The sequence below is a fragment of the Papaver somniferum genome, unplaced genomic scaffold (genome assembly GCF_003573695.1).
Source record: "Papaver somniferum cultivar HN1 unplaced genomic scaffold, ASM357369v1 unplaced-scaffold_123, whole genome shotgun sequence".
NCBI classification, from domain to species: Eukaryota; Viridiplantae; Streptophyta; class Magnoliopsida; order Ranunculales; family Papaveraceae; genus Papaver; species Papaver somniferum.
This window is the reverse complement of record NW_020621381.1, coordinates 6,001,568-6,145,746: the sequence shown is the minus strand read 5'-3', so window position 1 is coordinate 6,145,746 and position 144,179 is coordinate 6,001,568.

Sequence of the window (144,179 nt, the reverse complement as noted above, 5' to 3'; positions counted from 1 at the left end):
ATTAACAAAATTTCTGGTGTCTGTGTTTGTAGATGGGGAAACCGATTTGCTGGTTTTATGGAAAGACGATCGTGCGGAGGAGACTCCTTGAACCGAGTGAAATTTTTAACCTCACACAGATGCACTGCAATAAGGGAGTGCTTTAAGTTCGAGATATCAATCTGTAGGAATCTGGCCTAAACTAAGACAATGGCCACAAGAGAAGCTGAGAAATGTAGGAGGGAAGCTGAGAAATGTGTGAGATCAATAGTGATCAAGAATTGTTGGTGTGTTGTGTATTTTGCGTGAAAATAGTTTCTGAATGATTGAGTTTACTCAGTTGAGAGTAATTTCTAAGACGATGAGTTCGTGTAAACAAAAGACTGTCTATCGAGAATTGTCTGTTGTATGAACGTCGTCTGTTGTTGACGAAAATTTTCTTGTTCTTCAATCATGATTCAGAGACTTATTTAGATTGCTATAATTGTAAACACCTTGATCCCATGAAGTGTGACAGTTGCTGGATTCAAAGAGTGGGGAAGTGGAAATCGTGTTAAAACCAGTTTCCCATCGTGCGGAGACTTGGTTGATTTTCCATCCACTACTTTGGTAACTTCTCCAACTGATTGCACGACTTGCTCATATTCTCATCGTATGTATGAACAAACGTGTCGTAGACCGCCAGACCAAAACCCTAGTTAATATCCCCCATGAGACACGATTGATGTCTCGTGATTGTAGAGTCTGCAAGGCAGACTGTGTTTAGTTAGTCAGTTGTTGACTTTATGAGACGACGAGTCTTTGTATTGCTGAGTCGAACGTGATTTGCAAATGTTCTAGGACTCATGAATTAAACATGTCTGCTGAGACAGAGATATAATTGTTGAATGAATGTTGATAGTTAAAGTGAGAAAATGTTGCTCATTTGATGAATTGTTGATAGTTGAACCAATATTCTTTGGTATGAGCAAATACTGTTTATCTGAGCATATATTGCTCGTTCGATGAATTATTGATAGCAGGACCAAATGAAATATTAAATTAAAATACTGGCAACTAGATCGAGTATAATTAATCAAAATGTTGATCATGGGATCAACATAAAACTATTAGTGTTCGAATCTGCTCGGAATCATGATCTTTGGATTCGAAACCCTAATTTCCATCAATTGCGATCATTGATGATTTATTGAAAATCAACCATAGAGTGAAGGAGGGACCGAATACATGGGATGATGAATCGACCATGTAGCACCCGGATGCTCGAGTGAGAAAATACCAAAGTCTCTTGGACTAGTGAAAGGACGATTAAATGCTGGTTTACTCGTTTATTGAAATAACGTTCGTCTGAGCCTTAGGTGATAAAACCTAATTATGACGGAATGAGGGACCGACCAAGGGGTTATGAAACCGTCCCTGGTTGGTCATGGGACCAACTGATGATCGTTTGATGAAATTCCAAGCTTTTTGGAAGAGTTTGAACCTAATATGAACAAATTAGGTCAAATTATGAAAATATGTGGGACCGGCCTCTTGCAGGACAAAGGACTAACCTTGGTCGGTCAAGGTAGTATGTCCATGTAGCCAAAGTGTCCGTGTCTCAGTCCTGAGCATTTTGGTATTTTCTGATGTGCATTTGAGCAACATTTGGCAAAATATGAAGAAAATAAGGGTTTTGCTGAAACTGAGGAATTTCCATGAGATGATGGAAATAATTAGTAAAATAAGGAATTACAAGGTGTGGGACCGGACACGGCTAGGGCATGACCGGCCGTCTAGATATCACGGTCCCATGACACCCTTCCTAATTTTATGTAATTTCCTTGATGTGAAGGAAATATCATGAAACTAAGGAGTTTCATAAGATGAAGGAATTTCCATGAGATGATGGAAATAATTAATATAATAAGGAGTTACATGGTGTGGGACCGGCCACAGCTAGGGCATGACCGTCCGGCTAGCTACCACGGTCCCATGACACATTTCCTAATTTTATGTAATTTCCTTGATGTGAAGGGAATATCATGAAATTAAGGAGTTTGTTGAAACTAAGGAGTTTCCATGAGATCAAGAAAACAATAATATATAATAAGGGCATGTGAGACCGTCCATGGCTAGGGCATGGCCGGCCAGCCCGGTCCCGTGGACCTTTCTCAATATTATATTATTTTCATAATTTGAAGGAAACACCATGAAACTGAGGAGTTTCCTTAAGACGAAGGAGTATTGTTCAAATGAAGAGATTTTCATGAGATGAAGGAAAAAAAATATGATAAATTATGGAATCAGGCGTGGAACTAGCCACGGCATGACTGGCCGGCCGGTGGGCCCAGTCCCCTAGCGCCTTAGGAAATATTTTATTATTATTATTTTTATTCCTATTTGCATAGGTTCATCGTTCTTTCGTGTTTTTGAATGCTCGTTTGTGCATCAAATTGCTCGTTAGTGCATCATTGTTGAATACACTTGCACTATTTTGGTCGGGGGTTACTCGATAGTGGCTTAGATGCCCGTACGTTGAATATTTATTACTAACCCATGGAATTCTGTTGGGAAGAACCATGAATTGAAGTAATGAAATATTATGAAGAACGTAAAATATTTTCTAGGATTCGGTTGATGAATCTAACGACAAGAAATAATTAATTGATGGTTCTATACTAGCAGGCAAGCTGTCTAGGAGCATTAATTATTTAAGAATTGAGTGATATGAGCTAGTTGAAGCGTCATATTTATTTATTACGTATAGTCAGGGAAAACGTTGTTGCATCCTGAAGACGTTATCGCTCTATACTAGCAGGAAATTTGTCTAGGAGCCGTCCAATCATTAAGATTCTATACACATGTCTTTTATATAGTCAGGGAAAACATTGTTACGTCCTGGAGACGTTATCGCTCTATACTAGCAGGCAAACTGTCTAGGAGCCGTCCAATCGTTCGATTATATATAAAAGTGATTACTGAGATTGCTCAGTATTCATGAAATGTGACGTTGCCTCAGTTGAGAGACTGCATATTCATGTATGCTCTGAGAGACAGTATGCTCAGTCAGAGGTTCTTGCGACATGAGTTTTCATGCTTCGATGAGAGACATGAGCCTCAATACTCATCTGATTGCTGGATCGGGAGCATGTAAGATTATGGTTTTACGATTTTAGACTTTGTCGAAAATCCACCATCAACATTAAGTCACCTTCTCAGTGAGGGACAGTCATGTTCCTCAGTCAGCACTGGATAGTGATTTTCCAGTTACAGACGAAATAAGTAATTGAACTTAGTTGTAAGATAGGATGTTACCGGATTTTCGATTGTACGAGCGAGCCATGGCTTTAACGAAGATCCCAGTGGTATGATAGAGTATCGTCTAACAAGCGTAAATTGGTGTAGCACCGCTGATTTGGTGATGAAACCTTGGTCTTTTTAGGATTCAGGGGTCCGGGCCCAAAAATAAAATCCTTATTTTAAGAACGAATGTTCGTTCGTTCGTTCGTCAGTTTAAGAAACAAACAATAATCCCCAGCATAGGAGAGAGATTTTTTTTAGTAGATCTGCATCTAATGATTAAATTTTTGTCTATGAGCTATCATGAAAACCAAAATTTTATCTTTTAAATATGTGAGATTTCACAAAATGGAATTAACTCTCGTTCCAAAGGTGGATGCTTGTACGAGAGAAAAGTTTTTTTTTATTAGACGTGCGTCTGTTAGTAATAAATTTTTTTTATGAGCTTTCATGAATTTTTTTTATCTTCGAGCTTTTTAGAAATCTTTGAAAATATGCTCTCGTTTCAAAGACAGATGCTCGTGCGATGGAGCAAAATACATATATATTGTTCAAATTTACGTGAGTTTCACGTTAAAATATGTATATATTTTTGTAAAATCAATGTTTTGATTTTGAACAATTGTTGAAAGTAGACAATTATACATGGTTAAATAATGTCTATATGTGAGTTTTCACGACGTTTGTCCAATTTTTGAAAAACCAGTGGATGTTAAAATTCACGTGGGTAGTTCACGGTTTTATGAAAATCAAGTCATGATTTTCAATAATGAATTATGCTCGTCTTTGCAGGTTTGAAGGAACGAGCAAGTTTTGAAATTCTGACGTTATAATCACTACATCTAGTGAAATTGTAAATAGGTAAGAGTTGGATGGTTACCATTTTTGTAGACGCTGATGTGAACATCTTTATTCCATGATCCATTGTTTTATTGAATCCAGCACTTTGTATGAATGATGTGCTGAAGTAAAAATGTTATGCATCTGTCACAGCCACTTTGCAAGAATGACTGACTCCCATGATGACATTTCCAAAGATGATGTTTCCAGAGATGACATCTTACGGATGCAACTTCAAGAAATGGTACTTCCGGGACCTCTGAGTGATGGTGAGAGATCTTTCATATTGAGTTGTACTCCTGGTTATTTCATTAACTTTATCACAGGATGATCGTGTGTGACATCCCGGATCAATGTAGACTTCACGGAAATGGAAGAAAGTCTTCGGGGCGGAGAACCCAAAAGTAACGACTACAGGGTGTTAGAAAATGACGTGCAGTCCCCAGCCGTTTCTTTGGTGAGTTGTTAGCGCTCATTGTGTCGTGACTTTTCTCTCCCGTGCAATTAGGATCACGAGACCAAGGTTTGTTATTTCTTTTCAGAATTTCGCTGCATAAAGCCTTGACGGTCTTCAATTCTCTGTTGGTGAACAAATGGTTTCTGAATCGAGCGTCGAAGAAAAAGTCGATATAAGTGCTTCTTCGTATAATCGTTCATAGAACTCCTTGAATGAAATATCACTAATTGTTGTTGATGTATCCAGGAGGAGATTTCCATGGAACGAGGGAGTACTGAAGAATGTGAAGATGAAAACCCTGGATTTCGAAACCGAATGAAAGCAATGATATTTCCAACGATGATGTTGGCAATTCCGGTCCTTTGAGCACTTTAGGGACCACTCCAGTAAGTACCCATCGTATATTTTCTTCATAGAAGTATGAAATTGTTTATTTGTGAATGAATGAACGAGGACCCATATGAATGAATGAAAATTTTGCCGAAATACGTCACCAGAAAATTCTGAACTCAGTCTTTTAGCAAAAACACCATAAAATCTTCATTTGATGTTGGATTTTCGCTATCACCCATGTATCCTCATGCCCGGGAAATTTCCAAACTTCAGCAAAGAAGATTTTTGAATTTTGAGCATGTTTAGGGACCGAAATCGACGAAACAGTAAACTTCCAGGAGACCTTCAGAAATTTTTCAGCTGACATGTAGTCCAATGTTTTGGCCACATCTCTTCGCTCGTTCATCCAACTGCTATGAAATTTTGATACGTTGTATAGGAAATCCATACGAAGAGAATGGAATATGAATTAATCTTAGATTTATAATTGCTCCCAGTTCGTCATCTTATACATGGAAGTGTAAAATATCTTCAGACGAGCTTGTTGAAAACGCCCCTGTTGTGACTTTAGACTATTTGCTTGTGTATTGAACGGTTGGTGAAGGATTTTAATGTCATTGATTCATTTGAGATCAGGACCCCTTGATTGATACATGAGCATGGTGCTTGCAGTGCCATCTTTTTTTCTGTCAGCCGTAGAAACATCACTTCTGAAACCCTGGTCACGGGACCATAACTGAAGTTGCTCTCAAGCGGGGATGATGTAATGACCATGGTTGCATGTCCCGGTCGTAGCATTCCTTTTATAATGAATGATCAAAACATGAGAGTCTGGTGCCACGAGTCTTGGACTGTGAAACTGATGCCATGACCAGTGGACCATCAGTCCCCAGTAATCTCTCCTTTTCGTTTTCCCTTCTTCTTCTTCTGGTAAGACCTAGATAGAGGACCCAGGTAGAAAAATTGATGTAAAGACCTAGGTGGACGAAGTTTGAGGTACCTTGATGAAGGACTTAGTGGAAAGTCCTGGTGGACACCGATCGACTGGGGAAGTTATGAATCCCGTCTAAGAATTTCTGATTGCATATTGTATGCTCTAGAAGCTGTAGAAACCTCATACGACGTTGGAATTCGATGCTTGACCCAAACTTTTGAAGCTAAGAGACTGAGTTATCAAATGAGAAAACAATCACTCAATTTGAAGTTTAGAGATCAGCCAACGAAGCGTGCACATTTGTAACTTGTAATCCCGTACAAATTTTTCAGATTTTGTAGACATGAAGGTAAAAGCCATATCTTTCAGATTGTATGTCCGATTTATGCGTCCTTTTAGTATGTTGTAGAAGAGACATATACGAACATATTTAATTGAGAAAGCATTGTCCCATTCCTCACCCATTGGTACGTTTTTGTAAACCCATGTCCTGAAATGTGTGGTATCTCCTTTGTAGAGGCGATGAGAACACCTTGTAGAAGACTTTGGCTCGTGCCCGTATTTCGTGAAAGATTTGGGAAGATGTTCATGTTAACATGCTTTTATGTTTAAACATCTTTATATGAATCATTAGGGCTTTAAGAAATATGATCCATCGAGCAACGCTTCAGAGAATAGACAGTTGATGAAGCCGGATGTTGCATTTGAGACTGTTGTTAATGCTGAGATCACGATTGAATTCTCTCTAGAAATTCTTGTTTATGCTGAGACCATGAATGGAGTTCCTCTAGTGATCATTGTTGATGTTGATACCATGGTTGAAGTTGCTTAAGAGACCGAAAAGTTAAAACCATGATTATCGACGTAGTCTTTGATCCTCCATCCGACGAGCCTTTAAATTCACGAACTAATTGGTGAGTTAAGCATTCCTAGGATGAAAATGTACTGAGAATTCAACCCAAATTCTCTCGAAATTTTACTGTGAAGTGCCTTGTCAGGGAATCGATGTTGTGACGGCAGATAGCAGCGATAGTCTTCATTCTAGGTGTGATCGGCGAGGAGAAGAAGTTCCTTAGTCATGCAAGGTTTGCGATGTATAAAGGTTCCGTTGATGAAGTTACATGGAATCACATCAGGTTGCCATGACTTGTTATGTGGAACACATTTATTGAAATTGATCTGAATTGATCTTTCAACAAGATCAAGTCCCCAAGTGCATCCCAGAGGCGTTCATCCGCTTAACAAAAAAAATATATGCTGAAGGAGTTTGTGCTATCCATGGATGAATGACGTTGCATCTGTTTCAGATGTATTTTCATAGGGATAATAAGGACTTATCGATTGTAGTTCTGCTATGATGATCATCTTGGTGTTGAATCAATGTGTCCTTAATAATACTCGTGCTGAAGTTAGAGGTGTCAGATGTACTCTTTGATTGGGAGTACAATTTGAAGGCTTCTAAGAATAAGGCACCGAGAGATGAGCGGTTTTTGATTTTCAGTTGGCCTTGGAACAGTAGGTGATTGACAGTTGCAAGGATTTTCTTTTAGTTTGATAAATATTTTCATTTATATAAACTGATGTTGATTGTTGAAAGAGATTCAATTACTGAATGCAAGTATTGCATATGTCTTTGAGGGATTGATAAAACCACGAATAAATTAATAAAATCATGCTTCAAACTTCAGATGCTTGAGGTTCAAAGCATCAGATCCCTTAAGAGAACGTCTTAGACATGATCTTCTTGGCCCTGAATATCTTCTGTTCGGCTTTTCCTTCACTAGTCCTCCAACGTGTGAGATTTCATGCTCGTACATGCGTCAGCATTTTTGGATAATTCAGTGGTGGACATTCCTGAATGCGGAACAGGAGTACATCCAAGACATTCCTTGTCATGATTGCATATCGTCTCTAAAATGAACATTCCAGTGAGATGCTCGATTCTAAAAGGTGCGACCACTTGGTAAAATATTGTTGTGGTGAAGATATCCATTCATGACGTCTTGGAATGGCTGAGTTGTTAGAATAATTGAGTCCCCATGCTAGGAGAGCATGTAGGAGAATATATGATATGGACATAGGAGGAATGAGACTTGCCTGACTGCAGAATATTTTGAGAAATGTCGATGCAACTTCTTCAGGTTCTTGTTTCAACCTCATCAGAATTTCCTCCCGGTGCCATGACGATGGAGGGCTCACTAAATCCCCTGGATCGAACCTTCTTCGTTGGATAGATGTGAAACCAAAGGCGTTTTGTCAGTAGCCATCTTTTCAGCATGGATCCATGTTCGTCCGAGGATCATGTCATATCCTGGATCTTCCTTGACTATGAAAAACTTGGCTTCTGTCTAGGTTGAGCCAATTTTCATCTTGAAAGTAATGTTTCCATAAGCATCTCTGAGCGTTCCTTCATGATTATTGATTGAGATGGGAACATGAGTAGCTTCTTTTCGAGTGATGCGTATGGCTCTAAGAGTCTTCAGTGGAATTATGTTGATGGCGGATCAACGTTCTTTCAAATTTGTTTCCTTTGAGATCGACTATGGTAAGCAGTCTACGGTCGTGCATCTCCTTGTTTGTGGTTGAAGGCCTAGGGAGTATTTCTGGAAATGGAGATTCGCCTTCCTGGCACGATGTGATTCAGTATTGTGAGCATGTCTTTCCTTTGTGCCTTCGATGGATAGAACATTTCACATATATGTTCGACCATGAACCGCTTCTTTGACAGGTTGTTCAGAGAGAGAAAGTACTGACTGAGAGAAGATACATGTGCGCCCCTTCATTCCCCAGGTTAAGTTCTCCTGATTCGACCTTTTCCTTGAAGATGCGCTTCAAAATATTGCAGTCGCTTGTTGGATGATTGACGAACCTATGAAAGCGACAATAACGAGGATTCTCCATTTCTTCTTCAGTCGGCTTATTTTTGACGTATGGAAATTTGATTGCACCATATTGGATCCAGAATTCTATCAACTCGACCACTTTTTCAATGGGAAGAGGGAAGTCCGGGACGGTCTGGTCATTATGTTGACGCTGAGTCGACATTTGTGCATTTCGGGTTTGATTATGCTTCCTTTGAACTGGAAATGCATGCGGGTGCTGTTGTGCCTCGGTTTTCCTCCTTCAGCAATAACTTCCATGGAAGGATGGAGGTTGAGTTTCAGATTGGAAGAATATACGTTTTTCCTTATACCCTTGCAAACTTCTTTATTCTGGAATGGCTCGGATTGGCTGAGTAGAGCAGCAGCCGATCTGTCAGTTGCTTCGACAACGATCCGAGAATGTAAATCCTCCAAAAGGGATTTATACAATGGCATTATCCCTTCATCGTAAGAGTCTTGATTGAAGCGTGCCAAAACTGACAGATCTTCTTTATGAATTCGTGAGAATTGTTCCGAGGTTTCACGAACTTCCAAGCTAGATTGGTGGAGTCTTTTGCGCTTAAAATGAGTGTGGATTTTTTCTTCGTCGTCGCTGGTGGAGGTATGTATCTTAGAAGAGTAATCAACACCAGTGGTAACATAGGAAGTATTTCCAGCAATATTCTTTTTAGAGAGATCATATGTTGGTTCCCTTGATAACTGATCTGTAAGAACTTTCAAAAGGGCGAACACCCCGTTTTGTATCTTGACAATTTCCGCTTGATTTGTTAATACATCATTTAGGATTTTCATCATATCAGCAATGGTGGTTGAGATTTGAGTGTTCATAGCCTTTGTGGGAGCTTGACCAGGTCTACCAAGTTTAGTAATAATTGGAAGAAATTCGCCAGTACTGGGAGATAATAAATTGAGATTGGATGTTTCTGAGACCTCCCCATAATCGACCATCTTTGATGAAATTGTGAGTTGCAACCGATAGAATGATCTCCCACTGTGGTCTCCAATCTGTAGATGGGGCAAAATGATTTGCTGGTTTTTACGGAAAGACGACCGTTCAGAGGAGACTCCTTGAATCGAGCGAAATGTTTAACCTCACACAGACGCACTGCAATAAGGGAGTGCTTTAAGTTAGAGAGATCAATCTGTAGGACTCCGGCCAAAACCAAGACAATGGACGTTCCAGAGTCATTTCGGTCACAAGAGAGGATGGGTCGATCTGTAAGAGGGAAGCTGAGAAATGTGTGAGATCAATAGTGATCAAGGATTTTTGGTGTCTCGTGTATTTTGCGTGAAAATAGTTTCTGAATGATTGAGTTTTATCAGTCGAGAGTAATTGCTAAGACGATGAGTTCGTGTTGATGAAAGACTGTCTATCGAGAATTGTCTGTTGTATGAACGTCGTCTGCTGTTGACGAAAGATTATCTTGTTCTTCAATCATGATTCAGAGACTTATTTATATTGATAGAATTATAAACACCTTGATCCCATGAAGTGTGACAGTTGCTGGAGTCAAAGAGTGGGGAAGTGGAAATCGTGTTAAAACCAGTTGCTCATCGTTCGGAGACTTGGTTTATTTTCCATCCACTACTTTGGTAACTCCTCCAACTGATTGCACGACTTTCTCACATTCTCATCATGTGTATGAACACACGTGTAGTAGACCGCCAAGCCAAAACCCTAGTTAATATCCCCCCATGTGACACGATTGATGTCTCGTGATTGTGGAGTCTGCAAGGCAGACGTGTATTTAGTTAGTCAGTTGTTGATTTTATGAGACGATGAGTCTTTGTCTTGCTGAGTCGAACGTTATTTGCAAATGTTCTAGGACTCATGAATTAAACATGTCTGCTGAGACAGAGATATAATTGCTGAATGAATGTTGATAGTTAAAGTGAGCAAATGTTGCTCATTTGTTGAATTGTTGATAGTTGAACCAATATTCCTTGGTATGAGCAAATATTGCTCATCTGATCATATATTGCTCGTTCGATGAATTATTGATAGCAGGAACAAATGAAATATTAAATTAAAATAATGGAAACTAGACCAAGTATAATTAATCAAAATGTTGAACATGGGATCGACATAAAACTATTAGTGTTTTAATCTGCTCGGAATCATGAGCTTTGGATTCGAAACCCTAATTTCCATCAATTGCGATCATTGATGATTTATTAAAAATCAACTATAGAGTGAATGAGGGACATGCTACATGGGATGATGAATCGACCATGTAGCGCCTGGATGCTCAAGTGAGCAAATACCAAAGTCTCTTGAATTGGTGAAAGGACGATAAAATGCTGGTTTACTCGTTTATTGAAATAGCGTTCGTCTGAGCCTTAGGTGATAAAACCTAATTATGACGGAATGAGGGACCGACCAAGGGGTTATGAAACCAGCCCTGGTTGGTCATGGGACCAACTGATGATCGTTTGATGAAATACCAAGCTATTTGGAAGAGTTTGAACCTAATATGAACAAATTAGGTCAAATTATGAAAATATGTGGGACCGGACTCTTGTAGGACAAAGGACTAACCTTGGTCGGTCAAGGTAGTATGTCCATGTAGCCAAAGTGTCCGTGTCTCAGTCTTGAGCATTTTGGTATTTTCTGATGTGCATTTAAGCAACATTTGAGAAAATATGAAGAAATCAGGGTGTTGCTGAAACTGAGGAATTTCCATGAGATGATGGAAATAATTAGTAAAATAAAGAATTACAAGGTGTGGGACCGGCCACGGCTAGGGCATGACCAGCCTTCTAGATACCACGGCCCCATGACACCCTTCCTAACTTTATGTAATTTCCTTGATGTGAAGGAAATATCATGAAACTAAGAAGTTTCATAAGATGAAGGAATTTCCATGAGATGATGGAAATAATTAATATAATAAGGAGTTACATGGTATGGGACCGGCCACGGTTAGGGCTTGACCGGCCGGCTAGCTACCACGGTCCCATGACACCTTTCATAATTTTATGTAATTTCCTTGATGTGAAGGAAATATCATGTAACTAAGGAGTTTCATAAGATGAAGAAATTTCCATGAGATGATGAAAATAATTAATAAAATAAGAAGTTACAAGGTGTGGGACCGGCCACGGCTAGGGCATGACCGGCCGGCTAGCTACCACGGTCCCATGACACATTTCCTTATTTTATGTAATTTCCTCGATGTGAAGGAAATATCATGAAACTAAGGAGTTTCATAAGATGAAGGAATTTCCATGAGATGATGAAAATAATTAATAAAATAAGGAGTTACAAGGTGTGGGACCGGCCACATCTAGGGCATGACCGGCCGGCTAGCTATCACGGTCCCATGACACCTTTCATAATTTTATATAATTTCCTTGATATGAAGGAAATATCATGAAACTAAGGAGTTTCATAAGATTAAGGAATTTTTATGAGATGATGGAAATAACAAATAATAATAATAATATAAAATAAGGGACGTGTGGGACCGGCCACGGTTAGGGCATGGCCGACCAGCTAGTGACCCGGTCTCGTGGACCTTTCCCAATTTTTTATTATTTTCATGATTTGAAGGAAAATCATGAAATTAAGGAGTTTGTTGAAACTAAGGAGTTTCCATGAGATCAAGGAAACAATAATATAAAATAAGGGCGTGCGGGATCGGCCATGGCTAGGGCATGGCCGGCCAGCCCGGTCCCGTGGACCTTTCTCAATTTTATATTGTTTTCATAATTTGAAGGAAACACCATGAAACTGAGGAGTTTCCTTAAGACGAAGGAGTATTGTTCAAATGAAGATATTTTCATGAGATCAAGGAAAAATAATATGATAAAATATGGAATCAGGCGTGGGACTGGCCACGGCATGACTGGCCGGCCGGTGGGCCCAGTCCCCTAGCGCCTTAGCAAATATTTTATTATTATTATTTTTCTTCCTATTTGCATAGGTTCATCGTTTCTTCGTGTTTTTGAATGCTCGTTTGTGCATTGAAGTGCTCGTTAGTGCATCATTCTTGAATACACTTGCACTATTTTGGTCAGGGCTTACTTTATAATGGCTCAGATGTTCGTACGTTTAATATTTATTACTAACTCATGAAATTCTGCTGGGAAGAACCATGAATTGAAGTAATGAAATATTATGAAGAACGTAAAATATTTTCTAGGATTCAGTTGATGAATCTAACGACTAGAAATAATTAATTGATGGCTCAATACTAGCAGGCAAGCTGTCTAGAAGAATTAATTATTTAAGAATTGAGTGATATGAGCTAGTTGAAACGTCACATTTGTTTATTACGTATAGTCAGGGAAAACGTTGTTGCATCTTGAAGACGTTATCGCTCTATACTAGCAGGCAAGATGTCTAGGAGCCGTCCAATCATTAAGATTCTATACACATGTCTTTTATATAGTCAGGGAAAACATTGGTACGCCCTGAAGACGTTATCGCTCTATAATAGCAGGCAAGCTGTCTAGGAGTCGTCCAATCGTTCGATTCTACATAAAAGTGATTACTGAAATTGCTCAATATTCATGAAATGTGCCGTTGCCTCAGTTGAGAGACTGCATATTCATGTATGCTCTGAGAGACAGTATGCTCAGTCATAGGTTCTCGCGACATGAGTTTTCAGAGACATGAGCCTCAATACTCATCTGATTGCTGGATCAGGAGCATGTAAGATTATGGTTTTACGATTTTAGCCTTTGTTCAAAATCCACCATCAACAGTGTTATTTCTATTCCGCATTATATTTTGTTTTATAATTGAAATATCACAGGTTGTCCGTGAAGATCAATCAATTAGAATATCCAACCTTTGGTTGTTGATTTAAATTGATTGACACTTGGATATTGGTCTTTGGTACCATCCAAGTTTATCTCTCTAGTATTTGATAAAGAATCGCAGATTTCCATTTGCTTAACTAAAGATCAAATCGATAGATTGTGATATTAACTCCTTGATACACTTGTTTATCTAGATTGAGTCTGACTGTCTAGTTGATTCTCTAGAAAATACATTGGAGTTAGTCCATACAGGTTGCTAATCGAAGTATTGGGTGAGGTTGTTAGACCCCCTCTTTTTCAATATTCTAGACTTAGATGGTGGCTTTTGGGATTTATGAGGTGTACGCATTCCATGATAATATCTTACGGTACCTGGATTCATGCTATCATTTGAGACTGGAGTTATTCTTAGCATCTTCTTCTCCATTGAGTGAGACGAGGTTAGGATATCATACGTTTAGGTTGTTTAACTCTATTCTTATAGATCCATTCGGTGGTGGATCTTTCACGGTTATTTCCATGATGGACGGAATATCTGGAGAAAAGAGTTGAAGCAATCTTCTGTTTCGTGTTGTGTGTAAAAGTTATATGCTTTCTTCTATTATTCTGTTTTAATTTCATTATCTTTTAGAACTGTGAAGTATGTTAGTGATTACTTCTAGGTTATATGTTTCCATTGGGTACCCCTTTGGGCTGATGTGCTCACTTGTTCCCATTTCAGTTTCAGTAATCAGAAGCAAATGGTGCGCGTGAAGATATCAGTTATCGTAGCCTAAAGCATTTTACGATGTTACAGATGTTATGAATCTTTTATATATCTTTATTCTTTATTAATATGTAAAGCAACACATTAATATATTCATCACAAGAGAGTTCTTCATTTATACAATATCAGAGTGTATGGGTTTGTTTTTGGAATTAGCTTATGTAACTGAGTTTTCTTAAGATCAGTAATATATGTTTGATGCTTCAATTAGGTTGTAATCCTATAAGCTAAGTATGTGACTAGGTTGGGGCGTCACAAGTTGGTATCAGAGCTCACTATTAGATCTTACATGGGCAATAGTAGACCATACTTAGTACCAGATAGATAACCAGATTAGTTTAGAACCCGGTAGGGTTGCGAGATAAATCTTAATCACTAAAACTATCAATAACTAAAAGATTTATTTGGTTGATTGATTTTTTTGTTTGTGTTTACAGTTTAGGAAGCAAAAATTGTATGTTAAACCAATTGTATTATAGTTAGAAGTTGATAGAGTTTAGAGACTAATTAGCTGGAAATTAAGAAGACATATTCAATCAAATATTAGGAAAAAATAGTGAAATTAGCTTATTTGATTGATAGATCCCGAATATCATGTAGAAACTTATTGAGTACATTGACTTATACGTAAAGCCATCAATTTGTTAAAATAGAAAATTAGTGTGAAAAACTTAGATTTATTATCTGTTAGTGTATAAATCAATATAACCGAGGTTGATCATTTTGGTTGATAGTTTACGGATTCAAATAGAAACTTTATTATAGAATGTCTTCTAGTGTACTTAGAACCAGTTATGTTGAAATAAAATATAGTCTTTTGAACCTAGAACCACAAATTTTAGTTCTAGAAAGCCATATACATTTGTGCTTCATATCATGTTGTTTCGAACTCATTTGGAATGAGTTAATTTTCGCGCGTTTGTAAGTATGAGCAGTACTTGCACGTAGTCGAGATATAGTGTTTCTCTATAAGGTGAGGATTTTTGAAGACCAGAAGGACGGTATGATTTTCGAGAACGAAAATGCTATAAGGTGGGGAGAATGTAAGGACCCTCAAGCTCGTCAACGCTATTTTTCTGGTCTAGAGTTGATCAAGAGACAGTTTAGCCGCTAACGAAACGATTAGTTAATATAGTTTTTACTTAAGAGTAATTAATCTAATAATAGTTTAGATACGAAATTAGTATAGCTAGATAATCTCGAAAAGTTGTTTGTAATGGACTACTCGAACGTGTCATTCGGATACCAGACGAAGGAGATATCTTAAGATTAGTTTGAAGGGAAAAATAGTGATTTTGAAACTTATCCTTGTGGCTGCCCTTATCCAGAGCATGGGGGCCTCAGTGAATCTGGTCGGCCTTATCCCCGGTCGATTTGAGAAGATAAACTCATTCTCTTTTCTTCTTCTTTTTCATTCTTCTTTCTTCTTCTCTTTCATTTTTCTATGTTCTTTATTCTTTCCTTCTTTCGGTCGATTTCGTCGACGAAGCTAGCTTAAGTTTATGTGAGTGATTCATCAAAGTTTAGAAGTTAGTTGTATCGATGGAGAAGGTGATGGTGCTGCAGTTCTTTGATTATAGGAAGAAGCAGAAAAGGGTAAGCTAAGTTAGGTTTTCAAATTGGTTGATGTTTCTTTATGAAATTGCTTTTTATTGATAGATTAGAGTTGGGTTTTTGTAAATTTTGAGTTAGAGATTTGTATGAGGTTTAATTTTAGTTCATAGAGAATTAGGGTTTATATTGTTCTTCCCCAAATTGGAATTATGGTTCATGGAGTGCTTGAATAGTTTACAGAAAGTGGAAGAGATGAGTTCGCAACGATTAAACTTGAAACAGATGAAGGAATTGGTTGAGATGTTGGTTTAAGTTAAGAAGAAAATGTAGATGAATTGAGAAATCACAGATGTAGAAGATGAATTATGGTGATGGAATTAAGGTGGATGTATGAATGTATCTGAACTCTGACTAATGGTTAAGATGAACTACGTGCAGGGAAGATGTATATGTTATGGCAGTGTTGGTGTTGATGTCTTGAATTGAGTTTTAGATGAACCTGATTCTAGGGTTGTTAGTAACTGATATGAATGGAGTTGAATTTATATTGGTATTGATTGATTGAGTTGCAGATTAGTGATTGTTATAATTGGAGATGGTGGTGCAAGTGGTGCTGCTTAAACGAAATGAGATAGTGATGATGCTGTTGTGGTTAGGAAATGTGTAAGTTGGAACAAGAGATGGGTTGAGAATAAGCTAGTGTAGAAGAAATGAGATGAAGAGTAATTACTGGTGCAAATGATGGAAGATGGGTGAGTTATGAGAGGAATAAACTGTAGCAGTGGATTGGAATGGGAATTAAGAAGGAGATGTTGCCTAGAATGAGAACTGGAAATAATGATACTACAATCTGGTGGTGATATGGCAGGTGGGGATGAAGATTGTGTTGGATGAATGGAACTTCAATGGAATATTGTCGGGTGTTGGGATTGTAATTTATAGAACTGGTGGTATTGAGCTGAACTGTTTTGAAATAGCTCATGAATTGGCTGCAGTTGGTGGGTTTGAATGAGAAGGTAGAAATTCATTGAGAATATATGGTCTTGTAGTATGTTGAAGTTGTAATAGAGTATTGGTGTGCTGTGTTGTTGGGTTGAAGATGTAGTGTTAGTCTAAGTTAAGGGGGATCAGATTGCAGTAAAAGCCATAAATCTTTGACGACTCAGAAAAAAAATGAGAGGAAAGAGAAACTCTGGCGAAAACACTAGGGTTTAGTTTTTTCACGTACGTTTCATAGTTCATCACGAATTCAATATGGTAGAAAATAATCCTAGTTCATCACAGATTCAGCAACACCAATCCTTTGCGGACAAGGTTAGGGGAAAACAAACCCTAAAACCAACAGGAATTGATATTACTAGTTTACCTAATCCTACTCTGATTGATGGAGAACCATCCCTTGTAATACCCGTGGATTACTATGAAGAGGGTTGTAAACCCTTTCAACACAGTTTCATTGCACGGCTAAACTTCACAGGGCTGAAGTTTTTTGAGGTAAAAACTCTTTTAATATCTCAATGGCAGATTAATCCTAATTCTGTTAGGTTTATGACTATGGGAAAAGGTTTCTTTGTTATTATGCTACAAGATGAGGAAACTAAGGAGAGAATCAGACGTACAAAGTGGTTTGTTCAACAACATGAACTCAAGTTAATGGATTGGTACCCAGGTTTTGATCCTGATCGTCAAAAAACTTCCCATGCAAACGTATGGGTTCACTTTCCTGGTCTACATGCAGAACTTTGGACTGAGAAGAACTTGTTATCTATGGGAAAAGTTTTAGGGACTCCTATTGTGGTTGATCAAAGAACCCTAAATCTGGAGTATGGAAACTTTGCTTCAGTTTTGGTAGATGTGGATTTTGCAAAACACATTCCAAGTAGAATTAAGATTACAGCTGGGGGGAGGACGTTTTGGCAATACTTGGATATCCCAAAATCACCAAAATTCTGTATGAAGTGCTGCATAATTGGTCACAATGATGTTGAATGTAGAAGACAACCAAAGAATGATGAGAAAACTTCTAAGGCTGATGCGACAGGTGAGTGGCAGAATGTGCGTAATAGGAGAAACCGTAAGGGTGATGGAGCTGTAGTTGACGCTGTGCTGTGTGGTGGTACAAACGTTGCTGTAGGTGTAGGCTGTTGTGTAAACAACGTTGCTGTAGGTGTTGGCGCTGCTGTAGGTGGTGTAAACGATGGTGCTATTGTGGTTCATGATGTTGTTAACGGTGCTGGTGGTAATGTGGATAGTGCTCTTGCTGTAGGGCACGGTGGAGCTGTGGTGAATGGGGTGGTTGAAGCTGGTTTAGTGGAGAGTGCTGGTGGTTTGGAGCGAACTATCAGCTAGAGAAGGATTTCGCGAATACTGAAGCCAATCTTCATGCAGCGTCTGAAGCTTTTGAGAAGCTAAGAAGGCGTTAGCATTGCAAAAGAGTTCGGTTATTGGGTTGTCAATGGTTGAAATTGCAACCTCATCTAAGTCTACTAAGAGTGGTGAATTGGCAAGAACTAATCACTCTAGTGACGGGAATGATGCGAGTTCTTCTTTTACGCCTGTTGAGGCTGGTACTAAGTCTTTGCAAGACATGGTGGTGGATAATATTGAGGATATCTCAAGCTACAGAGCTGTTGCTGAAACTTCTATTGTGGTTTCTCCTAATAAGTTCAATGTTTTGAATGATGATTGGGTGTGGATAATGATGAAGTTGAACACTTTTCTGGAGGGGGTTCGGATGAGGCAGAAAACACTTCTGGAGGTAGTTCGGATGAAGAGTTGACGCCTGAAAAGCTTCATCAGGTGTTAAGGGTGTTAAATGGGGGAAATCCAGTGGATATGCCAAAGAAAAGTAGACAACCAAGCCGGGTTTTGATTACACGTTCTAGTTCTTCTCAACAACGTTTTAATGATTCCAAATCAGATTCGGATTCTGAAGTGAATACTTTGGGAAACCGAGTTAGGAAGGGTGTCTCTCCTGTTTTACAAAGTAGGATTCCTAGCAAGATTCCACAAGCTAATCAAAAAAAAAGAGTGTTTCCTGATGAGAGTTCTATATTGGAATATTAATGGGGTGGCGAAGGTGGAAGCGGGTAGTAAGTTGCGTAAATTGGTGCATGAATACAAACCGGTAGTACTTTGTATTGCTGAGCCTAAGATTCGTTGCACTGAGAAGGTAATGAGAAGGTTAAATTTGGCTGGCTATAATAAAAAGGTAATTCATAATTCTACTTCTAGTTCTTTGGGTAATTTGTGGATTCTTTGGGATGATTGTATTGAGGAGCCGGTGGTGATTAATATGTCTAACAAGCCATTACGGTTAAAACTGAGGGGGTTCTTATCTCTTTTGTTCATGCTAGTTATATTCAAGTTTTTCGTAGGAGGCTTTGGAGTCAACTTGAAGCGGTTGATGTAACTACTCCTTGGTTGGTTATGGGTGATTTCAATTGTGTTCTTCGTCAAGATGAAAAGAAAGGGGGTAGGGCAACTCGTCTCTCTTGTATTAATGAGTTTTCTGATTGGATGGAGGATAATAACTTGTTTGAAGCTGATTCTTTGGGGTCTAAGTTTACTTGGACCAATGGTCAGATTGGTGTTGGTAGAATTATTAGTAAGTTGGATCGTGCTATTATTAATGAACCTTGGCTGTCTAAGTTTTCGAATTGGCGGTGTAAAGCTCTTCCGAGGGAAGTTTCTGACCATTCGACTCTTATTGGTTTTCCTTTTTGTGATCCTAGGCCTAGACGTGCTCCTTTTCGTATACAGAAGATGTGGTTTTCTCATCCGGATTTTTTGAAGATGGTGGAGTTATCTTGGATGGCGCCGGGTTTATGGTAATCATGGTTTTATTTTTCCTTTCAAATTGAAGCGGTTGAAGGAGGCAATTAAGTTATGGAATCAAATGGTTTTTGGTAATGTCAATGCGAGGCTAAAGCAAGCAACGCTTAAGTTTGAGGTAGCTAGTAGAAATTCAGATGAAGATCCTTTGATGTTTCAAAACTTAATAATATGAAGGATGCTCTTGTTGAGGTTCAAGATATTCAAAGGCAGCAGCATATAATGTTAAAGCAAAAATCTAGAAATCAGTGGTTGTTGGAGGGTTCTAGTAACACTTCTTTCTTTCACAACTCTATTAAAATTCGTAGAAGTGCTAATACAATCTCGGAGCTTGTTGCTGAAGATGGGAGTACTATTACTGATCCGGTTCATCTTAGTGATCATGTGGTTTCTTACTATCAGGCTAAATTCAATGGTGAGGATGGTCAGGTAAGTGACTCTCTTTTTGATTATGATCATGTTTCTATTCTGTGGAAGAGTCGCATATGTTGGATGCTATTCCTACTTGTGATGAGATTAAACAGGCGGTTTTTGATTTGGGAGCTGATAGTGCGCCAGGTCCAGATGGTTTCTCGGGGTGTTTTTATAGACATTGTTGGGAGATTATTCAAAGGATCTGATTTTAGCGGTTACTTATTGCTGGTCCTCTAAAACCATTCCTAATGGGGTTAATTCTAGTCTTATTCTTTTGCTTGCAAAGGTTAGGGGAGCTGCTAGGTTGAAGAACTTTAGGCCGATTGGTTTAAGTAATTTCTTTTTTAAGATTTTTACTAAAATCTTGGCTACTAGGCTTGGTACGGTGTTGGGAAATTGGTGTCTGAAGAGCAAGTAGCTTTCATGAAGGGTAGGAATATACATGAGAATATTAGTTTAGCTTCTGAGATGGTGAATGAATTGCACATCAAAAGGAAGGATGGTAATTTGGGTTTGAAGCTTGATATCTCTCAGGCTTTTGATACGGTGAGCTGGTCTTTTGTTCTTGAGGTTTTTAGAAGGTATGGTTTTTCTGAAGATTGGTGCTCTTGGATTTGGAAAATTCTGGATTCGGCGCGTATTTCTATTCTTCTTAATGGTAGTCCGGAGGGTTATTTCAAGATTAATAGGGGATTACGGCAGGGGGATCCTCTATCTCCTCTGATTTTGTTTTGATTGAGGATGTGCTTAGCCGCAACATCTCTAAACTCTTTCAGAATAAGGATATGGCTTATATGGTAAAACGTAAGGGTATTGCTCCTACTCATTTATTTTTTGCTGATGATATTATGTTTTTGCAAGGGAAATATGAAGAGTGTGAAGAATCTGGTGAAACTTTTGGAGAATTACCAACAAGCTTCTGGTCAGAGGGTTTGTAGGGAGAAGAGCAAGATCTACTTTGGTGGTGGGACTTTGAGTAGGCGCCAGACCATTGCTCTTTCTTAGGTATGGCAATTTCTAACTTTCCTGATAGATATTTGGGAGTTAAGGTGATGCCGGGGATGGTTAAGTATAGTCACATCAGCAACGTTGTTGATAAGTTGAGGGATCAACTTTCGGTTCTGAAAGGTAAGATGTTATCTTTTCAGGATAGGGTTGTGCTTGTTAAGAATGTTCTTTCGAGTTATTCTATTCATAACATGGCTGTGTACAAATGGCCGGTAAAATTCACACTTCAGTGTGAGCGTGTGATTCGTAATTTTCTGTGGTCGGGTGATTCTAATCTTTCTAGAGCTTTTGTAGTTGGTTTTGATAAGATTTGTAGTCCTTTAAAGGAAGGTGGTCTTGGGATCACTAGCCTAAGGACTATGAATAAAGCTTTGCTGATGAAATTGTGGTGGGCTATAAAATTTCTCGTAAGAGGTGGGCGAGGTTTTGGAAGCCAAATTCACTTGTAGGGATGGTCGTATTAAGATGGCAGGGGTGAAATCTTCTATTCTTCCAGGTCTTCGTTGGGTTCATAAGGAGATGGTGAACAACACGAAATGTTTTATTGGTGACGGTAGGGATACTTCTTTATTCTTTGATATATGGTATGGAAATACAACCTTAGCTAGTGTTTTAAATCGCATGGATTTAGACAGATCAGCTCGTGTGAGTGATATTATTGTGCAAGGTGATTGGCAGATTCATGGAGTTCATTCACAACTCCTTTTAGGTGCTGGTGTGTTGCAACAGGATTTACCAAAAATTCATATGGGAGTGGATAGGCGTTTTTGGATGCCTGATTTACAAGGTAAATTTTCTGTCAAGTCAGCTAGGGAATTGATTAGGAAGAAATATCCTATTTTGAAGGCGGGGTTGTTATGGAAGAGGGTGGTGCATCCTTCTTTGGCGGCTCAAAACTGGAAGTTTATTCGTGGTGCGTGTGCTACTCTTGATAAGGTACGTAGTAGATTTAAAATTCAACTTGCATCTAAATGTAGTGTGTGTCAGATTGAGGAGGAGTCTCTCCATCATATTCTTTGGAGCTGTAATTTTGCGCGTCAAGCTTGGAAGTGGATTGAAGGTATTTTCAAAATTAAACCTAATTATGATATCATACTTCTTACCATAAGGCAAAAAATCATAGTGGTATTGTTAAGGATTTGTGGTTGGTAGTGAATTTGGTTGTGCGATCAGAATTATGGTTCACTAGGAATAAAAAGTGTATGAAAAGAAGAAACCTTGTTGGTCTTTATTTCAAAAACGTGTTTTTAGTCTGATGCAAGATTATTCAGTTCGTATGAAGAGTTATATGCATAATTCTATGGATGACTTGAGAATTCTAGATTTCTTTAGGGTTCGGCATAGAAAGGTGAAGTTTATTGATTCCAAGGAGTGTTTTTGGTTTCCTCCTAATGATAATGAATTGCTTTTGTGCACGGATGGCGCATCAAGAGGTAATCCTGGGGTGGCGGGAGCTGGTGCTGTTGCAAGGAATGCAAATTGTGAAGTGGTAGGTGCAATGTGTATTGGTTTGGGAGTTACTTCTAATTATTTGGCTGAATTGTATGGTATTATTGTGGGTATGGAGTGGGCAGTTCAGTGGGGTTATACGTGCATTGTTATTAGATCAGATTCTACAAGTGTGTTGAGGGCTTTAGAAGAGATAACGTTCCTTGGTTTGCTAGGCAAAGATGGATGGAAGTTAAAGGTTTATATGGTTCAATTCGTTTTGAGCATTCTTTTAGAGAGGCAAATTTTGCAGCTGATACAATGGCAAAGCGTGGTTGTTTATTAGAGGACGGGGTTGGTTTTCACTTTGAAGGTCGACCAGTTTTTTTAAGTTCTATGAGTTTCCAAATGTAATTTATTATCGTTTTAAATAGGTTTTAGGAGTTTTTTAGGGGTTTCTCTGATCCCTTTTCTCCTTCACCTATCTTGTAAATATCTTTTTATCAATATATTTGACTTAGCAAAAAAAAAAAAAAAAGGGATCAGATTGCAGTTAGGGTTAGTGTGCATTTCAATTAGAAGTTGTTGCTGCTAGAGTTTTACTGTTGGAATTGATATTAGTAGTAATAATTGTATGAACTTTTGTATCTTGAATTTAGACATGTTAGCCATCCTAGTAAGTTGTCTGACCTAGCTGACTTAGCCATCTAACTGAGTTAACTCATCAACCAGACCTGACATGACTTAATACAGTGGACCTTGACCGATTTGACTCAGGTGACCCTAATCTGTTGACTTTAACCTTTGACTAGACTTGGACGTTGACTGTTAGTTGACATGTCACTGTCAGTTTCACCGTTAGTTGACTCAGATGGACTTGACCTTAGTTTATCGGGCCGGTTTGTTGGGCTTGGACTTATAATCTGTTTTCCCATTGAACATGAATTGGACCTTATGGTCCAAATTAGTATTAGGTTCATTCTACAAGGTTTGTAGATATTCATAAGACATATCTAATGGACTATATAAAAACCTAATTGAATTAGTAAATCTTTGATATGCTAAATGTAGAGATTGAATGAGGAGTAGAACCATAAATGGCTTAGCACCATTAGATAATTCACTTAGCGTATAACTAGAGAATTGTATGAGATTATGTTATGAGCCTTGTGTGAGACTTTTGGATAGTTTCTTAGATGTACTTGTGTGATTAACATTTGATCTTTATTAACAACGATCGATTCAAAGGATGAGGCAGTTGATTGAGGATCTCGAGGTAGGCGTGGCTTGTCATCAAATCAGGTGGGAACTCTGTAACCTTCTTGTAATCATTAAGTTTACTTTGTCTGCGAGCATGATGAGCCTTTATTTCTGTAAGAATATTGTTTGTAATTCAATGGGTATGTTGTGTGATATGCATTGTGTGATTTCCCCCCGAAGAGTGCCTGTGTTTCCCCATAGCTCTTGGATAAGTTTAGTAGCGCAATGCTACGTTGTTTGAATATTACTTAGTAGTCCGGCTTTATCCCAGTTAAATATTATTACATTTTATTGTCTTAAGATAGTAGTCCGACTTTACCCCGGTTGAATATTTATTAGTAGTCTGTCTTTACCCCGGTTAGATATTATATATATACTATATTTTATCTGGGGAAGTCACTCTGTGCATATCATACTTGTTTGTTCAGTCTTAGTAGTATGAATGGGTTACTATGACCTTGACTAAGGAAGAAATTCTAGGTTCATGATTGGATATGGTTATTAATCGGAGACTTCGGCCTACAATGGCCTTTTGTGAACCTGCTGTGTGGGGTCAGGTCATAGTAATCAAAATCTTATTATATTCTAGACTTAGATGGTGGCTTTTGAGATTTATGAGGTGTACGCATTCCATGATAATATCTTACGGTACCTGGATTCATGCTATCATTTGAGACTGGAGTTATTCCTAGCATATTCTTATCCATTGAGTGAGACGAGGTTAAGATAACATATGTTTAGGTTTTTTAACTCTATTCTCCTAGGTCCATCCGGTGGTGGATCTTTCATGTATATTGCCACGACGGATGCAATATCTGGGGAAAACAGTTGAAGCAATCTTCTGCTTCATGTTGTGTGTAAAAGTTATCTGTTTTCTTCTATTATTCTGTTTTAATTTCATTATCTTTTAGAACTGTGAAGTATGTTAGTGATTACTTCTAGGTTATATGTTTCTAGTGGGCACCCCTTTGGGATGATGTGCTCACTCGTTCCCACTTCAATTTCAGTAATCAGAAGAAAATGGTGCGCGTGACGATATTTGTTATCGTATCTTAAAGCTTTTTGCGATGTTAGAGATGTTATGAATCTTTATTCTTTATTTAATATGTAAAAAACACATTAATATATTCATATCACAAGAGAGTTCTTTATTTATACAATATCAGAGTGTATGGGTTTGTTTTTGGAATTAGCTTATGTAACTGAGTTTTCTTAAGATCAGTAACATAGGTTTTATGCTTCAATTAGGTTGTAATACTATTAGCTAAGCAGGTGATTAGGTTGGGGCGTCACATAAGTATACCACTATCAACGTCAATCTTCATCTTTGCAGTTTTCGTAAACGGTCTCCCAAGTAATAACGTAGTAGATGAACAATTGTGTCCATTTTGCATTTCCGCAACATATAAATAAACCGGAAAGATTAAATCATTCACTTGAACTAACACGTCCTCCACGAGTCCCTTTAGATAATTGGACTCGTTTGCTAATTGAATAGTAATCTTTGTCTCCTTTAAAGGTCCAAGATTCAAAAAATCATAAATATCGGCTGATATAACACTAAGGGATGATCCCAAATCAAGCGAAGCACGCTCAAATCATTGGCTACCAATGGTAATTGGCAATGTGAAACCACCAAGATATTTACACTTTGTAGGCATCTTCTTCAGTAACATAGATGAATCACTTTATCCCACCTGAGTAATCTCATTAGTAATCAACCTATCCTTCCTTGTACACAGATCCTTCAAAACCATGACATAACTGTGTATCATTCTGATGGCCTCAATAAATGGAATATTGATTTTTATCTTGCTGAACATGATTTTCTTGTCTTGAGCTTCTTTCTTGTATTTGGCAAAAAAACTAGGGAAATGAAGTGGTATGGTAAACATAGAAACCGTGTCCTTAGGTTCGTTGTTTGAGGTTGGCTTTTCCCTTTGAATGGTTTCCGTCTCTACTACCTTTTCGGTGTCGTTGCTAACCTCTTCTTCTTGTTGCGGTTATTCAATCTGTCTCACGACTCCTTAGAGTTACCGCATTAACATACTCTCTTGGGTTCACAAAAGGTTATGATGGTAAATTTGTCGACGCTTGTGATTTTAGTAAATTTAAATCAGTTTCCATTTGTCCCATCTGTTTTTGTAGGTCTTAACAACATCATTATTGTTTTGTTGATATTTTAGGTTTTGTTAAAATATTTCCTTTTGTTCTTGGGAAGTTTCATCTTGCTTTTGTATCATAGCCTTCATCATCTCTTTTAGACTAGAACTCTGATTCTTCTATTGAATTTAGGTTGTGCTTGAAATTGTGGTTGTTGAAAACCACCTTGTCGCCCACATAGATTAGGAGATGCAACTATCATGTTTGCATAGATAAAATTTGGATGACCCTTTCAACCTGGATTGTAAGTATTAGAATAGGGATCTTAGCTTGTCCTCTGATTTGAGAATAAAGCATTAACCTCGGTCTCCTATTCATATGGTGGAGATACAACAAAATCTATACGATGAATTTCCTTTTCGAAGGTACTCAACCGGTGCTCTATATTTGGAGACTCTCCTATCTCGCTAACTCTTCTGACATTTGGGTCAGGTCTCGTATAAATTTTTTGTGCATTTGAAGCCATATTCTCAATCAAACTAGTTGCTTGCGAGATTATGTTTTCAGTAAATTAACCACCAGCAGCTGAATCAATCAAATTTCTTTGTTCCGGAAGTAATCCTTCGTAGAAGTATTGAATAATGAGTGTTGGTGATATGTTGTGATGGGGGAAGCTTTCCTCCAGTATTTTGTACCTCTCCCAGTATTCATAAGAGACTGATAGGATATAAGAATACCTTATATGTAAATAACCGCAATCTCAGGGTGTCTAACTAGTAGACAGAGGAAAGTACGGGTCGAACCCACATGGAGCGGTGAAAATACTGTAATCAATATCTCTAATAAAAATTAACCAGAAACAATGATTTTGTGATTTTTAGAATCGAAAATGAAATAATAATAAAATTAAAGATAAACTAATAAAATGAATCCAAAGAAAAAGTCGGTAACCAGGGTTTCATGGTATCCACTACTATCTTTATTTAATTATTACCGAAATGAAACATAATCATGAATATATGTTTATTGTTCATTCTATCGACATCACCTATTGTATGTATTAGAGTCGCAAATATCACTGGGACACCCTAAGCATGGCACATCAAAAGACTAAACCCAAGCAAGCACCATCAAATTGTGTTAGCGAGAAAGTTATATGAAACTAAATTCAGGTTCACAAATATTATTTGGATTTTCTAAGTATAACCCATCAAAGAAATTAACCAAACATGGAACATCAAATAGTAAGACAAACATATTTGTAAAACTATCAATTACGCCCTTAGGTTTTTGAAACCGGTAAAGTAACAGCTCATTTTTCATTAAATCAATAAACAATAATCAAAGATTAATCTATTCAAATCATAATGGTCTATTGCTAAATCATTCAATTTAAAGTAGCCTAATACCCCATGTAGTTTCAACCATCAAAACCCTAGTTACAAAAAATTTAACAACACATAATTATGGGTTTCCTAAAACCCATCAAAAATAATAGCAAAAGAAGAACGATCAAACCAAAATCGTCTCCTTCTCTTATGCTCCAAAACACCTATGCGGCTTCCTTCGTTTTTCAAGTTTCTGTTCTTTTCTCTCTGGTCGTCGGCCTCCAGTGCAGTCTTCTGTTCTTCTATTCCTCTCTATATGTAGCTTCTGCGGACGTTCAACCAAGACCTAGCAAATAATTGCCAAGGCCCAGTACATATGGGTTCAAATCCGAGCCACGTCCAAGCTCTCTACAAAACCCGAGCTCCACTGCTAACACCCACTTGTGTCCGTCCATAGCACCCACTTATCTCTGTCCGTTCATACGAACTCAACCATCTGAGCTCCAGTTTCCAAATCTAAGAACATCAACCCTCAGTCCATCCATCTCTAAATCAGAACCACTCGAGCCAAATCCCTCGTACGAATTCAGTTAGACCAACTCGTCAAGCCAATACTTCCGTTAACTTGGCTTTCATCGTCTTCCATTCGAATACCGGCAGTTCATAGTTAACCAACTGCTGTAAATACATCTCCAGGCCTCCATTCTCGGACCATCTGACTTCAGATCCTTCTCATGCTTCAACACCAGCATCATAGTTTCTGTCCAGCCGGTTAAGAGTTTGCAGTAACGAAGTCTCCGTTCTTTCACCATCATTTTGAACCACTTTTACAAAGAGTTGTTGTAGGCTCCTACCACAATCCATACTCCACTACTGATTGCAATCAGCTCAGTACATACAACAGTGCGTCCATTTTCCATGTCGGTCGAGCAGTAGCATCACCATCTCCTTGTCAAATTCAGGCCACAACAAATTCTCCATTCCAGGATCGTGTTCAACGGCCAAACTCATTCTCAAGTCCGAACAAGCACCACCTTCAACTCCCTGAACTTTTCTTTGCTGCCAACAGCAGGACCAAGCTTTGCCTTCTTCTCAATGGCCATTTAAACACATACAACACCACCAAAAACATTGCCATTGTGGTCGAACCAGAACTGGGCAGAAACACATCTTCTTTCATATCTCAAATCTTTATACAGCCACCATCATTCAAACCAACAACCCCTGACGCCACTGTTCCATTTTTCCATCTGCCGGCTGATTCAATCCACCTCCAATTACTCCAGTGACTGCCATGCCTTCTTTCACGTCACAAGAACTGTATACAGCCACTACCATCAGAACAAAACCATTTCCCTATACTTCAGTTCACAGCCATCACTAGTTCCTTCTCATTCCATCCCAGCCATCACACCTTGAAATGCTTTGACATACCACCTAAGATATGTGATGAAGAGTGAGGCCACGTCTAACGTCTTTTGACTTCAAATGGGCCTGGCTCATTTTGAACAAGCCAAGACAATCTTCCCTTTGCTTCATGGCCGTGAAATGAGTTCCATGCTGCTGATATACCAGGCCAGCTACATTTTGTCATCTTCATCGCAAACGCTATTAAGCTTCTCACTTAGCCGTATATTTCTCATATGATCACTTTTGCTTGTACTTTCTACAAAAGCACTAAAATAGTTTTATTAGCAAAAATATTGAGTCCTAACTCATACAAATATGGATATAAAATGTAGCACTTGCGTGCTTATCAACACCCCCACACTTACATTTTGCTAGTCCTCGATCAAAACAGAAAATTAACCCGCTCCTTAGCTGGTCATAACATAATAAGAAAAAGAATAGACCCGCTCAACAGCTGGTCATCATTTTTTTTTCTAAGACCCCCTCTACAGCTGGTCATAATATGATGCGAAAATGTATAAAAATAGACCCGCTCAATAGCTGGTCATAAGAAGATGATAAGAAAACAAAAGAATAAACTCGCTTGACAGCTGGTCATAATCTTTTTTTTTAGACCTGCTCAACAACTGGTCATAATATACCTACAATAGACCCGCTCAACAGCTGGTCATAAATTGCAAGAAAATTCCTGAAAAAGAAAAGTAAAAAGTTAACCACTCCCCCACACTTAAACATTACATTGTCCTCAATGTAATTGAGTCATCCAACGTAAAAATTAAGATGGGAAATTCATAATATGTAAGACAAAAGTAAAACTAAAACAGAAATACCTACTGGAATGTACATAAAGGATCTCCATAAACTAATAACCTGAAAATTTGGGGATCAACCCAAAATACAGTATTTACAAATGACAGCTTCGCACTTATGTTATGATATCTTGAAGAAATTGAAACCATCAAAAACAAAAAGTTATCCCGAAACCTGGTTTTTACTTCACATGGAAGTGCATAAAGAACATAATATGGGGATACTATTTGGACTGGGGAAGTATCAATTGGCTCATGTATGGTATTAGGAACAGGCAAGTCCTCTGGGTATTTAGATGCAAAGTGATCCAACAAAATTTTAGAAGCATACAATTCTAACCCTAAATTAGGTAACTTTTGGAAGTCTAGGGGTCTATAAACAACCTCTAAGTCGGATGAATGATCTTGCGATATAAATTCATCTATGGAATTAGGCAAATCATCTACACAATCATCCACACGATCATCTGTATATTATGTCTGGAACAGAGAGTCACTACAAGACTCATCATCATCATATAATTTTTGGCATTCCAGATCGCAATTTTTGTTCCAAACTAAGAGGTGTGTATTTGTAATACTTCTCATATATAGTTAGAGGTGATTCTTCACTTACCATTTGTGGAGCAAAAACTCCATACCGTTGCCTATGCATATATTCACCAAGCGAGGTTGCCCGATATTTCGAATTTCTATGCTTATATTCTGCCAGTGTCATCTTAGGTGACGTCTCCCGAGAAAGAGTCATCATCCTCGAAAAGGTACCTGAAACAAAATTCTAAAAAAGAAAACAAGTCAAATGGAACTAAAAATAAAATAAAAAGACTATACAAAAATAAAATAAAAATAATAATTAATAAATACGGAGACCATGCTATTCATTGTGCCAGTGAGGTGGGTTCCAAATTTAGACATGACATGGCTAGATATGTATTTGTTGATATGTGCTATAGGGCCGGAGTAGCAGCACGGAAGGAAGTTTCTATGGGATTGCTCTCCAATAGCGCAAACTCTTTAAAGCCAGCGGACATTCTTGTCTACAATTGGATTCAAGGTAAAGATGTTTTCTTTGATGTCACAGGAGTATCGCCATTCACCACGGCCAGAACTCGTTCCTTTACTCCAGGTCATGCTATTTCTGCGGCTGTGACTCGAAAGATGCACAAATATCTCGATCACTGTACAACACTGGGCTATGGCTTCCAAATTTTGGCCTTCACTACCCTAGGTGAACTCTGTGAAGATACTATTTCATTTTTAAAGCGATTGAGCAACTGCCTTGTTAGATTTGATGCCAATCATAAGATTGGTAGTTCCCTTTTCCATAGATTAGGACTTATTTTTCAAAAGGGAGTTGGTGCCCAGCTTGTTGCTATGCTCCCAACACATCCTGTGTAATGAACTTATTCTTCTTTGCTAATAAATTGCCCTGAGTGGCTATTATTAGTAAATGCCTCAATGGCTCCTTTTCATAATAATATTAATAATAATTTTGGTGATAATAAATAAATAAATTAATTAAAATATTTATCTCCTTATGATTAATATTGTGAAAACACACATAAACAAATTACACATAACTTGTCGGAAACCTAGAAACTAATTACAAATCAAAAATACTAAATAAAAACCAAACTATTTACAAATAAATAATAAATAAATAAAAACCAAACTATTTATAAATCAAAAATACTAACTACAATATTCTACATCCGCTCCCGTCAGCGGCGCCAAAAATTGATAGGATATAGGAATACCCTATATGTAAATAACCGCAATCACACGGTGTCTAACTAGTAGACAGAGGCAAATACGGGTCGAAACCACAAGGAGCGGTGAAAATACTGTAATCAATATCTCTAATAAAAATTAACCAGAAACAATGATTTTATGATTTTTAGAATTGAAAATGAAATAATAAAATTAAAGATAAACTAATAAATGAATCCAAAGAAAAATTCGATAACCAGGGTTTCATGGTATCCACTACTATCTTTATTTAATTAATAATGAAATGAAACATAATTATGAATATATGTTTATTGTTCGTTCTATCGACATCACCTATTAGAGTCGCAAATATCACTGAGACACCCTAAGCATGACACATAACCAGACTAAACCCAAGCAAGCACCATCAAATTGTGTGAGCGAGAAAGTTATACGAAACTAAATTCAGGTTCACAAATATTATTTGGATTTTCTAAGTATAACCCATCAAAGAAATTAACCAAACATGAATCATCAAATAATAAGACAAACATATTTTTAGAACTATCAATTACGCCCTTGGTTTTTGAAACCGGTGAAGCAACACCTCATTTTTCATTAAATCAATAAACAATAGTCACAAATTAATTTATTCAAATCATAGTGGTCTATTGCTAAATCATTCAATTTAAAGTAGTCTAATACCCCATGTAGTTTGAACCATCAAAACCCTAGTTACAAGAAATTTAACAACACATAATTATGGGTTTCCTAAAACCCATCTAAAATAATAGCAAAAGAAGAACGATCAAACCAAAGGCGTCTCCTTCTCTTATGCTCCAAAACACCTATGCGGCTTCCTTATTTTTTCAAGTTTCTGTTCTTTTCTTTCTCTGGCCGTCGGCCTCCAGTGCAGTCTTATGTTCTTCCGTTCCTCTCTATATGTAGCTGCTGCGGACGTTCAACCAAGACCTAGCAAATAATTTCCAAGGCCCAGTACATACGGGTTCAAATCCGAGCAACGTCCAAGCTATCTACAAAACCCGAGCTCCGCAGCTAACACCCACTTGTGTCCGTCCATAGCACCCACTTATCTCTGTCCGTTCATACGAACTCAACCATCTGAGCTCCAGTTTCCAAATCCAACCACAACAACCCTCAGTCCATCCATCTCTAAATCAGAACCACTCGAGCCAAATCCCTCGTACGAATTCAGTTAGACCAACTCGTCAAGCCAATACTTCCGTTAACTTGGCTCCCATCGTCTTCCATTCGAGTACCGGCAGTTCATAAATTAACCAGCTGCTGCAAATACAGCTCCAGGCCTCCATTCTCGGACCATCTGACTTCAGCTCCTTCCCATGCTTCAACACCAGCATCATAGTTTCTGTCCAGCCGGTTAAGAGTTTGGAGTAACGAGGTCTCCGTTATTTCATCATCTGTTTGAACCACTTTTACAAAGAGTTTTTGTAGGCTCCTACCACAGTCCATACTCCACTACCGATTGCAATCAGCTTAGCACATACAAGAGTGCGTCCATTTTCCATGTCGGTCGAGCAGTAGCACCACCATCTGCTTGTCAAATTCAGGCCACATCAAATTCTCCATTCCAGGCTCGTGTTCAACTGCCAAACTAGTTCTCAATTCCGACCAAGCACCACCTTCAACTCCCTGAACTTTTATTTGCTGCCAACAGCAGGACCAAGCTTTGCCTTCTTCTCAATGGCCATTTAAACACGAACAACACCACCAAAAACATTTCCATTGTTGTCGAACCAGAACTGATCAGAAACACATGTTCTTTCATATCTCAAATCTTTATACAGCCACCATCATTCAAACCAACAACCCCTGACGCCACTGTTCCATTTTTCCATCTGCCGGCTGACACAATCCACCTCCAATAACTCCAGTGACTGCCATGTCTTCTTTCACGTCACAAGAACTTTATACAGCCACCACCATTAGAACAAAACCATTTCCCTGTACTTCAGTTCACAGCCATAACCAGTTCCTTCTCATTCCATCCCAGCCATCACACCTTGAAATGCTTTGATAAACCACTTAAGATATGTGGTGAAGAGTGAGGCCACGTCTAACGTCTTTTGACTCCAAATGGGCCTGGATCATTTTGAACAAGCCAAGGCAATTCTTCTCTTTGCTTCATGGCCGTGAAATGAGTTGCATGCTGCTGATATATGGAGATACCATGCCAGCTACATTTTGTCATCTTCATCGCAAACGCTATTAAGCTTCTCACTTAGCCGTTTATTTCTCCTATTATCATTTTTTCTTGTACTTTCTACAAAAGCACTAAAGTAGTGTTATTAGCAAAAATATTGAGTCCTAGCTCATATAAATATGGGTATAAAATGTAGCACTTGCGTGCTTATCAACACCCCCACACTTATATTTTACTAGTCCTAGAGCAAAACAGAAAATTAACCCGCTCCACAGCTGGCCATAACATGATAAGAAAAAGAATAGACCCGCTCAACAGTTGGTCATCATTTTTTTTCCTAAGACCCGCTCTACAGCTGGTCATAAGAAGATGATAAGAAAACAAAAGAATAAAATCGCTCGACAGCTGGTCATAATCTTTTTTTTTTACTTTTTCTTTTTTTAGACCCGCTCAACAGCTGGTCATAATATACCTACAAACCTACAATAGACCCGCTCAACAGCTGGTCATAAATTCCAAGAAAATTCCTGAAAAAGAAAAGTAAAAAGTTAACCACTCCCCCACACTTAAATATTACATTGTCCTCAATATAATTGAGTCATCCAACGTAAAAATTAAGATGGGAAATTCATAATATGCAAAACAAAAACAAAACTAAAACAGAAATACCTATTGGAATGTACATAAAGGATCTCCATAAACTAATAACCTGAAAATTTGGGGATCAACCCAAAATACATTATTTACAAATGACAGCTTCGCACTTATGTTGTGATATCTTGAAGAAATTGAAACCATCAAAACCAAAAAGTTATCCCGAAACCTGGTTTTTACTTCACATGGAAGTGCATAAAGAACATAATATGGGGATACTATTTGGACTGGGGAAGTATCAACTGCCTCATGTAAGGTATTAGGAACAGGCAAGTCCTCTGGGTATTTAGATGCAAAGTGATCCAACAAAATTTTAGAAGCATACAATTCTAACCCTAAATTAGGTAACTTTTGGAAGTCTAACGGTCTATAAACAACCTCTAAGTCAGATGAATGATCTTGCGAGATAAATTCACATATGGAATTAGGCAAATCATCTACACAATCATCCACACGATCATCTGTATGTTCTGTTTGGAACAAAGAGTCACTACAAGACTCATCATCATCATTATATAATTTTTGGCATTCCAGAATTCTCAATTTTTGTTCCAAACTAAGAGGTGTGTGTTTGTAATACTTCTCATACATAGTTAGAGGTGACTCTTCACTTACCATTTGTGGAGCAAAAACTCCATACGCGTTGCCTATGCATATATTCACCAAGCGAGGTTGCCCGATAATTCGAATTTCTACGCTTATATTCTGCCAGTGTCATTTTAGGTGTCGTCTCCTGAGAAAGAGTCATCATCCTCGAAAAGGTACCTGAAACAAAATTCTAAAAAAGAAAAAATGTCAAATGGAACAAAAAATAAAATAAAAAGACTATACAAAAATAAAATAATAATAATAATAAATAAATAAAAACCAAACTATTTGCAAATCAAAAATACTAACTACAATATTCCAAAGCCGTTCCCCGGCAGCGGCGCCAAAAAATTGATAGGATATAGGAATACCTTATATGTAAATAACCGCAATCGCACAGTGTCTAACTAATAGACAGAGGCAAGTACGGGTCGAATCCATTGAGAGCGGTGAAAATACTGTAATCAATATCTCTAATAAAAATTAACCAGAAACAATGATTTTATGATTTTTAGAATTGAAAATGAAATAATAAAATTAAAGATAAACTAATAAATGAATCCAAAGAAAAAGTCGGTAACCAGGGTTTCATGGTATCCACTACTATCTTTATTTAATTATTAATGAAATGAAACATAATTATGAATATATGTTTATTGTTCGTTCTATCAACATCACCTATTAGAGTCACAAATATCACTGGTACATCCTAAGCATGGCACATCAAAAGACTAAACCCAAGCAAGCACCATCAAATTGTGTTAGCGAGAAAGTTATACGAAACTAAATTCAGGTTCACAAATATTATTTGGCTTTTCTAAGTATAACCCATCAAAGAAATTAACCAAGCATGGAACATCAGATAATAAGACAAACATATTTGTAAAACTATCAATTACGCCCTTAGGTTTTTAAAACCGGTGAAGAAACAACTCATTTTTCATTAAATCAATAAACAATAATCAAAGATTAATCTATTCACATCATAATGGTCTATTGCTAAATTATTCAATTTAAAGTAGCCTAATACCCCATGTAGTTTCAACTATCAAAACCCTAGTTACAAGAAATTTAACAACACATAATTATGGCTTTCCTAAAACCCATCTAAAATAATAGCAAAAGAAGAACGATCAAACCAAAGTCTTTTTCTTCTCTTATGCTCCAAAACACCTATTCGGCTTCCTTCTTTATTCAAGTTTTTGTTCTTTACTTTCTCCGGCCGTCGGCCTCCAGTGCAGTCTTCTGTTCTTCCGTTTTTTCTTTTTTTTGATAAGTCAAAAATTTGTATTAATAGATAACAAAATATACAAAAAAATAATTTACAAGAAAAGAGGTCACAACAACCCAAAAACTATATGTATCTGTTGCGGACGTTCAACCAAGACCTAACAAATAATTGCCAAGGCCCAGTACATACGGGTTCAAATCCGGGCCACGTCCAAGCTCTCTACAAAAGAGGAATCGAGGAATTTGTTGTTTGGTCCACTAAACCCAATCCGGGTTAATCTGTAGACCAGTGGGAGAATATTTTTAACTCTTGATCCAAAAACATGGAAATGACTAGCATACCCATCATCCAAAAACGTGTGAACCAAAAATACGATATCTTTTTCGTCTCTGTATTGTGAGTTCTCCTGTATTGTTTTTCTTCTCCCTTAACTTTCTTTCTCTCCAACCTAAAACATCATCTGCTATTAATATTTTCCCTATCGATTCATATCTGATTAAGGTACAAAGTAAGATTTTAGGGTTTCCGACGTGATTGATCGATCTCACCGTTTTTATGCTTTTATATTTCATTGTTTTTCAAATCTAGGTCGTTAGCCATTAATGTTTTTCCTATCGATTCATATATGATTAAGGTACGCAATAATATTTAAGGGTTTTCCAGGTGATTGATTGATATCACTGTTTTTATGCTTTTATGTTTCAACTTTTGTCAAATCTAGGGTTTCAGTGATGCAATATTGGGGATTTTTGATAACTTAGTTAAAATTTGAATACTTGCTGCATGATTGTGTTTCGACAATAGTTTAACTAATTTTTTCAAATTAGTTAAACTTCCACTGGATTATTGTGTTTTGGCTCATAACTGTTTAATACTTGTTATAGTTAATGAAGATTATTTGATGATGCAGTTGAAGTCTCTACCAGATTCAACTGGGAGTTGCTTCTTATCGGAAGAATTACAAGTAAATTTTTCAAAACAAATCCTTCTCTGATTCTTCAGTTTTAAGTCATTCATTTTACATTTCTATTTTTCTGTTCTGAGGACATGTCAATATGTACTGCATACAAATCCCTAATTTATGTTTGATTATGATTCTGCCATACATATCTATATGTATATGTAGGGAAAAAGTGATCTGTTAAGCAGTACATGTCAATATGTATTGTATACAAACCGCTAATTTATGCTCGAATATGATCATATGTACATATCATTACGTGTTGTACGAACCCATACTTTATGCTTGAATAGATCCTGCAATACCTATCGCTATGTACATAAGAAAAAAGTGATTCACTAACGCAATACAAATCAACATATATTGTATATAAAACCCTAGTTTGTTTGAATATGACCCTGCAGTACATATGCGTATGTAAGTAGGGAAAAAGTGGTTTGTTATGCACTACATGTCAATATGTAAACCCCTGGTTTGTACTTGAATGTGATTCTATAGCTGTGTTTTAGGTAAAAGGTGATTCGTTGATCCAGTACATATCATTATATACTGAAGCCCTAGTTTATGCTTGAATATGTAAATATGAATAATCCTTAGTTTATGTTTGGGTATGATCCTGCAGTATATTTCTGTATGTGTTTAGGGGAAAAGTGATATGGTTATGAAGTAAATGTCAATGTGTATTGTATACAAATTGATCCTACCATACGAATCAAATTGAGTTTAAAGCCAAGTCAAACAAGGGATGGAGCCTGCTAACAGTAACTTGCTTTTAAGTTTGGGAAACTACAATTCTCCTTATTCATTAAATCTAATATTTACAAACTTTTTTCTTAAGTACAATGTTGCGACATTTCTATGATAAGCTTTTTGACACGGGTGATCCAGTATTTTCTAGTAAACCATTATTTTTTTGATATACCTTTATGTTCTTTTGAAGTGCAAGATGGGTTCTCTTCTCCGTCTTCCTCATTTTCTGTCTTTGATATTTCAGGAAGTTCGAGGGCAGTTCGGAGGATTAATCTATACGGGGTGAGTTGCTTTATGCGAGGATGTAAGACAAAGCTTTATCCCTTGTTTAGCAGCAAAATGTGGTGCAATACTTCCTTGGCACTCTGTTTTCTGGAAAGGCAAGTTCAGGCTCTTAACTTAGATGCCCATGTACTTAATGCACAAAGATGGAGCCATGATGTTCGTGGATGTTGTTGTAGGTAAACTATGGATACATGATGTTCATGGATGTTGTTGTAGGTTTATTTTGCGTATTCTTCTCAACGCAAAATGCCGAAAAAACTGCAACTTGTACTCAGAACTTTTTTATTACAAAAGGTTATGTAAAAAATACCAATTTTCTCCGGTACTTCTGCTACATACTAATCATATGCATTAACCTAATATAAAAATACTATGAAAAAATATAAATCCTTATCTACTGGTAGTAGATATCTTCTTGTAGTGTAAAGCCTGGCACGCAAAAGAAAATTCTGCCAAAAATATAACTTAGCCGTCTTTAGTACGTATTGATATGTGACGGTGATAACCCAGTACATATCGATATGTATTGGGTATCAGACGCTTCAAATTGATGTGTGATGAGATAATCCTCCCGTCTTTCAGGCTTGATGCCTGCAAATTTTCCAACTTTTGTAGTTGATCTTTATAGCCACAGACTCTGTGAGTCTTCCACTGTTACAAATAGATCGTGTATTTCTCAGAACATAACAGGAGTTCCACGGGCATCTGACGACGAAACGGCTTCCACAACCATTTCACATGTTATGGCCACAGGTCGCGAAATTCTTTGTTCTTACAAACACCACCATTCCTGCCACCCCCAATTGGATATATTCAAAACATTCAGATGCAGAGACAAAACAATATCTAACTAAATTAACCAGGTAACCTAAAGAATACTGCCTGCTTATTTGTTACTTTCCATTGGGTGATTATTTAATGGTGTCTGCAATCAATTTAAACCCCAGAAAAATTTAAAATCAAAACAGAAAACCGCAATATGTATACACATGTGCTAAATATACTGTAATGTACTGAATAAAACTTAGTAGATATCAATATGTAATGAGGGAGAAGTAGTAGATATCAATATGTAGTGACTGAAAACCTAGTCGATACCTATATATACTGAGTGAAAACCTAGTAGATATCAATATGTACTGAATGAAAATCTAGTAGATGTCTATATGTACTCAATGAAACCTAGTATATTTTTATTGTCATGTGTAGAATTAATCACAGTTTCTGCAAAGAATGATAAGAATATCATTCCTTATTCCTCCGAGCTTTGAGGGATGGAAATTTAAAGTGTTATCTTACCGGATACTGGTCAGACCAAGTAACTTAATACCCTTGCGACAAACTTGTAATACTCTTTGGTTACCCAAGTACCCAATGACATTGAACCTATGACAGTAAGTAAGACCATACAGAACTGGAATCTTCGCGAGGAATGCTCTACAGTAAGAATCACGGAAACATATCCAATCTCTGAAAATATAAAAAAAAAACATGAAACATTAGCAGCTATAGTATTAAGTAAGTACACTATTTCTGGTAGATATTGATATGTACTGAGCAAAGCTAGTTGATATTACTCGGTACATATTTATGGGACATACAAATTAACTAAGTTGAGGGCACAGTAATGTTGCTGAAAGATTACCCGAAATACCAAAGGTTGGTTTCCTGCTGAGTTGAGGGCACTAAATAGATCTTCTTCCTATCATATGTCAACTTCCCCAAGTTGTACCTCTTGTTGGCCCTCGGGTTTTCTTTGAAGTAGTACATATTGTTATGTAGAAAGTAAGAACCCATTACATATTGTTATATAAAGAGAAAGAACCCAGTACATACTGATATGTACAAAGTCAAAACACAATACATACTGATATGTACTGGGTGAAAGCCTATTATATATATAATTGATATGTACCGCGTGAAAACTTTGTAGATATCACATTTGAAAACTACATACAGTTGAAGTACACCATAAATCAAAGACATTTTATAATTGAAGTACACCATAAATCAAAGACATTTTAGAGTTGGACTTCAGGAATTTAAGTAGTAGCTAGCATTAGGGGGTAGGAAATTACATGCAATGGATTTTTTTTTCTCAGCCACAACAGTCACAGGTAGTATGCCCACCTCTCGTTATTGAATAGTTTCACCGACACAAACAACCACTTTCAATTTTCTAGAGTGTGTATATGTAACTTTCTCTCCGACGAACGGCACAACCATATTTCAAAAACAACAAAAGAACAACCTGCAAAAACAACAAAAGAACCAAATTATAATTGCTTTTCATCACAAAAACAAACACATATGTGGCAACCACTACAGATGCAGAACATACATATTAATTTCAGTACATCATACTGTTGAATAATATACACCATCATATCAAACCTACGTAAAAAAAAAGGCCTAATTTCATTTTCACATTTTGAACCTTTGATGTGTAAATTAAAGCATCCAAGCAAAATCAAAATTTAAGTATAAACCATCGTTTGATGAGATATTAGGAATCAAACTACTTACGGGCAAAGAAAGTATCATATTCTTAGCATCTTGAATCCAAAATCTCCATACGTGCGGCCAATTCAAACGGTGCTAAAACACAAAATCATTTGATTTCCGTCTTTTCACTAACCCATTCAATTCATCCTCCCAAAAATCCCCAAATCTGAAAATAAAATATAATCGAACACCAGATATTGATCAAAGTTTACATTAAAACGATGAGAAAGTTAAACTGATCACAAATCTCCACTCTAATTTCGAATAAAATAAATGAGTCGAAAATTATAAACCCTAAAATGAAATTTCCAGAACTGTTTTTCATTGAAACAAGGATACACCTAGATGTTTCATACCAATATTAGAGAGATAAGAGGAAGGATTAGCTTTTTCAATGATGATGGTGATGCCGATGAGATTTCCATGTTTCTCCTGAGGCAATTTCTTCTGATCTCATACCCAGAGACCCTCTTCAATATTGAGAGAGGATAAACATAATCTGATCTGCTATTATCCCAAGGAGGGGTAGTTCTGCCTTTTAGAAAATGCGGTTTATATTATTCGCACGTGTAATGGATCAGGGATTAATATTTTTAGTCCAAAATCATGAATTTGGACTAGCGGTTAAATCAGTTTTATGGGTGGACTAGTCATTAAACGGATACTCAAGTTTAGGATTAACCAGTAATTCCTAGAAAGAGATCTCTACAAAACCCTAGATCCACTGCTAACACCCACTTGTATCCGTACATATCACCCACTTATCTCTGTCCGTTCATACGAACCATCTGAGCTCTAGTTTCCAAATCCAGCCACAGCAACCCTCAGTCTATCCATCTCTAAATCAGAACCACTCGAGCCAAATCCCTCGTACGAATTCAGTTAGACCAACTCGTCAAGCCAATACTTCCGTTTACTTGGCTTCCATCGTCTTCCATTCGAGGACCGGCAGTTCATAGTTTAACCAACTGCTGCAAATACAGCTCCAGGCCTCCATTCTCGGACCATCTGACTTCAGCTCCTTCCCATGCTTCAACACCAGCATCATAGTTTCTGTCCATCCGGTTAAGAGTTTGCAGTTCCGAAGTCTCCGTTCTTTCATCATCAGTTTGAACCACTTTTACAAAGAGTTGTTGTAGGCTCCTACTACAATCCATACTCCACTACCGATTGCAATCAGCTCAGCACATACAACAGTGCGTCCATTTTCCATGTCGGTCGAGCAATAACATCACCATCTCCTTGTTAAATTCAGGCCATATCAAATTCTCCATTCCAGGCTCGTGTTCAACTGTCAAACTTGTTCTCAAGTCCGACCAAGCACCACCTTCAACTCCCTGAACTTTGCTTTGCTGCCAACAGCAGGACCAAGCTTTGCCTTCTTCTCCATGGCCATTTAAACACGTACAGCACCACCAAAAACATTTCCATTGTTGTCGAACCTGAACTGAGCAGAAACACATCTTCTTTGATATCTCAAATCTTCATACATCCACCATCATTCAAACCAACAACCCCTGACGCCACTGTTCCATTTTTCCATTTGCCGGCTGATTCAATCCACCTCCAATAACTCCGGTAACTGCCATGTCTTCTTTCACGTCACAAGAACTGTATACAACCACCACCATCAGAACAAAACCATTTCCCTGTACTTCAGTTCACAGACATCACCAGTTCCTTCTCATTCCATCCCAGCCATCACACCTTGAAATGCTTTGATATACCACCTAAGATATGTGGTGAAGAGTGAGGCCACGTCTGACGTCTTTTGACTCCAAATGGGCCTGGATAATTTTGAACAAGACAAGACAATTCTTCTCTTTGCTTCATGGCCCTGAAATGAGTTCCATGCTGCTGATATACGGAGATATCAGGACAGCTACATTTTGTCATCTTCATCGCAAACGCTATTAAGCTTCTCACTTATCCGTTTATTTCTACTATGATCACTTTTGCTTGTACTTTCTACAAAAGCACTAAAATACTGTTATTAGTAAAAATATTGAGTCCTAACTCATATAAATATGGGTATAAAATGTAGCACTTGCGTGCTTATCAGAGACTCCCCAGTAATCCGCAGAATATTACTAGTCTTCTTACGAATAGAGGCTTCCTTGGAAGAATGAAAATATTTTTCTAGAAATAACTTTTTCATCTCAGTCCATGTTGTAATACTCATTTGAGGAAGGTAATATAACCATTCTTATGCTAAATCTGTTACTGAAAATGGGAAGGCTTGCGGCATAACCCCACTGTCTTTGGTACCTTGCCTAAGACTTGTTATCTTGTGTTGAAATACTTGAAGATGACGGTTTGGATCTTCGCTTGGAAGTCCCTTGAACTTTGACTAAATGATAAATGAGATTCGACTTCAGCTCCACTGTGTCAGATAAAGTAACACATAATGGTTGCGAATCTAAGCATGGAGATGTCAACTCTCGCAGTTTCTTCTCCTGAGGTGGAGTTGGTGGAGGAGATGCACCGTTTACCATTTCTAGTGTAGACGGTTCTTATTGTGGTTGTTGATGTGCTTGTAATACTGTTCCTTTAAGAGTTTGAATATTGCACCTCGTGTAATCCCACTGTTTCGGTGCCAGAGATTAAGTACTTGAAGCCAAAAATCTAAAAGAAAAAAATTAAAAAAGATTCAAAAAACAAAAATAATACTAAAAGAAATAACTAACGATACCGACAGCTCCCCGGCAGCGGCGCCAAAATTTGATGTGTGTCATAGATGCAAAAATTAATTCACTTATCTTCTACCTTACTAGTTAATAATATAACAGCAAATAAGATTCGTTCCCACGAGGCGTAGGGAGTTTTAATTGTCAAAAGTGTCACAAAGAGGGGTTTTTGTAAAATATTTTTAAGCAAAATAAATGCCAAAAAACAATTTAAGATGAATTTGAAAACAATGATGAGGAACACTGGCAAGAACTCCATGCTTATGTAATAACAAATGATTTTCAAATGATGAGTCCTAATAACAAATTACATAATCACTACTTATGTTCATACGTAATCTTTGCTTGTCAAATCACGATAACGGGATGATATCCTTCGGGATTTTTAGTTATCCTAATCTCATATTTGATTTTTGTGTTGTAGTTTATCAAATTTAGGACTTGTGTTTAGAGAAGAAGCTATAACAAAAAAGGGAATTAAAGGGTTTTCCTTCTTATCGAATTAGGGTTTCGAGGAGGTTTTTTTTTTATTGAATATGGGAATTGAGTTTGTGTATTTCGTCGTCTGCATATGGAGATTAAGGATCTGGGTATCGATTTCTCCAATTAATCATCATCATCTTTTCTCTGATAGGAATGACGGCGGCGGTAATAATAATTGAATGCTTCTATTTGCGTTTTGTTTAGAGAATAATCTGCAACAGAAGATGGAAATAAAGGGTTTCCTTCTCATCGAATTAGGGATTTGAAGAATTGGTTACTTTGATTGAAGTTGGATTAGGGTTTTTTGAGTTTCTGTAGTTCATCATTTGCAGAAGGAGATTATGGAGTTGGGTATCGATTCCTCCAATTAATCATCTTTATCTTTTCTCTGTGAAGATAAACCGTAGAAGTAATAGTAATTGAGTGTTTCTCCAAGATTGCCAAAGGAGTTTGAGTATTGAGGAAAAAGGATTTGAAGATTGAAGACAGGGTAGGGAATTTGTGATTGACGAACTAGTTTATGGATTTTGTGTTAGTTTCTTTAATTCTCCTTCTCTGTGAAGCACAAGTTGAAATTGATTTAGTGTTTTACTATAATTCTTTTTGTTGGCTTAATATTTTCCTTGAGAAAAGTTTCTCCTAGTTTTGCATAAGGGGTTTGAATGTTGAGGAAGAGGGTTTCCTAGATTGAAGACAAGGTAGGGATTTTATGTGCAGTCTCTTTATTTCTTCATCATCCGTTTTCATATCTCTGAATTCTCAGATAATTAATGTTGCTAGAAAGTGTGCCTGCTAGTTTAAATCCATCAATTAATTATCTTTAATCGTTAACTGAATATTCAGCAATATTCTATGATTCTTTGTAATATTTCGTCACTTGAATTTGTGGTTCTTCCCAGAAGAATTCTACGGGTTAGTGATAAATATTCAACGTGCGGGCATTGTGCAACTATCGAGTAAGCCCCGACTAAAACGGTGCAAGTGTACTCAGCAATAATGCACAAACGAGCACCTGAATGCACAAACGATCATTTCAAAACACAAAGGAATGATGAACCTATGCAAAATGGGATGAAAAATAATAATAATAAAATATTGGCAAAGGCGCTAGGGGATTGGGCTCACCGACCGGCCAGTCACGTCGTGGCCTGTCCCATGCATAATTTCATATTTTATCATGTTTTATTATTTTTCCCTGATCTCATGAAAGTCTTTTCATTTGAGCAAATATCCTTCGTTTCAAGGAAACTCCCTAATATCATGGTGTTTCCTCATGTCAAAGAAATAATAAAAATAAGGAAAGGTGTCGTGGGGCCGAACTTGCTAGACGTCCGGCCATGCCCTAGCCGTGGCCGGTCCCACACCTCATGGTTCCTTATTATTTTATTATTTCCCTCATCCCATGAAAATTCCTTGATTTCATGATATTTCCATAAACTCCTGAAAATTATGTAAAATTAGGGAGAAAACGCACGGGACCGGGCTCATTGGCCGGCCGGCCATGCCCTATCCGTGGCCGGTCCCACACGCTCTTGTCTCATTATTTTAATATTATTTGTTTCCCTCATCCCATGGAAACTCCTTCACTTCAAGGAAACTCCCTAGTTTCAGCAAACTCCTTGAATTCATGAAATTTTCCTCAAGTCATGAAAAATAATATAAAATTAGGGAAACTCGTGGGACCGGACCCTAGCTGGTCCCAATCGCCCCTTATTTTATTATTATTATTTTTTATGTTTCCCTCATCTAATGGAAACTCCTTGATTTTATGATATTTCCCTAAAATCATGAAAAATATTATAAAATTAGGAAAAGTGCCTTGGGACCGGGCTCTTTGGCCGGCCGGCCATGCCTTGGCCATAGCCGGTCCCATACTTCATGATTATTTCATTATTTTATTATTTATTCCTTCATCTCATGAAATTTTCCCGGTTTCAGCAAAAATCCCTGATTTCTTCATATTTTGTCAAAATGTTGCTCAAACGCACACCAGAAAATATCGAAATTCTCAGGACCGAGACACGGACATTATGGTGACATGGGCATGTCTCCTTGACCGACCAAGGCCGACCCTGAGGCTTGCAAAGAGCCGGTCCCACGTGTTTTAACAATTTTGAACTAATTTGCTCAATTGCTCATATTGGGTCCAAACTCTTCTCAAACAACTGGGAGTTTGCTCAAACAACCATCAGTTGGTCCCACGACCACCAAGAGACGGTCCCATGGCCCCTTGGTCGGTCCTTCATCTCTCCATAATCAGGTTTTACTACCTAACTCCCACACGAGCATTATTTTAATAAATGATTAAACCAGCATTTAATCATCCTTTCACCAACTGGTCTTCAAGAGATTTTGGTATTTTGCTCACTTAAGAGTATGGGAATGACATGGTCGATTCCTCATCCCGTGTAGCCGGTCCCTCCTTCACTCCATGGTTGATTTTCAATAAATCATCAATTGATCAAAAATTAGGGTTTCGAATCCAGAGCTCTGCAAAACACATGATTCTGAGCAGATTAGTTCAAAATTGAGAAAATTAGTTCAAAATTGGGATCCCATGATCAACACTTTAATAATTATGCTCGGTTTAGATGTCAGCATCTTAAATTAACATTTTGCTCAGACGAGCAATATTCTCAGACTAAGGAATATTGGTTCAACTATCAATATTCAACGATTCAGCAACACTTGCTCATCTTAGGTTATCAACATTTATTCGATACCTTTGTCTCAACAGACATGTTCAATTCATGAGTCTCAGAACATTTCCAAAACATGTTCGACTCAGCAATACAAGGACTCATCGTCCCATGAAGTCAACAACTGACTCCACAATCACGAGATATCAATCGTGTCACATGGGGGATATTAACTAGGGTTTTGGTCTGGCGGTCTACGGCACGTGTGTTCATACACACGACGAGAATGTGAGAAAGTCGTGCAATCAGTTGGAGGAGTTAGCAAAGTAGTGGGTGGAAAATTAACCAAGTCTTTGCACGATGAGCAACTGGTTTTAACACGATTTCCACTTCTCCACTCTTGGACTCCAGCAATTGTCACACTTCATGGGATCAAGGTGTTTATAATTCTAGCAATATAAATAAGTCTCTGGATCATGATTGAAAAACAAGAGAATCTCTCGTCAAGCAGACAATACGAGATTAACAACTCAACGTCTGAGCAATTACTCTCAACAAAGCAAATTCAATCAATCAGAACTTATTTTATTTCTTCACGCAGAATACCCAATACACCTACAATCTTTGATCACCATTGATCTCACACATTTCTCAGCTTCCCTCCTACAGATCGACCCATCCTCTCTCGTGACCGAATTGACTCTGGAATATCCATTATCTTGGTTTAGGCCGGAGTCCTACAGATTGATCTCTCGAACTTAAAGAACTCCCTTCTTGCAGTGCATTTGTGTGAGGTTGAGCATTTTCTCGGTTAAAGGAGTCTCCTACGCACGGTCGTCTCCTCAATCCCGTAAAAACCAGCAAATCGTTTTTCCCCATCTATACTACCATGGTCCCATGACACCTTTCTTAATTTTATGTAATTTCCTTGATATGAAGGAAATATCATGAAACTAAGGAGTTTCATAAGACGAAGGAATTTCCATTAGATGATGGAAATAATTAATAAAATAAGGAGTTACAAGGTGGGAGACCGGCCACGGCTAGGGCATGACCGGCCAGCTAGCTACCACGGTCCCATGACACCTTTCCTAATTTTATGTAATTTCCTTGATGTGAAGGAAATATCATGAAACTAAGGAGTTTCATAAGATTAAAGAATTTCCATGAGATAATGGAAATAATAAATAATAATAATAATAATATAAAATAAGGGGCGTGTAGGACCATCCACAGCTAGGGCATGGCGGGCCAGCTAGTGGCCCGGTCTCGTGGACCTTTCCTAATTTTATATTATTTTCATGATTTGAAGGAATGCCATTAAGGAGTTTGTTGAAAGTAAGGAGTTTCCATGAGATCAAGGAAACAATAATATAAAATAAGAGCGTGTGGGACCGGGCATGGCTAGGGCATGGCCGACCAGCCCGGTCCCGTTGACCTTTCTTAATTTTATATTATTTTCATAATTTGAAGGAAACACCATGAAACTGAGGAGTTTCCTTAAGACGAATGAGTTTTGTTCAAATGAAGAGATTTTCATGAGATCAAGGAAAAATAATATGATAAAATATGGAATCAGGCGTGGGACTGGCCACGGCATGACTGGACGGCCGGAGGGCCAGTCCCCTAGCGCCTTAGCTAATATTTTATTATTATTATTATTTTTCTTCCTATTTGCATAGGTTCATCGTTCCTTCGTATTTTTGAATGCTCGTTTGTGTATTGAAGTGCTCGTTAGTGCATCATTGTTGAATACATTTGTACTATTTTGGTCGGGGCTTACTCGATAGTGGCTCAGATCCCGTACGTTGAATATTTATTACTAACCCATGGAATTCTGCTGGGAAGTACCATGAATTGAAGTAATGAAATATTATGAAGAACGTAAAATATTTTATAGGATTCGGTTGATGAATCTAACGACTAGAAATAATTAATTGATGGCTCTATACTAGCAGGAAAGCTGTCTAGGAGCATTAATTATTTAAGAATTGAGTGATATGAGCTAGTTGAAGCGTCATATTTATTTATTATGTATAGTCAGGGAAAACGTTGTTGCATCCTTAAGACGTTATTTCTCTATACTAGCAGGCAAGTTGTGTAGGAGTCGTCCAATCATTAAGATTCTATACACATGTCTTTTATATAGTCAGGGAAAACATTGTTACGTCCTGAAGACGTTATCACTATATACTAGCAAGCAAGCTGTTTAGGAGCCGTCCAATCATTCGATTCTATATAAAAGTGATCACTGAAATTGCTCAGTATTCATGAAATGTTCCGTTGCCTCAGTTGAGAGACTGCATATTCATGTATGCTCTGAGAGATAATATGCTCAGTCAGAGGTTCTCGCGGCATGAGTTTTCATGCTTCGATGAGAGACATGAGCCTCAATACTCATATGATTGCTGGATCAAGAACATGTAAGACTATGGTTTTAATATTTTATCCTTTGTCGAAAATCCACTATCAACAACAACCCAAGTCAATCTCAAGATACTTCGCTAGTTCGAGGTAACAAGGGGAGAATTTCTCATGCGATGCTAGATCAAGGACATTCTGTTTGTTCAAATTTCCATAATGAGAGAAAATCTCATACTTATACCACCTGATCGGTATTAGAATTCTTTCCTCACCACGTGTGCCGAATTTTGAGTGAGGAAGAAGAAAAATCAAGGCACTTATGTGTAGATTATGGGAATAAAATATAGTATTTGAAAAAATATTTGATATATTCGTATTTTTAGGATTATTATATTTTCGGAAGTTTGAAAATTATAAAAGGATCCTTATCCTTCTTTGGTCATTCCTTGTCTGAACCATGAGTCTGGATCCAACATCTTATCTTGGCAAGATGTTAGATCAGAAAGTTCAACTTAATATTAAGTCTGGATCTTCTCTTGATATTAAGAGTAAAATCAAAAAGGGAGATTGTTTTAGCAAGAAGGAAAGAGAGAATGCGCTGAGGAAAGATCAGTGTATTGAAGCATTGACACACTTTTGTGTTCAATCAAAGACATAATTACATGCTCTTGTAGAATCCTTCACGAAAATTTCTCACCTACAAGAAATTCTGGTCAAGCAACAAGGTTTTCTACCTGAAGAAATTCACAAGCTGAAGACTGAAAGTAATAATCCGCCTTCATTTAGAAATGACATGAAGGACTGAGTTGCAAAAGATAATAAACATCAATTTTTGATTTCTTTCAATGATTGTATTAGGTCTATTGTGAATAAACCTATATTATTATGAATAAAATTATTTGATTTATAAATTTTCTTGTGATAGTTTTTGATTTATATAGGCTGTGCTTGAATGCTTTATCTTACTGCTATGTACGTTTATGTGTGTTTGATTTCGGTTTTACTACCTTGATATTCGATCTCATAATGTTGCGAACCCTTAAGATTTGGGTGACTTTTTGGTTTAGCATGATTAAGTTCTATCCCATGTTGGTAGGCTTTATCAAAGGATCATGATAGAAACAATATGTGAAAAAGTCACAATATGTTGAATAGTTTGGTTTAGCATAAAAGCATACGTGTTTCAGGGTAAGTTAAACTTTTGCTTGCAATAGTTAAAAACCGGTTTATAAACCTTTCTCTGGTAAAGGTTGGTTGTTGTTATTCTTTTTTTTTTTCACAAGGATGAAAACATAATGACATTTCGATATCAATTCTCCATGGAAGAAGATGCAAACATATTGGACAAAAGGATGCGAAATTTTAGGTAACGATTTTGTTAGTTAATCGTTTTCCTGTTTAAGAAAAGCCTGATTTTATTTCATATATTTATTGCTTTTGCTTAACAAACTTTCGGTACAATTGATGTTTTATTCCATTATTGTGTATGGATATGTGTGTGATTTCAATTGGTTCCGGTTATGTGATATCAATTATGTGATTTCAATTGGTTCCGGTTATGGATATGTGTGTGATTTCAATTGTGTGTGATTTCAATTGGATATGTGTGTGATTTCAATTGCTTTTGTTATCTTGCTTTATTGTTTGGTATCAATCGTTTAGGCTTACAAAATTTTGGTGCAATTGCGGTTCTTTAATGTCTATGTTGTTTCAATTGCTTCCGGTTGAGGTGAATAATTATGCAAGTTGATTTATTTGGTTTGTATGAATTGTTTATGGCTTAACGAAAGAAAATATTTACGGGATGAATTGTTTAGACCAATTTGATTCCGGATAAGAGAAACTAAGTTAATTCTGATCTTAGTTAGACTTATCAAAGATGAAGTTTCGGTTATTCGAGTCTAATCGAATGCCCTAACAAGAAATGCTAGTTAAATAACCTAGTACTTGTCTTGTTTAAAATTTAAAGGTCTAAGTTATATGGATAACTAGAACCTGATGAGAAAAATAGAGTTATCTTTATTTTGGTCTTATCGAACAAGTGATTGTATTTGCACAATCGGTTTAGCAAAGGAACTATGGTGCTTAGTCGATTTTTTGTTTGCTAAACTATTAGGGAAAATTGCTTCGGGAAATTGTTTACTTGGTAACATATCAAAATAAAATTACTTTGTAGTTTCGGTTTTGATATTGGTTATCAAAAATGGTGTGTGGAACCCTCGTGCTTAACTCTATAGGTTGCAAGTCTATTAATATTTGTAAGATCCTTTCGGTTTGTCCTTTATTTTTTTCGTTTCTTTGTCATTTTGTGACAAAAAGGAGGGAGAAATATATGTGATAGGTATCTTAAACACCTTAATATTTGTCTATTGTTTATGCTTTCTTTGCTAAGTTTTCTTGTAAATTATGTATCTTATGTTTGTTTTTGAGTATTTAGGTCCTTTGGAGTCATTTGGAACAAAAGAAAAGGAAACGTCGCTTAAAAGGCAAAAAGGTGCAAATGCTGTTGGAGGCGGATTATTTCTCATTATTTGATTTTATTTCTTTATATTTGTCTGAAAAATATGTCGGCTTTGCTGATGCAAATTCTGTCTGAAAAGCATGACCACTTTAGTGATGAATAGACATTCAAGAGAAGAAGTGAATATGAAAAATAAGAGACGGTTGCTGGAGGAACTCGAAAGAAGGAAAAAGCGTTTTATTGGAGCATAAGGGCGCAGGCGAGTGACATGAGTGTCGATCAAAGTCAACATAAGGGCTACTATTTGGTTGGCCTATATTTTTGGGTACCCCCTATCTACTTCATTTGAGTGGGATTCCTACACAAAACCTAAAAATATCAGAATATAATCATTTCCTCATAAATTTGCCGGCCTTTACTCCACCTGAAATCAAGAGAGAAAGTGGAGGCGCCTGAGAGTTGTAGATGCCGGGAAATTCAGGGATAAATTGAGAAGAAGAAGCTGTTCTGAATTGAGATCGAGTAGGGAAATGGGAATTTTAAGATTCTTGATGTGATTCTGCGTTTGAATCGTGAAGAACAAACTGAAACTGATTGTTTTTGTTGATGATGGTTGAACTGGTCAGTAAGTATAGATTCATGAAGAACTAGGGTTTATAATGAGCAAAGGAGATGGGGGTTTCTATCGAAATTACGTTTAAGAGCAAGAAATGAAGGAATCAAGAAGAATCTGTGATGAGTTGGAAATTAGGGTTTGATGGAAATAGTTCTGTTACTGATGATTTTCAAGGGTTTGTATGAGATCTGAAATGGGTTTTGGTTGTTGGATTTGGTGGAGAATTTGGTCTGTTTTATGCTTGAAATTCAGGTGGAAAGAAGCTGCGAAGACATGGCTTTTGTTGAATGTTTGTGTGAATCTGTGGCTCGAATTAGTGTGGTGGTTGTAGATCAATATTGCAGGTTGGTTTGGGTTCTAAATGATGAACATCTGATGAAGTTTTTCAAGACTACTTTGAACCAGTGAAGTTAATGGTGTTGCTGTTGCTGTTGAGATTGAGATACTGCAATGAACCAGTGATGCTGTCTAGATGAATGTTAGAGCAGGCTTGAGCTGTTGCAATGGAAGATGGTCCGAGACAGAAGTAGAATGCAGGAAAGGGTGCAATTGCTACTAAGGGTGATTTGAAGTCCTGTGGAAGGTGAAGGAACTGTATTGCTTCTGGATTGGGATGGTTGTGCTGGTGATAACAAGGCAATGGTTGTGTTGTTGCAGTTGGCATTGAAATAACAACATTGCAGCTGAAGTGAAGCTCAAATGGTGACTTGGTGTTGTTGTTGTTACATAGAAGCTTGAAGAAGTGGTGGACAAGACTAAGATGGATTAACTGTGTCAGGTGGTGATTGTTATGGATAGAAATGGCGTTACAGCAGTGATGGTAGATTTGAATTGGCAGGTATTGAAGCTACAAAGTGGAGCTACAAAGTGATGCTGGTGAGATGAAGAATTACAGGTAATGTTGAAGGTATGCAAAGTAGTGCAGTTCAGGGTGATGGCTTGAGAGGAACACAAGAGGACGATGTGTGTTGAGTTAACCATGGTATTGTTGGGGTTCTCAGGAATGAGCTAAAGATAGAGATGTTGCTGGTGAAATACAAAGAGGAAGTTTCTAGGGAATGTGCTACAGAAAGAGCAAGTAAAGATGGGTCTGGTTGTTGTTGCAGCTGCTAAAGATAGCATTTATGTGCACTTTATGACAAATTTGTAGATGTATGTAGGCTGCAGACAGGGAAGAAATGTTTTGAACTTAGATGAAGTCATGTGCTCCATATAAGAGATGGGTTATGAACTGAGTTGATCTTGCTGAGAGAATGGGACTGCAAGTAAGAAACCGTGGTGACTGCAATGAGGTTGAGGTAAATGTGAGTTGTAGGAATGTAGATGCATGTATAGGAATCGATGTTGCAGTAGCTGAAGTAGAGTTTGTAATTGGATTCGAAGGAAATGGATGCACGACACTGCGCAGGAAATGGATTTTGAAGCTGCAGAAATTGTGCGGAAATGTAGTGAGAATGGTGAGCCGGCGGTACCAGTTCTGATTATCGGATTTCTGAACTTGAAGCATGAATCATAATATTTTAGTGAATCATAAAGGTAGAGCGTGTTGGATGCAAGATTTGGCCGTGGGATATATGAGTTTGGAGTCGCGCTTTTGGGTATGTTTTCGCAAGAACAAGGAATTGGTTTAAATAGTTCTTCTTGTGAATGTTTGAACTGCAGAAAAGTAAAGTTAAGCTGCTGGGAGTATGCACTTGCTGGTGACAGTTTATGATGACAAAGGCGGCCAAAGTCAGTTTCACGATGACCGGATTCCGGTGATGATGTCAGCAATCCGGCAACACAGTTTTGGACCCAGAATTTTCAGAGACTTATTTTTTTTAAACATGGGCTTGGTGGAGTTTTTGGTGATGGACTTTGAAGACTAGACCTACTTTTGGAAACAAAGAGAAGCTACAAAAGGAAAAAGTCTTCTAAAAACTTTGGGGGATCACGTATTATTTTCTACTTGGAGCTTTGGAGAGAACTTCTTCTAGGGTTTGCTTTCGTTTGTTTTCATCTTCTTTATTTTATTGATTATGATTATGATGAACTCCATTATTATGAGTAACTAAATACTACTATTGGTTATGGGATAAAAGTTGATTTCTCAAATATGTTATTTGAATCTATGGATTAGTTTTGTCTCAATATTTTATTATTTATGATTCATTGTTTATATTGTTAGAGGATTTGATTGTTTGATTGGTTGAGTCCGGAATCAATCCGATTTGCATTCATCTTTAAAGCTATATTAGGGTTTTCAATGCGAAAAAGTTGTTTGTCCCTGATTTTAAGTAGAATAATTGTGGGTAGTGCTTGTAGCGATATATCCTACTAGTCACATATGAATCATAACCTTGGTTAAATCGAATTAGTGCTTTTACACGTTTCCTATTCCATAAATCTTAAAGCTTTTAGGGAGTTAAACTTAATTGTGCTTTTACACTTTGGGTTACTTTCTAGGAAGAATTCACATATGCATCTTCTAATGTAGTTGTGATGAAATTAGGGAATTAGCGGGATATTCTTGTGATCAAGGTATCCTAGGGCTTTTAATAGATGAGAGATTAAAATATCAATTCTAGTCATTGATGAAAATACATGTTTGTGAATGATACTATCCCGTGACCAATATCTTCTCCTTATTGATTATTCCAACTATTTGCTTTACTTTATTTTATTTGCTAAAATAAAAATCCCCATTAGTTATCTTAGAAACTAAAAATTACGTAACAACAAAAGCCTCTCTGTGGATACACACTCTTTCATTCCACGTACTTCATTTAAATTTAGTTGCGTGAGAAAGTGAAATATTTTTGACGCATACGACAACGATCAAATTTTGGCGCCGCTGCCGGGGAGGCATACGACTTGTTATTAAGTTTTTAGTTTCTTATCATTACTTCCGCTTCCATATTTTCTTTTTGTTTCTTGTCTTGTTTCTCACTTGTTTGCGAGAATTGTTTTCAGGTACCTAATCCCTGGCTTCTAAAGATTGAAACTATCCAAGGTGCGGAATAGCCACTCGAAAAGGCACAATACTCCAACCAAGTCAAGGTATAGCGGAAGAACAACAGTTAGAAGTGGAAGAAGAGTTACAACAAGAAGTTCTAGAACAAGAGGAATCGGTTGAACAAGAACCACCTTATGAAGAAGAAGAAGATGCAATGGGTGATGCAAATCGTACACTCAAAGACGCATCTCACAAGTTGGATACACAACAAGGGTGTATTCAAACAAACTCTACTTTTGAGATCAAGCCGGGGTTGCTTAGAGAATTATCAAAGTTCCATAGCATGGTGAATGAAGACCCAAACAAGCATCTTATGGAATTCCACACCATTGTCACGGCCATGCTTCTAGCGGATATTGAAGCGGATGGTGCAATGTTGAAAGTTTTTCGATTCTCGTTGATGGATAGTGCTAAGGAGTGGTTGTGTTATTTACCTCCCAGAAGTATCACAACATGGAATGGGTTGAAGAAACTCTTTTTAGAGAGGTATTTTCCTGCATCAAAGGCTACTCAAATTCGCAAGGAGATTTGCGGGATGAAGCAAAATGTGGGAGAATTTTTATATGAATGTTGGGAACGATACAAGAGATTGGTGGAAAGCTTCCCTCACCATCAATTCAGCGACGCGATGATTATCCAATACTTCTATGAAGGACTCCAATCAAGCGATAGGAATCTTCTTGACGCTGCGGGTGGTGGTGCACTAGTGAGAAAAACGGTGGCACAAGCTAGAGAATTGATTGAAAACATGGCAGCAAACTCTCAACAATTCTTGAGTCGTGGTTCGGATGTGCTTCTTAGGAGAGTAAATGAAGTGAGCGAGGTGGAGGAACTTCGTCAACAAATAGGTAACATGACAGCTATGATGCAACAAGTTGCAGCCGCGGTGATACCAAGTCCTTCTCAAGGGTATGAAGACTCCAATGAACAAGCTAATGTGATCTTCCCAAATCAGCAAAGACGGTATGATCCCTACTCCAACACTTACAATCCGGGATGGAGAGATCACCCCAATTTTAGCTATGCGAACAAGCAAGGAGCGGTTCAACAACCTAATTTCAACCATCCGAGTGGATTTCAACCTCAACAACAACAATTTCAGCCGCGTCAACAATTTCACCAACCACAACAACAACCTCAAAATTAGGGGTCAAGTATGGAAGAGTTGCTGAAATATTTTATGCAAAGGACGGAGAGCACGGTTAAGGAGTTGCAAACTCAAGTTGGTTTTATGGCTATTGAGTTGAATCAATTAAAGGCACAAAATAGTAGGGAACTCCCTTCTCAACCTATTAACCCAAAAGGGGATGTGAATGCTATTACGTTGAGAAGTGGTACACAACTTGTGAAACCCGAAGTTACTGATTCGGGCAAGGTGGAAACACCAAAGGAACCTATTTTGGAGGAGAATAATGAGGATTCTCCCCAAACTTCTGGGGTACCTATTCCTATCTCTAAAACTCCGGTTTCTACTTATGTTCCTCCTTTACCTTTCCCTCGCAGATTCGCAAAGTCCAAGATGGAGGAACTAAAAAATGATATTTTAGACGTTCTAAGAAAGATTCATGTGAACATACGGCTCGTATATGCTATAAAGCAAATGCCAAAGTATGCAAAGGTGTTGAAGGACTTGTGTACCAACAAGAAAAGGCTCAAAGACAATGAAGTGCTAAGTGTGGGGGAGAATGCTTCGGCAATCTTACAACACAAACTCCCACTGAAATGCAAGGATCCAGGTAGCTTTGACATTCCCGTCACAATTGGTAACACTATATTTAACAAAGCTATGTTGGATTTAGGTGCATCCGTTAATGTTATGCCTGCGTCCATGTATAATTCACTTGAGTTAGGTCCTCTTAAAAAGTCTGGAATTGTGTTGCAATTAGTCGATCGCTCTAATGTTTACCCAATGGGTATTGTTGAGGATGTTCTTGTGCAGGTTAATCAACTTGTATTTCCAGCTGACTTTTGCGTGTTAGAGATGAATGAAGGTTCACCAGACTCATCTCTTCCATTGCTACCTGGGAATCCCTTCATGAAAACGGCGAAAACCATTATTGATGTGGACAAGGGAACGTTGAATATGGAGTTTGATGGAGAAATAATACGTTTCAATATTTTCGAGACGATGAGATATCCTAGTGATGTCCATTCTTGTTTCTCCATTGATGTTATGGATACATTGGAACAACAATTGTTCGAATTGAATGGTGATGATGCCTTGGAAACCGTTTTAACTACATCCATGGATAATGGTATAGAGTGTGGTAATGAAGTCAAGGAAGCCCTTGGTGATCTTAATTCACTACAAGGATGCCCGGAAACTCATAATATCTCTTTTATTTCTTTACCATGCAGCGATGAAAAACTTTCACCATCTATTGTTAAATCTCCAAAATTAGAATTGAAACCTCTCCCAAGTCACTTAAAGTACTTGTACTTGGGTGACAAGGAAGAGTTACCTGTGATTGTTTCTAACGAGCTTAGTGAATTACAGGAGCAAAAACTTCTAAGGGTGCTAAGGAAGTACAAGACGGCCATTGGATGGACAATCGCTGATATCAAGGGTATAAGCCCTGTCGTTTGTATGCATAAGATTCGTTTGGAGGACGATGCAAGGCCTACAAGGGAAGCGCAATGTCGTCTCAATCCTCCCATGATGGAAGTTGTGAAAAAGGAGATACTCAAGCTTTTGGAAGTGGGCGTTATATACCCCATATCCGATAGCAAGTGGGTAAGCCCGGTGCAAGTGGTACCAAAGAAATCAGGTGTGACGGTGGTGGAGAATGATAAGAATGATCGTCCCAACTCGTGTGCAAACCAGTTGGAGGGTTTTTATTGATTATAGAAAATTGAATGCCACCACTAGGAAAGATCATTTTCCATTAACTTTTATTGATCAAATGCTTGAACGTTTAGCTGGACACTCTTACTATTGCTTCCTTGATGGCTATTCAGGTTATAATCAGATTGTGATAGCACCGGAGGATCAAGAGAAAACTATTTTCACTTGTCCGTTCGGTGCTTTTGTTTATAGAAGGATGCCTTTTGGCTTGTGCAATGCTCCATCTACCTTTCAAAGGTGTATGATAAGTATCTTTTCATAATATGTTGAAAACATAATCAAGTGTTCATGGACGACTTTAGTGTCTTTGGTGATTCATTTGACCTGTGCTTGAACAATTTGTCACTAATCCTTGAACGATGTGTTGAACCAAATCTTGTGCTGAATTGGGAGAAGTGCCATTTTATGGTAACTCATGGTATAGTTTTAGGCCATATAATATCTTCTAAAGGCTTGGAAGTTGATAAATCTAAGATTGACCTTATTCGTGCTCTAACCCCTCCCACTACGGTGAGGGAGATACGCTCTTTTCTTGGACATGCAGGTTTTTATCGTAGGTTTATCAAGGACTTTTCCAAGATAGCGTCACCACTTTGTAATTTATTGCAAAAAGATGTGGTTTTTAACTTTGATGAAAAGTGTGTGGAGGCATTAAATATTTAAATCGCTTGAAAGAGCTTTTGATTTCATCCCCTATCATTAAACCACCGGATTGGAGCAAGCCTTTTGAGATGATGTGTGATGCAAGTGACTATGCGGTTGGTGCAGTGCTTGGGCAGCGTGTGGGGAAGATACCTCATGTTATTTATTATGCTTCTAGAACGTTAAATGAGGCCCAACAAAACTATACAACCACTGAAAAAGAGTTGTTAGCCATTGTTTTTGCTTTGGAAAAGTTTCGCTCTTATCTAATTGGTGCAAAAGTTGTTGTGTTTTCTGATCATGCAGCACTTAGGTACTTACTAATGAAGAAAGAAGCGGAACCGAGGCTCATACGATGGATTTTACTCTTGCAAGAGTTTTATCTTGAAATCAAAGACAAGAAAATAATTGAGAACACAGTTGCGGATCACTTGAGCCATCTTGTTGTGGACAAGGAAGTTATCCCATTGCGTGAAAGCTTTCCGGATGATCAACTATTCTCAATTTCCTTTGGAGAACCATGGTATGCTGATATTGTCAATTACTTGGTGTCTAAACAAATTCCAAAGAACTTGTCTCGTGCTGAGAAGGACAAACTTAAGAAATTGGGAAACCAATACATATGGGATGATCCATACTTGTGGAAACATTGCATCGACCAAGTAATAAGAAGGTGTGTTCCCGAATGTGAGTTTAATTATATATTGTCTTTTTGTCACTCTTATGCTTGCAGAGGACGTTTTGGGAGTAAGAGAACCGCTCACAAGGTACTTGAAAGCGGTTTCTATTGGCCAACCTTGTTTAAGGATGCATATATATTTTGTACAACTTGTGATAGGTTCCAAAGAACAGGAAACCTAGGTGCTCGAAATCAAATGCCACAAACTTTTATTCAATTTATTGAAGTTTTCGATGTATGGGGTATTGATTTTATGGGTCCTTTTGTCAACTCCCATGGGAATTTTTATATATTACTTGCTGTAGATTATGTATCTAAATGGGTGGAAGCTAAGGCCACCCCAACTAATGATTCTAAAGTGGTTTCAAATTTTGTGCAAACTAATATTTTTGCAAGGTTTGGAATTCCAAGAGCCATAATTAGCGATGGGGGTTCTCACTTCAAAAACAGGTTCTTACAAAACTTGTTGAAGAAGTACAATGTGTCGCACAAGATTGCAACACCTTATCATCCTCAAACAAATGGACAAGCCGAGGTTTCCAACCGAGAGGTGAAATCCATACTTGAGAAGACGGTGAATCCAACAAGGAAGGATTGAAGCATGTGACTTAATGATGCTTTGTGGGCTTATAGAACCGCATACAAGACACCTATTGGGATGTCCCCCTTTAGGCTTGTGTATGGTAAAACTTGTCACTTACCCGTGGAGATTGATCATAAGGCGTTTTGGGATATTAATCAATGCAATATGGAGATGGATGGTGTTGGAAAGCAAAGGAAGTTACAACTCCAAGAGCTAGAGGAGCTTCGCAATGATGCATTTGAAAGCTCACGCATTTACAAGGAGAAAACGAAGGCATTTCATGATACTATGATTTCTAGAAAACAATTTTGTGTTGGGCAGAAAGTGCTTTTGTTTAGTTCTCGCTTGCAATTATTTCCGGGTAAATTAAGGTCATGTTGGATTGGACCTTTCATTGTTACTAATTTGTTTTCTCATGGTGCAGTCGAAATTCATAGCATAGCTACATGCAAGGAATTTAAAGTTAATGGGCACCGGTTGAAACCATACTATGAGAACTTCTCTTCCGAAGTGGTGGAAGGAGTTAACTTTGTGGATGCAATCCCTCTGGAGGAGTCATAGAAAGCAAGGAGATAGTCGGGCTGATGACTTTAAACCAAGCGCTAAGTGGGAGGCAACCCACCGGTTTTGTATCTTTACCTTTATCTTTTTAAGTATTTTATCTTTGTTTTTGCATATTATTTGCGTAATTTCCCACCTTGAACTTCACTTTGGATGAGTTAATTTACATTGAGGAAAATGTAAATTTTAAGTGTGGGGGAGCATTTATATGTTTTTAGAGTTTGATGCTTTTTAGTAAAAAATAAATAAATAAATATATATATAGAAAACTGAAAAATGAAAACAAAAAAATCAAAAATGATACTCCAAAACATAGAAATACGTGCCTTTAGGATGACACTACCAATCTATGTGGATGAAACCGTTTTGGTTGCGGAAGTTGAGGAACCCATTAACTACAAGGGACAAAATTATTCAAGTGTTAGAAATAATATGAAAGTTGTTAACATAGCTCGGAATATCACCATATCACTTTCTGTTTTTACTTTTGCAACCTTTATGTTATATCTATGTGATTTGGTGGGTCACTAACATCGAATTGTTATTGTTGTTGGGATGAAATAGTGTGATTGAGTTACTACAAAAAGAGAAAAAAAAAAGAAAAAAAAAAGAGACCGACCAATTGACCAAATAGAATAAATTTGACACTTGGATAAAGCAATATGTGTGTGTTCTCCTTGTCTCCGTCGCCTAAGAAAGCGTGGAGTGCAGGATCCAAGGGAACTATCATGTAATCTGCTGACAAGAAACATGCGCTTGGATCCACAAGATCCAATCATGATGTCTCAAAAAAAAAATTGTTATGGTGCAATAAAATCGACTCCTGGTTCCCTTGTATATGCCAGTGTGTTGATATTAGAATTCAGTCCAGTAGCTCAATCCAATAGGATTCATAGGTTCATCATTGGCAGCGACCTTCAGACAGATATGGGAAACATCGATCACTTTAGTAAACATCGCAACCATATTTATCTATTCATTAGTGATTGTGGTTTGTTAGTTTCCGAGATTGTGGCTTATTCGACTTTCTTAACATAGCTTAATATATATATAAATTTGGATTCATAACAAGGTACCTCCTCTTGCAACCATTTTGGATTCATTCATGGATTTGTTACAGGTAGATGGAGTTGGAAAAATAGATTTTGTAGGCAAACCTCTTGTAAACCTTCACGAGACTATAACTCGTCCACTAAGGACACCTAGGGGTTCAAAGGCTTGTTATTTATGCTAAAAGTGACCGTAGGCTCGACGAGATGGAGTTGTATGTATGTTTTAGAATTATTTTTTTTGATTTGCTCGAGGACTAGCAAAGTCTAAGTGTGGGGGAATTTGATAGGTGTCTTAAACACCTTAATACTTATCCATTGTTTATACTTTCTTTGCTAAGTTTTCTTGTAAATTATGTATTTTATGTTTGTTTTTGAGTATTTAGGTACTTTGGAGTCATTTGGAACAAAAGAAGAGGAAACGTCGCTTAAAAGGAAAAAATGTGCAAATGCTGTTGGAGGCGGATTATTTCTCATTATTTGCTTTTATTTCTTCATCTCTGTCTGAAAAGTATGTCGGCTTTAGTGATACAAATTCTGTCTGAAAAGCATGACAACTTTAATGATTAAGAGACATTGAAGAGAAGAAGTGAATATGAGGAATAAGAGACGGTTGCTGGAGGAACTCGAGAGAAGGACAAAGCGTTCTATTGGAGCATAAGGGCGCAGGCGAGTGTCGATCAAAGTCAACATAAGGGATGCTATTTGGTTGGCCTATATTTTGGGTACCCCCTATCTACTTCACTTGAGTGGGATTCCTACACAAAACCTAAAAATATCAGACAATAATCATTTCCTCATAAATTTGTCAGCCTTTACTCCACCTGAAATCAAGAGAGAAAGTGGAGGCGCTTGAGAGTTGTAGATGCCGGGAAATTCAGGAAGAAATTGAGAAGAAGAAGTTGTTCTGAATTGAGATCGAGTTGGGAAATGGGAATTGTAAGATTCTTGATGTGATTCTGCGTTTGAATCGTGAAGAACAAGCATAAACTGATTGTTTTTATTGATGATGGTTGAACTGGTCAGTAAGTATAGATTCATGAAGAACTAGGGTTTATAATGAGCAATGGAGATGGGGGTTTCTATCGAAATTACGTTTAAGAGCAAGAAATGAAGGAATCAAGCAGAATCTGTGATGAGTTGGAAGTTAGGGTTTGATGGAAATAGTTCTGTTGCTGATGATTTTCAAGGGTTTGTATGAGATCTGAAATGGGTTTTGTTGGTTGGATTTGGTAGAGAATTGGGTCTGTTTTATGCTTGAAATTCAGGTGGAAAGAAGCTGTGAAGACATGGCTTTTTTTGAATGTTTGTGTGAATCCGTGGCTCGAATTAGTGTGGTGGTTGTAGATCAATATTGCATGTTAGTTTGAGTTCAAAATGATGAACATCTGGTAGAGCTTTCAAGACTAATTTGAACCAGGGAAGTTAATGGTGCTGCTGTTGATATTGAGATACTGCAATGAACCAGCGATGCTATCTAAATGAATGTTAGAGCAGGCTTGAGTTGTTGCAGTGGAAGATGGTCCGAGACCAAAGTAGAATGCAGGAAAGGGTACAGTTGCTGCTAAGGGTGATTTGAAGTCATGTGGCAGGTGAAGGAACTGTATTTCTTCTGGATTGGGATGGTTGTGATGGTGACAGCAAGGCAATGGCTGTGTTGTTGAAGTTGGCATTGAAATAACAACATTGCAGCTGAAGTGAAGCTCAAATGGTGACTTGGTGTTGTTGTTGTTACATAGAAGCTTGAGGAAGTGGTGGACAAGACTAAAATGGAGTAATTGTGTCAGGTGGTGATTGTTATGGATAGAAATGGCGTTGCAGCAGTGATAGTAGGTTTGAATTGGCAGGTATTGAAAATGCAAAGTGCATCTACAGAGTGATGCTGGTAAGATGAAGCATTACAGGTAGTGTTGATGGTATGCAAAGTAGTGCAGTTCAGGGTGATGTATTGAGATGAACACAAGAGGATGATGTGTGTTGAGTTAGCCATGGTATTTTTGGGGTTCTCAGGAATGAGCTAAAGATAGAGCTGTTGCTGGTGAAATACAAAGAGGAAGTTGCCAGGGAATGTGCTACAGAAAGAGCAAGTAAGGATGGGTCTGGTTGTTTTTGCAGCTATGAAAGATTGCATTGATGTGCACTTTATGACAAATTTGTAGATGTATGTAGGCTGCATACAAGGAAGAAATGTTTTGAACTTAGATAAAGTCATGTGCTCCATATAAGAGTTGGGTTATGAACTGAGTTGATCTTGCAGAGAGAATGGGACTGCAAGTAAGAAACCGTGGTGACTGCAATGAGGTTGAAGTAAATGTGAGTTGCAGGAATGTAGATGCATGTATAGGAATCGATGTTGTAGTAGCTGAAATAGAGTTTGTAATTGGATTTCAAGGAAATGGATGCACGACACTGCGCAGGAAATGGATTTTGAAGCTGCAGAAATTGTGCGGAAATGTAGTGAGAATGGTGAGCCGCGGTACCAGTTCTGGTTATCGGGTTTCTGAACTTGAAGCATGAATCATAATATTTCAATGAATCATAAAGGTAGAGCGTGTTGGATGCAAGATTTTTCCGTGGGATATATGAGTTTGGAGTCGCGCTTTTGGGTATGTTTTCGCAAGAACAAGGAATTAGTTTAAATAGTTCTTCTTGTGAATGTTTGAACTGCAGAAAAGTAAAGTTGAGATGCTAGGAGTATGCACTTGCTGGTGACAGTTTCTGATGACAAAGGCGGCCAGTCAGTTTCCCGGTGACCGGATTCCGGTGATGATGTCAGCAATCCGGCAACCCAGTTTTGGACCCAGAATTTTCAGAGACTTATTTTTTTTACACATGGGCTTGGTAGACTTTTTGGTGATGGACTTTGAAGACTAGACCTACTTTTGGAAACAAAGAGAAGGTACAAAAGGAAAAAGTCTTCTAAAAACTTTGGGGGATCACGTATTATTTTCTACTTGGAGCTTTGGAGAGAACTTCTTCTAGGGTTTGTTTTCGTTTGTTTTCATCTTCTTTATTTTATTGATTATGATTATGATGAACTCCATTATTATGAGTAACTAAATACTACTATTGGTTATGGGATAAAAGTTGATTTCTCAAATATGTTATTTGAATCTATGGATTAGTTTTGTCTCAATATTTTATTATTTATGATTCGTGGTCTATATTGTTATAGGATTTGATTGTTTGATTGGTTGAGTCCGGAATAAATCCGATTTGCATTCATCTCTAAAGCTATATTAGGGTTTTCAATACGAAAAAGTTGTTTGTCCCTGATTTTAAGTAGCATAATTGTGGGTAGTGCTTGTAGCGATGTATCCTACTAGTCACATATGAATCATAACCTTGGTTAAATCGAATTAGTGCTTTTACACGCTTGATTGCTTTGATTAATCTTATTCCATAAATCTTAAAGCTTTTAGGGAGTTAAACTTAATTGTGCTTTTATACTTTGGGTTACTTTCTAGGAAGAATTCACATATGCATCTTTTAATGTGGTTGTGATGAAATTAGGGAATTAGCGGGATATTCTTGCGATCAAGGTATCCTAGGGATTTTAATAGATGAGAGGTTAAAATATCAATTCTAGTCATTGATGAAAATACATGTTTGTGAATGATACTATCCCGTGACCAATATCTTCTCCTTATTGATTATTCCAACTATTTTCTTTACTTTATTTTATTTTATTTACTAAAACAAAAATCCTCCTTGGTTATCTTAGAAACTGAAAATTACATAACAACAAAAGCCTCTATGTGGATACAAACTCTTTCTTACCACGTACTTCATTTAAATTTAGTTGAGTGAGAAAGTGAATTATTTTTGACGCATACGACAGCGATCAATATGGAGTAAACAAGTGATACTGGTATTGATTTATATTGATTGGTATCACTAAGGGAAACGACATTGATGCTTAAACGTTTATCTAACGAAAGAGTAAAAGCATAGACTAAGTGGGAGTAGCATATCATATGATGCTTGTAGTTATATGGATTACAAGGGAATAACAAAGACGTGTGGATTGATAAAATCTACCTATATTGCATTTTGGGGGAGTATTAGCTTTGTTATTATAATGTCAACAACGGTATTTATGGATTGAATGTATACAGGTTATTGTGTTGTTGAATTCGGGAATCAAGCTTATGTGTAATAAATTTTTGTAATTTGTTTATCCATATGATGTAAGAGTTTTGTCACTAAAATTGACAAAGGGGGAGATTGTTAGAGCATAGCTCGGTTGAACCCACCAAGCGTTGGTATGTCAAGTTTGGTTGTCATATTTTAGTGAGCCAAAACTCACTTTAAGAGTCGCTTGATTATGTAGTAGAGTCAACCTCGTATAGGTTAGCTTGAAAGTTTAGGATATGGGACATTACAAGTATTGTGAAGACTTGAAGAAGTGAAGAAGTAAGGAGCTACAACGACAACATTATCCTTCCACTTGAGGTTAGTGATATTTGACTTGAACTGTTTCATTCCCTAACGTATCTTCTAAGTCGTGCATATTAAAAACAAAAATGCGAAGCATGAATGATTGTACTCTACTTAGACATAGTATTAAGGAATACAATACGAGGTTTATTGCTTAACCATTAAACTTTGTAGATAAGACATCGTCATATTCGTTTGAATTTTATTGTGATTATTTATGGGTATAAGGTGAATATTTCATACTAGGAAACTATGTTTTACATTTGTTTTAAGGAAGTAAATTCATGAACTTGTTTTGTGAATCGAAAGAGAAATCGCCAGGCATTATTGGTATTGTTATTCATTGCATATCTTTTGAACTACCAATATGTGTGATTAGTATAACCGCTCATGACTTGTTTATGTTCTTGGTAAAACTATTCACAAAGGCCTGACTTTTGTATTGGTATGACTTTTATTAGTGAAACCGATCTTAAGTAATCACCTGAGATGGTATGATCGATTTAGTGTTATTGATATGACCGACTATGGGTAAAGTGGAACCGATCCTAGTAAGAGGTGCAGCCTATCACAAAGGGTAATCGATCCTTGTATGAGGTGCATCAAGCTTTTAGTAAAAAGGGTAACTGATCCTATGGACATGTGCAACACGTTTTTAGGAAAAGGGGAACCGATCCTATGGACATGTGCAACAAGTACAAGTTAGATACCATATATATGTGGGGAACCGATCCTAGTACCTAGTCAACCGAATTTTGGTAACTAACGTGACTATGCAAAGTACTCACATGGAGGTAGAACCAAAACTTGTTTCGGTAGAACCGTGGAACCCATGTTTGGTGATTGAGTGTTCTTGATCAATCACGTAGTTCTTGAAAGTCAGATAAACCAATTCTAAACTTGTTTGGAAGTGTGGCAAATTGGTTTCAAGATTGTAAGTAGGACTTACAAAGTAAAGATGTCGACATACTTTGAACATGTGCAGTAACGCTTATCTTTAATTGTTCAAATATATTCCTTAATAGCTAAAGGAAGAAAATCCCGGATCAAATAAAATAAATTGAGAATCTTTTATTTAACGTTTTTAATTTTATTTTTGGAAAATGAAAATTAGTAATGTGCATTTGCTAGTTAGAGATTTTCTAAGAGATTTTCGGTCATTATTTGGACAAAGCATTTGCAGGAATTATGGAAACCGAATTTGGAATATATTGCATATTTTGAGAATATTTTCGGTTTTGGAAATTCTTTGGTGTACAAACTTCCTTGGTCTATAAATATCAAAGTTTTCATTTCGAGCAAACTAATCCTTAGAGACAACAAAACTATCTCAGTAGTGCTGCTACTGGTGAAGCTGCCTATTGGAAGAGGAGAGTAACCTAATTAGGCGAAATCTCTTACGACAGCTCAGTTTAAAGACTTCTTTGGGAATGAGAAGATCTATTAGTACCGATGGTGGGAAACTAGATAATTGCGGTTTATCTTTTTTTTTTTCGATTGATTTGATTGACTAACGGTGGTTGAACTTTGATTTCACCTAGTTTGTTTATGCTTGAGAATCTTCTCTTCTGATATAAGATTCACTCAAACTAGATCGAAGTTTCGACGGGGATCTTTAGATTGTTTGTAGATCTAAAGACGTCTCATGATAATCCATTGTTAACAGACTCCATTCTGTGCGTGATTGATCACAAGAGATTCAAGTTGATTGTGTGCAGGTGTTTATTGAAGATCTAAGGAGATTTGAATACAAAGAAGACTTTGAAGATTTCTGATTTGGGTTCATAATCTTTGGTGTGCACAATACTTTTTTCGATAAAAGAGGATCCAACTATAATCGGTTTATCCTTGTGGTAGATTATATTGATTAGTTGTGTAGATCGGCATCAATACAATTCTTTGTGATTAAAAGTATTGATTGCAAAATCCTAACAATTACCTTGGTAGTTGATAATAAGATAGATCTAAGAACCTGACAAAGGAGTTTCCTTTTGTCGAACTCACATCACTTGGTTAAAAAGAGTTGATACCAAACAGATTTGTTGTTCCTTTACTGTTTGGAATACGAACCAAAGGAATTATTCCATGTACGTGACTTATTACAGGTCGGAGGCGTGGGAATACAGACGAAACTAGGTGAACTATAGGTTTAGTTGTTTGGTTTCAACTATACGAAGTTGGTTTGATTTTGTATAGCGGCTTAATCCTGAGAGTATTCAATTCTGGACAAGGTCGCGAGGTTTTTCTGCATTTGCGGTTTCCTCGTTAACAAAATCTTGTTGTGTCATCTACTTTTATTTTATGCAATTATAATTATTGTTATTATAATTTAAAGTAAATTACGCAAACGTTAATTCCTATTTGCTTGAAAAGTAATCCTATTGTTTTTGGTTAAGTCCGAACCTTTTATCAAGTAAACATACTTCGTTGTTTTATTGTCTCAATCTCGTATCCATAGACGATCACACGAAGTGTGAATCGATTAGTTGTATTGTCTCGACTTAGTCCATAGACAATCACTTTCGGAGAAAGGACTTATAGGTGGAAAAGTTTTAGATTGAGGTATGTTTGGGCACCCTCGTCTTTTCAAATATTACTAATCTTGATCGGATCCAGTCTTGGGTGATGGATGGTTACCAATTTGGAAGTATTGATTACCTAGACCGCTGAAGTGCCATAAGAGTGGAGTAAGTTCTTGAGATGAAGATTACTTTGATCTAAGGCTTTATAAGTGATTAGAAGGTCATCAGCATACATTAAATGAATAATGGGTCGTGATTGTTTTGAAATGTTAAGTCCCTTAACCAGTTTCTGATTTTGAAGGTTTCCCAAATTTGTAGATAGGATTTCCGCACATATTATGAAGATATATGAAGATAGCGGGTCCCCTTGTCTAATACCTCTAGTTGGGCTGATATATCCTTGTGGTGTACCATTGATGTTAATTGAGTATGTCACAATTGTGACACATAACATGATGTAGTCAATAAATATTGTTGGAAATCCTAGTTTGGTAAATGCGGTTTTGATGAATCCCCAATCCAAGCTTTCATAAGATTTTTGGATATCTAGCTTGAGTGCTATTTTTGGATCCTTAGTGAGGCTTGATGTTTTTATATGATGGAATAGTTCGCCCGCGATTGATATGTTATCATGAATTGATCTTTGTGGTACGAAAGCACTTTGATAAGGGCTTATTAGAAAGGGGAGTAAGGGTCTAATTCGATTAATTAGGATTTTTTCAATGATTTTGTAGGTGACGTTGCATAGCCCTATGGGTCTGAACTGAGAAGGTTTTGATGGGTGGTCCACTTTAGGTATTAGTGTTAGGTTTGTGTGATTCATGAGTGGATGTATATTAAGATCTTTGGAAAAACTTTGAACCATATCTATTAATTGGGGGTGAGTTGTTTCCCAAAGAACTTACTGGTGTAATCGTATGGACCAGGAGCGCTCTCAGAATTTATGGAGAATAAAACTTGTTTGATTTTTACTGCAGTTACTTCTTTAGTCAGAGCGTCCATTTGCCTGGGGGATAATCTAGGGTTGATAGCTGTGAAGAGTTCTTCATCGATGACCGTAGGTTGAGCAGTATATTGTTCAGAGAAATGGTTAAGAATGAGTTGAACTACGTCCTCTATCTTATTAACCCAATTGTTTTGCGGATCCTGCAGTTGTTGTATATTGTTGTGGGCCCGGTGGATGGTTGCTTTGGTGTGGAAGAAAATTGTATTGAAATCCCTTGATCGTAACCATAAGCAGGGAGATTTTAGTTGTTATAAAGTAACCAAAAAGGGTTTTCTTTAGATTTTAATCAAAGTAACCGATAAAATAAAATAATAAGAATTTGTTGTAAATAATAAGAAGAAAGATGACTAGGGAATCCTTCGCCGTCACTGAATTAAAACTTAATTGATACAAATTTATTTCTTGTTGAACTTATATTGTTACCAACCATAGAATAACAATAAACTCTGCTATCCCCCGGATTCCTGTTGTCACTGGATACGGAAGCGCTCGATTACCAGTTTCTATCCAACTAACCCACCAAGAATAAGCTCTCAAGGTGTAAATTAATCGAATGCTTTACACTCTGTGAATCAGGTTGATCCTAGCATCATACGCATAGGCTCGGCCCGCTTACTAGTGTTATCTTTATACACAATTGCTTAACAAAATCCCTTTGTCAGCTTTTGCGATATACTACTTGTGTAAAGAGATGATGTGACAATTACACGTATCACACAACCCTAAACTAGTAGAAGAAAATATTGATTGGTTAATTTAATCGATCTCTTTAAATAACCCCTCAATATTCTTAATCAATAAAAATAATAAAGATAATCAACAATACAAATGAAATTTAAAATAAATTTGGTTTTCAGAAAATTAATGCTTCATAAATCAGGACTTTGAAATCATCCCTAATCAATAAAGAGTTTAGCTAGACATAGCTAAAAAGTACTAAGAAACAAATAAAGAAGAAATAAATTGAAACTAAAAATAAAAGCTCACAAGAAAATCCAGGAGCAAAAACTTTATTTCTCTCTCTGTTTTTGTCTTCTAGCTACAAAAGAATTAACAAAAGAAGAAGTTATTTTTCTTTTGGGTTTAGGTAGCTACTTATAGCCTCCAAATACCCTAGCCGATCCACTAAAATTGCACAAGATAAAGATACAAAGTCGGTCTAGTTTATCAAAGAGGAAAAGATGTTGATTCGATGCAGGCAGGTTGTACTTTAGTTGTATTCCCACAACTTCTGATTGGCCGTACTTCATATGAGATCCTTATGTTGTCATCTGTGCTGTCGATCTATCTACCTTCAATGCTACGTAATACACCGAATTACCATTTTTCTCCAAAAACGCGTCAAACCTGTGTTTCATCTTCTGAGAATTACTGCAACCTGTACCCACCACGCTTCTTCTTTCGCATTTCATTTTGCTGCACGTGTTGGGTGGGTCCCTCATATGACGTCATCATTTATCTCCCGCAAATGGCAAAAACTCCATGTCTCTGTTTCTCGTTCACTTCTCCGTAAAACCCAAGCGCCATCATCACAACAACCACCGAGATGCTACCACCTTCTCTGTTTGAATTCAATGACAGCAGCTAACAACTCGACCAACTCACAACATCCCAAACTCCAAATCGAGCTCTGATCACGATGGAAGTAAGCTCCATCTTCTCTCTGTTCTTCCGTCAGCAACAATCGATCACCAATGGCAGCTGCAAATTCCATCACTGTTATCTTTCATTAATTATCGATCATCAATCATCTCCAGTCAATAGCAGCAGCACCACTGTATGTTCCATCATTTGTTGTCACAACACCTCAGACATTCCATCTTAAGTACAACTTCCAATTTCGATCTCTTCTTCTTTGTCAGCAAACTCTAACCATGAAACAACATCATCTATCCATCTTCAATCATCATCGTTGTCTCATCATTCCATCGTGATCAACACATCTTCTCGAGCTCCACCTGCAGTAACTAACCACCATCATAACCCCATCATCTCTGCCAACAGCTCCCTGAAGTTCAAGCCCTCTGATTTGAAATTAGACATTTACCCAAACTTTATATCATCCTCAGGAACCTCGAATATCACTGCTAATCAAGATCTGTCACCATCGTGATCATCAAGTTATGTCTGCCATTGCCTTCGTTCTATTTAGGAATATGAAAGATGAAGAGTCCTGAGTGATACGTCGGGTGCCTTTATCAGATTTTGAATTCCTGTCTCCTCCTTTTTAAAAGACCAAACTGCCTTTAGCAGTTCCCTTGAACCCGACCGCCCTTAACATTCGATCAGGTGCTAATATTAGTTCTTCGTAAAATAACCAGTTTGCCCTTTATGCTCCTAAGTTCTTGTTTTTCTCATAACTTCTTCATACCGACCCAGAATGACCATGTCCTTTCGTCATTTCCTTCGTCTTCTACAAATCGAAAAGTAGAAATATTGTATTTGAATGAGTTCCACTTGGTATTTGGACCTTTTTTACTTGTAGCTAACTTCTTTTCTTGCATAATTAAGTTTTATTTCACTTCTTTTGGATGATTCACTTAATAAAACACAAATAAGAGAAAACAAGCGTAATATACAATAATTTGCAAGAAAACCAACAAATACTAGCATGGAATTAACACCAAATATATGTGAAATATGCACTTATCAAATTCCCCCACACTTTCCTTTTGTTAGTCCTCGAGCAAACTAAACTAAACTACAACAACTCCATTTCGCTAAGGATACGGTCACACTTAGCATGTGTAACAAGCCTTTGAACCCATAGGTGTCCCTAGTGGACGAGTTATAGTCTCGTGAGAGTTTACCATAGGTATACCCACAAAACCTACTTTTCCAACTTACAAGTTCTCCGAAATGATAGTACCAACTCGCTAAGAAGACATAGAGATTCTGCACACTAGTCATAAGAAGTTAGAAATACTAAAGAACATATTCTCATTCTTAAATGTTGAGTGAGTAATAACCACACCATAATGAGAGAACACGTGTTTGAGAGCGATCAATAAGCATTTCGCCTCGACTTCTGCCTCACTTAAAAGTATTTTATGATAATTGCACTCAATAAGACGACTTTTTTATGGGTCTCACATGTGTGGAGGTAGGAGTGAAGATATAAAATCCTACACACTTTGAATGGTATGAAAGAAACCTTCCGAGTTATTTCTGGAGACCCCACAAGATCGTGGGAAATAAAAGACTGTTTCTGATGATCTCTAAGAAAGGAAATCAACCACTATAGCAAGGATGGGAGTACTTGCCACCTTCACATACGATCACAGTGAAGAAAGCACCACTCTCATAGCTTCCAATAGAACGTAGTCTTCAACTCGCCCTTTTCATCTTCTTGGTCTTCGGTCTTCAACGGTTGATGATAAACTCTTGAACATCGTAAAACTTTGACAATTTGTAACTCTTTTCCTCTTCAATTCCATTTTGCTTGAAACTTCTTTATTTATTTTTCTTCCCCATGGCTTATTAAATAAATAAAAACAAAATAACAAATTTTTGTCGTCTTTTTTTTTCCCATTTTTTTTTATTTTTTTATTCGATTTATTTAAGACAAGAAAAATAATACAAAAATATCAATGAAAATGGCCATGGTGAAGTACTTTACCGCTCGGTTCTTCAGAACTTGTATTGTCTTTTATCATAAACTTCAATAACTTTTATCTGTTGATTTTCTTCGCACTTGTACTTAATTTTCCATTTTTATATAGAAATCCCCTCCTTGTATTTTAATTCTTCAACATGTATTTAAAAATCTTCTCATTATATGTTGCTTTACTTGGATATGAAATTTGCTCTTCCTTGAATTGTTACTTGTAAACCTCAAACATCTTCAACTTTCCTTGTAGATTTTGATGTCGCTCTACTTGTTGATGATGACGGTGTTTCTATGGACCTATTGTTGGCGAGAGAGAGAATGGTGCTAGCTGCAAATCAAACTACAAGAAGGTGGTTTTGATCTATAGACGTCACCCTCATGATTGACAAAATTAGCACTCGAGAGATCAAAAATAGTGTTGAACATGGTGTGAAGTTGGGTAGCTCACTATTCTACCTGGAATTAACATGTGGTGACACACACTCAAAACAAATCTCCTTAGTCAGCTACTAAGAATTTTTGGTCTGGTGCCTCTATTGATATGAAAATAGGTAGTCTCCACTAATGATTGATCAACAATTCTAATAATGCATTTCCCTCTGCACCTCATTTTCCACCGGCATGATTAAATCCATTATTTAACACTCTAACAAGTAAGAAATCATAACGTAGTTCCCTAACACTTCCAAGTTCAGCTATGTCGGTCAGAAATCTCTATGTAAACATACCTAGAAGTATGCAAGTGACTCTAAAATCTCTACAAGTTGGAGGTTTTATTCAAATATATACAAAAAATTTGAAAATTTTGACTCAAAAAGGCTAAAAACTCTATATGCAAAAGACTCCCCCACACTTAAACTTCACATTATCCTCAATGTGTAACACCGAAAATTCTGAATTCTGATGTAACTGCGGATAAAACGCAAAAACTGTACAAATTATTAAGGAATTTGGAAAAACACCATTTCACAAAAATTGTTCGCCTACGTCTTTTCTACAAAGTGTCAGAAGGGCACAGTGTTCTGATAAACAGTCTAATAGTTATAGTTTCTGGAGTGAACTACGTGCGAAAAGATATTCATCATAATTTTCTTATAAAAATAGATTTCCGACTCAACAAAATTAAACATGGGGATGCAAATATGATATGAAATAATAAAAAACAAAATAAAATGGATTATGAAACAAAACCTATGGGTTGCCTCCCATTTAACGCTTGGTTTAAAGTCGTCAGCCCGACTTTCTTGTTATCGTCCATATACCAACAATATGAAATCTGGTAGTCTACCCAGAAAATAATCTGCAATTCTAGTAACAACTTCACACGATGATTAGCATAACATATGAATAATTAAATTGTTGTAGATTGAAAGTCCCCCCACACTTAGTCCTTTTTACACTCGAGAGTGGATAGAGAACATAAAATAAAGGAACTTACATAGGTTCCTTTTGTTGAACCTGCATTGTGCTAGAATCAAACACATGAAGTGGTGGATAATTAGATGCAAAATAATCCGTAAAAACTTTGGAAGTACAAATACTCAACCCTAAGTGATGTGGATTAAAAGGTATAGAAATATGCAAAGGATTCGACAAACCTTCCACAATCTCTTGTATTATGGGATCCTCATCATTCTTAAAGAATTGCAATGAATTATTTACCTCATATGTATCGTGGTCCTCTATCAAACTATTTAGCCATTTTTTCACATTACTAAAAAACAATTGATCAGAAACATAATTATCCCCCCATCCTCGTGATTGTTCACTTACATTCCCGTCATAAGGTTGTTGACATGTATGAGAATATCCATATGGTTCTGTGGGATATTGATCATAGCCAAAAGATTGGTTTTGATTATACCCATAGGATGGTTGGTAGTTATCATTTGAATGAGATTGAAAACAATATTGATCACCGCTATTGTATGTGTAATCTTGTGCTCCATACATGTTATTTCCGTAAGGAAACATGACGACTCACAAGAAAAGATAAAATCAAACAAAAATAAGCTAAACAAATAACAAATCAACTAGCAACCGCTCCAGCGGAGCCAAAATTTGATACAAGTCGTTTACACAACAAATTAATTAACTTCTTTCCATAATATTAACTGGTAATACAATGGCAAGAAGTCTGTTCCCACGAAGATCAGGGAGATTTTAGTTGTTATAAAGTAACCAAAAGGGGGGGAGGGGGTGGTTAGATTTTAATCAAAGTAACCAATACAATAAAATAGTAAGAATTTGTTGTAAACAATAAGAAGAAAGATGACTAGGGAATCCTTCGCCGTCACTGAACTGAAACTTAATTGATACAAATTTATTTCTTATTGAACTTATATTGTTACCAACCGTAGAATAGCAATAAGCTCTGTTATCCCCGGATTCCTGTTGTCACTGGATATGGAAGCGCTCGACTACAGCTTCTATCCAACTAACCCACCAAGAATACGCTCTTAAGGGGTAAATTAATCGAATGCTTTACACTCTGTGAATCAGGTTGATCCTAGCATCAGATGCATAGGCTCCCCCTGCTCACTAGTGTTATCTTTATACACAATTGCTTAACAAAATCTGTTAGAGCATAGCTCGGTTAAACCCACCAAGCGTTGTTATGTCAAGATTGGTTGTCATAATTTAGTGAACCAAAACTCATTTAAAGAGTCGCTTGATTATTTACCAGAGTCAACTTCGTATAGGTTAGCTTGAAAGTATTAGGATATGAGGCATTACAAGTATTACGTGAAGACTTGAAGAATGTGAAGAAGTAAGGAGCTACAACGACGACATCATCCTTCCACTTGAGGTTAGTAATATTTGACTTGAATTGTTTCATTCCCTAACGTATCTTTCAAGTCGTGCATATTGAAAACATAACTGTGAAGCTGTGAATATTATACTCTAGTTAGACATAGTATTAAGGAATTACAATACGAAGTATAACGTCTATGTTTTGAACTTCGTATATAAGACATCGACATAATCGTATGAATGCTATTGTGATTATGTATGGGTATGGGTGAATATTTCTTCCTAGGAAACAATGTTTTACATTCGCTTAAAGGAAGTAAATTCATAAACTTGTTTTGTGAATCGAAAGGGAAATCGCCAGGCTTATGGGTATTGTTATTTATTGCAAATCTTTTGAATTACCAATATGTGTGTTTAGTATAACCGCTCATAACTTGTTCATGTATCTTGGTAAAACTATTCACAAGGCCTACTTTTGTATTGGCATGACTTTTATTAGTGAAACCGATCTTCAGTAATCACCTAAGATGGTAAAATCGATATCTTGAAATTGATGTGACTAAATACTAGTCATTGGGTAACCGATCCTAGTAAGAGGTGTGACCAATCACAAGAGAGAGTGTACTCGATCCTTGTAAGAGGTTTAACAAGTTTTAGTAAGTTGGTGTAACCGATCCTATAACTTGGTCAACCGATCACAAGTTTTTACCATAGGAAGTGGTAACCGATCCTAATACTTATTTATCCATTTTATGGTAACTAGTGTAACCGATCCTAGTACCCACTTGGAGGTAGAACCGCAACTTTATGTTGAGGTAGAACCGTGAAACCCATTAATGGTGATTTGATAGGATAATCAATCACATAGTTCTTGGAAGTCAGATGAACCAATTCTAAACTTGTTTGGAAGTGTGGCAAATCGGTTCCAAGATTGTAAATATGAAAAAGGATTTACAAATTAAAGATGTCTACATACTTTGAACATGTGCAGTAACTCTTATCTTTTAGTGTTCAAAGATAATCCTTAATAGCTAAAGGAGAATCCCGGATTGAAATTGTTAGAGCATTGCTCGGTCGAACTCGCATGCTTTGCTATCTCAAACATGTTTGTCAATGTTAGTGATCAAAACCATAAGTCTTGATTTTAGTCTATTATAGCTAAGTATCAGAATAGGATAGAAAGTGTAGTTGAGCTCAAGGACTTCATGGCGATTCATCATACAAGTAGAAGAACTACTCAAGGAACCGGTGGAACTTCTCGACAAAAAGGTATGTGAAGACTTGAACTTATCTATCACTCAAAATTCTATCTACTCTATCTCCTACTCTTTGAGACAAGAAGTCGTATGATATATATATAAACTTGGATTATACACATTTGGTATTTCGAGCCGAGTATATCTCTCCTATCTATATCTCGAAATATGTGTTGGTAAGCTTTTCGCGTCGATCAAGTTTATCTTTGCCATGTGACGAAAGTCATGACATATTTCAATCATCTTGAAAATTGCTTTGACGAGAAATGGTGTAACAACTGTATAGCGTCCTCTAAAAATATTTCAATGATTGAAATGAGAGTTTAGATTACATAACCAATGGTGGACATAAACATTGTTGTGGAAACACATTTATGTATAAGTCCTATTCCTTGAACCAAAGTTTGCGAACTTTGTAGATCAAGAGAACCGGAAGAATGGCGTGAGCCAAGTCCGCGAACTGCTGAAGTTCTCAAACCCGAGAATTTCTGCTGGAGTTGAAAAACTACTTGCGTAAATCTAAGTCCGCGAACTTAGTCCAAGAACCGGCGAAGTTCTCATACCCGAGAATTTCTGCTGGAGTTTGTAAACTCTGCCTGGTAACTTAAGTTCGCGAACCTAGTCTGCGAACTTGAGAAGGTTATATATCTGAAGATGATTTCTGAACTTAAACTTAAAAAGACTAAGGAATGCAGTTCGCAAAACGTGGATATAAAAGTTCATGAACCGATTCAAGTGAATCAAATCATCTTTGATTCAATTGTGTCTTGTGTAGTACATAAGATTTCCTTGCAATTGAACAACTCTCTAACTAGTTTATTTTAAGTCATTTGAACTATTTATGGTGAAGAAGAACGTTGTTGATATGAAATGCTCATATGGCTAACCTTTTGGTTAACTATTGTTGAACCAACAAGTGCATACGTTTGGGTACGGTTAACAAACCTAGAAGCGTGCATCGTCAAGTGTGTGTAACAAGCTAAGTTTTCGATCTAATGGTTGAGAAATATTGGCTTGAATCTAAATCAGGTTTTCATCCAACGGTGAATATTAAATGCTTGTTAATAAGCTAACATTGATTGCAAACCCTGATTTGAAAGACTATATAAATGAGACATATAATATTGTGCAAAATGAATCCTCATACCTTACGTGTGATACTAGTTTGAGTGCTAGAGTCGATTCTCCTTTAACCTTTGGTTTTCTTCCTCTAAAACCAGGTTAACGACTTAAATACTTCATTGGGATTGTGAAGCCAGACCGATACTACTTTTATCGTAGTTGTGTGATCTGATCTTGCATCTTCTATCGTACGAGTACAATCAGATTGATTGTCTTGAGGTTGATATCTCCAATAGGCAAGATATAAAAAGTAATCACAAACATCTTCGTCTCATTGTTTGTGATTCCGCAACATCTTGTTTCGCTACCATACGATTAAGATTGTTGTGAGGTGATTGATAACTCTAGCATGTTCTTCGGGAGTATAAGACCGGATTATCAATTGGTTCCTGTTCACCTAGGTTATTATCAAAAGACGGAACAAAACCTTTAGGGTTTATCTGTGGGAGACAGATTGATCCTTTAATAGACTTGTCTGTGTGAGATAGATTTGTTTATTGTTAAAGACTGCTATCTTGGGTCGTAGCAACTCTTAGTTGTGGGTGAGATCAGCTAAGGGAATCAAGTGTGCAGCATCCTGCTGGGATCAGAGGCGTAGGAGCATAACTGTACCTTGGATCAGTGGGATATTTATTGGAGTTCAACTACAGTCCAGTCCGAAGTTAGCTTGGAGTAGGCTAGTGTCTGTAGCGGCTTAATACAGTGTGTGTTCAATCTGGACTAGGTCCCGCGGGTTTTCTGCATTTGCGGTTTCCTCGTTAACAAAATTTCTGGTGTATGTGTTATTTCTATTTCCGCATTATATTTGTTTATATAATTGAAATAATACAGGTTGTCCATAAGATCATCAATTAGAGTAATCCAACCTTTGGTTGTTAATTGTCATTGATTGATCCTTGGATATTGGTCTTTGGTACCATCCAAGTTATTCCTTGCATTTGATTAGAACTCGCAGTTTCTGCTTGAGTAAATCAAATCAAGAGAGAGATATAAACTCGTTGATATACGTTTAATTGATTGTGTCTTGTTGATTCTCTTAAAAGTATATTCGAGTTTTTCCATACAGATTTCTAAGCAACATATTGGGTGGTGTTGTTAGACCCCCGCTTTTTCAGAAATAAATTGAGAATCTCTTAATTAATGTTTTTAGTTTTACATGCTTCTATTTTCCAGCAATTAAAATGCATATCTTTAGAAAATAAAAATTAGTAATGTACATTTATTAGTTGGAGATTTTCTACTGAAATTTCGGTTAATATTTGGACAGAGCATTTCCAGGAATTATGAAAACCGAATTTGGAAATATATTGCATATCTTGAGAATATTTTCGGTTTTGGAAATTCCTTGGTGTCCAAACTTCCTTGTCTATAAATACTAAAGTTTGCATTTCAAGCAAACTAATCCTCAGAGCCAGCAACTACTTGGTTGTGTTGTTACTGGTGGAGCCGTCTATTCGGAGAGGAAAGTACACTAATTAGGAGAAATCTCTTACGACCGCTCATTTTAAAGACTTCTTTGGGATTGGGAAGCTTTACGAGTACCGTTGGTGGTAAACTAGATAATTGCAGTTTATTATTAGTTTTCTATTGATTTGATTGACTAATGGTTGTTGAACTTTGATTGCACCTAGTTCGTTTATGCTTAAGAATCCCCTCTTCTGATATAAGATTCACTCAAACTAGATCGAAGTGTCGAAGGGGATCTTTAGACTGTTTGTAGATCTAAAGACGTCTTGTGATAATCCATTGTTAACAGACTCCGTTCTGTGTGTGATTGATCACAAGAGATTCAAGTTTTTCGTGTGCAGGTGTTTATTGAAGATCAAAGAAGATTTGAAGAAAAAGAAGATATTTGGGTTCATAGTCTTTGGTGTGCACAAAACTTGATCGGCTGGGGATCCAACTATAATTGGTTTATCTTTGTGAAAATATTGATTGATTAGTTGAGTAGATCGGCATCAATACGTTTCTTTGTGATTAAAAGTATTGGTTGCATAATCTTAACGATTACTTTCGTAGTTGTTGAAAAGATAGATCTAAGGACCTGACAAAGGAGTTTATTGGGATAAACGGAAGAGCATTTTGTCAAACTCATATCACTTGTTTGAAAAGAGTTGTTACCGAACAAATTTGTTGTTCCTTTACTGTTTGGAATACGAACCAAAGGAATTGTTCCAACTGCGCGACTTATTGCAAGTTGGAGGCGCAGGGATACAGATGGAACTAGGTGAACTATAGGTTTAGTTGCTTGGTCTCAACTATACGAAGTTGGTTTTGATTTTGTATAACGGCTTAATCCTGAGAGTATTCAACTCCGGACAAGGTACCGGTTTTTTTTTTGCATTTTCGGATTCCTCGTTAACAAAATCTTGTTGTGTCATTTACTTTTATTTTTCGCAATTATAATTGTTGTTATTATAATTTAAAGTAAATTATACAAACGTTAATTCCTATTTACTTGATAGAAATCCTATTGTGTTTGGTTAAGTCCGAACCTATTATCAAGTAAATGTAGATACCAAAAATCTACTGTGCCATGTGGCACAATATTAAAAGTGGAGAAAATTATTATGTTACTACAACACACACTACATCTCTCTTTAGGATGCTTAGTTATGAAGCTATCTCCCTCAACGTGTGACGCACTATTAAAGGAGGGAGTAGCAAAGTACGCTACAATGGAGTACACCAAATCACTACCAAGATTGCTTAGTTATTAAGGAATAAGTTATAGTATAGGCACGTGGGTGTGTCTGTGTGTCAGAGGTAGCTGAGCATTCTGCACAGCTTTTAGTTCGAAGGCACAGTCGTCAACCACGTGGGATCAGAGTACGTGGCATCCTCTGACTGGCGAAGGTTCGTGGCCTACAAAGGTACAATTTGTACGGAGGTTTCACAGTTCAGGATGGCACATGGAGGAAGCTAAGGTGACATTGTATGATTGGAGATAGCGGGAGGCCAACGAAGGTACAATCTGTAGTAAGGCTGGGTAGTTCCCAAAGGAACGTGGGTCAGCTGAGGTGGCAGAGTCCGACTGGATAAAGCTTGCGGTGGATGAAGGTGCGGAAGATATATCAGGATACGATCGACCCAAAGACAACAAAGATATATCTGAAGCAGAAGAGGCTATAAATACCAAGCTTCACCAACAAATAAAGGAGAGTTGGGTTGGTTAGGAATTAGGGAAAAGGCTCTCTCTCTCACACTCTACTCTTACTTCTAGATCTTCATACTTTCTTTAATGGAGTTCTTCCACTCAAATGTAACAAGATCAATAATAAACTTATCATCTTTACCCATGGATGTAGGTTAAGATTAACCGAACCACGCAATCTCTTGTGTGATCTATCAACTAAGTTGCACTTACATTATGTTCTTACTTAACTATTTACGTACTAAGTTATCTCTGTTCTATGAGTTATTTCTGCTTTCTGAGCTATCTCTGTTCTCTGAGTTATCTCTGTTTTTTGAGTTATCTATTCATCTGAGACATCTCTTTATCTAGCTTATTTGCTTACTCGTCTCTGTTTTACTGAGATATCTTAGTTTTCTTAGTATCTTCAATTGCGAAGTATCTTTACTTACTCAGTATATGATCTTCTTAGTAGATCTTATTTCGAACATACCATTTATTTACTCAACAATATTAGTTCAACTGAGGTATCCATACTACTTAGTATCAGATTCTCTGAGTTGTTCATATTACATAGACAATGGGAAAATTAGTAGTCACAGTTTGGCGCTAGAAACGAGCTGGACCGAAAAGCTCTCGATTTTCGTTATATTTGCTATTTCATCATCTTTTTTCTTTAGATCTTATTTAGAAGATCAGATCTAAGAATAAGAGGCATAGATCTCACTTTCTAGTGAAGATTTATCATTCTTTGACAAGTTTCCGAGTATTAAACCTCGAAGAAATATTGAAATAGAAACACCTTTTAAAACACTTTTCAATGCTTAAAAAAAGATATTATTTTATTGTTATTTGCTTGCTCATGAGCAAACCTTTTCTGGATATGAATACCTTTGTCTCCGAAGGAACCTCAGTAAAAGTTTTGGAGTAAAATCCCTAAGGTTATTTAAGAGCCGAGGGTCGTTTTATTTCGCATACTCCTTCTTTTACTCAGCTTGCAATACTCTCTGCCGTTTTTGAATCTGAGGTTCATTTAGGATCTAAGTCCCAAACAGTGGACAGTTCTATTAAATACAAACTCAGCAAACATATTTCTATTAAGTTCTATACTATAAATTGTAAAAAAATTAGATAGTTCTATACTATAAATAACATTGGACAGTTCTATACTAAACTTTTAATTATTTTTATTTTATTTCCGTAATGGGGTTACTAGGAATGTATCCTACCCATTTTTCTCTTTACTCTCAGGAAACAGAAATACGAAGGTCAAAATTACGAAACCTTTGAGCAAAAATAAAGCTAATCTTTGGCTCGAGTGTATTCATTTACATTTTCAACAGCCAAAGACAAAACGAAGACTGTCCATGGTCCGTACGTACCTAAGTACGAACTGCTAGGGGCAAAGAAGAAGGTTACTCTTCGGCTCGAACATATCCATATACGTTCTTAACATCCAAAGAAAAATACGAAGGTTATCCTTGACTCGAACGTACCCATATACTTTCTCAAGAGTCAAGGACAATGATAAAAACGAAGGTTATCTTTGTCTCTTCTTAACAGTCAAAGATAAAACGAAGGATTCCTTTGGCTCGTACGTATCTATGTACGAGTATCCAGGGGCAAAGACGAAGCTTATCTATGGCTCGAATGTATTTATACACATTCTCAATAGCCAAAGACTATTATGAAGACTGCCTTTGGCGCGTACATATCTAAGTACGAGCAGCCAAGGGAAAATACGAAGATTATCTTTGGCTCGAATGTATTTATACACATTCTCAACAGCCAAAGACAATTACGAAGGCTGCCCTTGGCCCATAGTACCAAAGTACGAGTATACAGGGGAAAAAGATGAAGCTTATCTTTGGCTCGAATGTATTTATACATATTCTCAACAACCAAAGACTATTACGAAGACTATCTTTGGCTTGTACATATCTAAGTACGAGCAGCCAAGGGAAAATATGAAGCTTATCTTTGGCTCGAATGTATTTATACACATTATCAACAGCCAAAGACAATTACAAAGGCTTCCCTTGGCTCATACGTACCTAAATACGAGTATACATGGGCAAAGATGGAGCTTATCTTTGGCTCTTCTCAACATCCAAAGATTAAAACGAAGACTTCCCTTGGTTCGTACGTATCTAAGTACGAGCATCCAAGAGAAAAAACGGAGCTTATCTTTGGCTCGAGTGTATTTATATACATTCTAAATAGCCAAAGAAAATTACGAAGACTGTTCTTGGATCGTACGTATCTAAGTATGAGTATCTAGGGAAAAAAAGGGAGCTTATCTTTGGCTCTTCTCAACAGCCAAAGATTACAACGAAGGTTGTCCTTGGATCGTACGTACCTAAGTACGAGCATCTAAGGGCAAATATGGATCTTACCTTTGGATCGAGTGTATTCATCTACATTCTCAACAACCAAATACAGAATCGAAGGTTGTCCTTGGCTCGTACGTACCTAAGTAAATGAATCCAGGGGCAAAAACGAAGCTTATCTTTGGCTCAAGTGTATTCATATAAATCCTCAACAGCCAAAGATAAAAATGAAGAATACTCCGTGGCTCATACTTGTCTAAGTAAACAAAGCCAGGGGCAAAAACAGAGATTATCTTTGGATCGAATGTATTCATATATATTCTCAACAAGCAAAGAATATTACGAAGACTTCCCTTGGCTCATATGTACGTAAGTACGAGCATCCAGGGGAAAAGATAGAGCTTATCTTTGGATCGAATGTATTTGTATACATTCTCAACAGCCAAAGACAATTACGAAGAGTGTCCTTGACCCGTATGTATCTAAGTACGCGAATCCAAGGGAAAAAACGAAGGTTATCTTTGGCTCGAACGTGTAAATACACGTTCTCAGCAGTCAAAGACTATTACGAAGGCTGCCATTGGCTCGTACGTATATAAGTACGAGCATCCAGGGGCAAAGATGAAGCTTCTTTTTAGCTCGAATGTATTTATAGACATTATCAACATCCAAAGACAATTACGAAGACTGTCCTTGGCTCGTATGTATCTGAGTATGAGCAATTAGGGACGAAGATGAAGCGCAAGGACAAAGGTTCAAAATAAAACTCGCATAGAAGCACAAAGCTTTGTTCCTCTAAAATTATTAAGCTTATCGCTTTGCGAATTTCTGGGGGCAAAGGAATGTCATCAGAAGACATTACCTGCTCAAGGTTTATAGATTTGCATACTCGGTCAGACAGAGTTCATCAAGCAACAGCTCTGTGAGCTACTATAAGTGTGTAGCATCAACATCATTAATGAAGGTCAATCCTCCCAAACCATACCTATAGACGACGGTGGAGGTCATGCTAATTGGAGCCAAAGACATCAACAATGGTATTATTTTACAACTTAAGTCTTAATCCGAAGGTATGCTTATAATATCCAGGTCTTATTTGTGAACCTGCATTTAGTTTCGTATAACTTTCTCGCTAACGCAATTTGATGATGCATGCTTGGGTTTTGTCTTTTGATGTGCCATGCTTAGGGTGTCCCAGTGATAATTGCGATTCTAATACTTATAATAGGTGATGTCGATAGAGGAAACAATAAATAAATACTTATTAATTATGTTTCATATCAGTAACTGAATAGAAATATTGGTGGTAACTAAAAACCCTGGTTACCAATTTTTCCTTTGGATTCATTTTATTAGTTTAGTTTATTTTCTTTATTTTATTCTTTTAAAAATCAGAAGCTCAATATCTCGATTGGTTAGTCGATTAGAAATATTGGTTATTGGTATTTCCACCGCTCTCTGTAGGTTCGACCCGTACGTGCCTCTGTCCACTAGTTAGACACCGTGCGATTGCGGTTATTTACATATAGGCAATCCTGAAATCCTATCAATTTTTGGCGCCGCTGCCGGGGAGCGACTGTAGAATGTTGTAATTAGTATTTCTGATTTTGTAATTATTGTTAGGTTTTTATTTTTCTTTTTGTACAATATTTTTATTTTTCTTTTTCCTCTTGACTTGTTTTGTGTTGTAGAACTTTATTTCAGGTACTTTTTGAGGATGATGACTCCTTCTCAGGAGACGTCATCTAAGATGTCGCTTGGAGAATATATGCGTCGAAGTTTACATTATCAGGAGACGTCATCAGAGATGACGCTTGGTGAGTATATGCATGGGTCACAGCATAATGAAGTTATTGCTCCACATATGGTAAGTGAAGAATCACCTAAAACGATATATGAGAAGTATTACAAACACACACTGCCTAGTTTGGAACAAAGGTTAAGAATTATAGCATGCCAAGAGTTATATGCAAATGATGATTTAGAGGAACCTGTTTATATAGAAGATATTATTGTTGAGTCTAACGACTTAGAGAACTAGACATTCATAATGAGGTACCCTCTAGTCATTTGAATAATGAGATTCCTATAAGCCACTTAGTTGCAGACAATAATGAGGCGATTATTCATGATATTGCTGCTCCATTGTGCTCCTGATTTTCTGACTCATCTTATGATAACCTGATTGTTGATGTGAATGTGGAGGCGATTGGTACTGGTCAGGTAACTGCTGATTTTGAACCAATCTCAGTTTGTTTAGTCCACTTTGCAGATTCTGATGATCCTATGCTTATTGACATTTTCAATACATTGTGCCCTCCAATGGTTCATCAAGGTAACTCCATAACGGAAATTATTTCCGCGGGCTTAGAACCAGATTTAAGAGTTATTGATTTTGATAAACTTGAACCATTATATACAGGTTTAAATCATTGTGTTGGTTTGATAATCCGATACCTTTTTAGATTGTCAATACATTGCTTCCTCTAATTTCTAGTGAAGATAATGTGTCAACCAAATGTATTTCAGCTGATTTAGAACCCGATTTAGAGTGTGCTTCCCGAATAGAGACTAATATACATTCTATGTTTGTTGTCCATGTGAGAGGTTTATTTATCTCGACCTTGGATGACTTGATGACTAAGGATTGTTTTCTATTGGGATGAAATTGCACATCTTTTTGGAGGTTTATAGTGTTTGCAGGTTCATATTTTCAGCTAGGCGAATTGGTTGGGTTGATCCCCAACTTTTCAGACTCTATATATATGATTGGAAGCTTACTTTGGGGTATCAACCTGATTTTGTTTGAGATTACGTGTTATTGAAAGCAGGGGAAAAAAATACCTTTCGCTTTGTGGGAGTCAACGCATCATATTTGTTCCCTTTTCTCTATCTTTTATTTTTATTTGTTTATTTTATTTCTCACCTTAATTTCTACGATGGATGACTCAATTACATTGAGGACAATGTAATGTTTAAGTGTGGGGGAGTGGTAGTTTCGTTAGGATTTTGAAAAAAAAATGCATATTATGACCAGCTGTTTAGCGGTATTAAAAAAATAAAATTGTATGACATGACCGACTGTTTAGCTGGTCTTTCTGTCTAGCTGTTTAGCAGACATGTCTCAATCTTGCTGTTTAGCGGATCCGTCTCGTTGTTTAGCAGACAACAGTCTTCACATCCAGCTGTGTAGCGGATATATTCTTTGTTTTGTTCGAGGACTAGCAAAATATAAGTGTGGGGATGTTAATAAGCAAGTATGTGTTACATTTATATCCATATTTATATTAGACAGGACTCGATATTTTTGCTAATAACACTATTTTAGTGCTTTTGTAGAAAGTACAAACAATTCCGATCATCCTGGAAATAAACGGCTAAACAGAAGCAAAATGACGTTTGTGACAAACATGTTACTTCTCAAGGCACCAAAGGAGTCAAAGCTTAACTAGTCTGCAGGCTGCAAGCAAACAATTCATGTACCCCCAACCTTGTCATTTCATGGCCAGTAAACAACAAAGTGGAAGAACATTTTAGCACTATGCACCTGAGGGGTATTACTCCTTATTCAATTTGATTGACACCTGACCTTAGGAGTACATACTACTTGGGCGTACTAAATTCCCTTTCTTCTTACTTCAAGACTCCCACCAGAAGGAAATAACATCAAACGATTGAATGGGGTTCACTATGGATCGAGATGGCGTTGTATATGAAGCTGTGTATACATGAAATAAGAGGAGTTTGTATGGGTTCTTTAATTTATTGATTCCAACAACTGTGATGGTGACTAGATAGACGGAAAAAGGGAAGTGATGCCATGGCCGTTTGCATGGAAAAGAGACAGAAAATGTCGCACGCCTAGTGATTGAGAAATTGGCTGGGAAAAGAGCAAAGGAAATAAAGGGTGTGCAAGATTTTGCATTTGGAAGACGCTCAAGAAGATATAAGAAAGCCATGAATCTAACTATGAAGTATAAATGTATGTTTGCTGGAGCTCTATCAGGCTTTTGGTTCAAATGAGAGTTGGTGCTCACTGGTTGCACTCGGTGGAGGCCATTAGCTGGACAGAAAATAAGATGGTGCTGCAGCCGAGAAGGAATTGTTAGCAACATCAATGTATCTGTGGTATTTGGGAGTTCTTATCTGAAGCTAAATTGGGTTGGCAGTCAATTTGAGTTACAATAGCAACAACAGTTGGAAATGATGGTATTTTCTTGAATTCACAATGGTTGTCGACTGTTGGATCGATGGTGTTGTAGTGGGATTGGCGAGTTTGTTAGCTTGCTGGTTCATGCTGTGAACTTGGTCTCGACGGATTTCGTCTGGCGTATCAAGAGACAAACAACAAGCTTATCGGCTACAAGCTAATGGTTGCGAGATGCCTGCGAAGTGGGAAAAGTATGAAGTGACGGGCTGGTGCTCGATGGTTGTGATGGCTGAGATCAATGAAGGCAGTGGTGGTGATGGTTTTATGGCTTTACAGCAGCAAACACGAAAATAATATGGGAGTTCCGTATGCAATCCAAGATTGGAGGGAAGTTGCAGCTCGTGGTACTCGTTTGACAAGGAGCTGATTTGCAAGGAGGATGGACAGCGAGAAAGAAGAGAACGGAAGGAGTTAGTGCTGCTGCCATCGATTCATGGATGTAAACGGTAGGATTCTACCCAATTCCGGCATCGAATACTGATTGTTTGGTTCAAGTGGAGTCAGGGGCTTAATGTGGTCTGCAACTTGAGTTCATCTACGGAGAAGTCGATACATCTGCTGGCAGAGAGTGGTACCTTGGTTGCTGAGATGGTTGAACTCGGTTATGATGGCGTTAAAGGGTGCTCAGAAATGGAAGGACATGGAAGAAACATGAAATGTTATGTGGGGTTTAGGGCTCACTGATTCTGAAATGGAAAATTTGTTGTTTGGTACTAGGCCCATATAGTTATTTATAGTAGGGTCCAACCGGATTTTATCTTTATCCTAAGGTCCAAAGTTTTTTAAATCAAGAAAATGACTATTATACCCTACAACTAAACACGTGTGAAACAACAGATTTCTCAGTATTCCATATATGTACTGCTGATCTATAATCTAAAAAACAAATGGATGTTAAAAACAAGTAATAAGTCTATGAAAAACAGAATCGAACACTTTTATTTCAATATTTCAGTATTCCATATACATATACTTGTGGATCAATTTTTTTTTTATAAAACTATAAAGAATAACAAAACCAAAGCAGTATGTTTCAGTATTCCATATATGTACTGCTGATTCATAATCTAAAAATCAACGGCATGTCAAAAACAAGTAATGAATCTATAAAATTACAGTACTGAAACACTTTTATTTCAGTATTTCATATACGTACTTCTGGATTATACAAAAAAATGATAAAACTATTTAAAAAAAACAAACAAACTAGCAATAGACTTGTATCCCACACTCTCATTTCTCCTTTAATTTCCCATACAAACACCACCTGCAAAAAAAGGTTCAATATTTATTAGGCTATAACATTCGGAAATCGATTTCAGAGAATCCAAAACCAAATCAAAGCAGTATTTTTCAGTATGTCATATATGTACTACTGCATTCATAATCTAAAAATCAACTGCATGTCAAAGAAAAGTCATGAATCTATGAAAAAGCAGAATTGAGACACTTTTGTTTCAGTATTCCATATATGTACTTCCAAATTAAAAAGGAGGAGAAGAAGATACTATAAAAATAGCAAAATCAAAGCAGTAATTTTCAGTATACCATATACGTACTGCTGATTCATAACTTAAAAATCAATTTCATGTCAAAAATAAGTAATGAATATGTGAAAACAGAATTGCACACTTTTATTTCAGTATTCCATATATGTACTTCTGGATCAAACAAAAAAGTAATAAAACTATAAAAAAAAATAAAAAAAATCAAATCAATATTCTTCGGTATGCCATATATGTACTGCAGTATTTTTCAGTATGCCATATATGTACTTCTGAAAAGTGAGAAAATCAAAAGCAATATTTTCCAGTATGACGTATATGTACTTCTGAAAAGCTTTTATCTCAGTATTCCATATATGTACTCCTGGATTAAACAATAAAAGTGATAAATTCTATAAAAAATAATAACAAACCAAAGCAGTAACGAATGTATATATGAAAAATCAGAATCCGAACACTTTTATTTCAGAATTTCATATATATACTTCTGGATCAGACAAAAAAAAGTGATAATACTATAAAAAACTAACAAAATCAAAGCAGTATTTTTCAGTATGCCATATATGTTGCTGATTCATAATCTAAAAATCAGTTGTATGTCAAAAACAACTAACGAATCTATGCAAAAACAGAATTGAAACACTTTTATTTATATATTTTGTATATGTAATTGTGAATCAAATAAAAAAAGTTTGTAAAGCTAGGTTTTTGTCAGTACTGCAGATACGTACTGTCGATTCATACACAAAAACAAACTCAAACAAATCTAAAACCAACAAGATGAAACTGATATAATCAAATCTACTGAAGAAATGAACAAAAAACGTGATTATTCATCTAGATCTGAACTATTTTCATAAAAATAAAATAAACAACCAAGCATTCATAAAACGATTAGATATTAGAAACCCTAAAAGAACAATCAAGCATCCATTATACGAAGATGAAAACGTCACGAACTCGATCAGATCTTCATGTTTCAGTTGAGAAACAAAAAAAAATGGAGAGAAGATTACCTGGAAACCACGAAAGATATTCGTAAGCAATCTTCATAGAAAAAATGAATTGGAGAGAAAATTTCGTAAGAGGCAGTAGCAGAGAAGATGAGAGGGAGAGAGAATAACGGATCTGAGCATGAAAAGAAAAATGAAAATACCTAGATTATATTTGTGTTATAGTATAAGGCTATTTCGGGAAATCTGAATATCTACTTAATAGGTTCCGCACGTGAACAGGACCTGGGCTTAACAAATTGGGTCCATTTTTATGTTTTTTTTTAATTATGGACCTCCGGTTACTGGGCTTTAGTGGGTGGACCTGCCACTAACTAATACCACTATATTAGTACCTATAGGTAATTCCTACTTCTGAAATTGGCAGATTCACGGAACTGAGATGGTCACTGAGTCGTTGATGTGGCCAAGTTTTGGTTGATCTATGCGGTCGGTAGTCCGGTGACCAGAAGATGATGCAATCAGTCAAGGTGGTATGTTGCCTAGATTAGTGGTAAGATGGACGGACAAAAACCGGTTAGGCTGTGCTACAGGTGGAGATGGTCGTAAATGGACTCGACCTAGGCATTTTACTAGGTATTAGCCAGACTTGTTCGCAACAGTGAGTATAAACGAATAGAGGAAGAGAAACAGAAAGGGGGATCGGCGGCAGAGCCGCAAACATTTGAAGAACGGAGATAGAGGCTGCCGCAAATACAGAGCAGACAACGAAGAAAGAAGGTTTTCGTTTTCTATTCCATTTTGATTAATCAATCCCTCTTGAATATTTTTATGGATTTTGAGAAAGTCATGCTTTGCTAGACTTTTGTAACTAGGGTTTGATGGTAGAAAGCACTTGGAGTATTAAGCTATTTTGATTTGAATAATATTTAGTTAAAGACTATTATGATTTGAATAAATTAAATTCTTGACATTTGTTATTGATAAATCGAAATATGAGTTGTTGCTTTACCGGTTTTGTAAACCTTTGTGCTTAATTGTTAGGATCACAAATATATTTGTCTACTTATTTGATATTCTATGCTTAGGTTAAATACATTGATGGGGTATGCTTAGAATAGCCACGTATTATTTTTGAACCTGCATTTAGTTTCGTATAAATTTCTCACTAACGGGAGAAAACTTGTTCTCCATTAGCAGAAGGAGGTTTGGGTATAAGACAGCTAGAAGTGATAAATAAAGCAGTGCTGATGAAGCTGTGTTGGAAGATTCAAAATGGTAAGGATGAATGGGCTAAGTTTTTTCAAGGCACGTTCTAAGATAAGAATGGTAATTGGATTGATTATTACAAAAAGTCCTCCATTTGTCCTGGCATAAAATGGGTTGCTGCTGATGTTGCAGAACATACAAGATGGCTGGTGGGGGATGGCAATAACATTTCTGTCTGGAATGACAACTGGATAAAAGACAAACCTTTAAAAGTCTTATTTCCTAAAAATTCCATTATGATACAAAAGCCAGAAATGAAAGTGAAAGAACTGATAAGAAATGGAGAATGGCACATTGCAGCCAACTTTCATGAATTCTTTGAGATAGCATAATTACCAGTTTTAGACAACAAAGAAGATAGAAGAATTTGGAGTGCTACATCAACTGGTAGATTTACTGTTGCATCTGCTGCAGAGTGCATAAGGAAAAAAATTCAGCCTGTTAAGTGGGCAAAAGCAGTATGGCACAAAAGTATACACCCCAATATATCAGGTAATGTTTGGAAGCTAGTGAGAGGAGTAGTGCCTTCAGATGAAAAAATGAAGAAGAAAATTTTTCAATTAGCTACAGAAAGGAAAAAGAAAATTTGGAGCACATTCTTTGGTTCTGTGACTTCAGTGAAATAATTTGGAGTTGGCTGGTAGGAATATTTAAATTCACAAATCCTAAATCCTTTGAAGAAATACTTCAACTTGCAAAACATAAAAGTCCAGCTATAAAAGAACTATGGAAGGTTGTAGCTCTGATTACACTAAAGGAGATATGGTTCTTGAGAAATAGAATAGTCTATGAAGAAGAAGAGATTAAAATAGCCTCTCTGAAGCAAAGAATACTTCAATATACAAAGGAATGTGATGTAACAATGTCTAGAAGTATGTGGAATACAATTTATGACCTGCAGATTTTGAAAACATTTAAGCTCAGCTGTAGGAAAGTGAAGATTACAAGAATCATAGAGATATATTTTAAGCTTCCAACAACTCCATTCATATTGGTTTGTTGTGATGGTGCTTCAAAAGGAAATCCTGGAGATGCAGGGTATGGATTTGTATGCAGAAACTGGAGTGGAGAGTATTTATATGCAGAGTCTGGAGGATTGGGGCTAGCCATAAATTTTATAGCAGAAATCTTGGCAGTCTTAAGTGCAGGAGAGTGGGTTGTTAGCAACAACTTCCTCAAAGTCTGTTTCCAAACTGATTCTCAAGCTGCAATGAAAACATTTCAAACTGGGGAAGTTACTTGGTGGAGCATGACAAGATGGAACAAGCTTAAAAACTCTCTCCAAGAATGGCACTTTTCACATGGTTATAGAGAGATAAATTTCTAAGCAGATTCAATGGAAAAAAGAGGAACTAATCTAACAAAAGGAGAAAGAAGAAAATACGCCTCAAGACCAGATTTCATTAGTTCAATGAAAATCCATGATAAACCACACTATAGAACTAGTTAAAAATTGTAGGTATTTTTGCTTAGTTTCAGTTTTAAAAATGTCCAAATGGGCTTGTTTCAGTAAAGTTCAAGTATGGGCTTGATTTTATAACTTTTAGTTATTATTTTTGGTTTGAATAAACTTTATATTACCAAGCAATAAAAAAAAAACCTTTCTCGTTAACGCAGTTTGATGGTGCGTGCTTGGGTTTAGTATTTTGATGTTCCATGCTTAGGGTGTTCCAGCGATATTTGCGATTCTAATACTTATAATAAGTGATGTCGATAGAGCAAACAATAAATAAATACTTATGAATTATGTTTCATTTCAGTAATTGAATAGAAATAGTGGTGGATACTACAAACCCTACTTACCAATTTTTCCTTTGGATTCATTTTATTAGTTTAATTTATTTTCTTTGTTTTATTCTTTTAAAAATCAGAAGCTCAATATCATAATTGGTTAGTCGATTAGAATTATTGATTATTGGTATTTCCACCGCTCCCTGTGGATTCGACCCGTACTTGCTTCTGTCTACTAGTTAGACACCGTGCGATTGAGGTTATTTACATATAGGCAATCCTGAAAGCCTATCAATTTTTGGCGCCGCTGCCGGGGAGCGACTGTGGAATATTGTAATTAGTATTTCTGATTTTGTAATTATTGTTAGGTTTTTATTTTTATTTTTGTGCAGTATTTTTATTTTATTTTAGGATTTCTTTTTTCTTTTGACTTGTTTTGTGTTGTAGAACTTTATTTCAGGTACTTTTTGAGGATGATGACTCCTTCTTAGGAATCATCATCTAAGATTACGCTTGGAGAATATATGCGTCGAAGTTCACATTATCTGGAGACGTCATCAGAGATGACGCTTGGTGAGTATATGCATGGGTCATGGCATAAGGAAGTTCTTGCTCCACATATGGTAAGTGAAGAATCACCTAAAACGATATATTAGAAGTATTACAAACACACACTGCCTAGTTGGGAACAAAGGTTAAGAATTATAGCATGCCAAGAGTTATATGCAAATGATGATTTAGAGGAACCTGTTTATATAGAAGATATTATTGTTGAGTCTAACGACTTAGAGAACTAGACATTCATAATGAGGTACCCTCTAGTCATTTGAATAATGAGATTCCTAAAAGCCACTTAGTTGCAGACAATAATGAGGCGATTATTCATGATATTGCTGCTCCATTGTGCTCCTGATTTTCTGACTCATCTTATGATAACCTGATTGTTGATGTGAATGTGGAGGCGATTGGTACTGGTCAGGTAACTGCTGATTTTGAACCAATCTCAGTTTGTTTAGTCCACTTTGCAGATTCTGATGATCCTATGCTTATTGACATTTTCAATACATTGTGCCCTCCAATGGTTCATCAAGGTAACTCCATAACGGAAATTATTTCCGCGGGCTTAGAACCAGATTTAAGAGTTATTGATTTTGATAAACTTGAACCATTATATACAGGTTTAAATCATTGTGTTGGTTTGATAATCCGATACCTTTTTAGATTGTCAATACATTGCTTCCTCTAATTTCTAGTGAAGATAATGTGTCAACCAAATGTATTTCAGCTGATTTAGAACCCGATTTAGAGTGTGCTTCCCGAATAGAGACTAATATACATTCTATGTTTGTTGTCCATGTGAGAGGTTTATTTATCTCGACCTTGGATGACTTGATGACTAAGGATTGTTTTCTATTGGGATGAAATTGCACATCTTTTTGGAGGTTTATAGTGTTTACAGAAGATATTATTGTTGAGTCTAACGACTTAGAGAACTAGACGTTCATAATGAGGTACCCTCTAGTCATTTGAATAATGAGATTCATATAAGACACTTAGTTGCAGACAATAATGAGGCGATTATTCATGATATTGTTGCTCCATTGAGCTCCTATCTTGCTGACTCATCTTATGATAACCTAATTGTTGATGTGAATGTGGAGGCGATTGGTAATGATCAGGTAACTGCTGATTTTGAACCAATCTCAGTTTGTTTATCCCACTTTGTAGATTCTGATGATCCTATGCTTATTGACATTTTCAATGCACTGTGCCCTCCAATGGTTCATCAAGGTAACTCCATAACGGAAATTATTTCCGCGGACTTAGAACCAGATTTAAGAGTTACTGATTTTGATAAACTTGAACCATTATATACAGGTTTAAATCATTGTATTGAGTTTGATAATCCAATGCCTTTTTACATTGTCAATACATTGCTTCCTCTAATTTCTAGTGAAGATAATGTGTCAACCAAATGTATTTCAGCTGATTTAGAACATGATTTAGAGTGTGCTTCCCGAATAGAGACTAATATACATTCTATGTTTGTTTTCCATGTGAGATATTTATTTATCTCGACCTTGCATGACTTGATGACTAAGGATTTTTTTCTATTGGGATGAAATTACACATCTTTTTGGAGGTTTATAGTGTTTGCAGGTTCATACTTTCAGCTGGGCGAATTGGTTGGGTTGATCCCAACTTTTCAGACTCTATATATATGAATGGCAGCTTACTTTGGGGTATCAACCTCATTTTGTTTGAGATTACGTGCTATTGAAAGCAGGGGGAAAAATACCTTTCGCTTCGTGGGAGTCAACCCCTCAGATTTTGTTCCCTTTTCTCTATCTTTTAATTTTATTGGTTTATTTTATAATTTTCCACCTTAAATTCTATGATGGATGACTCAATTATATTGAGGATAATGTAATGTTTAAGTGTGGGGGACTGGCAGTTTCATTAGGATTTTTAAGAAAAAAAATGCATATTATGACCAGCTGTTTAGCGGTCTTAAAAAAACTATTGTATGACATGACCAGTTGTTTAGAGGGTCATTCTGTCTAGCTGTTTAGCAGATATCTCTCGATCTTGCTATTTAGCAGATCTGTCTCGCTGTTTAGCAGACATCTCTAGGTCTTGATGTTTAACGGATCCGTCTCGCTGTTTAGCAGACATCGGTCTTGCTATTTAGCAAACAACACTCTTCATATCCAGCTGTGTAGCGGATATATTATTTATTTTGTTCGAGGACTAGCAAAATATAAGTGTGGGGGTGTTGATAAGAACGTATGTGCTACATTTTATACCCATATTTATAATATCTAAGACTCGATATTTTTGCTAATAACACTATTTTAATGCTTTTGTAGAAATTACAAACAATTCCGATCATCCAGAGAATAAATGGCTTAACAGAAGCAAAATGGCATTTGCGACAAACATGTTACTTCTCAAGGCACCAAAGGAGTCAAAGCTTAACTAGTCTGCGGGCTGGCAAGCCAACAATTCATGTGCCCACCACCTTGCCATTCATGGCCAGTAAACAACAAAGTGGAAGAACATTTTAGCACTATGCACCTGAGGGGTATTACTCCTTATTCAATTTGATTGACACCTGACCTTAGGAGTACATACTACTTGGGCGTACTAAATTCCCTTTCTTCTTATCACTTCAAGACTCCCACCAGAAGGAAATAACATCAAACGATTGAATGGGGTTCACTATGGATCGAGATGGCGCTGTATATGAAGCTGTGTATACATGAAATAAGAGGAGTTTGTATGAGTTCTTTAATTTATTTATTCCAATAACTGTTATGGTGACTAGATAGACGGAAAAAGGGAAGTGATGCCATGGCCGTTTGCATGGAAAAGAAACAGAAAATGTCGCACGCTTATTGATTGAGATATTGGCTGGGAAAAGAGCAAAGGAAGTAAAGGGTGTGCAAGATATTGCATTTGGAAGACGCTCAAGAAGATATAAGAAAGCCATGAATCTAACTATGAAGTATAAATGTATGTTTGTCGGAGCTCTATTAGGCTTTGGGTTCAAATGAGAGTTGGTGCTCAATGGTTGCACTCGGTGGAGGCCATTAGCTGGACAGAAAATAAGATGGTGCTGCATCCGAGAAGGAATTGTTAGCAACATCAATGTATCTGTGGTATTTAGGAGTTCTTATCTGAAGCTAAATTGGGTTGGCAGTCAATTTGAGTTACAATAGCAACAACAGTTGGACATGGTGGTATTTTCTTGAATTCACAATGGTTGTCGACTGTTGGATCGATGGTGTTGTAGTGGGATTGGCGAGTTTGTTAGCTTGCTGGTTCATGCTGTGAACTTGGTCTCGACGGATTTCGTCTGGCGTATCAAGAGACAAACAACAAGCTTATTGGCTACAAGCTAATGGTTGCGAGATGCCTGCGAAGTGGGAAAAGTATGATGTGAAGGGCTGGTGCTCGATGGTTGTGATGGCTGAGATCAATGAAGGCAGTGGTGGTGATGGTTTTATGGTTCTACAGCAGCAACCACGAAAACAATATGGGAGATCCGTATGCAATCCAAGATTGGAGGGAAGTTGCAGATCGTGGTACTCGTTTGACAAGGAGCTGATTTGCATGGAGGATGGACAACGAGAAAGAAGAGAATGAAAGGAGTTAGTGCTGCTGTCATCGATTCATGGATGTAAACAATGGGATTCTACCCAATTTCGGCATCGAACTGATTGTTTGATTCGAGTGGAGTCAAGGGATTAATGTGGTCTGCAACTTGGGTGAATCTACAGACAAGTCTGTTGGCTGAGAGTGGTACGTAGGTTGCTGAGATGGTTGAACTCGGTTATGATGGTGTTGATGGTGGCTTTTAACTTAGGGTTAAAATCGTAAAATCTTAGTCAAACAGTGACGTCACTCTGAAAAGAAACATAACTTGAGTAATAATGGCTCCGCTGAATGCATTTATTGAACCCTTTAATACGTCTGCGAGAAAATTACCAGGGTATCTTTTTTAATGCTAATTAGGGTTTCGGTATACCAAACCCTAATTTCCACACCACATGTGCCAATGGCATGCCGTGCCAGCCACATCTCCGCGCCAAGGCATGCCAACCATGCCAGCCGCACCACATGTGCCAATGGCATGCCGTGCCAACCACATCTCCGCGCCCAGGCATGCCAACCATGCCAGCCGCACCACATGTGCCAATGGCATGCCGTACCAGCCACATCTCCGCGCCAAGGCATGCCAACCATGCCACCCGGACCACATGTGCCAATGTCATGTCGTGCCAGCAAAACCTCCGCGTCAAGGCATGCCAACCATTCCAGCCGCACCACATGTGCCAATGGCATGCCGTGCCAGCCACACCTCCGCGCCAAGGCATGCCAACCATGCCACATGTGCCAATGGCATGCCGTGCCAGCCACATCTTCGTGCCAAGGCGTGCCAACCATGCCAGCCGCAGCACATGTGCCAATAGCATGCCGTGCCAGCCACATCTCCACGCCAAGGCATGTCAACCATGCCAGCCACACCACATATGCCAATGGAATGCCGTGCCAGCCACACCTCCGCGCCAAGGCATGCCTACCAAGCCACATGTGCCAATGACATGCCGTGCCAGCCACATCTCCGCGCCAAGGCGTGCCAACCATGCCAGCCGCATCACATGTGCCAATGGCATGCCGTGCCAGCCACACCTCTGCGCCAAGGCATGCCAACCATGCCACATGTGCCAATGGAACAACCACATCTCCGCGCCAAGGCATGCTAACCATGCCAGCCGCACCACTGTGCCAAATCCATGTCGTCCATATCACATGCTGCTGGATGCCAAACGAAGGGTTGCGACAATCAAAGACCACCCTTCCATCTGGAATACAGATCTTAGCCGTCCAAGGTCGCCAGCTAACGTGTGGAAACTTCCGGCCCAAGGCCAAACATCACGGTTTTGCCAAGACCCTAATTTCGGCCGCGGCTAAAATATGCTAAAGCCGTGCCGGCCCTACCACATGCCGCTGGATGCCAAACGAAGGTTTGCAACAATCAACGTCTACCCTTCCATCTGAGATGCGGATCTCAGCCGTTCAAGTTCGCCACCTAACGCATGGCGACTTCCGGCCCAAGGCCAAACATCACGGTTTTGCCAAAACCCTAATTTTGGTCGCGCCTAAAATATGCCAAGGCCATGCCGAACCTACCACATGTCGCTGGCTGCCAAACGAAGGGTTGCAACAATGAACGTCTACCCTTCCATCTGAGATGTGGATCTCAGCCGTCCAAGTTTGCCACCTAACGTATGGAAACTTCCGGCCCAAGGTCAAACATCACGGTTTTGCCAAAACCCTAATTTTGGTCGCGCCTAGAATATGCTAAATCCATGCCGGCCACGCCTCCATGCCGATGGATGCCAAACGGAAGGTTGCAACAATCAACGGCTATCCTTCCTCCCGATATGCAGATCTCAGTCGTACAAACTTTCCACCAAACGACTCGTGGCAATCTCTTGGCTACGGTGCCAAAGCCACGCCAGCCATGCCACTGGATGCAAACGAAGGGTTGCAACAATCAACGGCCACCCTTCCTCCTGAGATCGAATCCCAGCCATAAAAACTTTCCACCAAGCGATTTATGGAAATCTCTTGGCCACGACGCTAATCCTTGGCCACGACGCCAAAACCCTAATTTGGTTGTGCCAAGAGCATGCAAGCGCTGCAACCATGCCGTTGGTTTCCAAACGAAGGGTTGCAACAATATACGGCTACCCTTCCTCCTGAGATGAATATCTCATCTGTACAAACCTGCCACCAAACGACTCGTGGCAATGTCTTGGCTGCGATGCTAACTCTTGGTCACGACACCAATTGGCTGCAATGCTAACTCTCTGGTCACGGCACCAACCTGGATACGATGCATATTCTTTGGTCACGGCACCAACTTGGCTACAAACTCCAAATCCTTTGGCCACGCCACACGTAGCAACATGCTACACGTTTTCCACAAAAACACTCGAGACATCAAAAAATGTCACAAACTGGGGGATGCTCATCAGGGTATTGGTCTGGCGGTTTACAGCGTGCGGCATACGCTACGCCCGTTACAGGAAAGTGTCATAAGGATGAGGCGGTTAGTAAATACAAGAAGTAATGGTGAAACGTCAATTCCAGGCGTTACTCGTTACCATTTTCTTCCATTTAATCAATCGTTTCCACTTCTTACGAGACCAGGGTACGTTTCGTTGTGACTTGTATAAATAGGTCTCACCTATTTCCACCAAAAACAGGTTCGGGTCAGGAGAATACAACACTCAGAAATTACTTGTTAGCTTTCCACTTTCTGATACAAGTCGTCAAACAACTACTCTTTCCGAATCAACTATTCTGGTCTCAACACTCTCTTCGCTTCCCTCCCTAAGCCAACCTTTATCCTTCACTTTGTGACCGAAGCAAGTCTGGAACGGCCATTTCTTGGTTTAGGCCGGATTTGTATAGATTGATCTCTCGAATCAAAGTACTCCCTTGCAGTACATTGCTTAAGGTTTAGACTCGTTTCTCACCCACAACACACGAAATTACCGAAACCAGCAGAAACCGTTTTCACTCTCAAACAATTGGAGACCACAATGGGAGATTAATCTCTCGGTTACAATGTCAATTTTCAATTCCTGATTTCACATTTCAAACGCCGATCTCAAGATGGTAGAAGCAAAAAATCCTCTCGGGAATCAATGGATAAATTATCAGCTATCACACGACAAGGAGTGACTGGGTACTTCTCGCGATCACGGCGGCGCTTCCCACAAAACTCGGACTTGCACCCGGGAGATCCAGTTTCGTTAGGAGATCCAAAAAACCGAGTAAGTTTTGTTAGGAAAAATACATGGTCTACTACTTCAAATCTTCATAGGGGTGATAAAAACCGATAGCCATATTGTTCCCATGTTTAATTTCATGCTTTCTATTGTCGCACAACATTCACAATTCCATGACTTTCTTGGGGTACTCATGTTACTTATAGTCATAACCAAAACAATATTATTCTAAAAAATTCACTCCAAAAGAATAATCCAAAACCCTCATAGATAACGGTTATCTATAAATTCAAATCAAACCATAAAACTACGGCGGACATGCCAAACACTAGGGTTTGCACCAAGATGGAAGAACAAGCTAAAGGAGGAACGCTGGAATACACACCTGGAGTATGCTCTCCGTGTTGCTACTAGCTCCAAGACGAGGGAATAAAACTGATGATACGGGATAAAGAAGATGGGTAGCACCTTTTGTATGCATGATGTTTTTGGAACTCGAATGGAGGAAGGTTTCCAATTTTTAGTTACACATGGGAAGAGGCAACCGGGCCCGCTAAAACGCTCCATGGCGCCAACAGGATGTGGTCAAGCTAGCATCAAGAGACCGCCAGCGCCACCTCCACGCTCCAGCCGACACCATCTCTGCATCCTAGCCGGCGCCGTCTTCGCGTCCCCTCCACTCCTAGCCAACTCCAACAGCTTGCGTCCTTCCAGCGCTAACATCTTGCATCTTTCCAGCGCCAACAACTTGCATCCTTTCCAGCACTAATAGCTTGCATCTTTCCAGCGCCAGCAACTTGCATCCTTTCTAGCGCTAACAGCTTGCACCCTTCCAGCGCCATCTTCTCCACTCCACAACCAAACAAAGCAGCACCATCCTCACCCTTCTAAACAACGCCATGGATCTAGCACTCTGTGATCAAAACCGCGCCATCTCTGCACGATACACCTACGATCACCAGAACCATAGCCGCTTCCGCCACCCCAACGTTTCTTCAAGTATGACAGCTCCAACCGTCACCAGAGACGCTGCTACTCCACCATCATGGCAAGATACTGGAAGAGCCGGAAAAATCCGACCTCCTTTTACCACTGTTGATTTGATGGAAAGACAAAAGTTTCTCACAAGGCTCAGACAGACGTGTTTATAACTCGGAAAGAGATACCTATTTCCTCAAGACGCTGACGGAGCGGCCACCATAAGAGCCACGATAACCCAAGAGGGAGCTGAAAAGGAATGATTTTAACATCCGGCGCAGGCACTTCAGCAGGACGTGCGCTTATAGATGAAGGGGCTCGCGTTTATCTTGAACGCCTAGTAGAAGGGAATCAATAATTGGTTACGTAATCTCAACTCTACATTTCAATCATTGAAACATTCTTCTATAATGTTATAATATTCGTTATTCACAACTATCATCATCAAAGCTATTTTCAAGATTGAAACGTCATCATGACTTTCATCACGGGTTAAGATGAAAAGTGGTTAAAGAGAAAGCTTACCAACACATATTTCGAGAAAAAGATAGGCGAGTAAACTCGGCTCGAAATAGCAAATGTGTATGTATGAAAACTATCATACTTATACGACTTTGTCTCAAGAGTAGGAGATAGAGTAGATAGACTTTTGAGTGATAGATAAGTTCAAGTCTCCACATACCTTTTAGTCGGATGAAGTTCCACTGGTTCCTTGAGTAGTTCTTTGTCTTCGTAATATGATCGCCATGGAGTCTGGAGCTCAACTACACTAAACTTTCCTAAGCCGAGACTTAGCCATAAGTAGTATAGAAATCAAGACATATAGCTTTGACAACTAAACTTGACAAACATGCTTGAGATAGCAACGCATGCGAGTTCGACCGAGCAATTCTCTAACAAGGAGTTCGACAAGGGATAACATCTTAAAAAGGTATGGAACATTTATTGAACGTTTCAAGGAAGTTTTCAAATTCCTAGAGTCCATGCATGATATTGTTTCGAATACCTATGGTGAGCAAGATTTTGTTCACCTCAACACAACCTGATTGTGTTGGAAGTGCATCATCACCAAGAATCCCTTCTAAATGTGGTGAGGATTGCAAAAGAATTGGGTCACACATATTATATTGGGTATTTTTTATATGTGGAACCTTTTCTGCTTTAGCTAGATTCATCATAAATTCTTGATGAAAGTCATGTTGATTATTTCAATAACTTAAAAACTGCTTTGATGCTAATAGTGTGTGAAAACGCCTAGTGTCATCCTCTAAGAAAGTTTCAATGATTGAAATAAGAGTTTAGAACACTTAACTATTATTGGATATGTCATGTTGTGTACTCTTGCACATATGTAATCCATGTCCGGGAACCACAGTATGTGTACCCGTAGGTGTACCTGTTGGCTTGAGAAATCCGGGAACCTAAGTATGCGTACCCGTTCACGTACTGGCGTGAGGTTCATGTCCGAAAATTTCTGCAGGGATTGGAAGTACACGTACCCCTTTGCGTACTGGTGAAACCCAATCTTGGTCCGGGTATTTCAAGTATGCGTACCCGTTTGCATACTTGAAGGTTAAAGTTCTAAAATCGGTTGTGTACATGAACTAATACATTTATATAATAAGGAATGCAATCTTTGCAAACCGTGGCTATAATGTTCATGAATTGATTCGAGTGAATCAAACCTGTTAGAGCACTGCTCGGTCGAACTCGCAAGCGTTGCTATCTCAAGCTTGTTTGTCAAGTTAAGTTGCCAAAACTATAAGTCTTGATTTTTAGTCTACTAATAGCTGGGTCTCGGACTAGGATAGAAAGTGTAGTTGAGATCTAGACTCCATGGTGTTCATCATGCAAAAACGAAGAACAACTCAACGAACTGGTGGAACTTCATCGACAAAAAGGTATGTGGATACTTGAACTTATCTATCATTCAAAAGTCTGCTTTATCTCATATCTTGAGAAAAAAGTCGTATTGTTATATAGACTATGATTATACACATGTACTATTTCGAGATGAGTTTATCTCGCTTATCTATTTCTCAAAATATGTGTTGGTAAGCTTTCGCTTTAGCCAAGTTCATCTTACTAGTGACGAAAGTCATATTAGTTTCAATCACTTGAAAATTGCTTTGAAAAAAAATAGCTTGTGAACAACAACTATATAACGTTCTCTAAGAATGTTTTAATGATTGAAATGAGAGTTTAGAATACATAACCATGATTGGATGTAAACATTGTGAGACAAATCATATGTGTGTAAGTCCAATATCCTTGAACCAAAGTATGCGTACTTTATTGCTCAGGATAACCGGAACTAAAGTCCGTGTACTAGTACGCATACTGTCGGAAGTTCACATCCCGTGAATTTCTGTTGGAGTTTGTGAACTGAAAACAAACTTATTCCGGGTACTTAAGTCCGCATACCAGTATGTATACTTAAGTAGGTTATTTTCTAAAAACAGTTTAATTCGTGAATTAAGACATTTATATTTTGAGGAATGCAATCTTTGCAAACCGTGGCTATAATGTTCATGAATCGATTCGAGTGAATCAAAACTGTTTTTGTTTCGATTGTGTCTTGTATACTTCTATGAGATCTAAGCAATTGAGCAACTCTCTAACTAGTTCATTTGAGTCATTTGAACTAGTTGTGGTAAAGAAGAATAAGGTTGATATGAAAGTGCTCATACGGCTAACCTATGGTTAACTACCGTTGGACCAGTGACTTGTACACGTTTATTTACGGTTACTCAAACCTAAATGAAGTTATATTTCATGTGTGTATAACAAGCTAAGATTTGATCTAACGGTTCAAAGATATTATCTTGAATCTAATAAGGTTTTCATCTAACGGTAAATATTGAATGCTTTGTTACCAAGGTAGAATTGATTGCAAACCCTAATTTGAAGACTATATAAATGAGAACTCTAGCAACTGGGAAACCTAATCCCCACACCTCCTGTGTGATACTAGTTGTATAAGCTAGAGTTGATTCTCCTTTAACCTTAGGTTTCTATCGAGACCTTGTAGGTTAACGACTTGAAAACTTCATTGGGATTGTGAAGCCATACCCAACTATTTTCTCTGTAGTTACGTGATCTGATCTTGCTGTTCACCTTGATTATTGTGATTCCACAATATCTAGTTTCACCATCATAAAATTTAGATTATTGTGAGGTGATTGATAATTCTAGGCTTTACTTCGGGAATATAAGTCCAGGTTATCGATTGGTTCCTGTTCACCTTGATTTTTTTATTTAAGTCTTCGACTTTGGGTCGTAGCAACTCTTAGTTGTGGGTGAGATCATCTAAGGGAATCAAATACGTAGTATCCTGTTGGGATCAGAGACGTAAGGAGCGCAACTGTACCTTGGATCAGTGTGAGATTGATTGGGGTTCAACTACAGTCCAGACCGAAGTTAGTTCATAGTAGGCTAGTGTCTGTAGCGGCTTAGTACATTGTGAGTTCAATCTGGATTAGGTCCCAGGGTTTTTCTGCATTTGCGGTTTCCTCGTTAACAAAACTCTTGGTGTCTGTGTTATTTCTTTTCCGCATTATATTTTGTTATATAATTGAAATATCACAGGTTGTGCGTTGAATCGATCAATTGATAAATCCAACCTTTGGTTGTTGATTAAAATTGATTGATACTTGAACATTGGTATTTGGTACCGTTCAAGTGATTTCTCTTGTATTCAATTAGAATCGGAGATTTCTATTTGCTCGAGTAAGTATTGAATCGAAAAATTGATATATAACTCCTTGATATACTTTTTATTAAGATTGAGTCTGACTGTCTAGTTGATTCTCTTAAAAGTATATTGGAGTTAGTCCATACAGATTTCTAAGCGAAATATTGGGTGTGGTTGTTAGACTCCCGCTTTTGCAATTGGTATTAGAGCAGGCAAACACGTTTAAAGCCTTATAAATCTGTGTTTATAGCGATCTGACTCTATGGACGGCAGTAATCTCTCTGATAACGCAACACCAAATCAGAGTTCCTATGAGATGTTTCAAAATCCCGAGACATCTAAGAAGCCTTCTGTACCTGCCTTTGTGTCTGAATCTGCCTTCAACCGGTAAAAATGTCTTGATGACCAGTTGGATGATCTTTCAGATGAGAGTGATTCAGAAGAAGGACAAACTATTGATGAGGAAGTCTCTCAATATATCAAGATCTTTGACAATTCCTTGAAAGAAAAGAAGTCAACATACTGCTTGAGAATATATTTGGGACCTCTCTGTCAATAAAACAGAAAGATGAGAAAACTCTTTAAGGTTATGATTGTGGATATAAACTTTTACAATCTACCATTAAATATCAAGAAGAATACTTATGCTCAAAAAGATCCGAATGTGATAATCTTCTTCGTGTTGAAAGAAAGACTTGCGAAATATGAAACAAGATATGACTCTCAACAAAAATATTCTAATGACAGAGAACTCAGTCTCCTCGCCAGAGAAAAATCTTTGGAGACCGATCTCGTTGCTTCCCTTAATAAGGTAAAATCACTGAAGGAGAATCTGAAAAGATTCAATTCTATCTCTACAAAATTATCTTCTATGCTTGGAGCATGTAAAGAACATCGTGATACACGTGGTATGGGCTATAAGGGAATAGACGCTCCAAGTACTGATAAGATCAATTTTGTTCAAGTTAATGTCAACTCTTCATGTGAAAAAATCTTACCAGCAGCCGACGGCTTTGGAAACAAGGATTTTACTCCTTCCAATTCAACTCGCATGAGAAAAGTCAAAAACAAATCCTTTAACTGCTATTATTGCGTAAATAAAGGGCATCTTGAACAAAGATGTCGTTTTCGACTGAGGAATGAGAAACTTCACAACATTCTTGTATGGATGTCTAAAGAAGTAATTAAACCTGTCTCTCATATTGCTGGAGTAAAAGGAAGTGTCTGCAATCAAGAGAAATGTTGTGATGAGTCATTTCTAGATTATGATTTTGAGACAAAAAATGCCTACAATTGTAGAAGGAAGGATGTCAGGTGGACAACTGACTCTCTAAATCTTTATCTCTTTTTAAAGAAGACAGTAAACCCGAGGTGTCTGCTCCAGAGTTCATTCATATCAATAATCGGGTCTCAAAGCTCAAGATCAGCATAAACAGACTCAAATGGAGTATCAAATAGGAAAGGAAAGCGACAGGTTCATGTATTCCTTGTTCCACTTCGGTAAATATCTTTCAACTAATCCTAGTGATTTTTCTGAAAATCGTCAAGAAGGAAAGAGAGAAGAAGTCAATATTCTTGATGAGCAAAAAGCTCATCAGAACAACATGACTGCTCAATGGAGCATCCTTCTTGTAAAGTGGAAGGATGCTCATAATTCTCAAGAAGCCTTTGTGTCTTGAGAAAGTAGTTGTTGTTATATTTTATATCTTTTGTCCTTTACGAAACAATGATCATAAAACTGTTGAGCCTTGCTCCAGTACTTTACTTGATGTAATGTTTTTTGATCGTTCACTCTTAAGAATAATTTCTTGTTGATTGCCTTGTTTTTCAACAATCTCTTATGTTCACTTGAACTAGGAATGTTATCCTTTGTTTAGAATGATTCTTGAATTTTTCAAGACTTCTTCTAAATTTAGCTCCATTATTCTTTTGGTCTCGTACTAAGGTTATAACCATAAGTGCATGAACATCTGACCCACACGAAATGTATACGAGTATCCCTAGGGTTTCCTGAGAAAAACTCATATATATATATATATATGTATCATACTCCGTTTTGGTACAAACACGTTCCGTAACGTCAAAAGGTTCACCTGATTTCTGAGTGCACAATGGATGGATGCAACAAGGAAGACAATATTGAGAAGGGCAAGAATATCGAGTTTCACGAGAACCCTGTTTTCATAACCTGATATCATGTTGTTGATCATGAAAACAAACTACCAGTTCAGATTTCATCACAAATGGTAGGAAATCTACTTCGAGATTTTGAGTTCGTACTTGAACAACTTGGAATTGCAACAAGGAATCTTGATTTTCTGAAAAACGAACTGAAGAAAGCAATTGATGATCTCGTCCATGTTCAATCTATGTTTGCTGGCTATTTTTAATGTTTTTTCAAAATCATGATTCTCTAAGAGTTGATTTTATTTTGTCTAGGAAATCTTCTTATGAGAATTTTATTCTTGTGTTTTTAGGAAGAATAACTAGAGTTTGGAATAACCATTATTGTGATTACACATAGCTATGTCCAACGATTTTAATCTTCAATGTTTTTAGATTTATTTGCTTAAATTCTAAAGTTTGTTTGAAAGACGATTTTTGCAGTATTAATCTTTATGGTTTTATATATTTCAATTTGTTATGGGATATGTGTGTTTGCGTCCGTGAACTATGATTGTCCCATACGTGGTCAAAAGTTAAGTCCTTCATATGTCGATATGCAAGTATTGATAAAATATTGAATGAACTTTTGACTTACAAAGGTTAAAGCCTTTATGTCATTATTTGATGGAAGAAGGGATAGAAATTTTGTTTACAAGGATTATGTCTATTGAATGTCATTGTGCAAATAGTGATGGAAAATAGAATGAATCCTTGTCTATTCCACAGTATTGATCTTCCCAGATCCATATTTCTTATGTATGTACTATGCGGCTCTGTAAGTTCTCTTATGTTGAGCATTTCTGATTGAACTAATCATGGGTTCTCTTGTGGTTAATTTAATTGAGTATTTTGGATACAAATTCATATTTTTATGTGATTTGTGTTGTCCAAATAAATTCTTCTTTTCTTGTGAAAGTAAGGTCGCTCTTATTGTTATTTAGGGAATGACATTTTATGGGGGAGAGTTCTTGTTAGAGCATTGCTCGGTTGAACCCACCAAGCATTGGCATGTCAAGTTTGGTTGTCATATTTTAGTGAATCAAAACTCCTGTTAAGAGTCACTTGATTATGTACTAGAGTCAACTTCGTATAGGTTAGCTTGAAAGTATTAGGATAATGAGACATTACAAGTATCGCGAAGAAGCAAGGAGATACAACGACAACAATCATCCTTCCACTTTAGGTTAGTGATATTTGACTTGAACTGATTCATTCCCTAATGTATCTTTCAAGTCGTGCATATTGAAAACAAAACTGCGAAGCATATTTGAACTCTAGATAGACATAGTATTAAGGAATACAATACGAGGTTTATTGCTTAACCATTAAACTTTATAGATAAGACATCGTCATAATCATTTGAATGCTATTGTGATTATATATGGGTATGAGGTGAGGATTTCATCTTAGGGAACAATGTTTTACATGTGTTCTAAGGAAGTAATTTCATAAACTTGTTTGTGAATCGAAAATGAAATCGCCAGGCGTTATTGGTTTTGTTATTCATTGCATATCTTATGAACAACCAATATGTGTGATTGAGTATAACCGTCCACGACTTGTTTGTGTTCTAGGTAGAACTATTCACAAAGGCCTGACTTATGTATTGGTATGACTTTTATTAGTGAAACTGATCTTAAGTAATCACCTGAGATGGTATGATCGGGTTTGTAATTTTATGTCTGACCAAATATGGGAAAGGGGAACCGATCCTAGTAAGAGGTGCAGTACATCACAAAGGGGATCCGATCCTTGTATGAGGTGCAACAAGGTTTATAGCAGAAAGGGGAACCGATCCTATGAACATGTGCAACACGTTTTTAGGCAAAGGGGAACCGATCCTATGGACATGTGAAATACATATAAGTTAGATACCATATATATGTGGGGAACGGATCCTAGTACCTAGTTAACCGATCTTTGGAAAGCTAGTGTGACTATGCACAGGACTCACATGGAAGGTAGAACCGAAACTTGTTTTGGTAGAACCGTTAAACCCATGATTGTGATTGAATGTTATTTGATCAATCACTTAGTTCTTGAAAGTCAGATGAACCAATTTTAAACTTGTTTGGAAGCGTGTAAAATCGATTTCAAGGTTGTAAGTGTTAAAGAGAACTTACAAAGTAAGGATGTTGATATACTTTGAACACGTGCTATGAATGTTTATTTCTTTAATTGTTCAAGGTTATTCCTTTCCCATATTTGGTCAGAATCTTTTAATTAAGGTTATTAATTTCATTTTATAGGGAAATAAGAATTAGTAATGTGCATTTACTAATTAGAGATTTTCCGAGAGATTTCGATCATTATTTTTGGACAGAGCATTTCCAGGAATTATGAAAACCGAATTTGTGCTTTAATGAATATCTTGAGAATGTTTTCGGTTTTGGAAATTCCTTGGTGTCCAAAATTCCTTGTCTATAAATACTTGAAGTTAGTATTTCTAGCAAAATAATCCTTCGTAACAACAAACTTTCTCTTTGTTGTGTTGTTACTGGTGTAGCCGCCTATTCGGAGAGGAGAGTAATTAATTAGACGAAATCTCTTACGGTCGTTCAGTTTAAAGTCTTCTTTGGGATTGAGAAGCTCTAGCGTGTACCGTTGGTGGAAAAATAAATAATTGCGGTTTATCTTTTGTTTTCATTGATTTGATTGACTAACGGTGGTTGAACTTTGGTTGCACCTAGTTTTTTTATGCCTGAGAATCTTCTCTTATGATATAAGATTCACTCAAACTACTTCAGACTTTCGACAGGGATCTTTAGACTGTTGTTAGTTCTAAAGACGGTCTTGGATAATCCATTGTTAACAGACTCCGTTCTGTGCGTGATTGATCAAAAGAGTTCCAAGTGATTATGTGCAGGTTATTATTGAAGATCTAAGAAGATTTGAAGACGAAGAAGATATTGAAAATTTCTGATTTGTGGGTTAATAATCTTTGGTGTGCACAATACTTGTTTCCGTAAAAGAGCATCCAATTAATAATCAGTTTATCCTTGTGATAGATTGGATTGATTAATCGAGTAGATCGGCATCAACACAATTCTTTGGATTAATAGTGTTGTTGGATTAATCTTAAACGATTACTTCGGTAATTGAACATAAGATACATCTAAAGACCTGACGAAGGAGTTTATGTAAAGATAAACAGAAGAGCCTTTGTCCGACTCATATCAGTTGGTTGAAGAGAGTTGATACCAAACAGATTCGTTGTTCCTTTACTGTTTAGAATACGAACGAAAAGAATTCTTCCAAGTACGTGACTTATTTATAAGTTGGAGGCGTGGGAATACAGACGGAACTAGGTGAACTATAGGTTTAGTTGCTTGGTCTCAACTATACGAAGTTAGGTATAATTTTGTGTAGCGGCTTAATCCTGAGAGTATTCAATTCTGGACAAGGTCCCGAAGTTTTTCTGCATTTGCGGTTTCCTCGTTAACAAAATCTTGCTGTGTCATTTACTTTATATTTCTGCATTATAATTATTTTATTATAATTAAAGTAAGTTACACAAACGTTAATTCCTATTTACTTGATAAGTGAATCCTATTGTGTTTGGTTAAGTCCGTACCTTTTATTTATCAAGTAACATACTTCGTTGTTGTATTGTCATGATCTCGTATCCATAGACGATTACACGAAGTGTGAACCGATTAGTTGTATTGTCTCGACTCAGTCCATAGAAAATCACTTTCGGAGAAAGGACTTATAGGTAGGAAAAAGTTTTAGATTGAGGTATATTTGGGTACCCTCGCCTTTTCAATTGGTATCAAAGCAAGAAAACACGAAAAGATCTAACAATCTGTGTTTCGTGCGATCCAACCTATAAGAATGAACTCGAATTCTCATGAATCGACTTCATTTAACGTACCGCCAAGATTTGACGGAACAAACTATCTATGGTGGAAATCGGCTATGAGATATTTTCTTCAATCACGAGACTTTAATACTTGTCTATAAGTCGTCGATGGTTATATTCGTCCAAAGATAGAAAATTCGGAAACTGAGTTTAAACGCTTAGTAGACTTTTCGAACGAAGAAAAGACACTTGCAAAGCAGAATTCAGATGGTTTGAATGTTATTATTCATGCTGTAAGTGGTGATTTACAACATCATGTGTCAACATGTCAAACTTCGAAAGAAGCTTAGGATAATCTTCAGATCGTATTCGAAGGAAATTCATCAGAGAAAGAAGCTATACTTCAAACTCTACTCTGATTGGGAAAACCTTCGAATGGATGACAACGACACTTTTGAAGAGTTTCATATTAAAATCTCTGAGATAATTAATGCTTCTTTCTCGTTAGGAAATACTATTTCTGAAAAAGATATAGTATGCAAGATTCTCAGATCGTTGCCATTTAGATACGATTCTAAGAAGCATGCAATCATAGAAGTAAACGATCTTTCAACTCTCTCACGAAGCACACTCGTTGGTAAGTTAAAGATCTTTTATCATGAATCACAGTCTATTCAAGGTAAAGGAATCGTTTTTAAAGCTGCAAGAATTCTGAAAGCTCCAATGGTAAGGAATCGACAGATGGATAATTCAGATGAATAGATTGCAGAAAATTCTGATGATGAAATTGAACAATCATTGTCATTAATTACTAGACAGTTTCGAGATATCTTAAAGAAAACAAACAAAAGATTCGTTAAGGATACTTATCGATCTTCTCGGCCACATGATCGAGTTCCTGTCAAAATGGATCATGAAGAAGATGATGAATATCAGCTGCAGTGCTTCAAGTGTAAAGGTTTGGGTCATATTGCTAAATATTTTCCCAATCTTAAGAAATACACTGGAAGCAACGCATTGGCTGTAAATCTAGATGAGACCTCTGATTCATACGATTCTGAAGAAAAGGAAACAACTAATATTGCATTAGTTGTCAATCTTATTTCTCCTCCATTAGTGATTTACCCATTTTAAGAGTGGACATGTCTTCCGATGTCATTAAATCACCTAATGGTAATGGGAAAAATAAGACAGGATACAAAAACTGTCTTAAAAACAGAATTGCTAAGAGTTGCATATGCAATTCGATTCAATCTCAAGATACTTCGTTAGTTCGGGGTAACAAAAGGAGATATTTCATACTATAATAGATCAAGAACACTCTGGCTGTTCAAAATTCCATAATGAGAGAAAATCTCATACTAATGCCACTTGACCGGTATTAGAATTCTTTCCTCACCACGTGTGCCAAATCTTTGAGTGAGGAAGAAGAAAAATCAAGGCACTTTTGTGTAGATTATGGAAATAATATATAGTATTTAAAGATATTTGATTTATTCGTATGTTTAGGAATATTATATTTTCGGTAGTCTGAAAATTATAAAAAGATCCTTCTTCTAATTTGGTCATTCCTTGTCCGAACTATGGGTCTGGATCAAATGGTTTCTCTGGAGAAGATGCTAGATCAGAAAGATCATCTTAAAACTTATTCTGGATCGTCCATTGATATTAAGAGTAAACTCAGAAAGGGAGATTGGCCTAGCAAGAAGGAAAGAAAGAATACTCTGAAGAGAGATCAATGTATTGAGGCATTGAAACACTTTTGTGTTCAATCAAAGACAGAATTACATGCTCTTGCATAATCCTTCTCGAAAATTTCTCATCTGCAAGAGATTCTGGTCAAGCAACAAGGTTTTCTACTTAAAGAAATTCAAAAGCTGAAGCGTAGTAATCCACCTTCATTCAGCTCTGATATGAAGGATTAGGTTGCAAGAAAATAGACATCAATTTTTGATTTCTTTCATTGATTGTATTAGTCTATTATGAATAAAACTATTATGAGTAAAATTATTTGATGTATAATTTTTCTTGTGATAGTTTTCGGTTTACATAGCCCGTGCTTGAATGATTTTATCTTATTGCTATGTATGTTTATGGGATGTTTGATTTCGGTTTTACTACCTTAATATTTGATCTCATATGTCGTGAACCCTTGTAGTTTTGGTGACTTTTTGATTTAGCAGGATTAAGTTCTATCCCATGTTGGTAGGCTTTATCAAAGAATCATGAGGGGTTCTGGTAGAAACAATACGTGAAAAGTCACAATATGTTGAATCGGTTTTAGTTTAGCATAAAAGCATATGTGTTTCGACGGTTTTCAACTTTTGCTTGCAATTGTTAAAACCGATTTTCAACCTTTCTGGTAAAGGTTGGTTGTTGTTATTCTTTTGTTTTTGCATAAGGATGACAACATGATGATATTTCGATCAATTCTCCCTGGACGAAGATGCAATCATATTGGAGAAGTGGATGCGAAGTTTGAGGTAACAATCTTGTTAGTTAATTGTTTTCCTGTTTAATAAAATCCTGAGTTTATATCATATATATTTATTGCTTTTGCTTAACAAAATTTCGGTACAATTGATGTTTATTCCATGATGTGTGTGTGGATGCGTGTGATTCAATTGGTTCCGGTTAAGAAAAACTATTGTTATCTTTCTTTATTGTGTGGTATCAATTGTTTAGGCTTACAGAGTTTCGGTGCAATTGCGGTGTTTTAATGCTTATGTTGTTTCAATTACTTCCGGCTGAGGTGAATAATTATGCAAGTTGATTTATTTGGTTTGTATGAATTATTTATGGCTTAACGAAATAAAAAGATTACGGGATGAGTTGTTTAGTATAATTCAATTCGGGATAAGAGAAACTAAGTTAATTCTGATCTTAGTTAGACTTATCGAAGTGAGGTTTCGGTTATTCAAGTCTAATCGAATGCCTTTACAAGAAATGCTAGTTAACTAACCTAGTACTTGTCTTGTTTAAAATTGAAAGGTCTAAGTTTATGGACAATTAGAACCTAATGAGAAAAATATAGTTATCTTTATTTTGGTCTTATTGAATTAAGCGGTTGTTTTTGAACAATCGGTTTAGCAAAGGGACTAAGGTGCTTAGTTGATTTTTTTTGCTAAACTAATTTGGAAAAATTGTTTCGGACAATTGTTTCCTTGGTAACATATCAAAGTAAAACTACTTGTAGTTTCGGTTTTGATATTGGTTATCAGAACATGATGTGTGGAACCCTCGTACCTAACTCTATAGGTTGCAAGTCTATTTTGAGATTTGTAAGATTCTTTTCGTGTTGTCCTTTATTTTTTTCGTTTCTCTGTAATTTTGTGACAAAAAAGGGGAGAAATATATGGAGTAAACAAGTGATACTGGCATTGATTTTATATTAATTGATATCGCTAAGGAAAAGAACATTGGTGCTTAAACGTTTTGTCTAAACGAATGAGTGAAAGTTCAGACTAAGGGGGAGTAACATGCCATATGAATTGGTATAACAAAGACGTGCGGATTGAATATCTACCTATATTCCTTAGGGGGAGTATTAGCTTTGTTATTATAATGTCAACAGTGACGTTTTCAAGGATTGAATGTAAGCAGTTTACTATGCTGTTGAATTCGGGAATCAAGCGTATGTGTAATGAATTTTTGTGATAAGACATAGTATTAAGGAATACAATACGAGGTTTATTGCTTAACCGTTAAACTTTGTAGATAAGACATTGCCATAATCATTTGAATGCTATTGTGATTATATATGGGTATGAGGTGAGGATTTCATCCTAGGGAACAATGTTTTACATGTGTTCTAAGGAAGTAATTTCATAAACTTGTTTGTGAATCGAAAAGGAAATCGCCAGGCGTTATTGGTTTTTTTATTCATTGCATATCTTATGAACAACCAATATGTGTGATTGAGTATAACCGTCCACGACTTGTTTGTGTTATAGGTAGAACTATTCACAAAGGCCTGACTTATGTATTGGTATGACTCTTATTAGTGAAACCGATCTTAAGTAATCACCTGAGATGGTATGATCGGGTTTGTGATTTTATGTCTGACCAAATATGGGAAAGGGGAATCGATCCTAGTAAAAGGTGCAGTATATCACAAAGGGGATCTGATCCTTGTATGAGGTGCAGCAAGGTTTATAACAGAATGGGGAACCGATCCTACGAACATGTGCAACACGTTTTTAGGCAAAGGGAAACCGATCCTATGGACATGTGCAACACATATAAGTTAGATACCATATATATGTGGGGAACCGATCCTAGTACCTAGTCAACCGATCTTTGGAAAGCTAGTGTGACTATGCACAGTACTCACATGGAAGGAAGAACCGAAACTTGTTTTGGTAGAACCGTTAAACCCATGATTGTGATTGAATGTTATTTGATCAATCACATAGTTCTTGAAAGTCAGATGAACCAATTGTAAACTTGTTTGGAAGCGTGGCAAATCGGTTTCAAGGTTGTAAGTGTGAAAGAGAACTTACAAAGTAAGGATGTTGACATACTTTGAACACGTGTTGTGAATGTTTATTTCTTTAATTGTTCAAAGTTATTCATTTCCCATATTTGATCAGAATCTTTTAATTAAGGTTATTAATTTCATTTTGTAGGGAAATAAGAATTAGTAATGTGCATTTACTAATTAGAGATTTTCCGAGAGATTTCGATCATTATTTTTGGACAGAGCATTTTCAGGAATTATGAAAACCGAATTTGTGCTTTAATGAATATCTTGAGAATGTTTTCGGTTTTAGAAATTCCTGTCCAAACTTCCTTGTCTATAAATACTTGAAGTTTGCCTTTCTAGCAAAATAATCCTTCGTAACAACAAACTTTCTCTTTGTTGTGTTGTTACTGGTGTAGCCGCCTATTCGGAGAGGATAGTAACCTAATTAGGCCAAACCTCTTATGGCCGTTCAGTTTAAAGTCTTCTTTGGGATTGAGAAGCTCTGGCGTGTACCGTTGGTGGAAAACTAAATAATTACAGTTTATCTTTCGTTTTCGTTGATTTGATTGACTAATGGTGGTTGAACTTTGATTGCACCTAGTTTGTTTATGCCTGGGAATCTTCTCTTATGATATAAGATTCACTCAAACTAGTTCAGAGTTTCGACAGGGATCTTTAGACTATTGTTAGTTCTAAAGACGGTCTTGTGATAATCCATTGTTAACAGACTCCGTTCTGTGCGTGATTGATCACAAGTGATTCAAGTGATTATGTGCAGGTTATTATTGAAGATCTAAGAAGATTTGAAGATGAAGAAGATATTGAAGATTTCTGATTTGTGGGTTGATAATCTTTGGTGTACACAATACTTGTTTTGGTAAAAGAGCATCCAATTAATAATTGGTTTATCCTTGTGATAGATTGGATTGATTAATCGAGTAGATCGGCATCAACACAATTCTTTGGATTAATAGTGTTGTTGGCTTAATCTTAAACGATTACTTCGGTAATTGAACATAAGATACATCTAAGGACCTGACGAAGGAGTTTATGTTAAGATAAACAGAAGAGCCTTTGTCCGACTCATATCAGTTGGTTGAAGAGAGTTGATACCAAACAGATTTGTTGTTCCTTTATTGTTTAGAATACGAACCAAATGAATTCTTCCAAGTACGTGACTTATTTATAAGTTGGAGGCGTGGGAATACAGACGGAACTAGGTGAACTATAGGTTTAGTTGCTTGGTCTCAACTATACGAAGTTAGGTATAATTTTGTGTAGCGGCTTAATCCTGAGAGTATTCAATTCTGGACAAGGTCCCGGGGTTTTTCTGCTTTTTCGGTTTTCTCGTTAACAAAATCTTGCTGTGTCATTTACTTTATATTTCCCCATTATAATTGTTTTATTATAATTAAATAAATTTCACAAACGTTAATTCCTATTTACTTGATAAGTGAATCCTATTGTGTTTGGTTAAGTCCGAACCTTTTTTTTATCAAGTAAGATACTTCGTTGTTGTATTGTCTCGATCTCGTATCCATAGACGATCACACGAAGTGTGAACCGATTAGTTGTATTGTCTCGACTCAGTCCATAGAAAATCACTTTCGGAGAAAGGAATTATAGGTAGGAAATGTTTTAGCTTGAGGTATATTTGGGTACCCTCGCCTTTTCAATTAGTATTAGAGCAGGCAAACACGAAAAGATCTAACAATCTGTGTTTCATGCGATCCAACATATAAGAATGAACTCGAGTTCTCATGAATCGACTTCAATTAACGTATCGCCAAGATTTGACGGAACAAACTATCTATGGCGGAAATTTTCTATGAGATATTTTCTTCAATCACGAGACTTTAATACTTGGCTATTAGTCGTCAATGGTTATATTCGTCCAAAGATAGAAAATTCGGAAACTGAGTTTAAACGCTTGGTAGACTTTTCGAACGAAGAAAAGACACTTTCAAATCAGAATTCAGATGGTTTGAATGTTATTATTCATGTTGTAAGTCGTGATTTACAACATCATGTGTCAACATGTCAAACTTCGAAAGAAGCTTGGGATAATCTTCAGATCGTATTCGAAGGAAATTCATCAGAGAAAGAAGCTAGACTTCAAACTCTCACTTCCGATTGGGAAAACCTTCAAATGGATGACAACGACACTTTTGAAGGGTTTCATTAAACTCTCTGAGATAATTAATGCTTCTTTCTCGTTAGAAAATACTATTTCTGAAAAAGATATAGTATGCAAGATTATCATATCGTTGCCATCTAGATACGATTCTAAGAAGCATGCAATCATAGAAGCAAACGATTTTTTAACCCTCTCATGAAACACACTCGTTGGTAAGTTAAATATATTTGATCATGAATCACAGTCTATTCAAGGTAAAGGAATCGCTTTTAAAGATGCAAGAATTCCGAAAGCTCCAATGGAAAGGAATAGACAGATGGATGATTCAGATGAACAGATTGCAGAAAATTCTGATGATGAAATTGAACAATCATTGTCATTAATTACTAGACAGTTTCGAGATCTCTTAAAGAAAACAAACAAGAGATTCGTTAAGGATACTTATCGATCTTCTCGCCCACATGATCGAGTTCCTGTCAAAAAGGATCATGAAGAAGATGATGAATATCAGCCGAAATGCTTCAAGTGTAAAGGTTTTGGTCATATTGCTAAAGACGTCCCAATCTTAAGAAATAAACTGGAAGCAACGCATTGGTTGTAAATCTAGATGAGACCTCTGATTCATACGATTCTGAAGAAGAGGAAACATCTAATATTGCATTAGTTTTCAATCTTATTTCTTCCTCCTCCATTAGTGATTTACCCATTTTAAGAGTGGACATGTCTTCCGATGTCATTAAATCACCTAATGGTAAAGGGATAAATAAGACAGGATGCAAAAACTGTCTTAAAAACAGAATTGCTAAGAGTTGCATATGCAATTCCAGTCAATCTCAAGATACTTCGTTAGTTCGGGGTAATAAAAGGAGATCTTTTCATACTATACTAGATCAAGAACACTCTGGTTGTTCAAAATTCCATAATGAGAGAAAATCTCATACTAATGCCACTTGAACGATATTAGAATTCTTTCCTCACCACGTGTGCCAAATCTTTGAGTGCGGAAGAAGAAAAATCAAGGAACTTTTGTGTATGTTATGGAAATAATATCTAGCATTTGAAGATATTTGATATATTCGTATTTTTAGGAATATTATATTTTCGGTAGTCTGAAAATTTTAAAAAGATCCTTCTTCTAATTTAGTCATTCCTTTTCCGAACTATGGGTCTAGATCAAATGGTTTCTCTGGAGAAGATGCTAGGTCAGAAAGATCATCTTAAAACTTAGTCTGGATCGTCTCTTGATATTAAGAGTAAAATCAGAAAGGGAGATTGGCTTAGCAAGAAGGAAAGAGAGAATACTCTGAAGAGAGATCAGTGTATTGAGGCATTGATACACTTTTGTATTCAATCAAAGACAGAATTACATGCTCTTGCAGAATCCTTCACAAAAATTTCTCATCTGCAAGAGATTCTGGTCAAGAAACAAGGTTTTCTACTTGAAGAAATTCAAAAGCTGAAGAGTAGTAATACACCTTCATTCAGCTCTGATATGAAGGACTAGGTTGCAAGAAAATAGACATCAATTTTTGATTTCTTTCATTGATTGTATTTGTCTATTATGAATAAAACTATTATGAATAAAATTATTTGATTTATAATTTTTCTTGTGATAGTTTTCGGTTTATGTTTATGGGATGTTTGATTTCGGTTTTTCTACCTTAATATTTGACCTCATATGTCGTGAACCCTTGCGGTTTGGGTGACTTTTTGATTTAGCAGGATTAAGTTTTATCCCATGTTGGTAGGCTTTATCAAAGAATCATGAGGGGTTCTGGTAGAAACAATATGTGAAAAAGTCACAATATGTTGAATCGGTTTTGGTTTAGCATAAAATCATATGTGTTTCGACGGTTTTCAACTTTTGCTTGCAATTGTTAAAACCGAATTTCAACCTTTCTCTGGTAAAGGTTGGTTGTTGTTATTCTTTTGTTTTTGCATAAGGATGACAACATGATGATATTTCGATATCAATTCTCCCTGGACGAAGATGCAATCATATTGGAGAAGTGGATGCGAAATTTGAGGTAACAATCTTGTTAGTTAATTGTTTTCCTGTTTAAGAAAAGCCTGAGTTTATATCATATATATTTATTGCTTTTGCTTAACAAAATTGCGGTAAAATTGATGTTTATTCCATGATGTGTGTGTATGCGTGTGATTCAATTGGTTCCAGTTAAGAAAAACTATTGTTATCTTTCTTCATTGTAGGGTATCAATTGTTTAAGCTTACAAAGTTTCGGTGCAATTGCGGTGTTTTAATGCTTATGTTGTTTCAATTACTTCCGGTTGAGGTGAATAATTATGCAAGTTGATTTATTTAATTTGTACGAACTATTTATGGCTTAGCGAAATAAAAATATTACGGGATGAGTTGTTTAGTATAATTCGATTCCGGATAAGAGAAACTAAGTTAATTCTGATCTTAGTTAGACTTATCGAAGTGAGGTTTCGGTTATTCAAATCTAATTAAATGCCTTAACAAGAAATGCTGGTTAACTAGAGTTATCTTTATTTTGGTCTAAGTTTATGGATAATTAGAACCTAATGAGAAAAATATAGTTATCTTTATTTTGGTCTTATCGAATTAAGCGGTTGTTTTTGAACAATCGGTTTAGCAAAGGGACTAAGGTTCTTAGTTGATTTTTGTTTTGCTAAACTAATTTGGAAATATTGTTTCGGACAATTGTTTCCTTGGTAACATATCAAAGTAAAACTACTTGTAGTTTCGGTTTTGATATTGGTTATCAGAACATGATGTGTGTAACCCTCGTGCCTAACTCTACAGGTTGCAAGTCTATTTTAAGATTTGTAAGATTCTTTTCGTGTTGTCCTTTATTTTTTTTCGTTTCTTTGTCATTTTGTGACAAAAAAGTTGAGAAATATATGGAGTAAACAAGTGATACTGGCATTGATTTTATATTAATTGGTATCGCTAAGGAAAAGAACATTGGTGCTTAAACGTTTTATCTAAATGAAAGAGTGAAAGTACAGACTAGGGACGAGTAACATGTCATATGAATTGGTATAACAAAGACGTGCGGATTGAATATCTACATATCTTCCTTAGGGGGAGTATTAGCTTTGTTATTATAATGTCAACAGTGACATTTTCAAGGATTGAATGTAAGCAGTTTACTATGTTGTTGAATTCGGGAATCAACCGTATGTATAATGAATTTTTGTAATTTTTTTATCCATATGATGTAAGAGTTTTTTCACTAAAATTGACAAATCGGGAGATTGTTAGAGCATTGCTCGGTTTAACCCACCAAACGTTGGTATGTCAAGTTTGGTTGTCATATTTTAGTGAATCAAAACTCATGTTAAGAGTCGCTTGATTATGTACTAGAGCCAACTTCGTATAGGTTAGCTTGAAAGTATTGGGATAATGAGACATTACAAGTATTGCGAAGACTTGATGATGTAAAGAAACAAGGAGCTACAACGACAACAATCATCCTTTCACTTGAGGTTAGTGATATTTGACTTAAACTGTTTCATTCCCTAACGTATCTTTCAAGTCGTGCATATTGAAAACAAAACTGCGAAGCATATTTAAACTCTAGATAGACATAGTATTAAGGAATACAATACGATGTTTATTGCTTAACCATTAAACTTTGTAGATAAGACATCGCCATAATCATTTGAATGCTTTTGTGATTATGTATGGGTATGAGGTGAGGATTTCATCATAGGGAACAATGTTTTACATGTGTTCTAAGGAAGTAAGTTCATAAACTTGTTTGTGAATCGAAAAGGAAATCTCCAGGCGTTATTGGTTTTGTTATGCATTGCATATCTTATGAACAACCAATATGTGTGATTGAGTATAAGCGTTCAAGACTTGTTTGTGTTATTGGTAGAATTATTCACAAAGGCGTGACTTATGTATTGGTATGACTTTTATTAGTGAAACCGATCTTAAGTAATCACCTGAGATGGTATGATCGGGTTTGTGATTTTATGTCTGACCAAATATGGGAAAGGGGAACCGATCCTAGTAAGAGGTGCAGTACATCACAAAGGGGAACTGATCCTTGTATGAGATGCAGCAAGGTTTATAGCAGAAAGAGGAACCAATCATATGAACATGTGCAACACGTTTTTAGGCAAAGAGGAACGATCCTATGGACATGTGTAACACATATAAGTTAGATACCATATATATGTGGGGAACCGTGTTAGAGCATTGCTCGGTCGAACTCGCATGCGTTGTTATCTCAAGCATGTTTGTCAATGTTAGTGATCAAAACTATAAGTCTTGATTTCTAGTCTACTATAGCTAAGGTCTCGGACTAGGATAGAAAGTGTAGTTGAGCTCAAGAACTCCATGGAAATAATCATACAAGACGAAGGACTACTCAAGGAACTGGTGGATCTTCATCGACTAAAAGGTATGTGGAGACTTGAGCTTATATATCATTCAAAAGTCTATTTATCTCCTATCTTGAGACAAAAGTCGTTTTGCTATATAAACTTAGATTATACACATTTGGTATCTCGAGCCGAGTTTACCTCGCCTATATATTTATCGAAATATGTGTTGGTAAAGCTTTCGCATTAGCAAAGTTCATCTTTACCTAGTGAAGAAAGTCATGTTAAGTTTCAATCACTTTGAATATTGCACTGACGAGAAATGGTTTGTGAATAACAACTATATAACGTCCTCTGAGAATGTTTCAATGATTTAAATGAGAGTTTAGACTATATAACCATTTGGAGGATATGAGCACTGTTGTGGAAACACATATATGTATAAGTCCTTATTGCTTGAACCGAAGTTTGCGAACTTTGTTGATCAAGTGAATCGGAGTAGTGTGTGAGCTAAGTCCGCGAACTCAGTCCACGAACTGGCGAAGTTCTCAAACCCGAGAATTTCTGCTGGAGTTTGTGAACTCCATATGGGAACTTAAGTCCGCGAACCCAGTCCGCGAACTTGAGTAGGTTATGTCTAAAAATGATATTTAGTGAACTTATCTTTATAAACTAAGGAATGCAATTACAAACCGTGGCTATAGATTTCATGAACCGGTTCATGTGAATCAAATCATTTTTGCTTCAATTGTGTCTTTTGTAGTACATAAGATTTCCTTGCAATTGAACAACTCTCTAACTAGTTCATTTGAGTCATTTGAACTAGTTATGGTGAAGAAGAATATGGTTGATATGAAAGTGATCATATGGCTAACCATTTGGTTAACTATTGTTGAACCAACTACTGTACAAGTTTGGGTACGGTTACACAAGCACAAGAACGTGTATTTCATTTGTGTATAACAAGCTATGTTTTCGATCTAATGGTTGATAAATATTAGCTTGAATCTAATCAGGTTTTCATATAGCGGTTAATATTGAATGCTTTGTTACTAAGCTAACATTGATTGCAAACCCTGATTTGAAAGACTATATAAGGGAGAACTCTAGCAACTGGGAAACCTAATACCCACACATTCTGTGTGATACTAGTTGTGCTAAGCTAGAGTCGATTCTCCTTTAACCTCTGGTTTCTTCTTCTAAACCGGGTTAACGACTTAAAGACTTCAATGGGATTGTGAAGCCAGGCTGATACTACTTTTCTTGTAGTTGTGTGATCTGATCTTGTTGTTTCTATCGTAGAGTACAACTGTAATAATTGGCTTGAGATTTCTATCCCCGATAGGCAAGATATAAAGTAATCACAAACATCTTCGTCCCATCGTTTGTGATTCCACAATCTTTTTTTCGCTGCGTCGATTAAGACTATTGTGAGGTGGTTGATAATACTAGGCTGTTCTTTGGGAATATAAGTCCGGATTATCAATTGGTTCATGTTCACCTTGATTTATCAAAAGACGGAACAAAACTCATAGGTATATTCGTGGGAGACGGATTTATCTATTATCATAGACTTTTCTGTGTGATACAGATTTGTTTATTAAAGTATTCGACTTTGGGTCGTAGCAACTCTTAGTTGTGGGTGAGATCGGCTAAGGGAATCAAGTACGTAGCATCCTGCTAGGATCAGAGACGTAGGAGCATAACTGTACCTTGGATCAGTGTGAGATTGGTTGGGGTTCAACTACAGTCCAGACCGAAGTTAGTTTGTAGTAGGCTAGTGTCTGTAGCGGCTTAATACAGTGTGTTTTCAATCTGGACTAGGTCCTGGGGTTTTTCTGCATTTGCGGTTTCCTCGTTAACAAAATTCTAGTGTCTTTGTTATTTCTTTTCCGCATTATATTTGTTTATATAATTGAAATAATACAGGTTGTGCGTTGTTCAATCAATTAGAATATCTGACCTTTTGGTTGTTATTTAAATTGATTGACACTTGGATATTGGTCTTTGGTACCATCCAAGTTATCTCTCTTTGATAAAGACTCCCAGATTTCTATTTGCTTGAGTACAGATCAAATCGAGAGATTGAGATATAAACTCTTTGATATAATTTTCTATTGATTGAGTCTAACTGTCTAGTTGATTCTCTAGAAAGTATATTGGAGTTTGTACATACAGATTGCTAAGCGAAATATTGGGTGTGGTTGTTAGATCCCCGCTTTTCAATTGGTATCAGAGCAGGAAAACACGTTTAAGACCTTATAAGTCTGTGTTTGTAAGCGATCTGACTCTATGGACAGAAGTGTTATCTCAATAAATGAACCACCATATCGAGGGATTCCAGAATTCTCTTCCATGTGTGATTTAATTAAATCTGTAGAAGAAATTTTGTCTATACCTCCATCAGGTTTGAAATCCCTTGAAGTTTTTTCAGAAATTGAAAAGAAACTTGAAAGTGTGTCTTCTGATGTTAATCAATATCTTCAGAATGGACAAGAATCTCTTGACAGACTAAATCAATTTATGATGAATTGTAATCATGTTGATATTGATTTGTTAATCAGAGAGAACAGTGCTCCTCTTCTGTATTCTGTTAGTTGTAACAAACTAGACGTGTTATAAAAAGAGTTTAAATCTCAATCAAATGAGAAATCAACCTCAAAGCATGAACGTCATCATGAATTATTTCCTGATACTTCTTGTCGTGATGTTGTCTTCACTCTTGAAGAATCCAGGATGTCTTCTATCACCAGAAGAATTTCCCTGTGCAAAACAAAAAATTATCGACATAAAAGATGGAAAAAGAGAAATCATAAAAATTCATTGGTTCTGATTATACTCTTTGATAGTCTTATAGAAATTATGTTCTGGGATGATCTCAGTATTTCAAGATGTAAGATCTATTGGAAAGAAGATCTTTATTGGTGTCATGATGTGCGTGAACATTTTTTACAAATCAAAGGATTGTGGAGCTAATGCTCCATTCATGTTCCAAAAAAGTCCTTATTGTGGACATGTAGGTCACACACGCTAGTTCAAGAACCGACTCACGAACGAGTCTAGTACTCGAACGTGTCAAACTTTTCTCTTGACATCTTAAAATAGAAAAGTTTCTCATTCTCGTTCACTTCACCTTCTTGTTCAGTTCGAGAACTCAAAGAGAAAAACCAACAGTTCGCACACTTCTTCCTCTCTTTCACCTTTTCTCTCAATCTTCTTGCAAGGGGATTGTACCTTTGGAATCAAAAGGAGACGCTGCATCTTGGGTCAAAAACGATTTTCTCTTTCAAGATTGTTTTCGAGTTTCACCATTAGCATCAGTTCGAAAACCAAGTAAGTTCCTCGACTTTCTTTTAACATTCTTTCATCCATGGAACATAGAAGAACTAGACATGTACGGAGCTCAAGCCGTCAAACAAGGGATGAATCATTTATTGACCCAAGTATCCGTGCTAGGTTTGTTAACACTACTGCTCGCGAACTGTACCTAGTGCTTAAAAACAAAGCTCGTGAGAGGTTCTATGACCCATCAAAATTCAAGTTCCTGAGTTGGACAATTTCTTCAACCATCACGCCTGGGGAATTATTCATAGGCTTATAGGTACTGTTCACACTGAATTGGTTGCTTAGTTCTATGCAAACATTCATGATGAAAAGCCAGACGACTGCACTTTCAAAACAATAGTAGGAGGTAATATCATCAATGTTAATCGGTCAGTCATCTCATACCTGCTTGATGTACCAGTTGGGGGTATTAGATTTCCTCCTCCCGAGCATGGAAGACTTCCTTTAGAAGTCCCATCTGATAGACTGTTCAATAAATACCTCACTCGTAATGACGGTAAGGTCTATGTAAGAGGAGAAGAGTTGCATCTCAAAGTAGCTGCTAAACTCATTGTGGCAAATATAATGCCAAGCACTTGCGACAGCAATTCTTGGACCAGGGGTCTAACTGAGTTCATCTACTGTATTGTTGAAAGAAGACAAGTTGATTTCTGTCGAATAATCATTGACTCAATGGTAAGTGTTAGACACAGTACAAATAAGAAACCTGGTCTTCCGTGTCTTATTTCAAGAATATGTGCTAACTCTAATATTCAGATGATAGGTGAAAAAGCATGGGTCTAACAACACCACCCAAAATTTCGCTTAACAATATGTATGGACTAACTCCAATATACTTTGCTAGAGAATCAACTAGACAATCAGACTCAATCTAGACTAAAGTATATCGAGGAATTAATATCTCTCTCTTATTTTTATTTACTCAAACTAATAGAAATCAGCGTGTGTTTAATCAAACACAAGGAATAACTTGGATGGTACCAAAGACCAATGTCCAAGGATCAATCAATGACAATCAACAACCAAAGGTTAGATTACTCTAATTGGTGATTTAACGCACAACCTGTATTATTTCAATTATAAAGATAAAACAATATAATGCGGAAATTGAAATAACACAGACACCAGAAATTTTGTTAACGAGGAAACCGCAAATGCAAAAAAACCTCGGGACCTAGTCCAGATTGAACACACACTGTATTAAGCCACTACAGACACTAGCCTACTCCAAGCTAACTTCGGACTGGACTGTAGTTGAACCCCAATCAATCTCCCACTGGTCCAAGGTACAATTATGCTCCTACGCCTCTGATCCCAGCAGTATACTGCGCACTTGATTCCCTTAGCTGATCTCACCCACAACTAAGAGTTTCTACGATCCAAAATCGCTGGCTTTGACAATAAACAAATTTGTCTCACACAGACAAGTCTATCAAAGGATCAATCTGTCTCCCACAGATAAACCCTAAAGGTTTTGTTCCGTCTTTTGATAATAATCAAGGTGAGCATGAACCAATTGATAATCCGGTGTTATATTCCCGAAGAACAGCCTAGAGTTATCAATCACCTCACAACAATCTTAATCGTATGGTAGCGAAACAAGATGTTGCGGAATCACAAACGATGAGACGAATATGTTTGTGATTACTTTTTATATCTTGCCTATCGTAGATATCAATCTCAAGCCAATCAATCTGATTGTACTCGTACGATAGAAGATGCAACATCAGATCGCACAACTACGAAAGAAGTAGTATCGGTCTGGCTTCACAATCCCAATGAAGTCTGTACGTCGTTAACCTGTTTCTAGAAGAATAAAACCAAAGGTTAAAGGAGGATCAACTCTAGTATGCAAACTAGTATCACAGGTAAGGTGTGGGGATTAGTTTTGCACAATACTAGATGTCTCCTTTATATAGTATTTCAAACCAGGGTTTGCAATCAATGTTAGGTTAGTAACAAAGCATTCAATATCTACCGTTAGATGAAAACCTGATTTAGATTCAAGTTAATATTTCTCAACAGTTAGATCGAAAACTTAGCTTGTTACACACACTTGACAAAGCACGCTTTTAGGTTTGTTAACCGTACCCAAATGTATGCACTTGTTGGTTCAATAATAGTTAACCAAAAGGTTAGCCATATGAGCATCTCATATCAACCATTTTCTTCTTCACCATAACTAGTTCAAATGACTTCAAATGAACTAGTTAGAGAGTTTTTCAATTCCAAGGAAATCTTATGTACTACACAAGACACAATTGAAGAAAAGATGATTTGATTCACTTGAATCGGTTCATGAACTTTTATAGACACGGTTTGCAAACTGCATTCCTTAGTATTTTTAAGTTTAAGTTCATAAATCATCTTCAGATATATAACCTTCTTAAGTTCGCATACTAGGTTCGCAAACTTAAGAAACCGGGCAGAGTTTACAAACTCCGGCATAAAATCTCGGCAAAAGACCTTCCGCCGGTTCGCAGAATGGGTTCGCGGACTGGTACTCATGCAACTAGTTTGTCAACTCTAGTAGAATTTCTCGGGATGAGAAGTTCGGCAGTTCCCGGACTGTGTTCACAGACTTGGAAACAAGCCACTCTTCCGGTTTCTCTTGATCAACAAAGTTCGCAAACTTTGGTTCAAGGAATAGGACTTATACATAAATGTGTTTCCACAACAATGCTTATGTCCATCATTGGTTATGTAATCTACACTCTCATTTCAATCATTGAAACGTTCTTAAAGGACGTTATATAGTTGTTACACCATTTCTCGTCAAAGAAATTTTCAAAGTGATTGAAACATATCATGAATTTCGTCACTAGGTAAAGATAAACTTGATCGAAGAGAAAAGCTTACCAACACATATTTCGAGATATAGATAGGCGAGGTATACTCGGCTCGAAATACCAAATGTGTATAATCCAAGTCTATATATATAGCATAGACTTCTTGTCTCAAAGAGTATGAGATAGAGTAGATAGACTTTTGAGTGATAGATAAGTTCAAGTCTTCACATACCTTTTTGTCGAGAAGTTCCACCAGTTCCTTGAGTAGTTCTTCTGCTTGTATGATGAATCTCCATGAAGTCCTTCAGCTCAACTACACTTACTATCCTAGTATGAGACTTAGCTATAATAAAATAGAAATCAAGACTTATAGTTTTGATCACTAACATTGATAAACATGCTTGAGAGAGCAATGCATGTGAGGTTGACCGAGCAATGCTCTAACAATCTCCCCATTTGTCAATTTTAGTGGCAAAACTATCAATACATATGGAATACAAAAATATAAAGAAACTTTAGGAGTTCCTATTCCACATTTCTAATCTTCAACATTCCTCGAAATCTTCGTCACTTCCAAGTACTCCAATGATCCCAAAGGTTGTAAGTTTAGCATCACCGTTGCTGAAGATCCGTAGTTATAACAATGAGAAAGCATCGGTCTTGATCATTGTTATACAGTGTCATAGTATTATTACACAGTGTCAAAGTTCAATTGTATCACAACTTTAACAATAATACTATGGTGATATGTATCACTCCCCCTTAGTCAATACTCCATCTCACATGGAAACCACTCCCCCTTACATAATGATCCGAAAATCATATGTATTTGTAGTATGAACTACATATTAATTATCCCCCTTTTTGTCAATAAAATTGGCAAAGGTACAAGAACGGGATCCTAATGAAATTTCCGAAAGAGACGTTTCATAGACTAAAAGAAGAATACATACCAACTAATTTAGATGCAATCACAAAGACGAAGCTAAATGCATTCATCAAGGAGTTTAAAGATACAAGATAACCCCTCTAATATTCCACAGCCGCACACCCCTCAAGATATGACCATTAAGCACAAGTTCAAAAGAACTCTCCCCCATTTGATGTCATTCCCGAAAGAACAACAAGAGCGACCTTAATTTCAAAAGAAAAAAAGGATTTTATTGGACACCAAAAACCATGAGAGTGATTTTCTATATCCAAAAATCTCAATCTAATTAATCACAAGTAATCCCATGATTAATTTAATCGGAATACGCAATCGAATTAAACACAAGAAGTGATCAATTCAATTGATTATGCTTAACATAAGAGAACTTATGGAGATACGAAAAATACTCAACTAGATTAATTACAAGAGAACCCATAATTAATCTAATTGGAATACACAACCAAACTAATCATAAAAGTAATCAATTTAATTGTCATTTGTTTTGCTCGACATAAGAAAAATTACGGAGCAATAACTAAATAACCAAACAAGATGATTAATTTAGTTCAATATGCTCGACATAACATATCTCACGGAACACCAACTAAGCTAATAAATCAACTTGGTTGTTTAATGCTCAACATAAGATGCATTACGGAGCCTCACAGTAATACATAAAAATATGAATCAGGGATGATCAATACTGCGGAATACTCAAGGATTCATTCTATCTTCAACCACTATTTTCATAACGATATTAATAGACTTAATCCTTGAAAACAAAAGATTTTAACCTATCTTCCATCAAATGTTTGACAATATAGGTTTAACTTTTGTATTTGTCAAAAGTATATTCATTCTTTTACCAGTACGTGAATACCGATCACAAACAACTTTACTTTTGACAAAGTATGGGACAAACATAGTTCACGGACGTAAACACCAATATCCCATGACAAATTGCAATATAACAAATCACAAGGATTAATACTGCAAAAACATCATCCTCCAAATATTTTTAGAATTTAAACCAAATAAACATAAAAAGAAAATGAAAAATAATAGCTATGTGTAGTCACAATCATTGCTATTCAAGCACTAGTTATTCTTCCAACTAAACCAAAAAGAAGACATACTAGGCAACAATTGAATCAGGTTTCTTTGACCACTTCATACCTTTGAAACGGACCATCAAAGTAAGTATTGCTAATATCCTTGATCTTCTTGACAGTCGAAACACCATGTTCAAGAGTTAAAACATTAGTTTTCGGTCAACAATGCGAGCAAGATGTCTAGCTTTGGCGCAGTCAAGGATAACTTTCTTCTAATTCCTGATTAAGATATTCTGATTACCAAGGATTTTTGCATGTCCATTAATAAGTTGGTTTATCTGCAATTGAAGGTTAGCAAGTTCGTTCTTAACCTCACTTTCAACGAGAATTAAACCCTTGACAGATTCTCCAATCCAAGATTTATACTCTTTTCTTTCGAGCATCTTCTCCAGAACAAAATCTTGAGCTGGATCACATCCTTTTAGGTCTTCCTCCATTGTAGGGTTTACTTCTTCTTTAGGAACAGTTTCCATAGACATCCTTTTCGAAGATTAAGAACACATATATGAGATATATATATATATATATATATATGTTAAGTAGTACACCCTAAATAGAAACCCTAGAGTTCCTTGAGGAGATAAGGACGTCTGTGGGCTAACCCGAACGTATGAACAAAAAGGACGGACCAAACAGGGAAAACTGCACATTGTGATATTTCCAATACTTATGATCAAGTTAAAAAAGTCACAATGAAGAAATACTAAAAACTCATAAAGAAGATATCAATCAGACAGATAAAAACACCTAAATACTTGAGCATCTCTCAATCATCATCCTTGTATCTCTCAAGTTAGATACGAGAATGGAACTTTCTACTACTAGGTAGCAGAGGGATACATAGTCTCACCATAGGTATTGAGAGAATAATTGTGTTTTTCACCTAGATGTCTGACCTCAGTATTTCTTGTCTTCCCTTGGCTGTATTCAAATTTAGACAAATTTCTCACAGCCCTTCCTGAAAGCTTAGGAGAAGAAGCTTTCTGATTACTGAGTCTGGGACCTCTATAAATCGGTTTTAGAAGATTTTCCGAAATGGATCTCCATACTCTAGACTTAGATTTACCAGAGTTTTTCTTATAAGCATATGACATGCTTTCATTAGCAGCACAAGAATTTGTAACACTTGAATGCACAAAGGTCCTGTAATGATTTCTAGGGAAGAGATCATTCTTATAAGTTGTCTGGTTTCCTGTGGGAATAAGGTTCACTGCTGTATTTGAATGACTATTTGTTCCATTGACGGCGTAGCGAAGCAAATTATGAAGTTTAGCAATTTGTTTCCTCCTGGAAAAACAATAGATAGCATAGTGGTTCCCTTTTCCACAGAACGTACAGGTTCGTGGAGGAGAAGAAAAAAACGGCATCTGTTTTAACTTCACAGCCCTGTGAGAAGATGGTAAGTTATGTAAACTTTTCTTGACAAGATCTTTTCTTGGAGCATATTTCTTCATGTACTGTGCGTCAGGAACAATTGGAACAGAAGAATTTTTCCTTAAGACAGAGTTATCCTTTTCCAAGGACTTGCACTGTCCATGGGCTAGTGAAAGGAATGCTCCTAGTTTCTCTTTTTCAACACGAAGTCTGTCAAGATCAGATGAATGCGACTTGATCAAACGTTTTTCTCTAATTGACCCTTCTTTGACAATCTTTTCAAGATCACAAATATTTTCACGTTGTAGATTATTTTCTTGAAGAAGTTTCTCAATATCCTTAGAGAAGGACTCAATAATGTTATAGAGTACACGTTATCGATCAATAGACTTTTCGAATTCATCGATGGGTTGAGTATGATTATGAAGATCAACATACTCAGTAGAATTTTTTGCGATTCTGGTAAGCTCCATTTCATCTTTTGCCATCGTGTCCAATGTCTCATTGGAGGAAGAGTGATCAACACAAGATGATACAATCTTCCTACCTCGGGATTGGGAAAAATCAACTAAGGAGCAATCCTTTGAGGTATTCCTGAGACAGCTGACATGGTTGAAAAATTTAGAAGGCATCTTGGTATGCGTAAGAGATTCTGTCCTCAGACTCAGATTGCTACAAACACAAACTTGTAAGGTCTTGAATGTGTTTGCCTGCTCTGATACCAATTGAAAAAGCGGGGGTCTAACAACACCACCCAATATTTCATTTAGAAATAAGTATGGACTAACTCCAATATACTTTGCTAGAGAATCAACTAGACAGTCAGACTCAATCTAGACTAAAGTATATCGAGGAGTTAATATCTCTCTCTTGTTTTGATTTACTCAAACTAATAGAAATCACCGAGTCTTTAATCAAACACAAGGAATAACTTGGATGGTACCAAAGACCAATATCCAAGGATCAATCAATAACAATCAACAACCAAAGGTTGGATTACTCTAATTGATGATCTAACGCACAACCTGTATTATTTCAATTATAAAGATAAAACAATATAATGCGGAAATTGAAATAACACAAACACCAGAAATTTTGTTAACGAGGAAACCGCAAATGCAGAAAAACCCCGGGACCTAGTCCAGATTGAACACACATTGTATTAAGACGCTACAGACACTAGCCTACTCCAAGCTAACTTCGGACTGGACTATAGTTGAACCCAAATCAATCTCCCACTGATCCATGGTACAGTTATGCTCCTACGCCTCTGATCCCAGCAGGATACTGTGCACTTGATTACCTTAGCTGATCTCACCGACAACTAAGAGTTTTTACGATCCAAAATTGTTGGCTTTGACAATAAACAAATCTGTCTCACACAAACAAATCTATCAAAGGATCAATCTGTCTCCCACATATAAACCCTAAAGGTTTTGTTCCGTCTTTTGATAATAATCAAGGTGAACAGGAACCAATTGATAATCCGGTGTTATATTCCCGAAGAACAACCTAGACTTATCAATCACCTCACAACAATCTTAATCTTATGGTAGCGAAACAAGATGTTGCGGAATCACAAACGATGAGACGAAGATGTTTGTGATTACTTTTTATATCTTGCCTATCGGAGATATCATCTCAAGCCAATCAATCTGATTGTACTCGTACGATAGAAGATGCAAGATTAGATTACACAACTACGATAAAAGTAGTATCGGTCTGGCTTCACAATACCAATGAAGTCTTTAAGTCGTTAACCTGGTTTTAGAAGAAAAAACCAAGGTTAAAGGAGAATCGACTCTAGTATGCAAACTAGTATCACACGTAGGGTGTGGGGATTCGTTTTGCACAATACTAGATGTCTCCTTTATATAGTCTTTCAAATCAAGGTTTGCAATCAATGTTAGCTTAGTAACAAAGTATTCAATAACCACCGTTAGATGAAAACCTTATTTAGATTCAAGCTAATATTTCTCATCCGTTAGATCGAAAACTTAGCTTGTTACACACACTTGACAATGCACGCTTTTAGGTTTGTTAACCGTACCCAAACGTATGCACTTGTTGGTTCAATAATAGTTAACCAAAAGGTAGCCATATGAGCATCTCATATCAACCATGTTATTCTTCACCATAACTAGTTCAAATGACTTCAAATGAACTAGTTATAGAGTTGTTCAATTGCAAGGAAATCTTATGTACTACACAAGACACAATTGAAGCAAAGATGATTTGATTCACTTGAATCGTTTCATGAACTTTTATAGCCACGGTTTGCAAACCGCATTCCTTAGTCTTTTTAAGTTTAAGTTCAGAAATCATCTTCAGATATATAACTTTCTTAAGTTCGCAGACTGGGTTCGCGGACTTAAGCAACAGGGCAGAGTTTACAAACTCCAGTAGAAAATCTCGGCAAAAGACCTTACGCCGGTTCGCGGACTGGGTTGGCGGACTGGTACTCACGCAACTAGTTTGTCAACTCCAACAGAATTTCTCGGGATGAGAAGTTTGGCAGTTCGCGTACTAAGTTCGCCATCTTGGCAACAAGCCATTCTTCCGGTTTCTCTTGATCAACAAAGTTCGCAAACTTTGGTTCAAGGTATAGGACTTATATATAAATGTGTTTCCACAATAATGCTTATGTCCATCATTGGTTATGTAATCTAAACTCTCATTTCAATCATTGAAACATTCTTAGAGGATGTTATATAGTTGTTACACCATTTCTCGTCAAAGCAATTTTCAAAGTGATTGAAACATATCATGACTTTCGTCACTAGGTAAAGATAAACTTGATCAAAGCGAAAAGCTTACCAACACATATTTCGAGATATAGATAGCGAGGTATACTCGGCTCGAAATACCAAATGTGTATATTCCAAGTCTATATATATAACATACGACTTCTTGTCTCAAAGAATAGGAGATAGAGTAGATAGACTTTTGAGTGATAGATAAGTTCAAGTCTTCACATACCTTTTTGTCAAGAAGTTCCACCGGTTCCTTGAGTAGTTCTTCTGCTTGTATGATGAATCTCCATGAAGTCCTTGAGCTCAACTGCACTTTCTATCCTAGTCCGAGACTTAGCTATAATAGACTAGAAATCAAGATTTATAGTTTTGATCACTAAACATTGACAAACATGCTTGATATAGCAACGCATGTGAGGTTGACCGAGCAATACTCTAACAATAGGGTCTGATCTTGGAGGACCTGCAATATTGAAAATGTCCATCATTGAGAAAATGAGGCCGTCTAATTTAGGAAACATTCCAAGGAACACTGCTGCTCCAGTTGCTGAGGAAATTGCTCGTCTTCAAGAAAAACTTGCTCAACAGAAAGAAGAAAATGCAGTCCTCAGAGAGCAGGTGGAATTTGCTGGAGAAGCTGTCCCAGAATTTTTAGAGAAGTTCTATGAGATTTAAAGAGATCACTATGAATGGAGTGATTAGTCTGTGAACTCATTATGTTATTGATGGTTTTCCTTTTTTGAACTTATCTATATATTTTATGGGCTGTAATAACTTTTATATGTGCAGTTTTGAATGTTTATCCTTCAAACTAAAATTTGCTACATAAAATGCCAGCGCCTTATCAAAACTAAATTCGTTCATGAGTTGATATGAATGTATTGATGAAAGAATGAATTGACTTTTGACAAATACAAAAGTTAAGCCTATTATGTCAATTTTTGATGGAAGATAGGTTAAAATCTTTTGTTTTCAAGGATTATGTCTATTGGATGTCATTGTGCAAATGGTGATGGAAAAATAGAATGAATCCTTGTGTATTCCGCAGTAACTGATCTTCCCTGATCCATTTTTTATGTATTACTGTGAGGCTCCGTAATGTGTCTTATGTTGAGCACTAAACAACCAAGTTGATTATTTTTATGATTAGGTTTGTTGTTGTTCCGTGAGATACTTTATGTCGAGCATTTTGAACTAAGTTAATCATCTTGTTTGGTTATTTAGTTATGACTCCGTAAGTTTTCTTATGTTTGAGCGTTGTTGACTGAGTTGATTATTTTCATGATTAACTTAGTTATTGCTCCATAGATTCTCTTATGTCGAGTATGACCAATTAAATTGATTACTTTTGTAATTAGTTTAGTTGTGTATTTCGATTAGATTAATTGTGGGTTTTCTTGTGATTAATCTAATTGAGTTTTTTTTTAAAGTCTCCATAAGTTTACTTGTGTTGAGCATTTCCAATTAAGTAAATCATGGGTCCTCTTATGATTAATTTATTTGAGTTTTCTGGATTCAAATTCATACTTGTATGTAATTTGTTATGTCCAAAGAAATCCTTCTTTTCTTTTTAAAATTAAGGTCGCTCTTGTTGTTCTTTCGGGAATGACATAAAATGGGGGAGAGTTCTTTTGAACTTGTGCTTAATTGCCAAATCTTTGTGGGGAGTGCGGCTGTGGAATATTTTAGGGGTTATCTTGTATCTTCATAGACTCCTTGATGAATGCATTTAGATTCGGCTTTATGATTGCATCTAAACAAGATGATATATGCTTTCTTTTGGTCATGAAATGTCTCTTTCGGAAATTCATTAGGATCCCGTTCTTGTACCTTCGCCAATTTTATTGACAAAAAGGGGTAGGATTAATATGTAGTTCACACTACAAATACATATTGTTTTCGGATCATTATGTAAGGGGGAGTGGTTTCCATGTGAGATGGAGTATTGACTAAGGGGGAATGACATATCACCATAGTATTGTTGTTAAAGTTGTGATACAATTGAACTTTGACGCTGTGATACAACGACTTAAAGACTTCATTGGGATTCTGAAACCAGACCCAACTATTTTCTCTCTCTAAGATTTGCTCGTGATTCAATCGCCGATAAGTAAGATAAAAAGTAGTCACAAACATCTTCGTCTCGTCGTTTGTGATTCCACAATATCTTGTTCCGCTACCATACGGTTAAGATCATTGTGAGGTGATTGATATTACTAGGTTGTTCTTCGGAAATATAAGTCCGGTGTATTAATTGGTTCCTATTCACCTTGATTTATCAGAAGACGGGACAAAAACTCGTAGGTATTTATGTGGGAGATAGATTTATCTATTCAATAGACTTTTCTGTGTGAGACAGATTTGTTTATCAAGTCTTCGACTTCGGGTCGTAGCAACTCTTAGTTGTGGGTGAGATGAGCTAAGGGAATCAAGTGCGTAGAGTCCTGCTGGATTCAGAGGCATAAGGAACCGACTGTACCTTAATCAGTGTGAGATTGATTAGGGCTCAACTATGTTCCAGCCCGAAGTTAAGTTGTAGTATGCTGGAGTATGTAGTGGCTTAATACAGTTTGGTTTCAAATCTGGACTAGGTCCCGGGGTTTTTCTGCATTTGCGGTTTCCTCGTTAACAAAATTTCTGGTGTCTGTGTTATTTTTTTTCCGCATTATAATTTTTATATAATTGAAATATCACAGGTTGTGCGTAGTTCAATCAATTAGATTGTCCAACCTTTGGTTGTTTATATAAATTGATTGACACTTGAACATTGACCTTTGGTACCGTTCAAGTCGTTTCTCATATTAATCAGGCTCGCAGATTTCTATCTGTTTGATATGCTGATTACATCGAGAAACATAGATATAAATCTTGGATGTATTTTCCTTGATTGAGTCTAACTGTCTAGTTGATTCTCTTGGAAATATATTGGAGTTAGTCCATAAAGTTTCCCTAAACGAAATATTGGGTGTGGTTGTTAGACCCCCGCTTTTTCAAAGTGATCACTTGATAATAGGTTCGGTAATAACTGAAACTCTACAGGATCAATATCAAGTGTTACAGATTAATGTACAAGTGCAATTTACTTTAAATTATATAAACCAAAAATATAATTACCTAATAGTAAAGTAAATGAAAAAACAAGATTTTATTAACGAGGAAACCGCAAATGCAAAAAAAAAAAAAAAAAAAAGGGACCTTGTTCAGTTTTGAATACTCTCAGAATTAAGCCGTTATACAAAATTTAATACCAATTTCGTATAGTTGAGACCAAACAGACCACCCCTAGCTATTTAGTTTCGTCACTATCCCTGCACCTTCGACTTCTAGAGTCACGCACGTGAATAGGAAATCCTTTAGATCATATTCCAAACAACAAAGAAAGAATCTGTTTGGTAACCAGTCTAATCAATCTTGTTAGAACTTATGTGAGTCTTTAACAAAGTCTCTTCCATTTAATCTATTAAACTCCTTTGTCTGGTTAGATCAATATATCTTTTGATTATCGAAATAATCAAACTCTGGATTCGCAATCAATTAATTAATCAAGTTTATCAAAGATAAAATGATTCTAGTTGGATCCCATCCGATCAAGGTTTCTGAATTAAATCCACAAGATAGGAAAATTAATTAGAATTCTTCTTCGTCTTCAAATCTTGTATTGCCTTCAATAACCTGCACAACAACACTTGAATCCTCTTGTAATCAATCACGCACAAAACGGGGTCTGTTAACAGTGGATTATCATAAGATGTCTTTTGATCCAAAGATGGTTCTAAAGATCACTTCAATACTTTGATCTAGTTTGAATGAGCCGTATATCAGTAGAGAAGGTTCTCAAAAATAAACAAACTAGGTGCAATCAAAGTTTCAACAACCTTTAGTCAATCAAATCAATAATCGAAAACTAATAACACTGCAATTATCTAGTTTCCCACCAACGGTACTCGTAGAGCTTCTTGATCCCAAAGAAGTCTTTAAACGAGCGGTCATAAGAGATTTGGCCTAATTAGGGTACTTCCTCTCCGGATAGACGGCTCTACCAGAAACAACAAGAATGAAGTTTGCCTGGCTCTCAGGATAGTTTGCAAGAAATGCAACCTCAATTATTTATAGACCAAGGTTGTTTGGACAACAAGGAAATTCCAAAACCGAAAATATTCTCAAGATATGCATTAAAGTACCTAAATTCGGTTTTCCTATTTCCAATTAAGTTTAACCAATATTTCCGAAAACTCTCATAGAAAACTTCTATTATTAGTCTAGCACATTAGCTAATAATATTTTCCAGGCGATATGCTTTAATTGCTGGTAATTAAAACATATATGATGAAAATCATAATTAAATGCTTTTCAATATTTCGGACTAGGGATCACCTTGAGCATCAAGGAATATCTTTGAACAATAAATGATAAGAGTTATATACATGTTCGAATATGTCGGCATCTGGAAGCTTTTCATCTTGACAGACCCAAAACCCTAATTCACACACACTATGAAGAAATATGTAAACCATGGATATTGGTTTTGTACATGGAACCGATTAAACCATAATATATGTTATGACCGGTTATAACATGATTCCCAATATATGATGTAATCGGTTACACCTTGGTCCACAGAGTAGATTGTGATCGGTTACACCTTACTTCCCGAAGTATCTTGTGATCGGTTACACCTTGCTTCCGAAAGGTATCTTGTGACCGATTACAACTGACTTCCCAATTCATCTTGTGACATGTTATACCTTTGTTCCCAAAGTAACTTGTGAACGGTTAAAAATTGCATTTCAATATAGCTTGTGATTGGTTACACCTTGAATATTAAAGTTACTTGTGACCGATTCCAACTAGGTATATGTCATAGGCTATGACCGGTTATACCTCAAGTCTCAACAAAATTAAGATAGGTTCTACCATAGTCATCTTCCATTGGTCATCCAAAAGATATTCAATGAATAACATGACCAATAATGATATCCCTTTCGATTATGAAAAAAATTCATACATCTACTTCCTTAAACTAATGTAAATATACATAGTTTTTGTAAAGACCCTCAAGTTTAGTAATGATCAAGAGACGATTTAGCCGCTAATTACTCAATTAGTTGATACAAATTTTAATTAATAGACATTAACCCAACCATAATATGGAGTTGAGACTAGTACCATTGGATAGATATGGAAAAGTTATGTGAAATTGACTACTTGAACGTGTCAATCGGATACAGGATAAAGAAAAAATCTCTTAGATCGTGAGAGGGGTAAAATGGTTATTTTGTAGCCAATGCTATTATGGCCAAGGTTTTTACTCTTGGCACTCGGTAGCGCATAACCAATCGAATGGGTGACTCATGGATTTTATTTTGGTTTTATACCAAAATTGGTTGAAGATAAATCATTCTTATCTTCTCCCTCTCTGTTTTTCTTTCTTTCTTCTTCTTCTTTCCTGTCTCTTGCTGCTGGTGTTTGAGAGATGAAATTGAGATTGGTTTGAGGAAATCTTTTGGCGAAGCTTTAAATATGAAGAAGGATAATTTGTTTCTGTGAATTGTAAAGAAGAAGATGGTACATGTTGTGAATCGTGATGACGAACAAATATAAATTGTTAGGGTTTCTGATGTTGTGGAGTTGTGAAGATTTGATGATGATAACAAGTATGGATAGTCTTAGAACAAAAAGGGTTGGTGTTAGTTTGTTGATGTAAAGTTGTTCTTATGAAGAATCACAAAACTAGGTAACTTAGGGTTTCTTAGATTGGTTGATGTTTTATGAGAAATCGATATGATTCGTTAGATTATAGCTGGGTTTATTCTTAATTGATAGTTTGATTGAAGAAATAGAGTTTCTATGATGGAATTGAACTCATGTTCTTCCCAAAATTAGAAATTAGGTTCATGAGTTGCAAATTATAGATGATTATAAAGATAGTTGAGGTGATGACATAGTAGTGGGATTGTTGGTGATTGAAGCAGTTTTCTAGGAGTTAGATGAATGAGCTAGGAAGATGTTTGAACTGTACAGGTGAAATGACAATGATAATGGAGTTGAGTTCATGGACTGAGTCTGGTAATTACAAAGGATGGTACTACAACTGTAGATTAGTTGATGTTGATGAGGATATGAGAGGGTTCAAAGTTCAGTGGATTGATATACGTTGAGAAGAAAGAAGTGCATCTATTAATGAAAATGTGTTTGAGTAAATGGTAGTGGTGCTGTTTACGTTAGTTTCTGGTGGTATTTCTGAAAGAATTGCAGTTGCGCATGAATGGGAACATGAATGGAGATGGAGTTAAAAAATTGGTGTTTTTTAGTTTGAACTGGTTGTGAATGTAATTGTGGCAAGGGAAAGGGTTTAGTTGATATCTAGGGATGTGCTGTGATTGGTGGTGATTATTAAATAGAGACCTATAATTCTGAAATTGTATTACAGATGTTGAAGTTTAGATTATTGAATTTGGGTCTGTTATACAACTAGTGGTTTAAGAAGTGTGTACAGGATATATGAGAAATTATGGTGGTGCTTGATATATGAGAATTTGAGTCTGATGTGTATGAAGGTGACTGTGTGTTGTTCAATATGAGGTGTTGAGTCACAGATGTGGAAGATGAATTAAATGGTGGTGTTGTCTGTGAAGCTATATTTGTGATTGAGTTAGTGATCACTATAGTTGTAAGAAGTTGTACATCCTACATCTAACAGTAGATGATGGATTTTCAACAAAGGACAAGACCGTAAAATCATGATATATGTTTCTGACACGGCTTTAAGGCATGTGGCGATTCATATTTTACTAAGCCATGATGAATATGCATTTCGGAAGGCCTCCACTAGCTGAGCATTCGATACCTCGCATTTCATCATGCCCTCTATATAGAATAACATAATTGGGTGGTTCTCCGTAAGATTGAGAGCAATAACGCCTTCAGGACGTCGGCGATACTCACTGTTCCCTGACTACATGAGAGATACCCCCCTCTACATAGAAGAACGATTGGGTGGTTCTCCGTAAGATTGAGAGCAATAACGCCTTCAGGACGTTGGTGACACTCATTGTTTCCTGACTATGTAGAGAGACGTGAATAGACCCAGGCGGTTCTCCGTATGATTGAGAGAAATAACGTCTTCAGGACATCTGCAACACTAATTCACTGACTATATGCAAGAGGTTAAATTCTACCGTGACATTCACCACTGAATTCCTAGAAGATAATCTATCTTATCTCATTACTCTTATTTCATGATCGAAATGGTAATAGATAAATGTATTACTCCGATTTCATGATCGAATCCACGACTGATCTCATGAAATGCTAATAGATATTACTCTGATTTCATGGTCGAACCCACGGCTGGTCTCACGAAATGGTAACATCACCACTTATTTTATTACTCTGATTTCATGGTAGAATCCACGATCCCATGGAATGGTAATACCTATTTTATTATTCTGAATTCATGGTCGAATACACGGCTGATCCTATGGATTGATAATAAAAAAACTACTCACTTTTATTACTCAGTTTCATGAATCATTCTCCACTGAATTTCATGAATTAGTGATAAATACTCAACAATCGGGCATCTGGACTACCACTGAGTAAGCCCCATAAAATAGTGCAAGTGTACTCGACAATGATGCACGAACGAGCACCCAAATGCGCGAACACACATTCAAAATATGGACAAATAAGGAATCCCGCACAAAACAGGAGAGAGAAAATAACAATATTAAAATAATGGAGAAGTGCCCATGGGCCGGGCCCACTGGCACCGTGGCCGGTCCCATGCTTCCTCCATTATTTTTCCTTATTTTTGTTGTTTTCATAAACTCATGAAGACTCCTCCATCTCAGCAACTTTCCTTGTTTGAGCAAAACTCATGGTTTCTCCATATTTTCTGGTTTTCCCAATTTTGTGTAATTTCACAAAAAATAATAATAAAAAATAGGGAAAGGTATTGGGGGACCGGGAAACTTAGCGTGTCAGCCATGCCCTAGCCGGTCCCACACCTTGCAATCCCTAATTTTTCATAAATTGTTATTTTTCTCATCTTGTGAAACTCCCCTGTTTGCAAAAATCATGGTTTCTCCATATTTTCTCAAATATTGCGCAAACCATGAAAATGCCAAAAGTCAACATGGTCACACGACCAACTGGACTACTCACGAAAAATATATTAAAATATTATTATTTTAATATTCACAAAATATTGATCAAACGAGCATACTTGCTCATTCGAGCAAAACCGAGGATTTCAGTCAAAGATCGAACTCTTCTGAAAATCCGAAATATTGCTTAAACACACATCAGAAAATGATGAAACTCCCATGACTGAGACACGATCATTATGGAGACACGGGCATGCTCCCTTGACCGACCAAGGGCGGCTATAAGGCTTGCAACGAGCCTGTCCCACACGTTTTCACACTTTTGACCTGATTTGCGCAATTGCTCATATTGGGTCCAAACTCTTCACAACCAACTCAGAGTTTGTGCAAACGCCCATCAGCGGTCCCAGATCACCAAGTCTCACGCCATATTTGTCGGTCCCTCACTTTTCTATAATTAGGTTTTATCACCTAATGCTCAATCGAGCACTATTTCAATAAATGATGAAACTGACATTTAATCGTCATTCCTTCACCAACCGGTCAACTCAGGACCCTGGCGTACGCTCACTCGAGCAATTGGGTATCACATGGACGTCCATAGTCCCATGTGGTCGGTCCCTCCCTCGCTCATGACCTATTTTCAGCAATCCGTCAATTAATGAGCAATCGATCAAAAATTAGGGTTTCGAACAAACGCTCCACAAATCATCATTCTGAGCAGGATTCAAACACTAATAAATTCATGTTGATCCAGCAAACAACACACGGATTAATTGTATAATATTTGGCAATCTACCAATATTTTAATTAATATTTTATTGGGTCATGTCACCAATAAATAATTCGTCGAATTGAGAAATACTTGCTCAATTGCTCGAATACTAATCCAATTATCAATATTCAGTAATTTTTCAGTAATCCATCGAACTGAGCAATTGCTCGAATATTGATCCAACTATCAATATTCAGTAATTCGTCGAACTGAGCAGTACTTGCTCAAATTGCCCAACTATCAATATTCAGTAATCTGTAATACTTGCTCAATTGCTCGAATATTTGTCCAACCATCAGTGTCCAGTAATTCGTCGAGCACCACTTGCTCAATTACTCGAATGTTCCGTTGAGCAAGTCGTCATGCATGCTCAATTTAACAAAACCTAGACTCATTGTCTAAATCAGTCAACGTGACTAATTAAAATACACGTCTGTCATGCAGACTCCACGATTCGTGAGACATCAATCACGTCACAAATGGGGGATATCACTTAGGGTTTTGGTCTGGCAGCCTACGGCATGTGGATACATCCACAATGAGAGAATGTGAGTAAGTCGTGTCAACGGTTGAAGGAGTTATCTAAGTAGTGGGTGAGTGATTGCACTTTCCCACTCTTTTACTCAAGAAACCGTCACACTTATAGGGATCATGGTTTTCATCATTCTTGCAATATAAATAAGTCAAAATAGAGGACAACACGGACATGATAAATCACCATTCGTCAACAACTCGATTAAAAATTATTCACAGAACTCAATTTCAGCAGTTCACCATTATTGCAGAAACCTTCAATACATCCACAATCCTTGATCCCACACAATTCTCAACTTCCCTCCTACAGATCAACCCATCTCCCTCTTTGCGACCGAATTGACTCTAGAACGGCCATTGACTTGGTTTAGGCCGGAGTCCTACAGATTGATCTATCGAATCTAAGCACTCCTTTTGCAGTGCATCTGTGTGAGGTTGAGCAGTTTGGTTGGTTCGAGGAATCTCCATCGGACGGTGATTCCTTCATTTGCTAAAAAACCAGCAAACCGTTTTTACCCATCCACAGATTGGCGAACACAATGGGAGATTAATCTCTCGGTTGCAATCTCTCATTTTCACAAAATGGTCGATCTTAGGTTCGGTTCAGTTACAAATCCTAACGCGAACATCGCTAGCACTAGCAACAATAAAAATAATGGTATTCCAGAAACCATTCCTGCTTCCAACAATGGTGGTGACGTTACTCCTCCAGAAATCAATGTGGAAAATCATCCACTCTTCGGCCGGCATCTCGAAGAAATCAGAGAAAATCCACCCACTATCGCTGATCTCATGAAAGTCCTGGAAGTTCTCGCCAAAAATCAAACTGATATGGCCGCTACTCAAAAGGAGCTATGTAACTACCTCAAAACTCTTACTGACAAGATGTC